The sequence below is a fragment of the Chiloscyllium plagiosum genome, unplaced genomic scaffold (assembly GCF_037043375.1).
Source record: "Chiloscyllium plagiosum isolate Xiang-an unplaced genomic scaffold, Cpla_swu_hap1 HiC_scaffold_39, whole genome shotgun sequence".
Taxonomy (NCBI): domain Eukaryota; kingdom Metazoa; phylum Chordata; class Chondrichthyes; order Orectolobiformes; family Hemiscylliidae; genus Chiloscyllium; species Chiloscyllium plagiosum.
The window spans coordinates 10,671,847-10,811,711 of NW_028270177.1; the positions used below are offsets into that span (position 1 = coordinate 10,671,847).

The 139,865-nt window shown below is 43.2% G+C and overlaps 1 long non-coding RNA gene across 1 annotated transcript; it reads right to left on the reverse strand.

Annotated features, from left to right (window-relative positions):
• Positions 1-4,541: 4,541 nt before the first annotated feature.
• On the reverse strand, positions 4,542-89,597 carry LOC148138626 (uncharacterized). Its single transcript, XR_015753747.1, has 3 exons — positions 89,468-89,597; positions 43,988-44,119; positions 4,542-8,276 (listed from the first exon to the last, which is right to left on the reverse strand). It is a non-coding gene; the product is annotated as an uncharacterized LOC148138626 (long non-coding RNA).
• Between the last annotated feature and the right edge of the window lie 50,268 nt (positions 89,598-139,865).

Genomic DNA, 139,865 nt, shown 5'->3' on the forward strand with positions numbered 1-139,865 from the left:
TTTTCATGTTGAGAAGCTTGAAGCTGACATAAATCCAATGACTTTGGAGTAAACATGTAATTCACAAAAATGCTGACAGACAGAACTGATGTGCTAATGTTTAGGCCAGATAGAGGTGACATTATTAATGTTACCTTTTAAAAAGGGCAACAACTGATTATTGTCTCATCTCCACATGTAAATTTAAAGAAAGATTGATAAGATCAAAGTTTCAATAGACAGATATATTGGATAATTTATTATTTCCAAACTCATGTTTTTGACATAATAATAACTGAATCACTCCCCATTCACAAATTAATATTATTAATAACTGAATCATTCCCCATTCACAAATTAAATTAAATTTGGTCCAAAATTTGACTTTTTAACCATATCTTTGTTAAAGTTTGGTCATTGTCATATCTGACCCCAAAGTGGAAATAGACTACTAAATTAAGGATTAAGGGTCCTCACTGTGATGTATTAACAATTGCTCACAACTTATAGCTTTGCTAATAGGAATGATCCCATCATTGTTTTCACACAGACAACCTATGGTAGTTATTGTAGACCCATCAAGATTCCATGGGCCTGAATAAGTTGAATGACCATTCAATGTGTTTTTAGCTGTAGGAGGAACATTAGCCTCATTCAAAAATTTCCTGCTTGTGTTGGAGCAATACCTTGGAATTATTAAATATGTTTCTGAGTAAGTTGATTTAATTTAATTGATTTTATTTATTGTAATCACATGCACCTAAGCACAATGAAAGGTTTTGTTTTGCCATCAGTACAGGCTGATTACAGCAAACAAGGACATACAGCTCATAGGACGCTTAGACAGAGAGAGGCATACAAGGTTATAACTGCACAGGAAATTCACAATGCAAGATTAACAATAACAAGATACACATTATTTGAAGTTAGAGACGTCCGTTCAGGAGTCTAGTAACAGCAGGGAAGAAGCTGTTCTTGAACCTGTTGGTGCATGTGTTCAAACTTCTATACCTTCTGCCTGACAGAAGAGGTTGGAAGAAAGCATTACTGGGATGGGAAGTATCTTTGATGATGTTGTCAGACTTTCTGTGGCAAAGAGAGAAGTGTAAATGGACTCCATGGTTAGGAGTTTGGCTTCCGTGATGGTCTGGGCTACGCATACAACTTACTGTAATTTCTTAGAGTTCTGGGCAGAGCAGTTGCTGTCCCAGGCCGTTATGCACCCAAATAGAATGTTATCTATGTTGCAGCTGTAAAATTCTCAAGGAAGACATCTCTGACAATCCAGACTTTGCTCAGCACTTGAATATCACCTGAGATTAGGGACGAACAGATCTGTAACTTTATGGACTACATTGCTGCATTGCTAGTTTCTAAGTTGAAATCGATATTCCTATTATATTGTGTATTTTCTCTTGATGCCAGTAACAGATTCTGCTGTGTTCATGCAGTTCATATCGGTTAGCAGGCAACAGGTCCATGACCAACCACTTCTCAAACAGACACAACATTCACATGAAACAAATTGGCTGAAAATTAAACATTTGGCTGAAGTAAGATGATGTAGCCTGGCTTCAAGTCTGAATTATTTAGACTTGACAAGCATGGACATTCATACCCTAGATTGTATGCCCAAGTTCTAGTGAGGCTTGAGCCCAGAAACATTCTAATTTACAGCCAAACATGGTAATAGCTGAGGAAATCTGGCACAACTGTGGTTTCATGTTCAACTATTGCACTCACCCAAAACAAACAATATCTTTCATTTGATTAAATGAACAGAGCAGCACAGAAAGGTCACAGTGAAGTTAGATTACAACCATAGCTTTATAATCAATATATGTTTCTGCCTTTTTTGTGCAGATAACTGTAGCCATCTAATTCTTTTTGTAAGATATTGAATGTGAACATCATAAAAATACTCAACACAAATGACTTTTGAGCCACCACGCAAGATCTACTTGTGAAGACATGCAAAGTTAATTTATTTCTGTGTCTGAGAGTAATATTGACATTACATGTTATGGATAAACGTTTTAATTGTGAAATAAAATTGAGAATCAAGACAAGAATTCTCTTTGCATTGTGTTTAACATTTACTGTTCAGTTAATATAAAATCTTCCAATGCTCTCATTGCAAAGCATTTTGATTAACAAAAGGCAAATATTATTTATTAAATTTCATTGTTTATGAGCAAAGAAAAAGGCTTTCAGCAAAATACTACTGAATAAGTAAACATTGTTGAATAGAGTTACACAGATATTAAATTGAATGTAGAACACATGAATATACATTTGGTTCAACCAGTTCATACTGCTGTTTGTGTTCCACACAAGACTCCATTTAACCCTCTTCAACTTACTGTATAAACTCATGTATAGGTTGAACCTTGAAGTGTTTTTTATTAAGCTGAAATTAGCGGGTCGAATAATACACAAGGTATTGTTTTGGAGAGGGATGAAATTCATGCTTGGTATGAGTCAAAAAATGAACAAAGAGTCAGATCTCTATCTAAAATAATAAACAACAAAGGGAAAAAAATGGCCATTATTGAAGATTTACCTACAAAATAACTGTCTGCATTCTGCCTGCTACTGTAGAATGGTACAGTAGTCCCCCCTGTACCCGTAGGGGATACGTACGAAGACCTATTGTGGAAGCCCAAAACTGCAGATAGATGTGAACCCATTCATTTAAATGGGAAATTTATCTTCCCGGCAGCCTCCTGGTCCCTGGTTCTAGAACATTTCCTGTAATATGTTCGGGCTGCGGTAAACAGCGGGTAACTGAAACCACAGAAACCGACTCCGCAGATACGGCATTCAACCTGTACTGTCGTACCATTAAAGCAATTCTGAAAACCTGGAGCGGAGTGTTACGGGCAGGCATGATGACTCATGAATGTTGATCCGTGAATGTGAAGAACTATGGTCGACTTATACATGAGGTATGTGGAAAATACAAGATCTTTGGGCAAAAAATGAGGGGTTGAATTATACATGAGATTGACTTATACATGAGTACATATGGTACTTTGTCAATGTATCACCTTTCTTTCACCCTCATATTTATCTGGCTTCCTCTTAAAAGCATCTGTGCTGTGTCAACTACATCTTGCTGGTAGATCATAGAGCCCTTACATTGTCCATCAAGTCCACACCAAAATTCTGAACAGCATCTGACTCAGACCCAACCCTATCTCCCTATCTCAACATTTCCCAAGACTCATCCACCTGACCTGCATTTCATGGGCAACTTAGCATGATCAATCCACCTTTGGACTGTGGGAGGAAACACACAGACATGGGAAAATGTGCAAACTCCAGATAGATAGTGGCCCAAGGGTGGAATCAAACCTGGGACTCTGGCGCTGTGAGGCAGCAGTGCTAATCACTTAGCAACTGTGCCAACCCAGTAAATTATGTCAACGCTCTGTGGAATTTAGATGGAAAAGAGATGATCTCATGATACACATAAGATTCTGAAGGGGCTGGTCAGTGTGAATACCAAGAGACTATTTCCTTTGGCTAGGGCATCTAGAACATGCGATACAATGTAAAAACTGTATTTTTTTTCCTTTTTTAAAGGTGGACTGAAATGGGAAAATAATTGTTTTTAAAAATATCAAGCATTGTTGAAGGATTGCTACACTTTTTAAAAACAAGTGACCTGAAACCCATTGTAAGCACTGTTTTACATAGCTGCTTGTTCAAGCACTAGTGGAAATCTAGTTTACAGATAAACTGGAGCCAAAGTGTTTTGTATGAATGGAGATTCAGCAACAGCCAGTTGATTAGTCTGTGCAGTAATGACTGATTATCAATGACAAAGGTTTTCTGCCTGCCAAAAGCTATGTGATTGGCGCCTTGGTAGCTGAACAACTTGGAGGTGTGAATTTTGAGGCAGTAACCATTGGACCTCTGGAAGGGAAGATAATGTTCTAGCTTTGTGGTAAAAAGCATCTCATGCCTGAAGATATCCAGTTTATTTACGCTTTCCAATTGCTGTATGCTGTAACTTTTAATGTTAGAACCAAAGACCATTATAGGTGTGAACCAGTCACCCTGCATTCCCTGTAAACAAATGGAAGTATCTGGAGAAGGAAGGTCAAGAAACAGCATTATGATCAGCAATAATATAATCTCAGCAAACCCTGTGTACAGGGGCCACTGAACTGACTTCCCAGTCCACCCAACACGTCCATGTTTTCTCTCTGTCTGCGTGTTTTTGTCTGAATGTGTGAAGTGATTTATAAGAGGATTAGAATTTGAACTCATAGAGTTGGATGTCAATGGTTCATAATTGTTTATCTATAACTAAATAAACTAGATGGGGCGGCATGGTGGCTCAGTGGTTAGCACTGCTGCCTCACAGTGCTGGGGTCCCAGGTTTGATTCCAGCCTTGGGTGACTGTCTGTGTAGAGTTTGCACATTCCTCCCCCCCCCCCCCCCCCCCCGCCCCTGACTGTGTCTCTGTGGGTTTCCTCCCACATTCCAAAGATGTGCAGGTCAGGTGAATTGGCCATGCTAAATTGTCCATTGTTGTTAGGTGCATTAGTCAGGGGGAGGGTGGGTTACTCTTCGGAGGGTCGGTGTGGACTTGTTGGGCTGAAGGGCCTGTTTCCACATTGTGGGGAATCTAATCTAATAGATTCTATATTTTAAAAGTAAGTAGCCATTCTTCTTAAATGCAGAAATCTAATCTGTCCTTTCTGTCAACCTGGGGCTGAAAATCAGGTAATGGAAAATTTTACAAACTTTGGGACAACTCCAAGAATAGTGAGGGTTGATTTCCAGCATGTTACCCGAGTGAGGTGCGACAACAGCCGCAGGATAAGGAGCTAATAGGTAATGGCTGACAGTTTCATACAAAACGTTGTGCATCTTTGGAATTCTTTACCCTAGAGGATAGTGGAAGCTCCATCATTAAGTGCATTTAATTCTAAAAACAAGCAGATGTTTGGGCCCTCAGGGAATAAGGGGATACAAGGAGTGGGGAGAAAGAAAATGAATGTTGATGCAGGAACTATGCTTGAACTAAATGACAGGTCATGCTTGATAGGCCATATAGTCTACTGTTTCTCCTCTTTCTTATGTTAGAACATCGAACGTAGTACATTACAGCACAATACAGGCCCTTTGGCCCTCAATATTGCACCGACCTGTGAAAGCAATCTGAAGCCCATCTAACCAACGCTATTCCATTATCATCCATATGTTTATCCAATGACCATTTAAATGCCCTTAACGTTGGCGAGTCCACCACTGTTGCAGGCAGGGCATTCCACGTCCTTACTACTCTCTGAGTAAAGAACCTACCTCTGACATCTGTTCGATATCTATCACCCCTCAATTTAAAGCACAATGTATTCCACGTTCCAATCAGGCTTTTGCACAATATTTTTTTCTCCTTAATCGATGGCTTCTTATTTAGATGATCATTTGAAGTGCCAAAGCATACAAGGCTACTGGCTAGGTTCTGGATAGTGGGGGAAAGTAGGTAGTTGCTTAATAACTGGCACAGACATGATGGGCCAAAGGGCCTCCTTCTGCATTGTAAAACACTATGGACTTTATAACTGTACTTGTGACTATTTCATATCTTACTTCTGTACACATTCCACAATAGAAGCAATGGATAAGGCTCAGATGGGGCACATAACTGTTACACAGTTTACAATAAAACCTTTATAATTCAGAGAGCCTAGAAACATTGGATCAATCCACAGACTTGGGGTAATTTGATGGAGAACTATTAAAAAGTTAGTGGTCTGGATTTTTTTGCTTATTGATCATTTGCCTCAGTGTGATGTATTCATGCCACAGAGAATGCAGCTGTGGAATCCAACTGTGCATTGTACAACAAATGCTGTAGGTCAGTCACATCTGGGAGTGGAGTGGAATTAGTTTGTCAGCAGCCCACAGCCCACAACCTTTCTCTTGTGCTGTGGCTTAATCGGTGTTTGCATTTGAAAGAACGATGGTGATCCAAGGAACGCAACTGACTCCTGAGATATTTTATTTTGTATTTTTCCTCCTGTATCTTAAAGATGCTGCCTCTTCCAGCGTAAAAGGTAAAGGAAGGAAGTGCATTTATATAGCATCTTCCCAACCTCAGCATAACTGAAGATGCTCAAAGGCTAATTAGGTACTGCTTTAATGTAGCGACTGCTCTTAGTTAGGAAATGCAATGGCCAATTCACATACATAAAACTTCCAAAATTTGTAATGAGATCATGACCTGAGGAACCAAACACAGACTGGGTGACCACGTTGTGGAACCCCTGCAGTCCATGTGTAAACAGGACCTTGACCTTCCCATTTTAACACAGCGTCCTGGTTACATGCCCATTTGTCTGTCCTTTGTAGATAGGCAGGAGGCTGGAAGAACACAGCAATACTCCCTCATGGCTGCACTGAAGTGGCACCTACATTTTTGTGCTCCAGCCCCTAGTAGCACCTCTCAAAAGTGAATAATCTTCATTTATCAACTTCAAGAATAAAGCTTGTTAACGTAGTCACTGAAAGGAATAGAAAAGGCCATTCCCCCTACCAGGTCGTTGCCTCGCACAAACTAGACAGACTCCACATCCCTTTGCAGATTCTAGCCCACTATTCAGAGGGGATAGCTTTGCATAAATATCCTCTCAACCTCAAAAAACCAGGGTCTGCCTCCACCATAAATAATATGTAATCTTTCTCCCCAGGCATTTCATTCTCTTTAAGATATGACAGGGTTTGTGAATTGTTATCTTAGCCTCTAAAGCCTTTCATCTTTAAACCATTGGTAGTTTAACTCTAAGCTGAGCAAGTGATATGCACGACTGTGGGCATCAGAGATTTTAATATATTATAATAGAACACAGTTAAAGAGCAGGGACATATGTAAATTGGCTTAATCTGAGAAATGCTTACTTAACAGAAAATCCTTAAAAGATTTAACTTGAAGAAGCAAATATTCCACACAAAGACATCAGAACAAATATATCCTTTTGTTGAACAATCAGCCAAAGGCAAGCCTGTTAATTTCTCTCCAATTTTAATTAAAGTTCATAATTGATATGCCAATGCACAGCCCTTTAAGATTAGCACTCATCAAGTCACAATTTGAATTTTAAAACAAATGTAGATACCAATCAGGTATGGAATTTAATCATCCATGTATTATGTATGAGTCCAGTGAATACACAATTGCAATGATCAACGCTGTCAAGCCTCAGCTAGAGATATCTAGATTTTTAAAAATACATATATTTGGTTAGGACACACTGAAGAGATGAATCAATTATGTCTGATTGATACAGAGCCTGTCTGTAGTGATTGCAACAAGGTCAGCCAGATGGACCTGATAGAATATGAGTTCCCTGATTGAGGCTGTTAAGTTGGTCCAATCAGGGAGCCCTGGCTGACAGATAAGAACTTGAATGTCGGACATCCTGCTCACGCTGAGACCTGGCTCTGAGGGAGTGGACAAGTGTCAAGTATTATGCATGTACAAATAAAGGGTGATTTGGTATGGAATACTGGCCTCTGTGGAGTTATTTCACTGTGTAGTTCTTATTCACACTCTGATCAACCTCTAACCTTAAATCCTTTTGCTTGGCTGAAAGAAAATACACTGACTGATAGATCTACTAAATAATGAATTCATGAACTTCTATATCATCCATTTATGCATAGGCTGCTTAATAAGTATAGTACTGTTCAGCGCACAACATGACTGCATCTCAGTTGTGTAATTTTACTCTCAATGGGAAGTAAGTCCAAGATTAATCTGTCTGTTCTTTCAATCAGTTTTATAAATTGGTATTTTGGTGCCTTATCATTGCCACATCAATCATCAACAACTTAGACATTGCGCATCTTGTTCACACAATGTTTTGCTGTGCCGATTATTTTTAGTTGAAATATTGACATTGTGAGTGTTTCAAGTAGTCTGCTCAAGGAGGTGGAACCTTATCTGTCTGTAAGCCACTGACCTGAGAAAGGGACTGCAGTAAGAGTTGAAAAGTGTGGGATAGTTTATAGGATGACATCCAACTCAGCTTGTCATTCTTCTAGCAATATCCCTGAGCCTCCACGGAACTGAAGCCAGGAATAGTCTGCATAAAATCCAGGAAGAGAGTCAAAGGTCTATTAACGTCGATGGTGTTTTGATTTTCATTTTCTTCAAGCAGGTACCTTTGTTGGTTGTAACTTGCACTGTTTGATGAGGTGGGGAGTCTGCAGGCAGGAGGCCAAGTGATGAACTCTCCAGAAATCCATCCCTCTTGTCAACCCTCAGAGTCAGGGAGGGCTAGGATGAAGGTAAATGAAGAGCAAAAACAAAAGTTAACAACAATTTCACAGCAGGATTGCGTATCCAAGCAACAAGCTGCATTTAAGAGACAGAATAAAAGCAGCATAAGAAATGATGGGCCAGAGTTTGCTGTCAAAGCGCTAGTGGTGCTCATTGTTTTTTTTTGTGTGAGGAATGAAGCTGGTATTCAGTTAAATGGGAATAGGAAAACACTGTTATCAAGTGGGCCCTTCTCTGACACTGCTCTCACCCACCTCTGTCATTAGCTTCCTAAACATGATATCAAGCCCATAACCTTCCCATTTAATTTTAAAAGTGGTGCAGAAAGCTAAGGCTGGCCATTCTTTAGTTGTGTGGATTTATGCTCCTATACATTAGTTTGGGTTCAGGAGAAACTGTTCAAGGAAAAGGCAAAGTCAAGAACAGTCTCCTGGCTTAGGGTTCTTTATAACACTGTTTGTTGCACTTTAGGACTAAACACTGTAATTCAGAGATATACCAGTTTCTAATACTACAGTTACATTATTGAAAGACTATTCTATTAACTCTACCACCTAATGTTTCTCTGTGAGTGTTTGTAACATTCACGTGGTTCATGGTCAGGTTTTTGCCTGGGTCCCCATGTATTTCTTTCTTCTTCCCCTTAACGCTGCCTCCACTGTATTATTTAAACCTAGTGAGGGGCAGCTCCAAAACATCATTATAAAGTTGGTCCAGGGTCTGAAAGTCCTTACATAACAACTAACACAAGTGTAAATATTTGTTTAAGAATGTGGCAAGTGTTAATTATTACTGAACAAAGTCTTAGACTAAAAATGATCTATTTTAGTGTGGTTTTTATTCATTAAGGTTTTGAATTTTTAAGAGTCACATTTAAATTTTTTTTTTTGACATTTCTTTCTAGATTTCTCTTTCTTTCTCCCTTAATCCAGTTTTCCTTTTTGTCTCTTGACTTCTCTCTGGAGCTGGCATTAAATTCATTCCCCTTTGAGCTTACACTCTTTCTCACTGTATCACGCGTTTACTTCCCAATCCTTAAATTTCATCGATGCCATGTTTTTTGCCACCTTCCTTTCTCACTGTGGCAGTATTCAGTTACTCAATGGCGATAAATCCTTTCAGCTGAGCACTGTGAACTAATGCTGTTACATATCCACATTCTTGCCCATCGATATTTTCCACCTTGTTCAGAAACAGACTGTAGTTTAATTCGCTTTCTTCATTCTCTGTGTAGCCATTCCTGAAGATAAAACTCATTTGATCAAAAGGTGAGAGACCAAACAGACAACTTTTTTTTTGTGGCATACAAGTCACAAAGGTAGATCTCTAAGGGTTAACTTCTCCATGTTGCATTGTTAAAGAATGGTGGTATTAGCTTGCATAACTAGAATTTGTTCCCATTAATCTTAATTTTAATCTTAAGAGTGTAATTAAGGCTCTTATCATAATTTAAAACCATGCCTTATGTCAACAGTATTCACCCAAATTGAGGCTGGTCATATGGATCCATTCCCCAGAGTGGTGCACTCCATGCAGTCATCAATATTACTGTACAGACAGCATTGCTATGCTATCAGTTTTTGCTGGCTTCCATTTGGCAATGTACAGAATGAAGCATGCAATTTATTCTACAGAAACTACTCAATCGCATGTCAAATCATAAGTGAGTCAGCATCTATCTGAAAGGATGCAAACTTCTGCAACATATCGTTGCATTGCACCTGAAATAGAACTCTGCTCCCTGTTGCTGACATTGAAACAGTAAATAACCTTAATGAAATATTTTACTATTTGTAAAACACTCTGGAACAGCTTGATGTGGGGGAAAGGTGTTATGCACAGCTATGAGGATGGAGAGGAAGCTTACTGGCAAACTTACTGATGTTGATGGCCCTTTTGCTGATTACCAGGCACTACCAGGAACCACCCAGAAATAACTCTATAAATATTCTCCCCAGAAGAAAGATCACAATCTATCCTCATGGTACCTCTCAATTCGGTATGACTCCAGTCAGAATTGAGTGGCCACTCATTTCATGGCATTGAATTTAAGAAGGGCTTTTGTACATAAAAAGTACTCACATAATCATATAGTAGTGGTAATGCCCCTGCCTCTGGACTGGAAAATCTGAGTTCAAGTCCCACCTGCCCTGGAAGTCTGTTGATCAACAGGTTGATTAAAATGATCTACAGTAGCATTCATGACCACAGGACTACACAATGTATGTTAAAGCTAATGAAATACTCTTGAGATCGGGTCAGCGTTGTAATGTAGGAATAATGGCAGCCAATTTACTCACAGTAAGATTGTGTAAACAGCAAAACAAATTTTCCTGGATAACTGATCCAGTGATCTTCGCTGAGGGTTAGGTATTGATCAGGGTGTCAGAGAAAATGCCTTAATTCTTGACAGAATAGATGGAACTTCAACTTCAGATCTCATCTGATAGTCAGCCCCTCCAACATTGCATCACACCTTCAGTACTGCACTTGGGTTCCAGCCTGCATTTGATGCTAATTTCTCTGGAGATAGAAATGCTTGATTCATGCTCTGTGGATGTTCCAAGGGTCCTGTGTCATGTTTGAGGGTCTTGAGGGTTTTCTTGGATTTTGAGGCCCGAGTTGCCGCTAGTCTGTGTTATTTGTCTGTGTCTTGCTACATCCTGTCAAGTGGAGGAAGGGGTGAGATTTGAGAGGACTAGCAACCACTGAACTGGAGCTAATCTCAGATGAGGCTCGTGAATTTGGTGTGAGACTTATATCAGTATACAGCACTGAGTCAAAATTTCCATTCCCAGCAGCTCATACAGACACCCCAAGTAGCTCCATGCCACTTTCTCAAGGATAAGTAGGGATAGGCAATAAATATTGGCTTAACCATTAACACCCATATCCCAAACGTGACTGAAAAGAAAAGTAATTAGCTATCCAGAACACCAGAGCCGCGGCAAAGGTACAAAGACTGGTGGTTTCTACATCCCAGCAAACGTGTTGGTGATATTCACTTGTGTCTTGCCCTTTATGGTGGGCAGTGTTTCAGGGAGCTGGGAGAGGGGAGTGGCAGGTTACGTTAGGGAGCTATCAACGGTCTCTCCAACATGAGTGAGGTTGGGTCATGCTGCACTGTTTTTTTCCACAGATGGTGATTCTCAAGGAAGAGTGCAAATGTTTGACACGGTTGGGCTTGCTTGTGGAAACATTCAGCCATTTTTGACAAGTCAGAGTTTAGTGTGGCTTCCATATCCTGGAAAGGCATTTCCTGAGCTGTCAAGGTAATGCCCTCAAGTAAATCAATTTTTAATCATGGCCTGGTGGGCATCTCCCTCAAGTGGATGTTAAAGGGAGTTGTTGCTAGGATACTGCCCTGTGGGAGACTGTTATTGAGTGTCTTGGAATGTTGACCATGTGTCGTCAGTGAATCTTCATCTCTCTGTTGTTCAGAATTGTCGACAGCAACCAGAGTGGTTTGGGAAAAAGTAGCAGCAGGGACAGTTTGAGCATCAAACCCTTCGGTATTTCATTCAGTATTGAAGGCAGAGCATGGATCAATGTAAGGAGCTCCAGTCTTCAGAATGTGTTGGGAACCAGCCTCAGTGTGTGTGGAGAGAGTAAGGATTCGTTCACAGCAACTACTTTTGGATCTAACGCCAGCCTGCTTTTGGAGGCGGGATGAGTTGTTCATGGGTTAATGAGTGACTCTAGGAGCTTGTAGATTAATAAAGGATAGTGAAACAAGCTTATGCTATTATTTGGCGAATACATTCTCCATTACAGTAACCATATTTTGCCAGTGGACCAAGAAGGTGTCAGAAGTCCAGTGTGATACCATCTTGAGGTTGCCAGTTCCATGAAGGTATGGTCATCTAACAGTGCAGAAGACACTGAACAACTCCCCATTGTTTCTCCAAGTTTATTCATAGGATCATGGAATCCCTACAGTTTGGAAGCAGGCTATTCAGCCCATCGAGTCCACACTGACCCTCTGAAGAGTGTTCCACCCAGATCCACCCACTACCTTATCCTATCTTTGTAACCCTGCATTTACCGTGGCTAATCCACCTAACCTGCACATCTTTGGACTGTGGGAGGAAACTGGAGCATCTGAAGGAAACCCATACAGACACAGGGAGTATGCAAACTCCACACAGACATCACCCAAGGATGGAATTGAACACAAACCCCTGGCGCTGTGAGGCTGCAAGTGCCCTTTTTGCATTGTTTATTGAGTTGGCCAGTGGCTGGTCACCTCCAGCATTCATGCTCACTTGTGGGCTTGCAACGTCCTCAGGAATTTGACCCATCAAGTTTCTTTAAGAAGTTCCAGTCTCAGTGGCTTGAGTGCATAAAGCAAACCCAGCGATCTGTGACTGTCCAATGATTCAAGTGGTGGTGTGACTGTTTCTCTAATCTGTTGATATTGTTGAAAGACCTCAGAGCTTTAACAGGGAATGTACAGCTCTCTAAAACCTCAAAACATATTCTTTGCTGCAGCAATAAGCTGGTCCATGAATTGATTCTATGGTTTTGTTATTTGGGGGAATGTGCTAGGATGGTGTTTTCCACCTCAGCAGGGAATCCAGGCTGGTTTGGCTTCAGGAAATTTCATCTAGGCACATGTTTTGATGATGTAGCAGAAACGTCAACACACACATGGTTGATAATTGGTCAGTGTCGGCTGTGTGGCAAGTCTAAGAAGTATATAAGGACATCTTCACTATCTGATGAGAGGTTACGGTACATTTGCTCCATTACCTTGCTATTCTGCACAATGATCAGAACTATATACAAGGCAAACAGCCTATGCTGACCTCTAATTTGCCAGATCTTTCCCAGTTTTATCATTTGAATTATAGACCTCTTCTTTTGTTTTCAAATTCATTCATGGGTGTGGGCAGTGCCAGCTAGGGCCAACATTTATTGGCCATCCAAAATTACTCTTGAGATGGTGGTGGTAAGGTGCCTTCTTGAACCATTGTGGTGCAGATACATTCACAGTGCAGTTAGGAAGGAAGTTCCAGGATTTTGACCCCTAACCAATGAAGGAATGGCAATATACTTCCAGGCCACATGATGCGTTGCTTGGAGGCGTTCATGCAAATGGTGTTCACACATATCTTCTGGCCTTGTCATTCTAGGGATTGAGGTGTGGGTTTGGAAGGTGCTGCCAAGGGGTCTGGGTGAGTTGTTGTAATATGTTATCTAGACAGTATGTCCAGCCTGCCACTGTGTGTTGTTTATAGAGGGCTTGAATTTTGAAGATGTTAGATGGGTGGCTTTGAGTTATAGACAGTGTTGAATTTCCCAAGTGTTATAGAAGGTATAATTATCCTGGCAAATGGAGCCTATGCCAATGTACTCCTGACTTGTGCCTTCTGAAAGATGAGTAGGCAGTGGTTAATCATCACAGCATTCCCAATCTCTGCTTTTGAAGCCACAGTATTTAAATGGTTCAGATTCTGGTCAATGGGTATTCATAAGGGAAGATAGAGTGATTAGAATGCCATTGAATGTCAAAGAGAGATAGTTTGATTTTTTTGGGGGGATGACTATTTCCAGGAATACATGTATTGCGAATGTTACTTGCCACTCATCTGCCCAAAGCAAGATATTGTCCTGAACTTGTTGCTTTTGGAACTATACTGCTTCAGTATTTAAGGGGTCACAACCAGTACTTAAAATTATACAATCATCAGCAAACATCCCCATTTCTGACCTTATGATGGAGGGATGGTCATTAATAAAGCTGAAGACAGTTAACTTAGGACCCTACCCTGAGGAATCCCTGCAGAAATGTGCTTGGCCTGAGTGGATTGGCGCATAGCTCATGAAAGAAAAAAGAAGAAATGTACATTTCCTGTAATGCAAGGACATGAATATCATTTGTTCTCTTCATATTTGCCAGGTTATCACATTTGCCCTGTTTAAGACATTCCGCATTCAGTTTATGGATCCACAGAGATTCTAGGATCCAACCTTCAGGATGCTTGGCTTTGAGAGAGAGGTTGTTGTGATCACTTTGATTTTTAGATTAACTCCATTGACAAGGAAGTCCATAATAGGCATTGTGTTGCCGTTTGATGGTATTAGTCATAGATTCATGAGTTCAAGAATCCACTTGATAGGATTGGCCATAAGAAATTTGCTTTATAACCACTCCAAAATATTGGCTGCAAATTCATAATGATTACATATTTGTAGTGCAGGGCCCAGCTGGCAGCAGGCTGGAATGACCTTCAATAATTCCTTCACTTACGATTTAGTTGCAATGGTTGTGTTTTCAGCTCTGAATTCAATCTCCCACAGTTCTGTCACAGCTGATGACATGAAAGATTTTACATGAAAGTAAACATTGGACAGAATCAACTCAGTTTCTAAATGAGGGGTGTGCAGCAGATTTATAAAACAATTCCAGCAAGATATTGACATGCAGAATGAAAAAATATCATACTGGTGCATTAGGGACTAAGGCATGTTTGCATGAAATGATAACATTTTACAGTGCTGCAAGAAATCATTTTGCTCATTGTGTCCCTGTCTGCCTCCTTCAAACTGCTACCTGTGGAGTAATGAGATAGCAAAGTACATGTTGATGTAACAGCAGCCTCAGCAGTCAGGTCTGAGAGTCTAAGAGAGAAGGCAAAGTCTGTACCTCAAAGAGAGAGATACATGATAATGTAGTTGAATGCTATCATTGTGTAAATAAAATGTACCACAGGTGGAATATCACTCTTTGGCAAATAAAATCTTCCCAATGCATACCAGGCCTCAAATTATTAGACAGACTTCCAAACTGAATCCAGAAATGGAACCAAACCATGAACCTTTATGCAAATAGCTCCACTGTTTCCCCAAATGTATGTTTTCATCTTTCAAAGTGTGTACCAGTTATATGTCAGTTATGTTAAAATGGAGTCATCTGGCAAATGATCTTACCATCAATGGAAACCATGTCAGCTCATTCACATGATTGACAACTTTTATAGTTAGTTGTAGCATTTCTCTTAAAGATCCCCTAAACCTTCTCTGCTCTAAGAAACAAACTCTCAACTTTTTCTGTCCAACTGAAGTCCATCCTTCCTGGGACCTCCTGATAAATCTCTTCTGTCAATCCATGATATAAGTTAAGTAGAAAATGTTGGTATCTATCCTGCTGACACCTACATAAATGAAAGTATTTTACTGCACTGATAGCCTTCACCTTGATGAATACATAAAATTGCCTTAAAATATAGTGAATATTTTGCCAATCTTGCAAGGATCTGAGGAACATGATTGTCTGTACTTGCAGAATGTTTGACTGGTTCACAGAGAAATGAACGGTATATTAGCTGTGTCTCTGTGCTTATGGAATACTTCATTGATATTAATGGATCAGGGAGAAAGGACCATAAAACTGCTAGCTAAGGACACAGAAGGTTAGTTAAAGTCAAAGAGATGGTCAAATGGCAATAACTAATGGGAACAAAGTTTTATGTGCGTTGATTTATATATTTCCCTTACTCACCATTGCTCCTCAAGGTGCTGACTTATGCAAGAATAAAAATCCATGGTGTCCTCACTGCTTTTCCCCAAATAGCCATTATTCCATGCTTATTAACAAGGAAGGGCATCAAAATATGGGAGGAGAAAGTGAGATCAGCAGATGCTGGAGATCAGAGCTGAAAATGTGTTGCTGGAAAAGGTCAGGCAGCATCCAGGGAACAGGAGAATCGACGTTTCGGGCATAAGCCTGTCCCCCCTAGTCCACGTTCCTGTCCCCCCTAGTCCAAGTACCTTGACATTGTCCTGTCCCCCCCAGTCCAAGAACTCCCCACCTACGTTCGGGACACCACCCATGCCCTCCACCTTCTCCATGATTTTCGCTTCCCCGGTCCCCAACGCCTTATTTTCACCATGGACATCCAGTCCCTGTACACCTCCATCCCCCATCACGAAGGACTCAAAACCCTCCACTTCTTCCTTTCCCGCCGTACCAACCAGTACCCTTCCACTGACACCCTCCTTCGACTGACTGAACTGGTCCTCACCCTGAACAACTTCTCTTTCCACTCCTCCCACTTCATCCAAATGAAAGGAGTAGCCATGGGCACCCGCATGGGCCCCAGCTATGCCTGCCTCTTCGTAGGATATGTGGAACAGTCCATCTTCCGCAACTACACTGGCCCCAACCCCCACCTTTTCCTTCGCTACATCGATGACTGTATCGGCGCCGCATCGTGCTCCCACGAGGAGGTTGAACAGTTCATCCACTTTACCAACACCTTCCACCCCGACCTCAAATTCACCTGGACAGTCTCAGATTCCTCCCTCCCCTTCCTCGACCTTTCTATTTCTATCTCAGGCGACCGAATCAACACGGACATCTACTACAAACCGACCAACTCCCACAGCTACCTGGACTACACCTCCTCCCACCCTGCCCCCTGTAAAAACGCCATCCCATTCTCCCAATTCCTTCGTCTCCACCGCAGCTGCTCCCAGGAGGACCAGTTCCAAAAACGTACAACCCAGATGGCCTCCTTCTTCAAGGACCGCAATTTCCCCCCTGACGTGGTCGACGATGCCCTCCACCGCATCTCTTCCACTTCCCACTCTTCCGCCCTTGAGCCCCGCCCCTCCAACCGCCACCAGGACAGAACCCCACTGGTCCTCACCTACCACCCCACCAATCTCCATGTACAGCGCATCATCCGCCGTCATTTCCGCCACCTCCAAACGGACCCCACCACTAAGGATATATTTCCCTCCCCTCCCCTATCAGCATTCCGTAAAGACCACTCCCTCCGTGACTCCCTCGTCAGATCCACACCCCCCACCAACCCAACCTCCACTCCCGGCACCTTCCCCTGCAACCGCAGGAGGTGCAAGACTTGCGCCCACACCTCCCCCCTCACCTCCCTCCAAGGCCCCAAAGGAAACTTCCATATCCACCACAGATTCATCTGCACCTCCACACACATCATCTATTGCATCCTCTGCACCCGATGTGACCTCCTCTATATTGGGGAGACCGGCCGCCTACTTGCGGAGCGTTTCAGAGAACACCTCAGGGACACCCGAACCAACCAACTCAACCACCCTGTGGCTCAACATTTCAACTCCCCCTCCCACTCCACCAAGGATATGCAGGTCTTTGGACTCCTCCATCGCCAGACCACAACAACACGACGGTTGGAGGAAGAGCGCCTCATCTTCCGCCTGGGAACCCTCCAACCACAAGGGATGAACTCGGATTTCACCAGTTTCCTCATTTCCCCTCCCCCCACCTTGTCTCAGTCAAATCCATCGAACTCAGCACCGCCTTCCTAACTTGCAATCTTCTTCCTGACCTCTCCGCCCCCCACCCCAGTCTGACCTATCACCCTCACCTTGACCTCTTTCCACCTATCGCATTTCCGACGCCCCTCCTCCAAGTCCCTCCTCCCTACCTTTTATCTTAGCCTGCTGGACAAACTTTCCTCATTCCTGAAGAAGGGCCTATGCCCGAAACATCGATTCTCCTGTTCCCTGGATGCTGCCTGACCTGCTGCGCTTTTCCAGCAACACATTTTCATCAAAATATGGGAGGCAGTGGTGTAGTGGTAAAGTCACTGGGTTGGTAATACAGAGCCCTAAGGAATATGGATTTGAATCCCACCATGACAGATGGTGAACTTTGACTTTAATTAGAGTCTGGAATTAAAACCTAGCCTGATGGTGACCATGAACCATTCACAGTTATTGTAAAATCCTATCTGGTTCTGCCATCCTTACTTGGACTGGCTGACATGTGACTCCAAACCCACAGCAATGTGGTTGGCTATCAAATAAACACAGAAATCGCTGGAGAGACTTAGCAGAACTAAAGAAGTGTCGTACAGGATTCAAAACTTCAACTTCTCCACACCAGCTGAGCTTCTCTAGTACCTTCTCAGTTTGTTTCAGATTTCCAGCATCCGCATTATTTTATTTTTGTTTGACTGACGCTTACCTGCCCTTGGGCAATAGAGAATGAGCAATAATTGCTGGCCCAGACAATAATGACCAAATTCCTTGAATAAACTAACATAAGAATAAGGCATGAACATTTCTTACCCATCATTTAGTGATGATTGAGTCATAGACACATAGATATTACAGCACAGAAACAGTAAAACTCATGTTAGCTGCTTCAATGAAGGTTGCTGGATTATAATCAGGAACAGGAAGCCCTGAGCAAGAGGAGGTGACTTTACTTTTGTTACCACATCTCTCATATCTCCCAATACTTTCCAACCTTTCATGCGAAGTGACTTGGGAGCTCAGCTCACGCAAAATATGCGGTCATTGTTTAGATTTTCCAAGAGGCCTTGGAAACATTGAAGGTGCTAAAACTTGGCAAGATACATTGAGAAGGAAAAGAAGAGGCCCAACTCCCACTGCGGCACTTGATGGAATTTGAATTCAATTTTTTAAAATCTGGAATTAAGAGTCTACTGATAACTACATTTCCATCGCCAATTGTCGGGAAACACCCATCTGGTTCACTAATGTCCTTGAGGGAAGGAAAATGCAATCCTTACCTGGTCTGGCCTACATGAGACTCCACACCCACAGAAATGTGCTTGACACTTGCCTGCCCTCTGGGCAATTAGGGATGGGCAATAAATGTTGGTCTAGCCAGCACTTACCCACATTCTGTGAATGAATGATAAAAGAAAATTTATAGTGGTAGGGTGACAGTGGATCACAGAGAGATAAAACAGGTTGGAATCAGGATTCACAGGAGGAAAGAGAGGGGTAGGTACATATAACTGAAGAATAGAATTGGTCTTCTTTACTGAGTTGAAACTTTATTGCTGGAACAGCACAGCAGGTCAGGCAGCATCCAGGGAACAGGAGATTCGACGTTTCGGGCACAGGCCCTTCTTCAGGAAGAAGGGCCTGAAGAAGGGCCTGTGCCCGAAACGTCGAATCTCCTGTGCCCTGGATGCTGCCTAACCTGCTGTGCTGTTCCAGCAATAAAGTTTCAACTTTGATCTCCAGCATCTGCAGACCTCACTTTCTCCTTCTTTACTGATACAACCCTCAGCTGACCGGTTTTCATGGATTTAGCTACCAAGAGGCTTGGAATCCAAGATCTTATCCTCTACATCTGAGAGATTGCTCTCTTAGACAGTATAGTTGCCGCTCTTAGTGTGCTTAACTGTATCACAGCCTCACCTGAAAGCAACTATTGCCTTACTCTTAAGAGTTCCAGCAACCTTTTATTTACATGCTATTTTTAATCTGATCTTTATGATGCAGCACTTTCCAGTGACATCATTTCATGCTGTCCTTTCATAGTCTCGTGGTCTTTGCTGTTAATGTTGCATCATTATATCATTACTATAAGCATTGTCTTTGTGTCACAAAAGGAATAGGAGTAAGTCATTCAGCCTTTAAGCCTGCTCTGTCATTCAATATGGTCATTCCTTTAGGCTTATAAATAGTATCTAACTCCTTCTTGAAAAGAATCAAAGTTTTGGCCACAAACACTTTCTATGGCAGAGAATTCCAGAGAACAATGCTCAGAAAGCAAGGCTATCGTGGGTTTAAGGTGAGGGCTATGAATTTGAAATTACTCTATACACTTTCTTGTCCTTTTTCCATAACCTTTGACTCCCTGACTGATCAAGAATCCATCTATCTCACCCTTAAACATACACAAGGACTCTGCCCCACAGCTCTCTGTAGCAAGGAGTGCCGAAGACTCACAACCCTCTGATAGAAAAGATTCTTCCTCATCTCAGTCATAAATTGGCATCCCTTTCTTCTGAGACAACTCCCTCTGGTCCTACACTCTCCCGTGAGGGGAAGCATTCTCTCAGCATTTACCCTGTCAAGCCTCTCAAGAATCCTATTTGTCTCAATGAGGTCACTTCTCAATCTTCCAAACTCAAATTAGACCAGATGACCAATTTCAAGGGAAGGAGAAGTAACAAGCAGCATCTTGGCAGAGAATTCTGGAACTTGTGCTTGTGGATTGATAAAATTCAGTGTCGTAGTTACCATGCAGTTAGAGTTACCAAGCATTCACCACTCAGTGATATCAGGTCATTTCACCATCCTGGTTCAGTACCCCTTCATTAAAGCACATGCTTACAGCAGCCTACAATTAACAAAAAAAAATCAAATCCATTGTATCATTTCAGGTGGATCCTGACCTAAACATAATTTGTAATTTCTAAATCAAGAAATTGTTAGCATGTGACCGAGCCAATTGCTGACAATGCAGGACGTGCTGAGTAATGAAAATAAAGATTGATTAAAAACTCAGTTTGGGCACATGTTTTAATATAGTGAAAAACCTCATGCAATGGGAGGCAAATTTCCAGAAATCCATACCTGAACCTTTTCACTGATTCTGTGCAATCAGTGAAGAATGGCAATTACAAGAAGCATCAATTAGAGACTCAGGGCAACAACTCCTTTTTGAATCTGCTCTTGCTTCTTGATCATGTTTTCCACCAACTGAGATGATAAAACCATTAGGTGTCAGAACATAAATAGGTCATTCAACCCATCAAGGCTACTCCAGATTATGGCTGAGATCATGTTGCGGCTATACAGGAAATTGGTTAGGCCACTTTAGGAATATTGTGTGCAATTCTGGTTGCCTTCATAGCGAAAGGATGTTATGAAACTTGAAAGGGTTTAGAAATATTTACAAGGACGTTGCCAGGATTGGACGGTTTGAGCTATAGGGAGAGGCTGACTAGGCTGGGGCTGTTTTCCCTGGAGTGTCAGAGGCTGAGGGGTGACCTTATAGAGGTTTATAAAATCATGAGGGGCATGGATAGGATAAATAGACAAGATCTTTTCCCTGAGGTGGAGGACACCAGAACTAGAGGGCATAAGTTTAGGGTGAGAGAGGAAAGATTTAAAAGGACTTGAGCTGCAACATTTTCACGCAAAGGTTGATGTATGTATGGAATGAGCTGCCAGAGGAAGTGGTGGAGGTTGGTACAATTACAATATTTAAAAGGCATCTGGAAGAAGATTTGAATAGGAAGGATTTAGAGGGATATGGGCCAAATGGGACACGAGTAATTTAGCATATCTGGTCAGCATGGACGAGTTGGACCGAAGGATCTGTTTCTGTGTTGCACATCTCTATGACTCTCATAATTCTCAGATCCACTTTCCTGCTTTTTCCCCAAAACCTTGCCTCTTGACTGATCAAAATCTGTCTGTCTCACTCTTGAATATACTTAATGACCCAGCCTCGACAGCCCTCTGCAGTAAAGAATTCCATAAATTTGTTACCCTCTGAGAAGAAACTCTTCCTCCTTAACTGTGTGTGCATAGTGCGTGTGACTCAGTGTGTACATGTTACTCTGTGTGTGTGTGACTCAGTGTGTACATGTTACTCTATGCGTGTGACTCAGTGTGTTAATGTTACTCTGTGCGTGTGACTCAGTGTGTTAATGTTACTCTGTGTGTGCGTGACTCAGTGTTTACATGCTACTCTGTGTGTGTGTGTGAGACTCAGTGGGTACAGGTTACTCTGTCTGTGTGTGAGACTCAGTGTGTACATGTTACTCTGTGTGTGCGTGACTCAGTGTGTACGTGTTACTCTGTGTGTGTGTGACTCAGTGTGTATATGTTACTCTGTGTGTGTGTGACTCAGTGTGAGAAAGTGAGGGCTGCAGATGCTGGAGATCAGAGCTGAAAATGTGTTGCTGGAAAAGCGCAGCAGGTCAGGCAGCATCCAAGGAACAGGAGAATCGACGTTTCGGGCATAAGCCCTTCCTCAGTGTGTGACTCAGTGTGTACATGCTACACTGTGTGTGTGTGACTCAGTGTGTACATGTTACTCTGTGTGTGTGTGAGCGTGCGTGAGAGAGAGAGAGAGACTCAGTGTACATGTAATTCTGTATGTGTGACTCAGTGTGTACATGTTACTCTGTGTGTGTGTGACTCAGTGTGAACATGTTACTCTGTGTGTGTTGGTGTTCGTGTGTGTATGTGTGTGGGACTCAGTGTGTACATGTTACTCTGTGTGTGTGTCTGTGTATCTGTGTGTGTGCGTCTGTGTGTGTGTACTTGCTTTTCAGATTGGGTTAAGTTTGATATCTCTCAAACAGCTAAGACTCGAGTGAAGATCAACAGGTATCTGATTAAAAGGTATCTGATCAACAGAAGTCCCTGGAACTCAAGACTAAACAGAACTAAGGGCATGAAATGGAACAAAAATGAGGTTAAAAAAGGAACAATCGGTTTGGTTTTAGTTAGATTCCTTCCAGATAGTGTACATAGCGAAGTGAGAAACCACATTAGCATATTCACAAACTTAAGTCTGATTCGCATGTACGAAGTGCTTCATGGTAATGAGGAACCTTTATGCAAACAAGCAAATATAATTTGATTAGACTCAGAGAGAACTCCCAGAGGTACAGTTATTATTTGGAAGGTTAATCATTGAATAAACATGAAAAATCCTGTTATTAAATGCGATGGAATAAACTTTCCTTTCATACTTAAAAGGGCAAAAGTGAGGGAAGGAAATAAGAGCCCCTCCCCCATCAACCTGGGACAGCTCATCAAGTAACTGCATTCTGGATCAGTGGTGCTGGAAGAGCACAGCAGTTAAGGCAGCAACCAACGGGCAGCGAAATCGACGTTTCGGGCAAAAGCCCTTCATCAGGAATAAAGGCAGAGAGCCTGAAGCGTGGAGAGATAAGCTAGAGGAGGGTGGGGGTGGGGAGAGAGTAGCATAGAGTACAATGGTGAGTGGGGGAGGAGATAGGTCAGTGAGGAGAGGGTGGAGTGGATAGGTGGAAAAGGAGCTAGGCAGGTCGGATAAGTCCGGACAAGTCAAGGGGACTGTGCTGAGCTGGAAGTTTGAAACTAGGATGAGGTGGGGGAAGGGGAAATGAGGAAGCTGTTGAAGTCCACATTGATGCCCTGAAGTTGAAGTGTTCTGAGGTGGAAGATGAGGCGGTTCTTCCTCCTGGCGTCTGGTGGTGAGGGAGCGGCGGTGAAGGAGGCCCAGGACCTCCATGTCCTCGGCAGAGTGGGAGGGGGAGTTGAAATGTTGGGCCAAGGGGCAGTTTGGTTGATTGGTGTGGGTGTCTCGGAGATGTTCCCTAAAGCGCTCTGCTAGGAGGCGCCCAGTCTCCCCAATGTAGAGGAGACCGCATCGGGAGCAACGGGTACAATAAATGCACATTGGGAGCTGAATGGCACAGACCAGAGGAACCCAGGTCCCAATGCCAAGTTGTGCTGAGATTGCTGATCTCTGGACTGGCACCATTTGCCCCCTGGGGAAGGGAGAGACACAAATCAGTCAAGATTTGAGCTGCTTAGTCTTGTTACAGAGCCTTGGCTTACTCAATTCTCTGTGTTGCATCCTCCTAACACACAAAGGTTGAGCTCCCACAATGGATTAACTGGTAAATTGGTAGCCCATTGTGGAAATGGCTTGCTGCCACACGTCTCAAATGAGTACTTTTCCAATCTTTGTTTTCAATACCCTTCCTGGTCACACTTCTGCAATGGGATTAGTTCAGTTCAGTTTAGGCCTCCTACCTGCCCTCGACCTCTTCATAGCCAACTGCCGCCACGATATTAACCGCCACCTGAACTCCCCCACCCCTCTCACCCACTCCAACCTTTCACCCTCGGAACGCGCAGCCCTCCACTCCCTCTGTTGCAACCCCAACCTCACTATTGGCCTCCTACCTGCCCTCGACCTCTTCATAGCCAACTGCCGCCACGATATTAACCGCCACCTGAACTCCCCCACCCCTCTCACCCATTCCAACCTCTCACCCTCGGAACGGGCAGCCCTCCACTCCCTCCGTTGCAACCCCAACCTCACTATCTCTTCAACCAAGACTCTCGCCCACCCTCTGACGACCCCTTCTCACGCCTCCAACACACCCCATCCACCTGGACACCCCGTGCTGGCCTCCTACTTGCCCTCGACCTCTTCATAGCCAACTGCCGCCGCGATATTAACCGCCACCTGAGCTCCCCCACCCCTCTCACCCACTCCAACCTCTCACCCTCGGAACGTGCAGCCCTCCACTCCCTCCGTTGCAACCCCAACCTCACTATTAAACCAGCAGACAAGGGAGACGCGGTAGTAGTTTGGCGCACCGACCTTTACACCGCTGAGGCCAAACATCAGCTCGCAGATACCTCCTCCTACTGCCCCCTTGACCATGACCCCACCCCCCACCACCAAACCATCATCTCCCAGACCATCCATAACCTCATCACCTCAGGGGATCTCCCATCCACCGCCTCCAACCTCATAGTCCCACAACCCCACACCGCCCGTTTCTACCTCCTGCCCAAAATCCACAAACCTGACTGCCCCGGCCGACCCATTGCCTCCGCCTGCTCCTGCCCGACCCAACTCATTTCTGCATACCTTGACACGGTCCTGTCCCCCTTAGTCCAAGAACTCCCCACCTACGTTCGGGACACCACCCATGCCCTCCACCTCCTCCCATGATTTTCGCTTCCCCGGTCCCCAACGCCTTATCTTCACCATGGACATCCAGTCCCTGTACACCTCCACCCCCCATCACGAAGGACTCAAAGCCCTCCACTTCTTCCTTTCCCGCCGTACCGACCAGTACCCTTCCACTGACACCCTCCTTCGACTGACTGAACTGGTCCTCACCCTGAACAACTTCTCTTTCCAATCCTCCCACTTCCTCCAAATGAAAGGAGTAGCCATGGGCACCCGCATGGGCCCCAGCTATGCCTGCCTCTTCGTAGGATATGTGGAACAGTCCATCTTCCGCAACTACACTGGCCCCACACCCCACCTTTTCCTCCGCTACATCGATGACTGTATCGGCACCGCCTCGTGCTCCCACGAGAAGGTTGAACAGTTCATCCACTTCACCAACACCTTCCACCCCGACCTCAAATTCACCTGGACAGTCTCAGATTCATCCCTCCCCTTCCTCGACCTTTCTATTTCTATCTCAGGCGACCGAATCAACACGGACATCTACTACAAACCGACCAACTCCCACAGCTACCTGGACTACACCTCCTCCCACCCTGCCCCCTGTAAAAACGCCATCCCATTCTTCCAATTCCTTCGTCTCTGCCGCATCTGCTCCCAGGAGGACCAGTTCCAAAAACGTACAACCCAGATGGCCTCCTTCTTCAAGGACCGCAATTTCCCCCCCGACGTGGTCGACGATGCCCTCCACCACATCTCTTCCACTTCCCGCTCCTCCGCCCTTGAGCCCCGCCCCTCCATCCACCACCAGGACAGAACCCCACTGGTCCTCACCTACCACCCCACCAATCTCCATGTACAGCGCATCATCCGCCGTCATTTTCGCCACCTCCAAACGGACCCCACCACCAAGGATATATTTCCCTCCCCTCCCCTATCAGCATTCCGTAAAGACCACTCCCTCCGTGACTCCCTCGTCAGATCCACACCCCCCACCAACCCAACCTCCGCTCCCGGCACCTTCCCCTGCAACCGCAGGAGGTGTAAGACTTGCGTCCACACCTCCCCCCTCACCTCCCTCCAAGGCCCCAAAGGAAACTTCCATATCCGCCACAGATTCACCTGCACCTCCACACACATCATCTATTGCATCCTCTGCACCCGATGTGGCCTCCTCTATATTGGGGAGACCCGCCGCCTACTTGCGGAGCATTTCAGAGAACACCTCTGGGACACCCGGACCAACCAACCCAACCACCCTGTGGCTCAACACTTTAACTCCCCGTCCCACTCCACCAAGGATATGCAGGTCTTTGGACTCCTCCATTGCCAGACCACAACAACACGACGGTTGGAGGAAGAGCACCTCATCTTCCGCCTGGGAACCCTCCAACCACAAGGGATGAACTCGGATTTCACCAGTTTCCTCATTTCCCCTCCCCCCACCTTGTCTCAGTCAAATCCATCGAATTCAGCACCGCCTTCCTAACTTGCAATCTTCTTCCTGACCTCTCCGCCCCCACCCCAGTCTGACCTACCACCCTCACCTTGACCTCCTTCCACCTATCACATTTCTGACGCCCCTCCCCCAAGTCCCTCCTCCCTACCTTTTATCTTAGCCTGCTGGACAAACTTTCCTCATTCCTGAAGAAGGGCTTATGCCCGAAACGTCGATTCGCCTGTTCCCTGGATGCTGCCTGACCTGCTGCGCTTTTCCAGCAATACATTTTCAGCTCTGATCTCCAGCATCTGCAGACCTCACTTTCTCCTCAACGACTAGTTCAGTTTAGGAAAGCTGGTCGACGTGGATGAGTTGGGCCGAAGGGTTGTTTCCATGCTGTATGATGACTGTATGACTGTAACTTTCTCCTTCACTGCAGCCTTTGGGATCTCAGTACTCATCGAATTCTGGTCATACACTTCCTGTTTTTTATCACACTACCTTGTGTTTTCAGCTGCCAAGTCCATATCTATGGAAATTCTATCCTAAACCTCTCTGCCTCTCTATCTATCTTCAAGATTCTCCTTAAAACGAATCCCTTCATCCAACTGTCACATGCCCCAGTATCTCTTAATAAGTCGTATTGCCAGTGAATAATACTACTGTGAAGCACCCTGTTTTTTGAGGCACTAGAACATAGTCATGACCTGACCTGCACATCTCTCGACTGTAGGAGGAAACCAGAGCACCCAGATGAGACCCACACAAACACGGAGAGAATGTGCAAACTCCATATAGACAGTCACTTGAGGTTGGAATCAAATCTGGGTCCCTTGTGCTGTGAGGCAATAGTGTTTACCACTGAGCCACTGTGCCACCTGTTTGAGACTGGGAACCCCCTGCGCTCTTAGGCCCTACTGCCATAGAATACCTTACATATATGGACACCAGAAACAATCAAAGTGTATGCTGCTCAAATAGATTAGAGGATTTTTGTTTGCACCTTCATCCCTCATCTTCAGAAGCTGCTGATCTATGTAGAGTTCCAATATAACCCTAATAAACCCAATGGAGACTGCATGGGGATGGCTTTAAGTGCCTGAACTGACATTGAATTGAATTATTCAGAACTGAGCAGAGGTGCCAGTACTGACTAATCTCAGGTTAGCTCTAAGGGGATGAAAATGTATAAATAGCTGTGTTACTGCGAGCAGTGAGTTTCTCTGATGGGGACTGCAATTCGCTTCCAGTCACCAGAAAACCTCTGGCTCAGAGAGGGAGAAGTCAATGCGAAACTGAATACTTAGGTTACTGGCTTGGAAAAAGAATTCAAAAAGGGGAATACTTCCAGTTGAAGTCAATACATACAGAATGTATTGAATAATATCATTTGTAGTGTGTAATGGGCTTGATGCTCTCAAACAGAACTGAAGAAGTCCACAAGTATCATTAATCATGAGGGGCATGGATAGGGTAAATAGATAAGGTCTTTTCCTGAGGTGGGGGAGTCCAGAACAAAAGGGCATAGGTTTAAGGTGAGAAGAGACAGATTTAAAAGGGGCCTAAGGGGCAGCTTTTTCATGCATGTATGGAACGAGCTGCCAAAGGAAGTAGTGGAGACTGGTACAAACTACAACATTTAAAAGGTATCTGGATGGGTACATGAATAGATATGGGTCAAATGCTGGCAAAAAGGACTAGATTAATTTAGGATATCTGATCAGCTTGGATGAGTTGGACTGAAGGGTCTTTCTCCTTGCTGTATGTCTCTATGACTCTATAACTTTTTTCAGTTAATGGGTTTCTGTAACTTGCCCATTCCAATCTGGAATCTGGTTCCATGTTTATGATGAAACACAGCATCTTTCTGATTTCACTCTAAATGAATCCATCCATTCTAACTGTTCAATGACAGAAGGCTTCACAGTTGAAACCAATCCTGTGATTTTATCTAATATACGCAGACAGTAGCTCTCGTTGAGTTGTGGAAACTCTGGCTGATTTCCCTGACCAAGGTTGTTCCTCTGAGGAAAAGGAGATTAAGGGGAGATTTGGTAGAGGAGTAGAACTTGATGACAAGTTAGATAACATAGAGTCTTCAGTTTTCAGAATAAGGACCAGGGATATAGATGTAAAATTTTGGTGAAGAGATATGGAGTGTTGTGCAGTGGAACTTTTTTTTACAAAGCAGAGCTGATGCAATACCTTTTGCCCTGAGGGTGGTAGGATGATCAATGATTTCCAAAGGGAATTGGATAAGCACTCCGAGATTGGATAAAAGCTGGTAGAGCTCCAGGGAGAGGAAAGGGGAAAGGGACTGACCAGAGTGCTTCACAGATGGCTTTTTGACTCTATGACCCACAGCCTTTTTTTTTCCTTAATTCATTCAAGAGATGAGGGTGTTGCTGGCTAGGCCAGGATTCATTGTCCAATCCTAATTGCCCAGAGGACAGTTAAGAGTCAACCACATTGCTGTGGGTATGGAGTCACATGTAGGCCAGACCAGGTAATGATGATAGTTTCCTTCCCTAAAGGACATTAGTGTACCAGGTGGGTTTTCTGACTACCTGTATTGGCAATGGGATCATGACCATCATTAGATTCCTAATTCCAGATTATCTTTTTATTGAATTCAGGTTCTACTACCTTCCATAGCGGGATTCAAACTCGGGTCCCCAGAACATTATCTGGGTCTCTGGACTAACAGTCCAGCGATAATACCACTAGGCCATTGCTCCCACTTTGGCCAGGTCAATATCCATTGAGGCTTACAGGTGAATCAGGTATGACAGCAACTAATTTAACCCATACTGGGGACTGGATTTGGAACCATTCCTCTCTGTGTTCCCCAGTTATATCTTGCCTTTACTAACTGAACTGTGGTAGAGTGCGTTTGAGGAATGGAGGAGTTGAAAAATCAGTAGGTTAATATTCACTCATTGGAATGCATTTTCAATATATAATTGAGTTCCATCAATATCCAGTGATTCGACAACCCCCCAATACACACACACACACACATACACACACACAACACACACACACACACACACACACACACACACCTCCCCCCCATCTTATACATTGTATGAAGGTTAATCTTGCCTCTAATCTGGGTATAAATCATTCTCTGATCACCTTCCCCCACCCCACCCACCACCCCCCCCCCCCCCCCATTGCCAATAGAGGCTGATACCAAATCTTTTGTAATTTAGAACTTCACAGATATTGAAGATATATTTTGGAAAATACTTTGATTTAGATGTTATTCCACTGACAACATTTCAACTTTTTTAAAGCTCACATCATTATGTCCAACAGCCACAAATGAATTGGAAATGGATATCAATTTCCCAACAGTCTGCATTACAGTATGATGTATTTAATTATGCCTCATTGAGAAATGCATTACCTCTTGCATTAGTGGCCATTGATTTTGCTGGCACAGAGATTTTTTCTTTGTGTACTACATTTTATCTAATTCCGTTTTACTGCCAAACAGCAGTAAAGGCTTGTTTTCTCTGATTTCTCTGCAGAACAGCACACAATGTCTCAATTGGTAGCAGTTGTGCCTCAATTCTGAAGAAGGGTCACCAGACCCGAAACGTTAACTCTGATTTCTCTGCACAGATGCTGCCAGACCTGCTGAGCTTTTCCAGCACAATAATTTAGCCCAGTCCTGAGGCTCACCTATACATGGGCTGGGGTCACTGGCTGATGTAACCCCACTCCAGTACATGATTATTATCTGAGAAGAAAAATCCAGTAAAACTTGAAAATGACCCATATTAGCGACTAACCTACCTTGTACACTTCAAAATGAAGTTCCAATAATTTCATTTCCATCTATTGCATCTTTCTCCATCTGGGATGGAAGGTGCAGCCTTGAATTGGCCACCAATGAGGGTCTCCTTCCTTGTTCTTCATTCTCAGGGTGCAGGTGGCTGGGCTGATATAATTGCCCCACCCCAATTGTTCAGACAGCAGTTAAGGGTCAAACGTATTGCCGTGGGTCTGTAGTCACATGTAAGCCAGACCAAGTAGGGATAGCAGTTTCCTTTGCTAAAATATGTTAGTGAATCCAGATGGGTTTTTCAATTGACAATGACTACATGATCATCATTCAATTCTTAATTCCAGATATTATTGATCTCTAATTCCACCATGGGGTTTGAACCTGGATCCCGGGAATATTATTTGTGTCTCTAGATTCATAGCTGAGTGTTACCACCATGAGGCCACCTCCAAGTCATCTTGCTCGCAAGCCCATTTGTCTGTCCTCAGCATGCTGCAATACTCCAGTGAATCACAGCACAAACTGATGGAACAACATCTCATCTTCAGATTAGGCACATTACAACCTTCTGGATATAATACTGAGTTCAACACCTTCAGACTGTGAACTCACTCTCATTTCTTCCCTTTCTTTTAGCTTTCCTCATTGCATTTTCTGTCACCATGTCCTCTGTCCCCTCCCACCAATTCCAGTGGGACTGTCTGTTCTTTCCAGTTTGACAATTGAACAGTGCATTGTTCTGTCATTCTCACATTCTGTTCACTTAATCTACTCTATCAGCACTTTTTCTCCTCCCACACTGCACCCTCCATTACTGCATAAATATTGCCCCTCCATATTTCACATTGGTTCTGATGAAGACCATCCAGACTCGAACCGTTAGCTTCCTCTCTCTGCACTGATGTTGCCTGACCTGCTGTGACTTCCAGTATTTTTTGTTTTCAGTACAGATTCGAGCATCTGTAGTCATTTGCTCCTGGTCAGTTGTGTTTGATTGGGAGTGATGCCTTTCAAGCAGGCTCTAGCGACAGGCTACCTATCCCAGGATGAACTAGCCATACAGAAATACTGCCTGCCTCTTGTGTCACGATACACTGGAAACTCTCTACATCTAACACAAGCACACTGAGTTCCATTGCAGTGTGATCACTGTCAGCATGATTAGTTGACTGAACACAGACCAGAGAACCAAACCTGGTGCTCTCTTGGTCTATATGACTGAGTCCTGTATAGGAAAAGCATTTACCAGTCGGGAGGGTGGTGCTGGAAAAGCACAGCAGATCAGGCAGCATCTGAGGAGCAGGAGAATCGACGTTTCAGGCAAAAGTCCTTCATTAGGATTTTGCCCGAAATGTCGATTCTCCTGCTCCTCGGATGCTGCTGACCTGCTGTGCTTTTCCAGCATCACCCTCTCGACTCTGATCTCCAGCACTTGCAGTCCTCACATTTGCCTAAAAACATTTACCAGTCGAGCCATCTGAGTTTTGATGCATCCATCGCATTGCAGCTGTCACAGTTTGTGCTAAACAACGGCTTGAACTTTAATGCAAGAAAGGTACAAAAAAAGGAAAGGAAAGCTATTCATTTCCTTCTAACTGTTTTCAACTTGAAGAAAACAAAAGCAAACAGCTGTCATTTTATAGAAACATTCGATTGTAATGACAATTAGCGTTACATTGATCACAGGATGTACCCATTTAAACCTATTCCCCACAGGGACTAGCTGAGCAATGGCCTTAAAGGGACAGGCCCGGAAAAATACTATTTGATCCCAGCAGCGTATCATTGCAATTATGCTTCAGGCTTCCGTAAGCCTGATCAACATATATCATTACACTGGGATGAAGGACACATTTACTCATCTACGACTCTGCAAATGGTGAGGCACTTTATTAACCAAAACATTGGTTGTATGGAGCAGTGCTAAATTGTCACTGCCTCAGACTATGGAACATTCTGCCTTGTGTGAAAGGAAGGATAGAAGAGACTAGTAATTCTATTTCATGCTTCACTGAATAGATGTGGAATGGATATTGCATGCCCTGGAATTTTCAAGGGTCAGTAATTATTTGAACTGGGCTCATCGAATCGTTCATCTGAGTGAAAAGACGTGCTCTGAATCTAAGCAAACCAATGATCATTTAATTCTCAGGAGACAGGTACCAGTATTCTGTGATGTGCTGGCTCAGAAAAAAAGAATCATGAATGGCATTTTCTTTTCACTTTGGTGGCTCTCCATTGGTGATGCTTCTGAGCTACTTATGTGGGGTAGGCAGATTGCAAGAAAGCTGGGAAACCATTTGAAATAATTAGCACATTTTATGACCTGAGGACCCTGTGTAACCCACCCTCGCGCCTCCCCACCACATGCACCCAGCTTGACAACTTTTGATTCGTCAGATTGCAGGACAGTGATTTTCTTTTTCATTCATTCACAACATGGACATCATTGTCCAGGTCAGCAGTTATTCCACTTTGAGAGCAGTTATTGTCTTAAATGGAGAACCTCTTTTTACAAACAATGACCTGTGGGTCAAGACAGTCTTGCTTAAGAGGAAACATCCATCCCACCATCCATCCTGTCAATACCAGAGACTGACATGTTACAATGAAGTGGCTTCCTACTTTTCTAAACCCCAGCAGATACAAGCCTAGCCTGTCCAGACTTTATTCATAAGAACAGCCAGTGATTCCATGTATTAGTCGAGTAAACACTGAACTGCTTCCAACATGTTTACAGTATTCCCTAAATAAGGAGGCCAATCATGTACAGAGTACTCCAGGTATCATCTCACTTTGTTGGGATTCTATCATTCCATTTTATGCTGCAATGCCCTGGAGAACTGAGGCATAACCTCCCTGTATTTCTTTTCAATTTTTCTCACAATAAATGATAACATTCTTTCAGCTTTCCCAATTACTTATTAGCCTTTGAAAATCTTGCATTAGAACAGCTAGACCCTTCTGCATCTCAGAGCCCTACAATCTCTCACCATTTTGATATCATTTTTTAAATTCTTCCTGCCAAAATGGATCATGTCACACTTTCCCATATTGTATGCCATTTGCTGTCTCCTCTCATTGTGAACTCTTAGCAATTTTCTTACTTACCTATCTTTGCAAGACCAGCAAATTTAATCAATAATAACTTTGGTCCCGTCATTCAAATCATAGAATCCCTACAGTCTGGAAGCAGGCCATTCAGCCCATTGAGTCTACACTGACCCTCCGAAGAGCATCCCACACAGATCCTATCCCTGATTGAAAAAAAAATCACTATCCTGCAATCTGACGAATCAAAAGTTGTCAAGTAGGATGCATACATGGCTAATCCACCTATCCTACACATCCCTGAGCACAATGCCAATTTAGCATGACCAATTCACCTAATCTGCACGTCTTGGGAGAAAGCAGGAGCACTCGGAGGAATCTCACACAGCCACAGAGAGAACATGCAAACTCCACACAGGCGTCGCAAAAGGGTGGAATCAAACCTGGGTCAGTAGCACTGTGAGGCAGCAATGCTGACCACTGAGCCACTGTGCTGCCCCCTTCATTCACCATAAATTATAAAATCTTCAGTCAGAGCACTGACCCATCACTTCTTAAATTATGCCAACAAGAAAATGACCCATCTATGCCAGCTATCTGTTGATGTTAGCTAAGAGTCTAGACTTGAGTGGTGCTGGAAAAGCACAGTAGGTCAGGCAGCATCCAAGGAGCAGGAAAATCAACGTTTTGGGCAAAAGCCTTTCATCAGGAATAGATGTTAGCTAAGCCTATTTTCCATCCCTGCCAATGTTACCCGCCGCACAAAGGGGCTGTTATTTTCTATGGTAATCTCTGATGTGGCACCTTCTCAAATGCCACCTGGAAATCTAAATACAGTAGCCCCCTCCACTGGTTTTCCATTACCAACAGCACCTTTGGGGGTAGCACGGTGGTTAGCACTGCTGCCTCACAGCATCAAGGACCCAGGTTCGATTGCAGCCTTGGGCGACTGTCTGTGTGGGGTTTGCATGTTCTCCCCGCATCTGTGTGAGCTTCCTCCGGGTGATCCGGTTTCCTCCCACAGTCCAAAAATGTGTAGGTTATGGGGATTGACCAAGCTAAAAATTGTCCTGTAGTGCCCAGGGATTTGCAAATTACCCATGGTTAAAAATCCCTTGTGGGATCACAGGTGTTTGGTAGTATTCTCTTCAGAGGGTCAGTGTAGACTCAATGGGCCAAATGGCCTCTTTCTGCACTGTAGGAATTCTGCAACCACTGCAATAAATTGGTTAAGCATTCACAAAACTATGTTGACCCTGCCTGATTACCATGTATGTTTCTAAGAGCCCTGCTCTAATGTCTTTGATAATAGTCTCTAACATTGTCTCCATGACAGCCGTTAAGCTAACTGGCCTGTAGTTTCCTGATGCTTATCTCCCTTTCTTTTTGAATAATGGAGTTACATTTATTATTCTCCATTTGATTGTAAACTTCCCTGAATCTAAGACATTATGGAAAATTAAAACCAAATGAACATCCTACAAGTATGGCACTGGAACAGCCCACCATGTCTGTGCCAACCATGATGCCATTCTAAGCTAATCCCATCTACCTGCATGTAGTCTGTATCCCTCCATCCCTTGCCTGTTCATGCGCCTGTCCAACTGCCTCTTAAACATATCTGCTTCTACCATCTCCCCTGCAGTGTGTTCCAGGTACCTACTACCTTCTGTATAAAACACTTTTCTCATACATCTCCTTTAGACTTTCCTCCTTATCTTAACCCCATGCCCCCTAACATCTAACATTTCTACCCTTGGAAAGAGACTCTGATTATTCACCCTATCCATTCCTCTTATTAATTTTACATATTTCTATCAGTTCACCTTCAGCCTCTGACTCTAGCAAAAATAATTCAAGTTATCCATGCTGTCCTTGTCCTTGTAGCCAACCCAGACAGTATCTCGGTACAGCTCTTTTGCACTTTCTCCAAAATCTCCACATCCTTCCTACAATGTGGCAGCCAGAACTGCACACAACCCTCCAAATGTGGCCTAACTAAAGTTTTATACAGCTGCAACATGACTTGTCAATTTTTGTACTCATTGTCCCAACCGAGGAAAGTAAACATGCTGTTTGCCTTCTTTCAGGAGAATCGATGTTTCAGGCATAAGCCCTTCTTCAGGAATGAGACCCTCCTCATTCCTGAAGAAGGGCTTATGCCCGAAACGTCGATTCTCCTGCTCCTTGGATGCTGCCTGACCTGCTGCGCTTTTCCAGCAACACATTTTTCAGCTCTGATCTCCAGCATCTGCAGTCCTCACTTTCTCCTGTTTGCCTTCTTTACCAACTTGTGTTGTCATTTTCAGGTGTTTTCAAGCTGTGGACATGCACCCTAAGATCCCTCTGTATATCAATGTTCCTAAGGGTCCTGCCATTGATTGTATACTTTCCTCTTGCATTTGACCTCACAGAATACATCACCTCACACTTCTCCTGATTAAGCTCCTTTTGCCATTTCTCCACCCAGCTTTCCAGCTGATCTATATCCTGTTGTATTCTTTGACAACCTTCCTCACTCCACCAATTTTCATGTTGTCTGCAAATTTACTCATCAGACTACCTATGTTTTTACCTAAATCATTTATACAAATATTACAAACAGCAGAGGTCCCAGCCCTAATCCTTGTAGAACACCACTGGTCGGAGATCTCCAGTCAGAAAAACACCCCTCCACAATTACCCTCTGTCTTCAATGACCAAGCCAATTTTATATCCAACTTACCAATTCATCATGTGACTTAATCTTCTGGACCAGCCTGCCATGAGGGCTCTTTTCACCTGCTTTAGTAAAGTCCATTTAGAGAACGTCGACTGACCTACCCATATCAATTATCTTCCTCACTTCTTCAAAAATCTTAATCCAATTTGTAAGACAAGACTGCCCCCGCATAAAGCCATGCTGACTCTCCCTAATAAGCATCACCTATCTCACCAAACTGAGCAACTTGTCAGACTTCAACTTCCATAGTGTTTATCATTTTCTTGGATTTTCCTCTCTTATCCATTTCCTTAATTACAGTTATTTCTGAAATGTTACTTGCATCCCCTATATTGAAGAGTGTGGAGCTCAAAAGGCACAGCTGGTCAGGCAGCATCCAAGGAGTGGAGAGTCGATGTTTTGGGCATTAGCCCTTCATCAGGAACCTGAAACGTCGACTCTCCTGTTCCTCGGATGCTGCCTGACTGGCTGCGCGTTTCCAGCATCACACTCTACATCTCCTACAACTCCCTACAGCACCTGCAGTCCTCACTTTCTACTCTATATTGAAGACTGATGCAAAAAAAAATCAATTGACTTCATCTACCTTCTCTGCCTTTTTGACTATTAGATCCCCAGACTCATTTTGTTAATTCTTTTGCTTTTTAAATATCCATAGGCAAAGTCACCATAGTCCTACCAGCACATAGGGTTGGTCTCTCATTAGAGAGAGAGATAATGGGGGGTGGTTTAACCTGAGGGTCACCACACCTCAGGCAAGCCTGGACATTGAGAAGGAGAGTCCTTCAGGTGGGAATTGAATCCATGCTATTGGCATCACAAACCAGCTGTTCAGCCGACTGAGCTAACCAACCGCCATCAAAGCCATGCCCATCAGACTCTATAGGAAGTATTTCTATATCCATAGAAATGCTATCAGATTTTATAGTTCGAAAAAAATTGCTTACATACTCTAATTTTTGCTTTCTGATTAATCTTGTCGTCAATCTTTATTTATATCCAATCCTCTAACCTGCTGCCCATTTTTGATCACTTACATTATTTTCGTTTAATTTTTATACCTTTAAAATTTTTTTTTAGTTAACCATACATGGTGGGTTCTCCCTTTGGAATGTTTCTTTCTTGTTGGACTATATCTATTCTGTTCATTCTGAAATAAAAATTTAAATGTCTGCCACTGCATCTACATTGACCTATCCCTTCAACAAATTTGGTCAGCTCTCTTCAGCTAGCTCTGTTTTCATGCCCTCATAATTGTACTTATTTAAATTTAAAATAATAGTCTTGGACCTGCTCTTCTCTCTTTCAAATTGAATGTAAAATTCAGTCATATTAATTCACTGCTACCATAGGGTGCCTTCACACTACAGTCATTAATTAATCCTACCTCAAAATTCAACAACACTGAAGCTAATAGTAATACTATATCACTGTCCTAGCTCCAGATACTGTTTCAGGGTCACACTCTCATCTCTGAATCAGAAGCTTATGGGTTTCAGCCTCACTCCAGAGAGTTAAAAGCATCATTTAGTTGCATATTTCACTACTAGATAGTCAGAGGTACTAATGCAAGCTTATCTCTCAGGTGACATTTAGGATTGAGATGAAGACAAAGTAATCTATTCAGGGTGTTGTGAATATTTGGAATTCTCTTCCCTAAAGGTTTGTGTATTTTCCATTGTTGACTATACTCAAGGCTGGGATCAATAAGAGTTTTGGTCTCTCGGTAAATCAAGGGATTTAGACAGTGGCCATGAAAATGGAGTTGAAGCCCAGTCAATGATGATCCTATTGAATGGCAGAACAGGCTCAATGGACTGTACAGTCCCCTGCTTCCATTTTGTGTGTGGTATCTGGATGAATCCACAGCAGTGCAGCCTCAATTCCAGAGAATGTTCATGCTACATGAAGACTAACCCTGATTTGAAGAGCTCTTTGCACCAATATCACGATTAACTGGCACAGCAGACTTTTTTTGTGTGGTTGAATAAAATAATTTTGTACCTTGGGTTTAATGAAGAAAGAGATCTCCATTTTCAAGGAAATATTTCAAAGAATTACAGAAACAATTTATTTTTGTCCAATGCAATAACATAAAAAATGAAATGTTCGCCCATATACCTTTTCCAGAGTTACTCCAATGAGGAGTTGAGCTACAATATCAGTCAGCTCTCCAAGATTCTCTCTGGGTTATGTTATTTTAATCTATGGCAGCAGCACAATTGACCTCAAAACTCCACAGTTTGTAAATGGATATAGTGGCCAGCATAAACCATCTGAATAACGAACTAGTGACTGTTGTTAGGAATGCTCTGGGTGAGGTTAGGACATGGCGCAACAGTGGCAACGCAGATAGTTGAATAGTGTGCCCACACAATTAGGCTTTGGCAGAGGGGGCTGGGCACTTATGAAATGAGCTCAGAGTTGGTGCCTTTTGGAGAAAAGGAGGAATAATCGATCACGAAGGGAAGAAAGAGCTGAGCAATTGCCATTTCTCATATTGAGTCTATAAATACAATAAAAACAGAAATGATCTTGTAATGGAATTGAATTGATCGCCTCATAATATGACATGGTAATTCAGGCATTAAATCATAAAACTGGCTCCTTGTGGTTTCTCTCAGTTTGCAGTGTAATAATTTAAAGGTGACTGCTAGCCTGTTGGGGGTTATCACTGCATTTATGTCCAAGAGAAAATGAATTTCACAAAGAGTTTCATCTCTCTAATTTTTAAACTTCTCTTTTCAGGTGATCCTGACAAAGGAGCAGTACTCTGAAATCTTATTATTTTAAACAAATCAGTTAGATTATAATCTGGGTGTCATGTGACTTTTGACTTTGTCCACCTTAGTCCAACACCAGCATTTCCACATCAGATCTATATGAGTACAACAGGTTGGATTCCATCCTCACTTAAGGTCCATGCCTTCACTTCCTCCAGCAGTGTACCCTTTTTATCTGTCCTTTTTCTGAAAGACTCTAAATTCTTGACAGTAATAAGTTCTAGGGGAGATGATGGCTTGTGTCACTGGACTAGTGATCTAGATGAGAGTGATGCTGGAAAAGCACAGCAGGTCAGGCAGCATCCGAGGAGCAGGAAAATTGACATTTCGGGCAAAAGCCCTTCATCAGGAATACAGACAGACTGCCTGCAGAGTGGAGGGATAAATGAGAGGAGGGTGGGGGTGGGGAGAAAGTAGCATAGAGTACAATAGGTGAGTGGGGGTGAGGATGGAGGTGATAGGTCAGAGAGGAGGGTGGGGGAAGGTAGCAAAGAGTACAATGGGTGAATGGGGGTGGGGATGAAGGTGATAGGTCAGGGAGGAGGGTGGAGTGGATAGGTGGGAAGGAAGATAGGCAGGTAGGACAGATCATGAGGGCGGTGCTGAACTGGAAGGTTGGAGGTGGGGTGAAGTGGGGTAAGGGAAATGAGGAAACTGTTGAAGTCCACATTGATGCCCTGGGGTTGAAGTGTTCCGAGGCGGAAGATGAGGCGTTCTTCCTCCAGGCGTCAGGTGGTGAGGGAGCGGTGGTGGAGGAGGCCCAGGACCTGCATGTCATCGGCAGAATGGGAGGGGGAGTTGAAATGTTGGGCCACAGGGCGGTGGGGATGATTGGTGCAGGTGTCCCAGAGATGTTCCCTGAAGCGCTCTGCTAGGAGGCGTCCAGTCTCCCCAATGTAGAGGAGACCGCATCGGGAGCAACGGATACAATAAATGATATTGGTGGATATGCAAGGAAAACTTTAATGGACGTGGAAGGCTCCTTTGGGGCCTTGGATGGAGGTGAGGGATGAGGTGTGTGTGCAGGTTTTTTAATTCCTGCGGTGGCAGGGGAGGGTGCCAGGAAGGGAGGGTGGGTTGTTGGGGGGCGCGGACCTGACCAGGTAGTCATGGAGGGAACAGTCTTTGCAGAAAGGGGTGGGGAGGGAAATATATCCCTGGTGGTGGGGTCTGTTTGGAGGTGGCGGAAATGTCTTCGGATGATTTGGTTTATACGAAGGTTGGTAGGGTGGAAGATGAGCACCAGGGGGGTCTGTCCTTGTTACGGTTGGAGGGGTGGGGTTTGAGGACGGAGGGGCAGAATGTGGACAAGATGTGTTGGAGGACATCTTTAACCATGTGGGAAGGGAACTTGCAGTCTCTAAAGACGGAGGCCATCTGGTGTGTTCTGTGGTGGAACTGGTCCTCCTGGGAGCAGATGTGGCAGAGGCGGAGGAATTGGGAATACGGGATGGCATTTTTGCAGGAGGTAGGGTGGGAAGAGTTGTAATCCAGGTAGCTGTGGGAGTCGGTGGGTTTGTAAAAAATGTCAGTGTCAAGTTGGTCGTCATTAATGGAGATGGAGAGGTCCAGGAAGGAGAGGGAGGTGTCAGAGATGGTCCAGGTGAATTTAAGGTCAGGGTGGAATGTGTTGGTGAAGTTGATGAATTGCTCAACCTCGTCACGGGAGCTCGCGGTGGCGTCGATGTAGTCATCAATGTAGCGGAGGAAGAGGTGGGGAGTGGTGCCAGTGTAACTATGGAAGATGGACTGTTCTATGTAGCCGACAAAGACACAGACATAGCTGGGGCCCATGCGGGTTCCCATGGCTATCCCTTTGGTCTGGAGGAAGTGGGAGGACTCGAAGGAGAAATTGTTAAGGGTGAGGACCAGTTCAGCCAAATGAATGAGAGTGTCGGTGGAAGGGTATTGTTAGGGACATTGGGAGAGGAAGAAACGGAGGGCTTGGAGGACCTGGTCATGGCGGATGGATCTGCAGTCCTTGTTTTTACCTAGTGGTCTAGATGGTCAGGCTTAAGATCTGGGAGAAGGGGGCACAGGCTACATCTACTGGCATCACTTACATTTGACAGCATGTGGTTCAGTGGTTAGCAATACTACTGCCTCACAGTTTGATTCCAGCCTCAGGTGACTGTGATGAGTTTGCACATTCTCCCCGTGTTTGCATGGGTTTCCTCCAGGATCTCTAGTTTCCTGCCAAAGTCCAAAGCTGTGCAAGTTAGATAGAATGGCCATGCTGAATTGCCTATGGTGTCAAGAGATGTGCAGGCTAGATTGGTTAGCTTTGGGAACTGCAGGGATACACGGGTCTGAGGTGGGTCTAGGTGGGATGCTCTTCAGACGGTTGGTGTACACTCAATGGGCTGAATGCCCAGCTTCCACACTCTAGGGCTTTTATGAAAAATAAATTTCAGGAATAAATATAATGCTAGTTTCAATAATAGTGACTATGACCTTGTCATCAATTGTTGTTAAAAAACCCATCTGCTTCTCTGATGCCCTTTAGGGAAGGAGATCTTCCAACCTTACCTGGTCTGGCCAACATGTTCAGTGAATTACAAAGGAGTCTTCATGCATTAGAAGCCTAGGGCTGATCCAGGATGTAAGGAAGGACTGGAGGAAGCAATATTCCTCATTCTTCAATACTGACCAAAGTGGAATCTCATAGAAATATTTTTAAAAGTGTAGTAAATCTCAACAGTTTCAGTCCCACAGAAAACTCAGCTCACTCTATCCTGTCTCACTCTCCCAGTAGAAGAACTCCCATGTGGATTCCATGGATTATATCAGGAATGGAAATCTGAACTGATTTATTTTTTCCTACATGTGATGTAAGAATTTGAAGGGATGGCGCGATCATGTGTGAGTTGTGAGAGGGGGAAGCCTTCAACTTTGCTATTTCATGCAGCTGTAGCATTTAACTACAGATATTATGACAATTTGAGCTACCACATGTCTCTTTTTCCACGAGAGGATTGTCTTGGAATAGTCTGATCTTTCTTGTACAACAGTGACTCTCTTTCCCCATTTTAACCATGTCAGCCTCAGCTTCCCCATGCTTCTAACCTGTCCCCACCAGAATTTATCCTGAGAGTTAATGTTCTGCAGGATCAGACTCTTCTTAGGTACCAGCCCTACTCTTCACTCATGAGTTAGAATGGTGTCCATTAGATTGTTATTCGATCACACAGTGTAGCGTTTTAACATTCGGTCCTTCAGCCATGTCCATATTCTCACACTCTCTGGCAAGGGATAACTGGATCACAAGCAGGAACAGTAATCCCCTCTTCAGCTGAGGCAAGTTACTGTGTGGCATTTCCCGCTTGCGATGAGCTAGCACTGCAGACAGTGGATGGAACCTTATTTTCTATAAATGCATTCGAGGTTTGCCTTTGAACACTGACCAGGAACTGGAATCCTAACCCCAACTCCATCAGTGAGGCTAATTGTAGCATTCCTATCTTAGGCAAGATCATTAAACCTGCGCCTGGTCTAGTTCAGCGCAACACTAGTTGTTGCTCCTAGCAACTGAATCAATGAGGGGGCTTGAACATTACAATTCAAAACCTGCTACAGGTGGCAGCCTTTCTTTATGTGTTAGAATTATAATTCTGTGTCCCCAGGAAGCGAGGTTTCAAATATACATTTGCATGCAACCCCGAATGCCAAAGAGAACTGAGTCTAAATTTATTTTAGCTGCTGAGCTTCATTTTGTCACACTCAGTTATTCAGTTTATTTGGTGATTTCTGAAAGAACATAACACTCTCCAAATAGGTGGCAGGTCGTCACTGTCTTTTCGAGTATCTGCATTTAATTCTTCTTGGTAGCTATTGCTTTTGACAACATGTCCTGCCATTCCCTTCAAATTCCAAGCTAAACCCCCACAACTGTACCACATCCCTATCCAAACAACTGAGCAATAATTCTAACAGGCAGATTGCTCATGGCACTGTCACAATGAGGTGAATTATACTGTGTACTACACATTGTATTGTTGTGAAGCGAGGGATGCGGCTAAGCTTGAAGTCCTATGTCACTTTACCGTACATTCCTGAAATCAACTACAAGTCAATTCTTGAGCAAAGACTGGAAAAAAGTATCATGAAATGGGAGGTGACTTTCTTTGGTACTGTTGTGTTCAGTCTGGTGAGCTAAAGGGGAATGGAACTTCTCTTTTTATTTCAAATGATACATATAGTGCAGACAAAGGGTTAACTACTGACCACGTGCTTAAGGAGCTATATCATAATGGCTTATGATAATATTATGGGTAAATTATTATAGATCACACAAGGCGAGGATCTGAGCCTATCAGGTTTCAAGGAGGTCTTCCTATACCATCTGTTGTACAATGTCATGCAACACAAACCTAATCTCACCACAGTCAGATACGGTGTAAAAGGCCACCTGGAAAACAAAAAGGTTATGCTTATTTTCCATTGAGTTACACCATAAAAACAGACCATTTGATACAGCTAGTCTACGTTGGTATGCACGTTCCATGAAAACTTCCTCCCATCCTTTTTCATCTCATCATATCAACATACGTTTATTCCATCCTCCCCCATGTTTCTGCACATATTCTGTGTATGCATCTGTACCATTACCCTCAACTACTGCTTGTGAAAGTGAATTCGACATCCACAGCATTCTTCAGGTATAGCGGTTTCTCCTTGAGTCTTTACTATTCAGTTCTTCAAACTGTTCTAATCATTTCCATAGCTAGCTCTCTCTTCTTCCAATCAAGATTTTGTTTATTCATTATTGAATTTGTTCATTTCCTTCCTCCTGCTTTTTACTGTTGGTGCTTCTGCTGTCAGGAGCTTCAATCCTGATTCTTGAGGTTTCTCACTGCTCTCTCTCATACCTAGCTTCCCCTTCGCCAGTTGATCTCCAACAATCCTCCCCAGGTCCTCTATTTATTTTGACTTTGGCATACTCTTTTGGTTTGACTCACTGGTTATCCTGTCACCTTGAACAGTAATCCCAGTCTGGGTACTGAGTGTACAATCTAAACTGACACTTCAGTGCAGTACAGATGAGGTGCTGTAAGCTATGGAAGTGCTGTCCTTTGGTTAAAACAAAAGGTCTGTCTAATTGTTAAAGTGGTCCATAAAGGCTCCACAATCTTTTTGAGGCAGACACCAGAGAGTTTTGTCAGTGTTTATCTCTTAACTTACACTGCTGCTTTGTTGCTGGTGGGATCGTGCTGTGTAAATCTGCTGCACTGTTTGCCAACAAAGGGAGAAGAATTCATTTCTCAAACTTCTCCACTGACTACAAAGGGATGCTCTGAGCTCAAAAAGATCACATATAAATGCAAGTTCATTCCTCTCACCGGTTGTGCCTCAATCTTTTGCACCAGAGTGGCCTATATGCAACTTAGCGGTCGGTTGGATAGATGGCCAATTTGCAAAGCAGAGTGATGCCAATGGTGTGGGTTCAATTCCCGCACTGGCTCAGGTTACCATGGAGGATTCTTTACCTTTTTACGTGACTTCCAATCTACAGCATCTCCTGTCTGGAATGGTAAATCACTCAGTTGTTTTCAGGAAGGCGCCTCACAAGTAATATTGTTTGGTCAATCAATACCAGCTAGGCCAGAGATTCCCTCAACCTGTGACAGAATACAAAAAATGTTCACATTGTTCTCAAAGAGCAACGTGTTAATCAAATTCCAAATGTCATTCCCCACAACTCATCTACTTCCTGCAATGACCTTGTCGTGCAAGTTTACATCAGCAATAAGATGTGTACTAGTGTCCGTGTACATTTGTACTAAATTCTGGATTTTGTATTCAGTGAAGGGCTAAGTCTGTCCCTTGATCATTTCAAACAGAAGCTTACAATTTTTAGCATTAAACAGAGATTAAAAATAAATGCATTTAGATGATGATTTACTATCTTACTGAGAACTTGCAATGAGGTCCATGGGTAATGAGAGCATCCATTAAGCATCAGCATTGCCTACAAACAGCAATGAGATGAATAATTATTTGGGTCATTTTTTGTTAGTGTCATTGACCAGGGGATGATTGTTGGCTTGGAAACTTGGAGGTCTCACTAATTTTCTTTGATAAAGATCCAACCGTGTTCTCTCTGTTCAACTGGCAGATGGAGCCTTGATTAAATACCTTAACTAAAAGACAGCCACCTCGAGCAAAGCAGCTCCCCTTCAGTATTAGAGTGGAGTGCCAGATTAGATTATGTGTATTAGACATTAAAATGTTACTGGCTAAACTGAACTGACACATAAATCCATGAATGTTTATATCGTGTCAAACCTAGAGTCTTTTCCTTTCGCGATGAGAGACCAGGTCTCTGCGTTTCCACAGTTAAATCCAGCTTTGTTCACCTATCGTTAACAAAGACTCATTCTTTTCATTATAAATGTGGAAGAACTGGCTCTCACATTCCAAGAAAAGCAGAACTTAAGTATATTTAGTATAAGTGCAGCTTTCGAGGTGAAAGGTCCCTGCGTTAATCCACTACATTATCCATTTTCTCTTTCACTGTATATTTTCATTTCACAACGTGATGCATTCTTCGCTGATGCAATCTCCAGTGTGTAAAAATTAATTCCTTCTCTTCCAATCTGCTATATAATATCCAAAGCTGCTCTGCTCCATAAGCAGCAATCATCTATTTGAAAGTCAGAACTGAAATGGGTCATTCATCAAAAACACATTGCATTTTCTCTTTCAAATTATTTGAGCCTATCTATCTGCTGCTTCTCACATGGGACTATATTTATAAGACGCGCAGTCATCAATCTTGCAATCCTGCGGCTTCTGCTAATCACAAAGCCATGAACTAGGCCCACAAGATTAATGTCACCTTGACTGATAAGTACAGGCATATATAAGTACCAATTGGTCTTTGGCAAAGCTATTCAAATTTGCTACACAGGAACACCGTCCACTTCCATCAATGCATTTATTTTTATGTGGCACACTAGTCATGGCATCCATTTCAATACATCCTCATGGCATGTTCCTCATGACTCTGTTTTCTTCCTGAGTGCTGGACTCCATCTTACATAAGAAACTTGTCAGTTTTGGGCCTGGACGGATATGTGCTTTGGAACAGGGATGTGGGTGAGGGACCTGAGCAATCCTATATTTGTCTATGAAGTAGTCATTGTTCAATTGCCTAGTCCATTGTGTTCCCAATCTTAAAAAAGAGCCAGCAAAAGCATCCATTCCAGAGGACTGAAAAATAAGAGTGATAGATATTCTCATCCCAGCATTGACAATCTTATTGAAACGGCCTGAGGAGACTTGGCAGAGTGGATGTTGAGGGAATGTTTCTCGTTGTGGGGATATTAAAATCAGGGACACAGTTTCCAAATTAGAGGGGCCCCTAAATTTAAGACTGAAAGGAGGTGAATGTTTTCTTCTTGGATGGTTATTAGTGTATGGAACTGTCTTACCCAGAAAGAAGTCAAGGCAGGGTCATTGTGCACTGTAATGTGTACGTTATTACTACCTTAAAGAAGACTGAGTTAGACAAATTGTTGATCAACGGGAGATATGGGGGCAGACAGGAAAGTGAAAGCAAGGTCACAATTAGGTCAGCTATGATCTTATTGAATAGACGAGTAAATTCAAGAGGCCAAATGGCCTTCTCCTGCCCCAACTCAGCTGCTCTGTAATGTTTATTTCCATCTATGACAGATACATGCTTAATAACTAACATTTCAGTTCTGGTTTTAAAATTTACTGTGATGTTCATTTTTTTTCTCATTTACAATTCCCTCTAAGAAGCTGCTGTGCTTTAAAACCACCATCTGCAACATGCAGCCTGTGCCTTATCACCTGGAACCTACACCTTCTGTACATTGCCCCTTTCCTTCTCTCTTCACTTAATAGCAAAGCCGTTAGCCATTGGAGTTCTAACCTTCAGACCTCCTTCTCTTGTACCTTGCAGCCTGATTTTTAAATACTTGCTCAAAAAATACATTTTTCATTGCAGTCAGTCCATTTTCTGAATTCTGCTATTGTTTGCTTAACCCCAGTATCCTGGGATGATTATTATATAAAGGCAAGGCCCCCACTGTAGGCAAATGTGTGTTGGTCAAACCAAATGATACAGTGCTGTGGCCTAACAGTAACCTGTCAGTAAATCTTTAATTGCTTAAGATGGTGCTCACTTCCTTTCTAATCTCTTTCCTTCCTATTGTAACTTTAATTCAAATTTCACCACAAAATTGATTCAGGAGAACATGTTGCAGTATTGGTGTTTGGGCTCGTTAAGGAAGAGGTAGAAAGAAATCTAGGATTGTACCATATCCAGACAAACCAGAAAATTGGTCAAATGCAAATACGCACCAGGCATACTGCTAGAATGTACTTTTCTAGCTCAATAACATCCCAAGCATTGCAATTGGTTCTGTTCACCAGCGACATAAACATATCCAAGTGCTGGACACAGTATAGAGGAAGGACCCAGTGTTGGTAGTAAATTAAAAATTGAAGGAAGTGCGGATGCTGTAAATCAGAAACGAAAACAGAAATTGCTGGAAAAGCTCAACAGGTCTGGCAGCATTTGGGGAGAGAAATCAGAATTAATGTTTCCGGTCTGGTGAGCTCCCCAATGTTCCCAATTCTGAGGAAGGGTCACCGGATCGGAAACGTTAACTCTGATTTATCTCCACAGACACTGCCAGACCTGTTGAGCTTTTCCAGCAATTTCAGTTTTTGTTTCCGGTATTGGTAGACTGAGTGACAAGGAAATGTTAGAAGCACTTGGGAAATGGATATTCATTTTGTGCAGTAGTTCATGTCAGACAATAGTGAGCTCTCTCCTGATCTCTACCTCCATTAGGGGGATGTGTATATGTTGCCCACACACTGTCAACCTGTTTTATACTATTCTAACTGTCCAACTGACCATCTTTGAAAATAAGAGAACTATCGTAACCTATATGTCCTGTTCTAAAATGGAAGAGAAAGAGCCCACCTCAAGCACAATTCAAAGTTAAGCCACATTTGCAGAATGAGAGATCATAGGTGCAGTTTGGTAAAAGATACATTCAGGAGAAATTTACTGTAATGTTTATCTTATTACTGACTCTAACAATACCTCAAAATTTCTGTAACAAGTGATCACACACATTTAACATTTTATAAATCTCTTGGTCTTTGAGCAGTTGTTTTGGTGTGGTCCAACCCCTCTGTCATTATTTCCTCCCAACTGAGAGAGTGGTTATCATTGCTGCCTCACAGCACCAGGGTCCCAGGTTCAATTCCAGCCTCGGGCAACTAACTGTGTGGAGTTTGCACATTCTCCCTGTGTCTGCGTGGGTTTTCTCTGGGTGCTCCGGTTTCCTCCCATAATCCAAAGATGTGCAGGTCATGTGAATTGGCCATGCTAAATTGCCCCATAGTGTTAGGTCAATTAGTCAGAGGGAAAATGGGTCTGGGCAGGTTACTCTTTGGAGGGTCGGTATGGACTGGTTGGGCCGAAGGGCCTGTTTCCACGCTGTAGGGAATCTAATCTAATCTAAATCTAATCCAACTATTCCCTCAGTCCTACTGATTTCCTGTCTTCACACTGACAAAGCTTGTGCCTTGTTTTGAGGATCTTCACTTTCCTCATGGACATTGCAAGATTGTTTCTTGTCCACCAAGTCATCTCAGCACCAATCCTGCACACTTACATCAATGCATCAGACAACAATGATGTATTATTCACATATAGTATATTCAATCTTGGTAAGCTTGGAGTTTGCATGGGCTTCATTCATGTTTTCCAATTTTCTCCCACAGTCCAAACATGTGCAGGCTAGCTGGATTGGCCATACTAAATTGGCTGCAGTGTTCAGGGGTGTGCATGTTAGGTGGATTAGCCATGGGAAATGTGGGGTTATGGGATAAGGTAGCCAAGTGGGGTGATTATTAGGGGGCAGGTGTAGATTGGATGAGCCGAAATGCCTCTTTCTGCACGGTGGGATTCTACTCTATTCTGTTCTGTGAGCTATTTGAGGTAAGGCCACTCAGTTAGTGATATACTTTTCAACAATGGAATCCCTTGATAACCAAAGTCAATCAATCACTGAAACAATGACCTCTGCCTGAGTTTAGTTTCCATCTCTCAAGACATCAATGAACCAGTTATTGTTGTCATTGCACTGGTCCCTGCTGAAGTGAAGCAGACCACTCGCCAAAGACTATTAAGCAACTTGGGGCATCTTAATATGACTGAGACCCAGACCAGGTCATATACCTATCCATTATAATCTCTTGGAAATACACTGACAATCATAGAATTCCTACAATGTGGAAATAGGCCATTTGGCTGGCTGAGTCCATCCAAACCCTCCACAGCGCACCCTGCCTCTGCCGACCCATACCCATTTATCTTTAACCCTGCATGGCCCTTGACTAATCCACCTAGCCTGCACATCCCTGGACACTATGGGCGATTTAGCATGGTTAATCCACCTAACCTGCACATCTTTGGACCGAGGGAGGAAGTTAGAGGAAACCCACGCAGTCATGGGGGGTATGTGCAAACTCCACACAGACAGTTGCCCTAGGGTGGAATTGAACTCGGGTCCCTGGTGCTGTGAGACAGCAGTGTTAACCACTGAGCCACTGTGTTGCTAAGTAAAACAAATCACGCAGAAGCAAATTGTTAAAAGTTAGAATGAAACATCCCTGCTTGCTTGATAAACTCTTTTTAATGTTAAAACTGTTTTCAAAGGGAGGATTTGGAAAAGAATAACTTATACATTCCTACAAAGTTCTATCTGTTCAATGTAGCTATTTGTATTAAAATTGCCAGCAATTTCTTTAAAAGACTGGAATGTTTCCTGCAATGCATTAACAAAGGAAGTTGGCACAGCTGATGGCTTTGATGTGCACCTAGAACTATAAGCTGGCATTGACCTGTACCGCCATGTGTCCTGATGAAGAGCTCATGCCCGAAACGTTGACTCTCCTCCTCCTCGGATGCTGCCTGACCGACTGTGCTTTTCCAGCGCCGCACGTTTTGACTTTGATCTCCAGCATCTGCAGTCCTCACTCTCTCCTGCTGTGCCATTGTGCCCAAGGAGTCCTAGTCACGCTCACTCTTCTCGGATCCCACTTGGGCATCCTTGGTGCTCAGCCTCCCCAGCTCACCACTTCACTAACTTCCCCTCTCTGTTCGGTGCACGTCTCGCCTTCCCCCACTTTGTCTACCTCTCTCGCAGCTCTGCTCCTGTTCTCCTCACTACCTCTCCCCCACTGTCTGCCCTTGCTCCTTCAATCCAGTGTGCTGGTGAACAATAAGGCAGCACAGAGGTGAGCTGGAGGGAAGCAGTAAGGAGGCAGGAGGGAGGTGGGGTGGGGGGGAGTGCAGTGTAGTGGACACGTGTTTGCAGTGGGGCATTGAGAAAATCGTGATCTTGGAATTTGGATTCATATAAAACAATTCCAAAGCACTCATTTAATTGTTTCCATTCATGATGCAGCCCTTTTAGTACTCCATTGCTGACAGTGACACTGAGACTGTAGGGCTGTTGATAAATGAAGCCTTAAAATAAAGAGGGAAGTAATTTCCAACATTGCTGCACATTCCAGTATTGTTTTAAGGCCTTAAAATAAAGCTACATTAAGCAGCAAGTTTACTTCCATAGGAAGCCATATGTACTTCTGTTTAGATATGGTCCCTTTAAGATGGCTGGACTAATTTTGTTATCTTCTGTTGCTCTAAGGATTTAAACTTAATCTTCCAGCTTAATATCAGCTTCCAGCAAAATCTAAAAGCATAATACTCATCCCAAGAGTTGCATCCATCAAATGTGGTGCAGTCAAGCAAAGCCAAACGTAACTAGTTTGCCTGGCTCCCTGTTTGCAACCAAACTAAAAATACACCTTCAAAGAATCCTGCCTGTAATTCCTGGCTCCATTCCCACCAGAAGATATTGGACAGGTGGTCAGCTGTCCGGAAGACTGGTCTTGCATCCAGATAGCATCTGGTAAAGCCGAGTAATCAGGGTTCAGTTGCTGCACAGTCACTAATGTAACCACCTGGATTTTTTTTTAATGCCTCTTATCTTGGCTTGATCATTTGATAGTCAAGTCCTCTTGCTGACTCAAACCTATATTTAGGTTCTGATGGCTGTATCCTTGACAGCTTGTGGGTGGTTTGAACGTCATATCGACAGAACTCCCTTGCAATTAGCTATCACTTGAACTGACACCTGTTTGAAGCAAACCTCTGTTCTCATTAGGGTGAGAAAGATGAACACCTGTTACATTATTTGTCGCCATCGATCTCTCGGGTTATGACCAAGAGCTGGGTGCCAAATAAAGTTCCCTCTAATTTGATGCTAACGTTGCAGCTTTATCTCACCCAAGTCCCATACTGCAGTCATGCAAAAATGAATAATTACTAGAAATATTCTCATGGTCAACCTAGTGATCATTAAATCATGAATGATTTTGTTAGTTGATGTGAAATAGGTTAGGTACAATAAGGAAGATAATAAGAAAAAGATAGGTAGCAAGTAAGAGAAAATATAAAAATGGAAAGAAAGATTTACATTTATATAGTGACTTTCATGACCTCAGGATGTCCCAGTGAAATACTCTGCCAGGAGATGATATATTGCCAGAGGTGCAGTATTTTGGATAAAATGTTATAGCAAAGTATTGTCTGCTCTCTTGGGTAGATTGGAAGGCACTATTTCAAACAAAAGCAAGGAATGGTCCTCAATGTCCTAGCCAAAATTTATCTGTATACCAAAATCAATGAGAAATGACCTGGTCACTCATGTAATTGTTTATTTTGGGTGCTTACCAAGCTCAAATTGGCTGTCTCATTTCCTAAATTAACAAAACACAATGACGATTAATGTTTCCAGTCATTTCATTTAAATTGCTTTTTGCACGAGCAATCAAGTCCTTTTGACTTAAATACACAGCCTAGTTAAAAACAATGACTGCAGATGCTAGAAACCACAGTCGAGATTAGAGTGGTGCTGGAAAAGCACAGCAGTTCAGGCAGCATCTGAGGAGCAGTAAAATCGACGTTTCGGGCAAGAGTCCTTCATCAGGAATACAGACAAAGTGCCTGAAGGATGGAGAGATAAATGAGAGGAGGGTGGGGGTGGGGAGAAAGTAGCATAGAGTACAATAGGTGAGTGGGGGAGGGGATGAAGGTGTTAGGTCAGGGGGGAGGGGGGAGTGGATAGGTGGAAAAGAAGATAGGCAGGTAGGACAAGTCATGGGGACTGTGCTGAGCTGGAAGTTTGGAACTAGGGTGAGGTGGGGGAAGGGGAAATGAGGAAACTGTTGAAGTCCACATTGATGCCCTGGGGTTGAAGTGTTCCGAGGCGGAAGATGGGGCATTCTTCCTGCAGGCATTGGGTGGTGAGGGAGCGGCGGTGAAGGAGGCCCAGGACCACCATGCCCTCGGCCGAGTGGGAGGGGGAGTTGAAATGTTGGGCCACAGGGCGGTGGAGTTGATTGGTGCGGGTGTTCCAGAGATGTTCCCTAAAGCACTCTGCTAGGAGGCGTCCAGTCTCCCCAATGTAGAGGAGACCGCATTGGGAGCAACGGATACAATAAATGATATTGGTGGATGTGCAGGGAAAACTTTGCTGGATGTGGAAGGCTCCTTTGGGGCCTTGGATGGAGGTGAGGGAGGAGGTGTGGGCGCAGGTTTTACAATTCCTGTGGTGGCATGGGAAGGTGCCAGGATGGGAGGGTGGGATGTAGAGGGGGTGGACCTGACCAGGTAGTCACGGAGGGAATGGTCTTTGCGGAAGGCGGAAAGGGGTGGGGAGGGAAATATATCCCTGGTGGTGGGGTCTGTTTGGAGGTGGCGGAAATGTCGTTGGATGATTTAGTTTATGCGAAGGTTGGTAGGGTGGAAGGTGAGCACCAGGGTCGTTCTGTTCTTGTTACGGTTGGAGGGGTGGGGTCTGAGGGCGGAGATGTGGGATGTGGACGAGATGCGTTGGAGGGCATCTTTAACCACGTGGGAAGGGAAATTGTGGTCTCTAAAGAAGGAGGCCATCTGGTGAGTTCTGTGGTGGAACTGGTCCTCCTGGGAGCAGATACGGCGGAGACGGAGGAATTGATAATACGGGATGGCATTTTTGCAGGAGGTAGGGTGGGAAGAGGTGTAATCCAGGTAGCTGTGGGAGTCGGTGGGTTTGTAAAAAATGTTGGTTTCAAGTCGGTCGTCATTAATGGAGTTGGAGAGGTGCAGGAAGGAAAGGGAGGTGTCAGAGGTGGTCCAGGTAAATTTAAGGTCAGGGTGGAATGTGTTGGTGAAGTTAATGAATTGCTCAACCTCCTCGCGGGAGCACGAGGTGGTGCCAATGCAGTCATCAATGTAGCGGAGGAAGAGGTGGGGAGTGGTGCTGGTGTAACTACGGAAGATGGACTGTTCTACGTAGCCAACAAAGAGACAGGCATAGCTGGGGCCCTTACGGATGCCTATGGCTACCCCTTTGGTCTGGAGGAAGTGGGAGGATTCAAAGGAGATGGCCGCTCCCTCACCACCAGACGCCTGGAGGAAGAACGCCTCATCTTCCGCCTCGGAACACTTCAACCCCGGGACATCAATGTGGACTTCAACAGTTTCCTCAGTTCCCCCTCCCCCACCTCACCCCAGTTCCAAACTTCCAGCTCAGCACTGTCCCCATGACTTGTCCTACCTGCCTATCTTCCTTTCCACCTATCCACTCCCCCCTCCTCCCTGACCTATCACCTTCATCCCCTTCCCCACTCACCTATTGTACTCTATGTTACTTTTGCCCCATCCCCACCCTCCTTTCATTTATCTCTCCACCCTTCAGGCCCTCTGCCTGTATTCCTGATGAAGGGCTCTTGCCCAAAACGTCGATTTTACTGCTCCTCGGATGCTGCCTGAACTGCTGTGCTTTTCCAGCACCACTCTAATCTAGACTTAAATACCTAAACTACTCATCCCTGCAGATGCTGGAGATTAGAGCCAAGGATGTGGTGCTGGAAAAGCACACCAGGTCTGGCAGCATCTGAGGAGCAGGAAAATCAATGTTTCGGGCAAAAGCCCTTCATCAGGAAGTCCCATCCATTCCTGATGAAGGGCCTTTGTCCAAAACATCATTTTCCTGCTCCTTGGATGCTGCCTGACTGGCTGTGCTTTTCCAGCACCACACTCTTGGCTACTGATCCCTTTTGTTCATTCCCAACCCTCAAGCACTTCCTTATTTGTTCCAACATCCTTTATGTCTTTACATCAAAAATCTGCCTCGGTTCTGTCACATTAAGCTGTATTGGTATTGGTTAACCCAAACTATTCATATTGTTATGACCAATTCTCAAGAGGGTCCCAATTGTTTGTATTCCAATGGGATACCTCCAGATGGCTGTGCCTCATGTGAGGAAACACAGAATGGATCCTCTTTTTGACCTCGCCCCTTCCACATTTTGTTTTAAGAGGGGAAATTTTAAAATAATCCTGCTTTTCGTGGATATCTAAACTCAGCCCACACATGTTTGGTTCAAGGCAAGTGAACTTAACCAGACTTTCTAGAATTAAAGAAAAGTGAGTTTATTAACTATTAAAATATGAAAAAAGAAAACAAAACATGACAAATTATAAATGAGAGATGAGTACAAATAGGCAAAATTTGAAAAGGGAATATACAAATTAATCTCTAGCTTGTTCATGATCAATAGATTGTGAACTATTGCAGCCATGAAGTGGAAGATTTTGGTAGCACTGATACTGACGATTGAGAAGCTTTTTGGACATTCCTCTTTCTGAAAATAGTTCATCCCCAGTTTCCTTCAGCAGTGTATGACTTGCTTTCAGATATCAGAGAGAGACTGAGAGACTTTATTTCTACCCATGTGTGGAAGTTTTCAGCTGTGCCGGCTCACAGCCAAGTGGAAATTGAACTCCAAGCCAGCACACGAGCACACCAACACTCTATCACACAGAGAACCAGGGCATTGCAGTTGGTTTTTAGCCCCCTGTCCTTTCTGCTCCTGGAAGGATAGAACACAAACATGTCTTCCACACAAAACTGCCATTCTTCAACTCCTATCGTGTCTGCAAACTGGGACACACGCCACAGGAGATCACAGTTCATTTTTTGAATGTCATCTCTCCCTTTGAGGTGAAGTTGTATTGGAACTCTCCAGATGCTACATTCTATGATTCCTCTCAGAATGCAGTCTAACTCCCTCAGAAAATCAGATAGCCATTGAATTTATATCCTTACCTTTTGGCCATATGGTTTTTTGAAAAGAAAACACATATTGAAATGTGTTCAATATTGTTAATAATTTGATGTTATAAGGTCATAACAATGGCCATCTGCAAATTCATTTTCTTTTCTTTCCAATCCACTTCACCTCCTAGCTCAATTGATTTGTATTATATAATGCGGGGACACCAACAATAATAACTTCTCTCCAACCAAGTTACACCGAGACGGTAGTCACAGCTCCCTGGAAGGCTCAGCTATCTGAACCCAAATAAAATTTGAATCAATCTCTGTTCAGTTACTTGCTGCATAAATTCAGCAAGTTGCCAGAACAGCCTATTTTCTGAGTGAAGCTATTCATTTACTCCCAAGGTTTGCTGTCAGAAATTTGCGTTAGTCTTGCAGCTAACTAACTGATCGAAGCCAAATTAACACTTGGTCCATTCAGCACAATGCAACCCAGAATTATTACAGCCAGACAAGCATTTCTCCTGCCCATTTTCCAATAAGTTTCTTTTCCTATGCTTTATTCATCTCCTAAAATAAATGATAAAAAGTTAAAGGTACAAGTACTGTTGACTGCAATAAATTATATGAGAGTTGAAAGATAACCTGTTGAACTGCCTGTACACCTTTATCATTTTTGAACAAAAGAAAGCGATTGAATGACCTTAATATCTTGCCAAGCCTAAGATGTTTGGTTTTGCCCTCTCATAACGCAGGACCTTTGCGTGTTCCAATTTTCTCTGATGTGAGTATAGGCAAGAGCTGCCAACTCTGAAAATATTCCTGGAGGTTTCATCATGTAGTGGACAGCGAAGAAGGTTACCTCAAATTACAACGGGATCTTGACCAGATGGGCCAATGGGCTGAGAAGTGGCAGATGGAGTTCAATTTAAATAAATCTGAGGTGCTGCGTTTTGGGAAAGCAAATCTTAGCAGGACCTATACATTTAATGTAAGGTTCTCAGGAGTGTTGCTGAACAAGAAGACCTTGGAGTGCAGGTTCATAGCTCCTCGAAAGTGGAGTCGCAGGTTGATAGGATAGTGAAGAAGGCATTTGGTATGCTTTCCTTTATTGGTCAGAATATTGAGTACAGGAGCTGGGAGTTCGTGTTGCGGCTATACAAGACATTGGTTAGGCCACTGTTGGAATATTGTGTGCAATTCTGGTCCCTTCTTATCGGAAAGGTGTTGTGAACCTCGAAAGGATTCAGAAAAGATTTACAAGAATGTTGCCAGGATTGGAGGATTTGAGCTATAGGGAGAGGTTGAATAGGCTGGGGGGTTTTCCCTGGAGCGTCAGAGGCTGAGGGGTGACCTTATAGAGATTTATAAAATTATAAGGGGCATGGATAGGGTAAATAGACAAAGTCTTTTCCCTGGCATGGGGGAGTCCAGACTAGAGGGAATAGGTTTAGGGTGAGAGGGGAAAGATATAAAAGAGACCTAAGGGGCAAATTTTTCATGCAGAGGTGGTACGTGTATGGAATAAGCTGCCAGAGGATGTGGTGGAGGCTGGTACAATTATAACATTTAAAAGGCATCTGGATGGGTATATGAATAGGAAGGGTTTGGAGGGATATGAGCTGGATGCTGGCAGGTGGGACTAGATTGAGTTGGGATATCTGGTCGGCATGGACGGGTTGGACTGAAGGTTCTATTTTCGTGCTGTACATCTCTCTGACTCTGTGACTCTATGTTACATCCACCCATGTCTCCTTCATCCTCCTGTCATTCAGCATGGAAGGGGATGGTGTGGAAGATGATGGTACAACAGATAATTAAGAAGGCTTAGCCATGTCAAATATTTTTATAACTGATAAGAAAACCCTAAATTTTGTATTTTAAAACAACAAATAAATTAAGGTCCCTGTGATTTATATCCAGGGTTGCGTGCAGCTGTGTTCTGGATCTTGTGCTCTTGTAGACTCTGCAACAGTTCCTGGAGAGTCATCAAATCTTGTTAAGGCCCATGTGGGCATGGATCCAAACCACAACTGTGGCAGTTCGACTTATTCAGAAACATTGCTTTGATAATGCAAAAAAATCAGTGTCTCCCTTGGTATAAACTTACCTTTCAGTCAGCTGTTATAGATGTTTTCTACAGCTCTGGAAGCTCTCTAATGCAGTACCAAAGGAATCCTATAAATTGTGAGGTGTTTCTCCTTTAGTGGGATGTTAATCTGAGGCACCAGTGAGCTATTTAAATTCTTCAGCTTGGTATTACAGATTCTACGGCTTAAAACAGCACTTCTGTCCTGACCATTAGACAATATATAAACACAACGGTAGCATAATTGAAGTAAGCTTATAGCTGATGAAGTACACGGAATTTTCTAACCATTCAACAACAACATTATTTATTTATAGATTGCCTTCAACAAAAAAATCTCAAGGCATTATATAATGGTGAAATAAAGCAGATTTTGAACACCTAACCACATAAGGCAACTTCTTATATTCCTGTTAGGTCAGTTGACCAGAAGCTTGGAAGAGAGATGCAAAAAGGTTTGGGGAGAAAATTGCAGAGCTTAAGACCTAAGTGTTTGAAGATATGGCCACTATGCTGAGCATTGAAATGTTCAAGGGGGCCAGAATTGGATGAGTGCAGATAAAGCAAAGGGTTGAGGGGTTGGAGAAGATTGCAGAAATCAGAAATGGTAAGGCCATAGGGAAATTGAAAAACAGGAATGTGTATATCAAAAAAATGAGTCATAGTGTGACTCAATCAATGTAGGTTAGTCAGCAGAAAGGTGATGAATGAATAGTACTTGGTGTGAGTAAGGATAGAGGATGTTTTAGAGGACTTCAAGCCCACTCTGAAGTTCTGTGTGTTGCAGCTGGAATAGTGATTCTGTTCAGGAGGCAAAGAAACAGAGTGTAGAACTTCTAGTTTGGTACTTGAACTAAATTTAGTAACAAATACTGGAAACAGCAAAAACTGGTCATTCATCTCAAAGATGTTCTGGTTGTTTAGTGGTTTTCTGGATTTCCAACATAATGATCACTATCGTGTTAAAGTGCTGCATAACAATTGCTTTGAGTGTTGTGATCAGCTGCAAACATTAAAGAGTTCCCATTTGAAATGATAGCCAAGGTAGATTATTGGTGCAAAGGAGAGGTGTTTAATTCAACTTCCCATTTGTGAATAAATACTAACTGTTTAAGCATGGACATGCTGGATTCACTATCTCCCTGAAAATGCTGTGGGGCTGAAACTTTAGATTGATCCTTGCACTCTATTGCTTGCCAGGGGAAACAGTAACATTAAGGAAGACAATAATGGTTGTTTGATGTTTCTATCTCAAAATCTTCATCTCGTCCGGCTTTCATCTTGCTATCTTTGAGATTAGATGAAATTTGCATTCAATTCTTTTCCAATTTTATTAGTCCAGTACTTCACTGCTGTGACAAATGAAAAGTGTATGGTTTGTACAGGAACAATTGCATAAGTACAGTTAATGAACTCTCTCAGACCTTACTAATAGCAACAATCATTGACATGTTTGAGTAGGAACTCAAGGGGAGCTGTCAGAGAGTCTGACTGCAATTAATGCTTTATATCATCATAAGGAAATGAAAGTACATATTTATTTTTAACAAACTAACCACATGGGATATACACAAACTGTCAATGAAGCCTTTAATCTACATGCACATCAAATATGCAAAACACAGCATCTAGAAGCTGATAACTGTTTTCATTATATTAACTTACATTTGGACAAGCAATGCTGTCTCCTCTGTCATGTATAATTAATAAACATTTCATCTCTGTTAATAATCTGTGCAAACAGGGCCGAGATCAAAGTATTAAATTCATTCCAAACCCCACGCCCCTCACTGTGTACTTCTTCCTTATTCCTTTGGAGGAGATGAGTCTTGTTAAGATATTTTTTCACTGGAACTAAACATTTTTCAAAATCTTACCCAACCAAGATTATACAGTGAGTATCCATGAGCGATTCAGTATCAGAGGGCATTGCACCCAAGAGCATGGGTTTCCTCCAGGTACTCTGGTTTCGTCCTACAGTCTAAAGGTAAGCATGTTAGGTGGATTGGCCATGCCAAATTGCCCCTAGTTTCTAGGGATGTGCAGGTTAGGTGGGTAAGCCATGGGAAATGCAGGGTTACAGGGATAGAGTTGGTGGGGGTGCGTGGGTTTGATGATTCAGGCTGGGATGCTCTTCAAAAGGTCAGTGTGGGTTGGAGGGTTTGTGCTATGGGGAGAAGTTGAACAGGTTAGGGCTATTTTCCCTGGAGCGTTGGAGGCTGAAGGGTGACCTTATAGAAGGTTATAAAATCATTAGGGGTGTGGATAGGATAAATAGACAAAGTCTTGTCCCTGAGGTTGGTGAGTTCAAAACTAGAGGGCATAGGTTTAAGGTGAGAGGGATAAGATTTAAAAGGGACCCAAGGGACAACTTTTTCACACAGAAGGTGGTGTGTGTATGGAATGAGCTGCCAGTGGAAGTGGTGGAGGGCTGTACAATTACAACATTTAAAAGGCATCTGAATGGATATATGAATAAGAAGAGTTTGGAGGGTTATGGGCCAAATGCTGGCAGATGGGACTAGATTAATTTAGGATATCTAGTGGCATGGATAAATTGGACTGAAGGGTCCATAAGACTATGAGATCATAAGATATAGGAGCAGAAATTAGGCCATTTAGCCCATTGAGTCTGCTCTGCCTTTCAATCATGACTGATAATTTCTCAACGCTGTTCTCCCGCTTTCTCTCCATAACCCTTGATCTTCAAGAACCTGTCCAGATAGGGGCTGCTGCCATGCTGTACATCTCTATGACTCTATGACTCAATGGGCTGAACGGCTTGCTTCCACACTGTAAAGATTCAATGACTTTCTATGATGAGCTATAGTAAAAGTCATTGAGCAGTAGGCAAGAGCAAGAAACCTGACTGAGTTACTCCCTCGCTACTTTGGAAAACTAAGTTCATTGTAACACATATAACATGCTGATATGGCTGATCCTTGGCCATTATTTAATGAACTGTATTTTTGATTGCTAGTATTGTGACTTTTATTCCCACTGTCCCTGGTCATAGAATCGTAGAATCCCTATAGTGTGGAAACAGTCCCTTTGGCCCAACAAGTCCACACCAACCCTCCGAAGAGCAACTCACCCAGACCCACTCTCCTACTCTATTACTCTGCATTTACCTCTGAATAATGCACCACATCTACACATTCCTGAACACTACGGGACAATTTAGCTTGGCCAGTTCGCCCGTTCCTGCACAATTTTGGACTGTGGGAAGAAATTGCAGCACCCAGAGAAAACCCACATAGACAAGGTGAGAGTATGTGCAAGCTCCACACAGACAGTCACCGAGGATGGAAACAAATCTGGGTCCAGGGGGGTGTGTGGCAGCAGTTCTAACCACAGAGCCACCATGCCCCCCCACACCCCGCCCCGAGTCATTGCGGGTTTTGGGGTGGGGTTGCAGTCCAGCAGAAAACAAAGAAGTCCACCGACTCTCCCATCGCACCAACTGTCAGAACGGGCAGGAGGTTCAGTCCTGGGGGTGACCCACAGCAGTGTCACCAGCGGAATCTGATTGTTGGGAGGGCTGGTGCCCCTGCTGGTGTGTGTTCAAGCTGCAGGACATCATGAACCGCTACCCACACTCGGGGCAGGCGAACAGCCTCTCCCGGGTGTGGATCCACTGGTGGATCAGCAGGGCAGAGGAGACAGCCTTTCCCGCACTTGAGGCAGATGAACAGTCTCTACCCAGTGTGGACCCACCGGTATGTCAGCAGGTGGGAGGCCTGGATAAGCCCTTTCCTGCACACAGGTCAGCTGAAGGGCCTTTCCCCCATGTGGACCTGCTGGTGCTTCAGCAGATCGGAGGAGTGGGTAAAGCCCTTCCCTCACACAGGGCAACAGGGCAAGTGAATGGCCTCTCGCCGGTGTGGACCCACCGGTGGATCACGAGATGGGAGGAGTGAGTGAACGCCTTCCCACACTTGGGGCAGCTGAAGGGCCTCTCTCTTGTGTGGACCCGCTGGTGCCTCAGTAGGGTAGAGGAATCACTGAAGGCTTTCCCACACTCAGGACAGGAGAATAGCTTCTCCCTTGTGTGACTGCGTCGATGAGTCTCCAGGTCAGAGGGGAAATGAAAGCCTTTCCTGCAGTCATCACACTTACATCGTTTCTCAATGGCCGAAGCTTCAGCTGCACACAAACGTGTGTAGAGCTCCTCCTTGCCATGAATTCCTTTTTCCAGGCCATATAACTGTTTCAGGTTCCACACTCAGTGCACTGCAATAGTGGGTGTCTCATCTAGTGTGGCTCGTTGGTCTAGTGGTACGATTCTCACTTCATGTCTTCAAATATGCAGACTTGTGAGAGGTCCTAGGTTCATGTTCTGGACGAGCCCAGATTTTTTTTTAAGGTGGCTCAGTGGTTAGCACTGCTGCCTCACAGCACCAGGGTCCCAAGTTCGATTCCAGCCTCGGGCGACTGTCTGTGTGGAGTTTGCACATTCTCCCAGTGTCTGCGTGGGTTTCCTCTGGGTGCTCTGGTTTCCTCCCACAGTCCAAAGATGTGCAGGTTAGGTGGATTGGCCATGCTAAATTGTCCGTAGTGCTAGGTGTATGAGGGAGATGAGACGGGATGGGTTACTCTTCGGAGGGTCGGTGAGGACTGGTTGGGCCGAAGGGTCTGTTTCTGCACTGTAAGGAATCTAATCTAATCACTGATGCTGAAAGTATACTGAAACGCCATCAGGATAATTCTGGATATCAATAACCCAAGGCAGTTCTGATAATGGGATTTACTCACTGTTCTTTATCAAAGGTAAGTAGATTCCAAAAAAAACCTGCAAATATTTTACCTGTGCCATGCTTAGTGAACCCCTTTAATATGGATTTGTCAGAAGATCAGACCAAAACAGGTGATCATCTTGCTCCGTCTCATGTCTAAGCCATTGATCCAATGACTTGTTGTTTGCTGAGCTAGCTCCATTTTTGTTGAGGTAAGCTTGTGTTACACTCCTTCCCTACAAAGAAGCGGTGCATTTATACTCTTGACAGAATCCAATCTCCAGCAAATGATCAGTTTGACAGCCAGAAAACATCATAAATGTGTCATGTTTTCCATTTTGGTTTTGTCATTTAACTCATGAAGACTTGCTTATGTTACCTTGGAAAGAAGCTTGGAAACAGTCATAGAGTCCTACAGCACGGAGACAGGCCCTTTGGCCCAAACTGGTCTATGCTAACCAAAATGTTCATCTATGGTCCCATTTCCCTGCACTTGCCCCATATCTTTCTAAACCTTTCCTATGCATGTATTTGTCCAAATGTTGTTAATGTACTCGCCTCAACCATTTCCACTGGCAGCTTATTCCATCTGCATATCACCCTGTGTAAAAAAGTTGCCCCTCAGATTCCCTTTTATTCTTTCCCCTCTAACCTTAAACTGATGCCCTCTCATCATCAATTCCCCAACCCTGGGAAAAGGACTGTGTGTTCATCCTATCTGTGCCTTTCATGATGTTATACATTTCTATAAGTTCCCCCCTCAGACTCCTACGCTCTAAAGAACAAAGTCCTAGCTTGTTCAACGTCTCCCTTTGTCTTGTTTTTAATGAACTTTGACCCCAACTTAGCTTGCGCGTCTGTTCACCACTTTTACATCTCTAATCAACCATATAATACTTACGTACCACAATTCAGCAACAATGACAAATTCACACGAGAAATATTCCAGATTATATGTCCTTTCTAATCATTAGTTTATCACCAGGCTTCATAAGTTTTCTCCTCACTTCATTTAACTTCATTTTGGAAATGCAGCAAATTTTAGGTTAATATCTATAGTGAGGAGATAGGCCCTAATTGTACCACAACTGAACTGGACATCACTCTCCACATTGTAGACACTAGACTGATCTACACAATTGCTGTTGGGCCAATGAGCTAATTGGTGTCCCTATAATTCAAAGCCATCAACTCGGTGAAAGACGCTTTTTGGTATTTGTTGGTCTTCCAGAACAAAGAGTTGACCTCGACTAAGGATTGCAGACGGACACGTTGCAAGATCCAGGGTTACGTGCTGAGGGATGCACGAAAGCTTGGGGCAGCTGCCGCCAAGGCACAGTGGGGAAAGACTACTGTCTGACGTCTTCCTGCTGAAGGTAAATGGGTATCCATTCAGTTATTGAACCCACCTGGTGCCTCAAATGCATATAAATACAGTTCTTCTCCAAGCAAGAGTTGCCTTTGTCATAGAGTCATAGAGATGTACAGCATAGAAACGGACCCTTCGGTCCAACTCGTCCATGCCAACCAGTTAGCCCAACCTAACCTAGTCCCATTCACCAGCACTTGGTCCATATCCCTCTAAACCCTTCCTATTCATATACCCATCTAGATATCTTTTAAATGTTGCAATTGCACCAGCTTCCACCACTTCCTCTGGCAGCTCATTCCATACGCGCACCACCCTCTTTGTGAAAACATTGCCCCTTAGGTGTCTTTTATATCTTTCCCCTCTCACCTTGAACCTATGCCCTGAACCTAGTTCTGGACTCCTCCACCCCAGGAAAAAGACTTTGCCTATTTATTCTATCCATTCCCCTCATGATTTTAAAAACCTCTATAAGGTCACCTCTCAGCCTCCGACGCTTCAGGGAAAACAGCCCCAGCCTGTTCAGCCTCTCCCTACAGATCAAATCCTCCAACACCGGCAACATCCTTGTAAATCTTTTCTAAACCCTTTCAGTTTCACAACATCTTTCTGATAGGAAGGAGACCAGAATTGCATGCATTATTCCAACAGTGGCCTAACCAGCTTCAACATGACCTCCCAACCCCTGTATTCAATACTCTGACCAATAAAGGAACGCATACCAAATGCCTTCTTCACTATCCTATCTATCTGTGACTCTACTTCCAAGGAGCTATGAACCTGCACTCCAAGGTCTCTTTGTTCAGCAACACTCCCAAGAACCTTACATTAAGTGTATAAGTCCTGCTAAGATTTGCTTTCCCAAAACGCAACACCTCGCATTTATCTAAATTAAACTCCATCTGCCACTCCTCAGCTCATTGGCCCATCTAATCAAGATCCCGTTGTAATCCGAGGTAACCTTCTTCACTGTCCACTACATCTCTAATTTTGGTGTCATCTGCAAACTTACTAACTATATCCCCAAGTTCATATCAAAATCATTTATATAAATGATGAAAAGTAGTGGACCCAGCACTAATCCTTGTGACACTCCACTGGTCACAGGCCTCCAGTCTGAAAAACAACCCACCACCACCACCCTCTGTCCTTTATCTTCAATCCAGTTCTGTATCCAAATGGCTAGTTCTCCCTGTATTCCATGAGATCTAACCTTGCTAACCAGTCTCTCATGGGGAACCTTGTTGAACGCCTTACTGAAGTCCATATAGATCTTTGAGAGAAAGTGAGGGCTGCAGATGCTGGAGATCAGAGCTGAAAATGTGTTGCTGGAAAAGCGCAGCAGGTCAGGCAGCATCCAAGGAACAGGAGAATCGATGTTTCGGGCACAAGCCCTTCTTCAGGAATGAGGAAAGTGTGTCCAGCAGGCCCTCCCCCAAGTCCCTCCTCCCTACCTTTTATCTTAGCCCCTCCCCCAAGTCCCTCCTCCCTACCTTTTATCTTAGCCTCCCCCAAGTCCCTCCTCCCTACCTTTTATCTTAGCCCCTCCCCAAGTCCCTCCTCCCTACCTTTTATCTTAGCCCTCCCCCAAATCCCTCCTCCCTACCTTTTATCTTAGCCCCTCCCCAAGTCCCTCCTCCCTACCTTTTATCTTAGCCCTCCCCCAAGTCCCTCCTCCCTACCTTTTACCTTAGCCTGCTGGACACACTTTCCTCATTCCTGAAGAAGGGCTTGTGCCCGTAACGTCGATTCTCCTGTTCCTTGGATGCTGCCTGACCTGCTGCGCTTTTCCAGCAACACATTTTCAGCTCTGAAGTCCATATAGGTCACCATCCAACGCTCTGCCCTCATCAATCCTCTTTGTTACTTTTTCAAAAAACTCAATCAATACCTTAAATAATGGTACCACGTTAGCCAACCACCTGTGACTATCGATGATACAAATATCTCAGCAATCACTTCCCTAGCTTCCCACAGAGTTCTAGGGTAGACCTGATAAGGACCTGGGGATTTATCCACCTTTATGCATTTCACTTCCAACACTTCCTCTTCTGTAATATTGACATTTTTCAATGTCACCATCTATTTTCCCACATTCTATATTTTCCATGTCTTTCTCCACTGTAAACACTGATACAAAAGACTCATTTAGTATCTCCCCCATCTCCTGCAACTCCACGCAAAGGCTGCCTTGCTGATCTTTGAGGGGCCCATTCACTCCCTAATTACCCTTTTGTCCTTAATGTATTTGTAAAAACCCTTTGGATTCTCCTTAACCCTATTTGCCAAAGCTATCTCATGTCCCCTTTTTGCCCTCATGATTTATCTCTTAAGTATACTCCTACTGCCTTTATACTCTTCTAAGGATTCACTCGATCTATCCTGTCTATACCTGACATACACTTCCTTCTTTGTCTTAACCAAACCTTCAATTTCTCTCGTCATCCAACATTCCCTACACGTATCAACTTTTCCTTTCACCCTAACAAGAATATACTGTCTCTGGACTTTTGTTATGTCATTTCTGAAGACTTCCCATTTTCCAGCCATCCCTTTACCTGCGAACATCTGCACCCAATCAGCATTTGAAAGTTCTTGCCTAATACTGTCAAAATTAACCTTCCTCCAATTTAGAACTTCAACTTTTAGATCTGGTCTATCCTTTTGTAAGGAGATTTGTAAGGAGATTTCAGCTATCTGTAAGAATAATAGGGTGGTTATGGTAGGATTCACTCTAAGGATTCACTCGATCTATCCTGTCTGTACCTGACATATGCTTCCTTCTTTTTCTTAACCAAACCTCAATTTCTTTAGTCATCCAGCATTCCCTATAGTTACCAGCCTTCCCTTTTACCCTGACAGGAATATACTTTCTCTGGATTCTTGTTATCTCATTACTGAAGGCTTCCCATTTCCAGCCGTCCCTTTACCTGCGAACATCAGCCTCCAATCAGCTTTTGAAAGTTCTTGCCTAATACCATCAAAATTGGCCTTTCTCCAATTTAGAACTTCAACTTTTAGATCTGGTCTATCCTTTTCCATCGCTATTTTAAAACTAATAGAATTATGGTCGCTGGCCCCAAAGTGCTCCCCCACTGACACTTCAGTCACCTGCCCTGCCTTATTTCCCAAGAGTAGGTCAAGTTTTGCATCTTCTCTAGTAGGTACATCCACGTACTGAATCAAAACATTTTCTTGTACACTCTTAACAAATTCCTCTCCATCTAAACCCTTAACACTATGACAGTCCCAGTCTATATTTGAAAAGTTAAAATCCTCTACCATAACCACCCTATTATTCTTACAGATAGCTGAAATCTCCTTACAAATTTGTTTCTCAATTTCCCTCTGACTATTAGGGGGTCTATAATACAATCCCAATAAGGTAATCATCCCTTTCTTATTTCTCAGTTCATCTGCCTTCCCTGTTAGGCCCCTTGCATTGAAATAAATGCAGTTTACTTTATCAGTCCTACCTTGTTCTCTGCTTTGTCCCTGCCTGCCCTGACTTTTTGACTCCCTTCTTTTCTCAAGTATACCAGTCTCAAATTGATCTCTTTCCTCAGTATCTCCCTGGGTCCCACTCCCCCCCACCTTACTAGCTTAAATCCTCCTGAGCTGCTTTAGCAAATCTTCCTGCCAGTATAATAGTCCTCTTCCAATTCAGAAGCAATCCATCCTTCTTGTACAGGTCATTCCTACCCCAAAAGAGATTCAATCATCCAAAAATGTGAATCCTTCTCCTGTACACCAGCGCCTCAGCCAAGCATTCTTCTGCTCTATCCTCCTATTCCTACTCTCACTTGCTCGTAGCACTGGGAATAATCCAGATATTACTACCCTCGAGGACCTCCTTTTTAAATTCCTGCCTAACTTTCTATGTTCTCCCTTCAGAATCTCATCCTTTTCACTTCCTATGTTGTTGGCACCAATGTGTATAATGACCTCCTGCTGGTCCCTCTCCCCTTTGAGAATATTATGCATCATCTCTGAGACATGCTTGATCCTGGCACCAGGGAAGCAACACACATTCTGATTTTTCACTGCTGACCGCAGAAACATCTGTCTGTACCCCGACTAGAGAGTCCCCCAACACAATCGCCACTTGGAACCCAATGTACCCCTCATTACATTAGAGCCAGTCTTGATACTTTGGTTTGCTTGTTTGATAGTCAAACTCCAATGTTTGTTTGTTTCCTTGATATGCTATTGTACAGAATCGAACTGCGTTTGTGACTATATATACACTTTTAATTAATAAAGTATACATTTTAAATAAAGAAAAATTAAGCCTGTGATCATTTGCACTTCAAATGAAATTACTTGCTTTGCAATTTATGTCAAGGCTACTTTCTCTTTGTTTTCGGTATCCAGACAGCCTGTCTGAAGGTTCTGTTAGTTTATTCAACTTTGATATTTATGTCGGAGCCAGGTCATTCACATTGTGTTGACTAGAGACAACATAAGATCAGTCTTAAGCCACGAACACACTCTCACAGGGTGAAAATCACTGGAGAACCATCTTCACAGCTAACAGCCAGAGACAGGTTCCCACCCTCCTCCCCATCAATTTATTTGGATTTAAACCAAATTCTCAAAGAACAATGAGCTAACACTGTATGCCACACAATCCTAATTGTTATAATTAAAGCAGCATTAGTTTTAGAGAAGAATAAAAAGTAATTGGATTGGTTGATGATGAGCACCATTGGGAAGCTGTATTAACAACTGCCTCTTAACAGAATGATCTACTTAAATTCTTATGGCATCGATCTGGATTATTCTGTTGAAAATGCAGTTCTTGGTACAATTGCTTAGTGCAGTGTCTGAAATAAAAATGTGTCAGTCGTGATGGTAATAAATTAGAGTATGCATTTATTAAAAGCTGAAATAATTTCAGCAAAGCATGATGTCTTTCAAAATAGCTTGTCTTGGATTAAAATCAATTACCTGACCTTTATGCCGTAATAGGAGTTAAATGGAGTGTAACTTGTCCGATTGAAAGAGAATTTTAAAACCTCATTAGTGAGACAGCAACTGAACAGACCAAGGTTTTTATTTCTTTGATGTTTGATATCATGATAATGAGTCATCAGACCCTAAAGGAAGGGGAGAATTTGGAGGCAATGGAACAGTGGGAGGAGCAAAATCATTCTACTCAACGTTTAGCAGCTGCAGCTGCAAGATGTTTGGGCTCCACTCTTGGTGGGTCCTTTGGTCAGTTTGATGCTGCGATGTGAAACCAAAGAGGGTGAACAAGAGAAATCCAAACCTGACTCAGCGGCAGCTGCAAGTGACCCAAAATGTGAAAGGATTCCTGTACATTTACCCTGGTCCGAAGTTCACTGGCTGCAAGTGTTCATTTTATTACTAATTCACTCAAGGGACATGAGTTGGCTGGGCCAGCATTCACTGCCCATCCCTAGTTACGTTTGAGAAGCTTCATTATTGAATCGCTGTGGTGTAGGTAAACCCGCAATGCCATTAAGGAGGGAGTTCTGGGATGATCTGAAGAAAAGTCACTGGACTCAAAACATTAATTCTGTTTTTCTCTCTCCTCGGAGGATGCCAGACCTCCTGAGTTTCTCCAGCATTTGCTGTTTTTGTCTCCGATTTCCAGTACCCACAGGACAGGTCGTTCTGTTATAATGCGCCTTTCGTCAACACAAATTCGCTGTGATGCAATTGATGAACTGGGGATGCTGTTTCTACAGCGTAAATTTTTAAAACATGTGTTGGCTGTGACGTGATTACAGCACCAACACTTTAGTGCTGTTTCAAAATCGTGATTTTTTTCTATCATGCAGGTTCTTGCAAGAACATAGTCATCGCGTTGTCGAAGAACTGACTGACTGTATTTCACTTCCATATGTTTCAAGATTTGGCCTATTATGTTTGATTGTACTCCAACCAATCTAAATGAAGGATTTTTAAAATGAACCTCCAAGCTCCTGGAAGGATAAAGTAATCTCTGAATTCACAGTAAAATTGGCTTCACAATTTTAGGACTTGGTTGATTCTTTCCTGACCATGTAATTCTCCTTAGATTGTATAGTTGCTCAGTTCTAACAGGCAGGATAGGAGAAGAAGCCCTGAAGACTATAAAGTACCGACTCAAATAAGGAGCCATTTGAACAGTGAACAGGCTTGAAGTCTGTAGTGTCACAGATAATAAGTTGCACTTGCATTTAAACAGAATGTTATATGTCAATCCATCTTACAATAGTTCACACAACTATAGTTTTTAAACACAGAGGCCATTATTATTTAGGAAAATGCTAGTATCATTCCACACAAGGAACAAATGGTAATGGAAGAAGTTACCAGCCTATGCAGAAACATGGAAAACAGCAGCAGGAATGGGCCATTCGGCCCCTCGAGGCTACTCCACCATTCAACCTGACTGATCATCAACTCCTGTTACGATTCCTGATGAAGGGCTTTTGTCCAAAACATCAATTTTTCCTGTTCTTCGGATGCTGTCTGACCTGCTGTGCTTTTCCAGCACCACTCTAATCTTGACTCTAATCTCCAGCATCTGCAGTACCCACTTCCGCCTACCTGATCAGCAAATCAGCACCCTGTTCCTATTTTCTCTCCATAGCCTTTGATATCTTTAATCCCAAGAACTGTATCTGCAACTTTCTTGAAAACATTTAATGATTTGGCCTCAGTTGCTCTCTATGGTAAGGAATTGCACACAATGCCCACTCTCCCGGTGAAGAAATCTCTCTTTATTTTGGTCCTACGTGGCTCACTTGGTACTGGTTCATTGGTCTTAAATGATTCATTGGTTCTGGACACCTTGCTGTTGGAAGCAGCGTTCCTTCATTTACCCTGTCTAGTTCTGTTGGAATTTTATAGGTTACCATGAGATTCCCCCTCATTGTTCTAAACTCCTGTGAATGTAGTCCTAACTGATACAGTCTCTCCTCACATGGAAACCCTGCCATCCAGGAATCAGTCGAGTAAATCTTTGGCTGCATTGCCTCCAGAATATCTTTCTTCAGAAAAGGTCACCAAAGCTACACACAATATTCCAAGTTTGTCTCACCAAGGCCCCAGAGTTTGCTGTAAGATATCCCTGCTCCTGTACCTGAATCCTCTCGCTATGCAAGCCAATATACCATTTGCCTTCTGCACTGCCTGCTGCACAGCTTACTTTCAGTAACTGGTGTACAGGTCTCATTGTGTCTCACCCTTTTCCAATCTATTGCTACTGTTAATAATCTGCCTTCTTGTTTTTGCTATCAAAGTGGATAGGCTCATGCTTAGCCATGTTATACTGCATCTGCCATGCATTTGCCCACTTATTCAACTTGTCCAAATTACACTGAAGCATCTCTGCACCCTCTTCACAATCCTCTTTCCCAATCACAAACTTGGACATTTGACATTTATCTCCCTCATTTAAGACATGAATATATAGTGTGACGAGCAAGGGTCCAAGCACTGATGTCTGCAGCACCCTGCTAGTCACTGCCTGCTCCTTGGAAAAAGACCTGCGTATTCCTACTATTTGTTTCCTAAAACCAGTTCTCTCTCTATGGCAGTTCAGCATCACCAAATCCCATATGCTTTAAATGCTCATGTTAATTTCTTATGAGGGACCTTATTGGAACGCTCCAGGAAGTCCAAGTAAACCACATCCACTGGCTTCCCCTTGTCAACTCTACTAGTTATATCCACAAAACATTCCAGTAGATCATGGTAGCATGATTTCCCTTTCATAAATCCATCCTGATTCTGTCCAATCTGTTTCTTTTTTCTATGCACTCTGCTCTTCCACCTTTAAAATGACTTCAGCATTTTTCCCACTACCAATGTCAGACTAAATAAAAACCGAAAGAACTGCAGATTCTACAAATCAGAAACAAAAACAGAAGTTGCTGGAAAACCTCAGCAGGTCTGGCAGCATCTATGAAGAGAAATCAAAGTTAATGTTTCAGGTCCGGAGTTCCGAGGAAGGGTCACCGGACCCAAATGTTAACATTGATTTTTCTTCACAGATGCTGTCAGACCTGTTGAGCTTTTCCAGCAACTTCTGTTTATGTTATGATGTCAGACTAACTGGTCTATAATTCCCTGTTTTCCCTCCACCACCTTTGTTAAATAATAAATATATGTTGGATGGTATTGGCTGAAGAATGTTGGTCAGTTGTGAGAAAATTCCGAACTGTCCATTTGCTATGGGATCTTTAAATTTAATTTAAATTAAAGAGAAAACAGACAGATCTTAACTGAACCTAAACACAAAACATATAACCACTGCAGTCAGACTCGTTATAGCACCAGGGTGTCAGTCAGGATTATACATACAACATACAGCTTTCTGACCCGAAGGCAAGAGGGTCAGCAATTAAACCAAAGTGACACAGAACAGAAGTAGCCTTGAGGAACACAGTATCAGAATAGAGCTGGCTACATGAAATGAATCAAATAAATTTACAACACAGAAGTAAAGAAGAAAATTTAAGCTGAATTAGATCCTCACTCAGAAACGGCACAAACAAGACACAAAGTCATAGAACAGATCTCCTTTCCAGCATAAACAAGAACTGCACCCAATTACAAGTCAAAACTTATTTAATTCTCTTGTCTATTTTGGAACTATGTTTTTAATATGATGGGAAGCAGGTCGAGTGGTATTTCAGGTAAGGTTGGTGTTCTGGGTAGGGCTTGTGTATCAGGTGGGGATGGTGCTCCAGGTATGATTTGTGATCCAGGTATGATTTGTGATCCAGGTAGGGATGGTGTTCCAGGGAGGAATGTTATTCTAAGTAGGAATCATGTTCCAGGTAGGGATGGTGTTCCAAATAGTGTTTGACCTTTTGTAAAGCAGAAATGGAACAAATAGAAGGGCCTTACCAGATCATTAACATATTGCTATTTGTGTGAATTTCTTGTTGCACAAATCTGAGACCGTGTTTCTACATTACAAAATGACAACATTTCAAAAGTAATTCATTGATTGTAAAGTGTTTTTGGATGTCCTGTGGGAAGGAAAGGTGTTTTATCAATCCAAGCTATTGTGTGGTGCATTGGCTCAGTGGTCAGCACTGATGCTACGCAGTGCTAGGGACCTGGGTTCAATTCCACCCTCAAGTGACTGTCTGTGTGGAGTTTGCATGTTCTCCTTGTGTCTGTGTGGATTTCCTCTAGATGTGCAGGTTTGATGGCTTGGAGATGCCAAACTGCCCCATAATGTCTTCGGGATCTGCAGGCTAATTGGGTTAGTTACAGTAAATGGTGGATGAGGGTGAGATGCTCTTTGGAGGCTCAGTATAAACATACTGGGCCAAATGGCTTCTATCTGTACTGTAGGGATTCTATGATTCTTTCTTGAAGCCAAGCATGGCAGATTCCCCCTGTGCACTATCTACAGTAGACTGCTGTTGTCAAAGTCTTGAATGAGATCCTCTGTGACTGTGTTAATGGTGCATTGTCCTTTCCTGTCTTCTTCAAAGTCTCTACAATGATTGATTCAATCAACTATATCACCCTCCTCTATTACCTTTCCTGTCTGCCTCACACAGTTTCCATTTACCTAAATGAATGTAATCAGCACAAACATAGTAGACTTCTTTTTATTACAAATGCCATTAGCTCTGGGGTTACTCAGGAATTTATCTTTGTTATCCTCCTCCATGATCTAAATGTTGTCTTGACTTAATCCTCTTGTGAACTTGTCCATCTTCCCTGTGTCAGCTCATTGCAGGATCAGTTATATTGTTCCAGTATAATTTACCCTTTTAACATTTAATTATTATTGCCAGGGACAAGTACAAGGTACTGAAAACCCATTCAAGTGAGTGAATATCTTAGACAATTGCTTTCATGTTAAAAAATACTGAATTGAGGATTTCCAGAGTTTAGGGCCAAACCATAACAGGTACTCTTTACACCTAATTAGTTAACTTGTCCAGAGTTTAGCAAAAAGCTTGTTTTTTCTGATTGTAAGACTTTCATTTTAATGGTATATTGTTGACTTCATAGTTGGAAAACTCTTCCCTGCACTTGTGAGTCAGTGCTAAATGCATCTGATAGTGTGATTGAGTCACACAGAATGGGAATGTCTATCATCCGACTCATAGACTGGTGTGAGCTAAATTTCAGAGATGATGATATAAGTCTTTACAATTGGCTTCAGCTTGGCAGCTGAAAATTCAACACAGCTACTCCTATTCAGTTAAAGCCCTGCTGAAATGTCTCCTTGAGAGAGGGGAGAGTGAACCTTAACTACACCATTCCTTCCTGCTCCCCCATAAGTAGGATGCTAACGTTGACAATCGAATTTCATGTGTGAAATTTAGATCTGGTACCAAAGGACCCCTCATTGCACATGTATTTAAAGTCTGGTAAATATGACTCCAGGGCAGCCTAGTGAAAACAGTTAATTTAGAAACATATAAGGGCATACTGATTATCGAGCCATAGAGGTCTACAGCAATAAACAGAGGTCCTTTGGCCCATCAATTCTACACTGGTCAAAATAAACCATCTAACGGTTCTAATCCCATTTTTCAGCCATGGCTTTAGCTTTGCAAATGCATGTTGGGCTGGCACAGTGTCTCAGTGGTTAGCACTGCTGCCTCTCAGCACCAGGGGAAAGTGAGGTCTGCAGATGCTGGAGATCAGAGCTGGAAATGTGTTGCTGGAAAAGCGCAGCAGGTGAGGCAGCATCTAGGGAACAGGAGAATCGACGTTTCGGGCATAAGCCCTTCTTCAGGAATGGGGAAAGTTTGTCCAGCCGGCTAAGATAAAAGGTAGGGAGGAGGGACTTGGGACATTTCCGACGCCCCTCTCCCAAGTCCCTCCTCCCTACCTTTTATCTTAGCCTGCTGGACAAACTTTCCCCATTCCTGAAGAAGGGCTTATGCCCGAAACGTCGATTCTCCTGTTCCCTAGATGCTGCCTGACCTGCTGCGCTTTTCCAGCAACACATTCTCAGCACCAGGGACCAGGTTCGATTCCAGCCTCAGGTGACTGTCTGTGTGGAGCTTGCACGTTCTCCCCATGTCTGTGTGGGTTTCCTCTGGGTGCTCCAGTTTTCTCCCACAATCCAAAGATGTGCAGGTTTGGTGAATTGGCCATGCTAAATTGCCCATAGTGCTCAGGGACGGGTAGGTTAGGTTAGTCAGGAGTAAATGCAGAGTAATGTATTTGGGTGTAATATTCTCTGGAGAGTCGGTATGGACTTGTTGAACTGAAGGGCCTGTTTCCACACTGTAGGGACTCTAATTCTAACATCGAAATACTTCTTCAATATTACAAGAGTTGCTGCCTCCTGCACCTTTACAAGCAGTGAGCTCCGGATTCTGGGTGAAAACACTTTTCCTCACATCTTCTGTAAACCTCCAGCCTCTTACCTTTAACCTGTGTCCTCACCTGATCAATGATTCTTCCAGCAAGGGGAAATGTTCCTTCCTGTCTACCCTTATAATTTCACACATCCAATCATGCCCCCTCACAGATTCCTATGTTCCAAAGTAAATAGCCCCATCCTATCCAATTGCTCTTCATAACTAAAACTCACCCATCCAGTCAACATCCTGGTAAACCTTCTCTACACCCTTTCCAGTGCAATTACATTCATCCCACAATGTGGATTCCTGAGCTGTGAGACTGTCTGTGAGCTAATCAATGTTTTATACAGTTCCAGCAGAACCTCTCTGCTCGAAGCACTATTTTTCTGCAAATAAAGGCAAATATACCAGATGTCTTCTTCACCACATTATCTAGCCGTCCTGCTATCTTAAGGGATGGTGGGCATGCACAACATGGTGCCTCTACTCCTTGGATAAAGATAGTTTCCTCAAGAATGCATTAAGATAGACAAAACAGTCACCTCCAGTTATGGTATCTTATGAGTTTTGTAAAGGCTCCTGTCTCCAACGCACTGACCAGTGAAATGGCACAAATCATAGAAACCCCACATTTTTGAAGCAGGCCATTCAACCCATCGGATCCACACTGGTCTTCCGAAGAGCATCCCACCCAGAACGATCCCTTTACCTGTCCCTGTAAACCTGCATTTCCCATGGCTAACCCACCTGTCAGTGGAAGTGGTAGAGATGGTTACAATTACAACATTTAAAAGGCATCTGGATGGATATAGGAATAGGAAAGGTTTAGCAGGATATGGGCCAACTACTGGCAAATGGAACTAAATTAATATCTGGTTGACACGGGTGAGTTGGACCGAAGCGTCTGTTACCATGGTGTACATCTTTATGACTCTACCATCTTAGATACGAAAACCAAAACGATCATGTCAAACAAAAACCAGAATGTTTTATAAAAGCAGAAGTACAAAACAAGACAGAACAGGGGAAGCATCCAGATCAAACAGTTTTATCCCCGTGAGACTATCTTATCTCAGTAAGTGAGCCTCCCTCCCCAAAGTCTCGGGTCCTTGGAACTTGATTCCACTGCCATCACAGGCCTGCAAGACTTGGTGTCCTTACCTAAGAAAAGTTATACTTGACGTAGATGGAGTGCAGTGATTCCAAATTGATTCCTGGGATGGCAGATTTGTGACATGAGGAGAGATTGGATAGCCCAGGTATGTGCTCACTGGTGTTGGGAAGAATGAGAGGAGATCTCATTGAAACATATAATATTTTGAGAGGACTGGAAGCAGAGTAGATGTTTTCCCTGTCTGGGATGTCCAGACAAGGAGTCACAGTCTGAGAATATAGGATAGGCTACTAGGGATGGGGAGAAATGTCTTCACTCAGAGGGTGGTGAATTGTGGAACTCTAGACCCAAAACAGTTGTGGAGACCAAGTTAACAAATACATTTAAGAAAGGAATAGATTTTTAGAGACTGATGGTGTCAAATGATATGGTGAGACAATAAGAGTATGGCAATGTCAGAGGGAATCAGCCATGAACATGATGGAGATGTTGAACAGTACATCAGGCTTGATGGATGAAAGGCCTACTGCTGTTACTATTTTATATGTTCTAAGAAACATTGTTACCATCAAAGTGGCTGATTTGGATAGCAGTGAGTTTGGTGGTCAGATGGCCATTTGCAGATTTTCGGTTCAGTGGTTAGCTGAAAGGAATTCATCCCATTTCCTTCAAGAGTGGCTTTGTGCTGATGATCAGCAAATACAGAGAGAGACTTTATTTACTTTTGGCTGTACAGGTAATGATGTCTTGTAGTAGTTCTTGGCTGTTTCCTTTCACAGCACACTTTAGCACAGCTGAATCAGAACTACAAGCTTGCTAGCACTCTGGTCATACAGAGTCTAACGATTGCAGTTGGTTTTTAACCCCCTCTCTTTTGCATTCCCAGAAAGATAAAACACAAACATGTCTTTTACCCAGAACTACCTTTCTTTGAACTCATATCATGTTTGCAGCCTGGGAAACAGCCCACAGGAGATCATGATAGCCATCTCTCCCTTTGAAGTGTTACCGTGTGAAATTCCATTGCCAGTCTTTAGGTGCAACATTCCAGGATTCCTCTTAAGTCCCAGTGTGAGCCACCCAGGGATTTTAGACAATCACTGAATTAACATTTCTAGCCATCTTCTAGCTTCTTTTAAACAAACAAATGTGGTACTTAACAGTTAAATAAATCTGTAACTAATTTGGTGTTATAATCCATTGCCATTACAATATCAGAATAAACAGTAGCCCAATCTTTATAGTATATGTTACACAAGCTAACAAATCAAGTACTACAAAGCACATCAGTGTTAGAAATCCAGAGGCCTTTATAAATAGTCTAGAGAAAAAAAAATCTCACCACGGAATTTGAAACATTTTGAGTTAATTGTGGGGTGACTTGTTTGAAATATATAAGATCCTGAATGGTTTCAATAAGATGGAGGTGCAAATGATGTTTTCCCTTGTGCATGAGTTTGGAACCAAGTGTGGTTCACATTGAGACCGAAGAGAAATCCTGCATGTGAAGGCTGGCAATAGAATTTCACACAGTAACACTTCAAAGGGAGAGATGGCTATCATGATCTCCTGTGGGCTATGTCCCAGACTGTAGGCATGTTATGAGTTCAAAGAAAGGTAGTTCTGGGTGAAAGGCATGTTTGTGTTTTATCTTTCTAGGAACATAAAGGGGATTAAAATCTGACTTGCAATCATTAGTTTAAAAATTAGAGACCCTAGGTCAAAAAGTGTGGTGCTGGAAAAACACAGCCGTCAGCATCCGAGGAGGAGAGTCAATGTTTCAAGCATAAGCTCTTCATCAGGAATGTGGGGGGGTTGGGCCCAAGGGGGCTGAGAGATAAATAAGATGGGGGTGTGGGGCCGGGATGAAGGAAGCTGGGAATGCGATAGGTAGATGAAAGTGTGATGGTGATCGGTCGGAGTGAAGGATGGAGCGGATAGGTGGGAAGGAAGATGGACAAATAGGACATTTCAAGAAGGCAGTGCTGAGTTGGAAGGTTGTATCTGGGATAAGGTGGGTGGTGGAGAGATGAGGAAACTGGTGAAATCAACATCGATCCCGCTCTTCCTCTAGGTGTTGGGTGGTTAGAATTTGGCGGCGGAGGAGGCCCAGGACTTGCATGTCCTTGGCAGAATGGGAGGGAGAGTGGAAGTGTTCGGCCACTGGGCAATGGGGTTGTTTAGTGTGTGTGTCCCAGAGATGTTCTCTGAAATGTTCTGGAAGTTGGCGTCCTGTCTCCCCAATGTAGAGGAAACCACATTGAGAGCAACGGACACAGTAGATGAGGTGTTTGGATGTGTAGGTATATCTCTGTTGGATGTGGAAGGATTCTTTGAGGGTTTGGATGAGGGTGAGGGGTGAGGTGTGGGCACAAGTTTTACATCTCTTATGGTGGCAAGGGAAGGTGCCAGGAGTGGAGGATGAGTTGGTGGCGGACGTGAACCTAACAAGGGAGTCGCAAAGGGAATGGTGACTGCGAAACGCAGATAGGGGTGGGGAGGGAAATATATTTTTGGTGATAGGGTCTGTTTGTAGGTGGCGGAAAAGGCGGAGGATAATGTGATGTATCCAGAGGCTGGTGGGGTGGAAGCTGAGGATGAGGGGCGTTCTGTCCTTGTTGTGATTGGATGAGTGGGGTTCAAGGGCAGAGGTGCAGGAAGTGGAGGAAATGCGCTGGAGAGTATCATTGACCACGTGGGAAGGGAAATTGCGGCCCTTGAAGAAGGAGGCCATCTGGGATGTTCTAAGGTGGAAATTCTCCTGGAGCAGATGTGGCGGAGGTGGAGGAATTGGGAGTAAGGGATAGCATTTCTACAGGAGAGTGGGGTGGGAGGAGTTGTAGTCCAGATGGCTGTGGGAGTCAGTGGGTTTGAAATAGATGTCCGTGTTGAGTTGGTTGCAGGAAATGGAGATGGAGAGATCCAGGAAGGGGAGGGAGGTGTCCAAGATGACCCAGTTAAAAGGATCATCTCTATGAGAAACAGAAGAGAACTTGGTTTTACTCTTAGATGATTAATTGACTTCGGAACTCTCTGGTTTAGTCGGCAGTGGAGGCGGGATCATTGAATATTTTGAAGGTGAGGGTTGATTCATTATGAAAATGTGTTGCTGGAAAAGCGCAGCAGGTCAGGCAGCATCCAGGGAACAGGAGAATCGACGTTCTGGGCATAAGCCCTTCTTCAGGAAAGAAGAAGGGCTTATGCCCGAAACGTCGATTCTCCTGTTCCCTGGATGCTGCCTGACCTGCTGCGCTTTTCCAGCAACACATTTTCAGCTCTGATCTCCAGCATCTGCAGTCCTCACTTTCTCCTCATTGATTCATTATGGTCAGGGGAATCAAAGGTCGTCAGGTTTAGATGGGAATGTGGAACTCGAAACACAAACAGATGAACCACGATCTTATTGAATGACGGAGCAGGCTTGAGGGGCGGAATGCCCTATCTCTGTTTCTAATTTGTATGTTGATATTTTGTTTTTTGTTAAAAAGTTAAATAAGGAAATAGGACTATAAGGGTCACAAAAAAATTACAACTGTTTCATGACTGGTCTAGAAAGGAATACAGAACTGGCTCAAAGGTAGAAGACAGAGGGTGGTGGTGGAGGGTTGTTTTTCAGACTGGAGGCCTATGACCAGTGGAGTGCCACAAGGATCGGTGCTGGGTCCTCTACTTTTTGTCATTTACATAAATGATTTGGATGCGAGCATAAGAGGTACAGTTAGTAAGTTTGCAGATGACACCAAAATTGGAGGTATACTGGACAGCGAAGAAGGTTACCTCAGATTACAACAGGATCTTGACCAGATGGGCCAATGGGCAGAGAAGTGGCAGATGGAGTTTAATTCAGATAAATGCGAAGTGCTGCATTTAAGCAAATCTTAGCAGGACTTATACACTTAATGGTAAGGTCCTAGGGAATGTTGCTGAACAAAGAGACCTTGGAGTGCAGGTTTATAGCTCCTTGAAAGTGGAGTCGAAGGTAGATAGGACAGTGAAAAAGACGTTTGGTATGCTTCCCTTTATTAGTTAGAGTATTGAGTATAGGAGTTGGGAGGTCATGTTGCGGCTGGACACGACATTGGTTAGCCACTGTCAGAATATTGTGTGCAATTCTGGTCTCCTTCTTATCGGAAAGATGTTGTGAAACTTGAAAGGGTTCAGAAAAGATTTACAAGGATGTTGCCAGGGTTGGAGGATTTGATCTATAGGGAGAGGCTGAACATGCTGGGGCTGTTTTTCCTGGAGCGTCGGAGGCTGAGTGGTGACCTTATCGAGGTTTAGAAATCATGAGGGGCATAGATAGGGTAAATAGGCAAAATCTTTTCCCTGGGGTGGGGGAATCCAGAACTAGAGGGCATAGGTTTAGGGTGAGAGGGGAAAGATATAAAAGAGACCTATGGGGCAACTTTTTCACACAGAGGGTGGTGCGTGTATGGAATGAGTTGCCAGAGGGTGTGGTGGAGGCTGGTACAATTGCAACATTTAAGAGGCATTTGGATGGGTATATGAATAGGAAGGATTTGGAGGGATATGGGCCGGGTGCTGGCAGGTGGGACTAGATTGGGTTGGGATATTTGGTCGGCATGGACGGGTTGGACCGAAGGGTCTGCTTCCATGCTGTACATCTCTATGACTCTATATGTGTTCAATATGTGACTCCAGTCCAACACCAATCTGCTTAATGTTGGAGCAAATTACCACAGATGCTGGAATCTGTACTGAAGACAACAAATGCTGGAGATCCCAGCGGGTCAGGCAGCATCCATGGAGAGAGAGCAAGCTGACTTTTCGAGTCTCAATGATTTACATTTGTCCCTGACTCACCTTTCCCCTTCTCCATCTGTCCCTCTCTGTTTCTATCTCTCTTTGTAAACCCATCTACCTTTTCCTCTACCTTTTACATCAGCTCTAATGAAGAGACATCTGGAGCTTTGGTCTATTAGCCCAGTGACATTGCCGTTTCTGGAAAATCTGGAATTAAGAGTCTAATGATGCCCATGAAACCATTGTTGATTGTTGGAGACACCCATCTGGTTCATTTTTTGGGAAGGAAATTGCCCTGGATGACCTGGTCTGTTCTACATGTGATTGGATCCACAGCAATGTGGTTGACTCTTAACTGCCCTCTGGGAATCTACAGATGGGCAATAAATACTAGCCTAGCCAGCAATACCCTCAGCCCCTCCCTTAATAAAATTCTGCCTCCTTCATCATCCCACCTCCTACAGGACACGGCAAAACAAATTGACACCAGCACATGACTGAGATGCCTCCATGGACATTTTCTAGACTCTACCTGATAAATGAGAAATAATTGAGGAACAACTGCATCACCAGCTGGTGCAGTGAAGCCTTGCTTGCAGTCAGAAATTGCCAACAGTTAGTGCTGATGCTAACAGTAACCAGTAATGCCAATGGCATTTGTGTTGCTGCTGGCGCTACTGATTACATCAATTCACATCATCATTGGGAAGCAGTCAAAAGGTCAATAAAGCTATTTTGTAAATGAAAGGTTGTTTATCCTGAACCAGGATTCCATGCAAAAATTCAATAGCAACCTAATAAGACCAGAAAATGTGCCTGTCTTTCAAAAGGTTTTCTCTTGTCTGCTGAGGAACACGTCAACAACAAAAATGTGTATTTACGTATTACCTTTGACATGGTGAAACTTCCTGAGGTGCTGCACAGGAGCATTCATAAACAAAATACAAACTGAAAAAATATATGGTTTCTGGAGAGTGTGTGGCTAATTGTGCAGATATTTTTTATTCAACCTGATACAAATGTTCTGGCACAGTTCTGGAAGCAGGTGGGACTTGCACCTAGTCTCTTCATTCAATGGTAAGGACATTACCACTGCATCACAAAGGCCTTATTGATTAAATCTTTTTTAAAAAAATTAACACTTTTTTCCATCTAACCTGTTCAAAGATGTTACTACACATCTCTGGAGCAGGTGCGACATGACCCCAGGCCTCCCAGTCCAAAGGTAGGGATACTACTGATTCACCACAAGAGAGCGTGATTAACTAGGTGATCATCTTGTGTTAACTGTGGTCAGGTGGTGGTGGTGGGATTAATTGACACACCCTTGTGAGGGCTGTTGTGGTGCAATGGAAGTGCCCCAGACTCTGAGCTAGGAGGTCTATGTACAAGTCCTACCTTCTCATAATATCTCTGAACAGGTCAAAAGTCACAGAACACCAAGTAATAGTCCAATAGACTTCACCTGATGAAGGAGCAGCACTCTGAAAGCTTATGATTTCAAATAAACCTGTTGGACTATAACCTGGTGTCATATGACTTTGGACCTTATCCACCCAGTCTAACACCGGCACCTCCACATCAGGTTGATTAGATAATAAGTGGTGCTCCCGTAAACAGAAGCAGATTGACACTGTGAACGCTAGATTTGGAGGAATATGTTTATCAAGCGTATCTCTGCAAAATAAAACCTTATAAATGTGCCAGGAATAGGTTCCCTTTTCATCCTTCATTGCCTGACATCTTGAATAGATCACAACTATCAGCGCAAGGCAGGAAGAAGAATCAGCATGAAACATTACATGGAGATAAATACTTAGCTTTCAAACTAGAATGTATCGTATTGACTGCCTGCTGTAATCCTCACTGACTCCATCTACACATCTTGCTGTCTTGTAAGGGCAGCTAACATCATCCCAGTCCACACATTGGTTATAATCTCTTCCAACCTGTTCCATTTGGGAGCATATACAAAAGCTTAGACACACGTACCAACAGATTCAGCAACAGCTTCTTCCCCACTGTTATCCAACTTTCAAATAGACCTCTCCAATTTTAAATTTAATGTTGATCTTGCTCTTTGAGATCCTTCTCTGTAACCGTAACATTATATTCCTTGCTCTGTTCTATTATCCTAATGCACTTTTTTGGTATGAAGTTAAAAAAATCACACACCACAACAGGTTTATTTGGAAGCACTAGCTTTCAGAGCGCTGCTCCTTTATGAGGTGTGTGGTATGATCTGCCTGTACTGCACACAAAAGCCAGGTACATGTGACAATAAATCAAATCAAATCAAATCAAAATCATCTGATATTTATCTCCAGCGGAAATAGGATACCATTTGTTTCACAGCATCTCCATAGATAAACATCTACCCCAGAGACGTAATCAAATAATCACTAGGACAACACAAATATAGGCTTTTGGCATCTTGAATGCTAGTACTTTTTCAGTGGAAATTCCTTTAAATGTTTCAGGAAGAAACCTTTGAATTTAATCCTTTAAACTCAGTCAATCTAGGGGATTATTGGGATGAGGAATGGAGACTCATTCTACTGTCAGCTCTGCCATTCTGACAATAGCAGGATTTTTTTATTAGTTCAGACCAAGCACACAGCCATAGAAACTAAACTTTAAACTACAAAGGTTCAAGATTAGGGTCACTCTACTTCAATAAACTGATTGAATCAGGGAGATGGAGAGAGTAATTCTGTTGGCAGCTGTGATCCAGAGTGTTTTAGTTCAATAATGTATTACTGAAATGGATGGCATTGACAAAGTAAAAACTGTGGACCTGGCAAATTGCTGCTAATTGTTTAAAATTGATGCAAATCAATCTGATGCCTCAGTGGGTATATGCTTTGCTCCATGTGTCTTATCTAGCTACAGAGACCAGGAAAGCCCCAGCTTTGAGTGGGAGAAAAGCCAATCGTATTAGTTGTTTCAAAATGGTGTTGAGAAACTTGGAACTTTCAGAACTACAAGCGATGTGTGGTGGCTGAATCAGGGAACGTGGAGTTGAGTCCGCCAAATGGAAGATATTGACTGTCATCTGATTGAATGGCAGAAGAGACTTGCAAGGCTGATTGGCCTCCTGCTGTTCCTATAATCTCAAGAATGTCTGTGGTAAGGAATTGTTACTTCAGTCAACCATCCACAAATTAAGGGAAAATTGAGGTTACCCACTGGCACCTAAGGCAGTGGTCATTCTTTATGTGTGAGCAAGAGGCTGAGTGCCGGTAGGCATTAAATATGACAAATATCATTGCAATGGTATCAAGTCAGTTTGGCCATGGTTGTGTCCACAAGACCATCCAAGATGCCTTATGTACATTTGCTGCCATCAATCTTTCTTATTGGTATTTGTCTAAGTTGACAATATCAAGTAAGGAAGGATGCCCACAACGGGACTTCAGCAGAAGGCAGGCTTGGCCTTGATAAGCAGAATAGGTTTATTGCTGTTTATTATTGTACTTCATAGCTAGTTACATTATAGCTGAGTTACGTGTGAATGTTTTGTGAGATAAGAGAGCCATTTTGAAAAATAATTACTGTTAGCTACATTGAACTTAGCACCAGAACAACAAAAAAACACTGGTTACAAACACACTGGTTGGGTTGTCTCAGGAATAGTCCTTAATATCTTGGTGGGCAAAGCTTATTGCGTGATGTCAGTTAACCCTTTAAGTTACTAGCTATCTTATAAAACAGTAGGCTACTCTGTAAAGGGTAACATTGTTGAGTTGATAATCCACAGAAATGTCTTTGGAAGGGTAGTTGGACAAATACGATGCTGGGTACTGACTACTTAGGCAATTAGAGCAGTGAATGAATAGAAATAGTTCTTAAAAATAAATTGTTAGAATTTAACTTTGACCCTATTTACAGAATATCGCACTTATTGTTATTTAGCTCAACAATTGTCACGTTCATGTTATGAATTGCTACCGTAATAAGCATGCCATGGAGTGAACAAACTTCAGTGTGAATGTGGTGCTGAATGTCCTTGTCACACCAGTGTGACCTGTCAATGAGCATGTTCCCTTGGTTGTTCTGTGATAGGCAAAGTACAGACTGTCCTCAGTGATCCACAGATTGCAAAACCCAAATCAAAAATATCCACTGGTGATGAGATTCCATGATTTGACAGCATTATAGAGTCATAGAGATGTACAGCATGGAAACAGACCCTTCGGTCCAACTTGTCCATGCCAACCAGATATCCCAACCCAATCTAGTCCTACTTGCCAGCACCCGGCCCATATCCCTCCAAACCCTTCCTATTCAAATACCCATCCAGATGCCTTTTGAATGTTGCAATTGTACTAGCCTCCACCACTTCCTCTGGCAGCTCATTCCATACCACTCTCTGCGTGAAAACGTTGCCCCATAGGTCTCTTTTATATCTTTCCCCTTAAACCTATGCCCTCTAGTTCTAGACTTCCCCACCCAGGGAAAAGACTTTGTCTTTTATCCTATCCATGCCCCTCATGATTTTGTAAACCTCTATAAGGTCATCACTCAGCCTCCGATGCTCCAGGGAAAACAGACCCAGTCTGTTCAGCCTCTCCCTATAGCTCAAATCCTCCAATCCTGGCAACATCCTTGTAAATCTTTTCTGAACCCTTTCAAGTTTCACAACATCTTTCTGATCGGAAGGAGACCAGAATTGCACACAATATTCCAACAGTGGCCTAACCAGCGTCCTGTACAGCCGCAACATGACCTCCCAACCCCTGTACCTCAATACTCTGACCAATAAATGAAAGCATACCAAACGCTTTCTTCACTATCCTTTCTACCTTCGATTCCACTTTCAAGGAGCTATGAACCTGCACTCCAAGGTCTCTTTGTTCAGCAACACTCCCTAGGACCTTACCATTAAGTGTATAAGGCTGAACAATTCTAAATACCCAAAGAGTTACTCCAGTAACCAATTTGAGATAATCAGTTGAGCTTATAACATGGTTCATTTTTGTTCAAAATGACATAAGTTCACATATAGGGATCTGATCTTCTAAAACAAAAGATTATGTTCACGCCTTTTGCCTTTTATGATACCTGGGAGCTTTGAGGGATGTAGGTGACTGCCAATTTCAGTTGACTCACCAATCAGCAGCACCCTTTTGGCATTCTTGCATTTGTCCAGATGAGTTCCTGAATAAAAGCACCAGCTGCATATCTTTTTTCTGTAATATTTTCCTGGCTGAAGTCCCTCATATTCTGTGTCATTGCTGTTGACTGCATGAACTCTCAATTTCTATTAGAAAAGCTAATGAAAAAGGCAGAGAACTAACTGTATAGAATACTCTAAAGTTATGAAGAGGTTTGATAGAGTAGATACAGAAAAATGTTTTTACTTCTGGATGAATCCAAAACTATGGCCATAAATAAAACCCAATACTGATAGTAAGGATTCAGTTGATATCCATTTATCCAGGGAGTGATGAGAATCATATAGCATGCATTTTCTAAACAATCTATTTGACATTAGTATTTACTGTGGAGAAAGATATGGAAGCTAGACAACTTGGGGAAATAAGTAGAGATATCTTGAAAAAATGTCTATATTACAGAACAAAGAACAAAGAAAATTTACAGCCCAGGAACAGGCCTGAGCCATTCCAAATCTACTGTCTAATTCCTAAGCATCTATATCCCTCTGCTCCCACCTACTCATGCATCTGTCCAGACACATCTTAAATGAATCTACTGTGCCTGCCTCTACTACCTCTGCTGGCAACACAGTCCAGGCACCTACCACCCTCTGTGTAAAATACCTGCCACATGTATCCCCCCTAAACATTTCACCTCTCACCTTGAAAGTGTGACCTCTCATTATTGAATCCTTCACCCTGGGAAAAAGCTCATCGCTATCTACCCTGTCTATACCCTTCATGATTTTGTAGACCTCAATTAGGTCACCCCTCAATCTCCTTTTTTCTAATGAAAACAAACCTAACCTACTCAACCTCTCTTCATAGCTAGCACCTTCCATTCCATGCAACATCCTCGTAAACCTTCTCTGCACCCTCTCCAAAGCATTCACCTCCTTTTTGTAATGTGGCAACCAAAACGGTACACAGTATTCTAAGTGCGGCTGAACCAATGTCGTGTGTAATTTTAACATGATCTGCCAGGTCTTATACTCAATACTCCGTCTGATGAAGGCAAGCATAGCATATGTCTTCTTGACCACCTGTGCAGCAACCTTCAAGTACAAAGGACCTGAACTCCCGGATCTCTCTGCTCATCAACTTTTCCCAAGGCTCTTTTGTTTAATTCGCTTTAGAATTAGACTTCCCAAAATGCATCACCTCGCATTTACCTGGATTGAACTCCATCTACCACTTCTCTGCCCAGCTCTCCAGTCTATCTATATTCTCCTGTATTCTTTGACAGTCCCTTATGCTTTCTGCTACCCTACCAATCTTCACGTCATCTGCAAACTTGCTGATCATACCAACAGTGCCCTCTTCCAGATCATTTATGTATATCACAAACAACAGTGGCCCAACACTGACCCCTGTAGATCACCACTGGTGACCTTTCTCCATTTCAAGAAGCTTCCTTCAACTACTACTCTCTGCCTTCTGTTGCTCAACCAGTTCTTTATCCACCTAGCTAGAACACCCTGCACACCATGTGACTTCACTTTCCCTATTAGTTTACCACGGGGAACCTTATCAAATGCCTTACTAAAGTCCATGTATACGACATCTACAGCACTTCCTTCATCTATCAACTTGGTCAATTCCTCAAAGAACTCTATTAGATAATAGACAATAGGTGCAGGAGTAGGCCTTTCTGCCCTTCGAGCCTGGTAAGGCATGATATCCCCACACAAAACCATGTTGCCTATCACTGATAAGCCCATTCTTTTCTAAATATGAATAGATTTTATCCCTCAGTACCTTCTCCAGCAACTTTCCCACCACTGACGTCAGGCTCACTGGTCTGTAGTTACTCGGAATATCTCTACTACGCTTCTTATCCATGGGGACAACATGAACAACTCTCCAGTCCTCTGGCATCTCATCTGTGTTTAAGGGTGCAACAAAAATATCTGTCAGGGCCCCAACTAATTCCTCGCTCACCACCCTCACCAAATTAGGATAGATCCCATCCTGATGAAGGGCTTTTGCCCGAAACGTCGATTTTGCTGCTTGTCGGATGCTGCCTGAATTGCTGTGCTCTTCCAGCACCACTGATCCTAGATCCCATCCGGACCTGGGGATTTGTCCACCTTAATAACTTCTAACCTACCCAACACATCTTCCTTACTTATGTCAACATGAGTCAGAGTTATCAAACTTCTATCTCTAATCTCAACATTCATCATGTCCCTCTCCTCATTGAACACTGATGTGGAGAAGTGGAGGTGTTGGACACCTTAAAACAGATAAAGGTAAATAGATCACTAGGACCTGATCAGGTATACCAGAACTTTGTGGGAAGCAATGGAAGAGATTGTTGCACCCCTTGCTGAGATATTTGTATCATCAATAGCCATGGGTGAGGAGGCGGAAGACTAGAGGTTGGCTAATGTGGCTATTTAAGAAAAGTGGTAAGGAAAAGGAAGGGAACTAAAGACTGGTGAGCCTGACATCATTGGTGGGTAAGTTGTTGGAGGGGATTCTGCATTTAGGAAAGTAACGATTGATTGGGAAAAGTCAACATGGCTTTGAGCCTGGGAAATCAAGTTTCACTAACTTGATTGAGGTTTTTAAAGAAGTGACAAAGAAAATTAATGAAGGCAGAGGGGTAGATGTTGTCCACATGGACTTCATTAAAGTGTTCGACAATGTTCCACATGATAGATTGCTTAGCAAGGTTAGATTATGTGGAATCCATTGGGAGCTAGTCAGTTGGATTCAAAATTGCCTTGAAGGTATGAGACAGAAGGTAATGGTGGAGGGTTGTTTTTGCACTGGAGGCCTGTGACCACTGGGATCAGTGCTGGGTCCATTTCTTTTGAGCATTGATATAAATGATTTGGACGTGAATATAGCATGTACAATTAGTAAGTTTGCAGATAGCATCAATTTGGTGACATAGTGGACAGTGAAGAAGGTTATCTCAGATTACAACAGGACTTTGATCTATTGGGCCAGTTGGTCAAGGAAAGACAAATGGAGTTTAATTTAGATAAATGTGAGGTGCTGTATTTTGGTAAGGCAAACCAAGGCAACACTTATACACTTAATGATGGGGCCCTGGGGAGTGTTGCCAAACTTAGAAGTATAGGTGCATAGTTCCTTGAAACTGTAGACAGGGTAGACAAGGTGGTGAAGAAGGTTTTTGGCATGCTTGCTTTCAATGGTCAATGCATTGAGTATGGGAGTTGAGAGGTCATCCTGTGGCTGTACAGGATATTGGTGAGGCCAGCTTTAGAATGCCAACTTCACTTTTGGTCTCCCTGCTATCAGAAGAATGTTGTTAAACTTGAAAGAGTTCAGAAAAAATTTACAAGAAAGTCCTTGAAGTTGGAGAGCTTGAGCAATAGAGGGAGGCTGAATAGGCTGGGAATGTTTTCCCTGGAGCATCAAAGGCTGAGGGGTGACCTTATAGAGATTTATAAAATCATGAGGGACATGGATAGGATAAATAGTCAAGGTCTTTTTCTCAGGTTAGGGGAGTCCAAAACTAGAGGGTGTAGGTTCAAGCTGAGAGGGGGTACAATTACAGGATTTAAGAGGCATCTGGATGGCTACATGAATAAGAAGTATATAGAGAAGATAAGGGCAAAATGCCGGCAAATAGAATTATATCATTTTAGGATATCTGGTCAGCAAAAATGAGTTGAACTGAAAGGTCTATCTCTGTGCTGTACAACTCCATGACTCTATGCTCAGTTATGTTATGACACCCGTTTGGAGCAGGTGGTACTTGAACCTAAGCCCAGAAGTAGGGGCATTACCCACTGTACCACATGACAATATTGCTCGGCTACTCCTTGGAATAGGTGAAGTGAATAACCTTTTTGCAGTTAAAGGAAAGCTAAATAACAACGTGTTGTTAAGACCGCACTGGGCCTTGTCCCCAGTCCACACCAGACCTTGCCCCCAGTCCACATCGGGCCTTGCCCCCAGACTACACTGGGCCTTGCCCCGAGACCACATCAGGCCTAGCCTCCAGACCCCACTGGGCCTTGCTCCCAGACCACATCAGGCCTTGTCTCCAGACCACATCGGGCCTTGCCCCCAGACCACACTGGGCCTTGTCCCCAAACCACACTGGGTCTTGCCCCCAGACCACATCAGGCCTTGTCTCCAGTCCACACCAGGCCTTGACCCCAGTTCGCACCGGGCCTCGCCCATAGTCCACACTGGGCCTTGCCCATAGTCCATACTGAACTCAACCTGAGGCTGCCACCGCAGTTGCTGGGAGGCCTCACTCTCTGCCATGTTGGGCTCGCTCACCTTGCGAAGGCTCGACTCCACCTGGCCTCACTCTCCTCCATGTTGATCTCCTCCGTGCTGCACAAATCTGCTCTCCACAAAAAGTAAGTAGATTAAAGTAAGAAAATAAAAACAGTCAAAGAAGCCAAAAAAGCAAAAGTGGACAGAGCAGGTGTGTTCTGGGCAGGAGCCTGCATGCTGTGCTGCTGCTCCGGAAATGAGTTAGTTTTATGTTCGTTAAAGTTGGTGATTAGTTGAAGAGTCGAGGCAATGTCGAACACCTTCCAAACTGCACAATGCCCACTTTTATTGGTTCTGGCTTTTAATCAATTCACTTAATAAAGACAGATTTAGAAGCTGCACTTGGCTTTCGAAGATACTCTCGAAGGAGAAGTGGTGCCAGCTGTTTCAGTCTGGTATGTGGATTTGAAGGGATTTGACCAGAATAAGCAACTTGTGTGATTAGTCTGAGAGAGTCCTCTGCTGTGGTTTTATAAATGACATTCCAATACCCAATGTCAACAGTGTAATACTGAGACAGACAATCCTGCTTATAATATGTGCCATTGTAAAGATTTTCGATTATGATATTTTCCCCCATTCGGTGGTGGGACCAATGATATCTTAGATAAGTGGATTCATCATTTCAAACGTTATTCCTGATCTCTGTTTCTGGTGTGCTGAAGGCAGCTGCCATGGATGGCAGGCAAAAACAAACCTCTCCATTCTTGGTCATGTAAAGTTCATGAAATAAACATATCAGTAGAATGTGAATGTAACTGTAGTTAATACCCCCTACCTACCCGCTGCTGCAACATTTCGGTTCTCAGGAACTTTTGCATTAACTGCAGTCAGTGATGACTTTCCTTAACCCCACTGTTAGCACCAATAGGTTTCCCAATGGGGCCTCTCCCGTTTGATGTTGAAAAAATTAAGAACACCATGTAGGTGAGTTTGCACAAACGATTCTCTATGTCCAATCTCCTGTGCTTTCACACTTGCATCTCCAGGTGCAAATGAACATAGAACATAGAACATGACAGCGAAGTAGGGGACCTTCGGCCCTCAATGTTGTGCCACCCTGTGAGGGTATGTCACTTTGGCAGGCAGTTGGTGCAATGATAATGAAGTAATGATGACACAATTCAGCTCCAATGAAGAGTCATTGAGACTCGAAATGTTAGCTTGCTCTCTCTCCACGGGTGTTGCCTGACCCGCTGTGATCTCCAGCACATGTTGTTCTCAGTACAGATTCCAAAATCTACAGTAATTTGCTCCGACACAATTCTGAGACAGAAGATACAAGTCTGGAATGAGTATGTGATGAAAGTGGTCTCAGACACCACAAGACCATAAGAAATAGGATCAGCAGCATCCTCCAGTCTGCTGCAGTATTCAATATGGACATGGCTGATCAGCCACTCCTCACGTCAACTTTCCTGCCCTTTTCCCATGATTCCTCTACTCATCAAGAATCTATCTATCCACCTCAGCTTCAAATGTACCAAGGACTCTGGGACTACACTAGAGAGCCATGTTTGACAACCTGCTATGTATGGATTTAAATCCAGGAGTGTTACAGAACATAAAGATTTGAATCACCTTACTAAGATATATGAAGCAAGTAGCCTCATGGACATTGTATGTGAAGATACCCACAGCCTGAGACACTCCAAATCATAATCTCAGTTTACAGTTTGGAGTTCTGACTTAAAGCACAAATTAAGCCAATTAGCATTGTCAGCGGTTCCTTTGTTCCTTTACTGAAAGGAACCCGGGACATGATCCTACTTCAAGCATGTGAACATTTGAGTAAACGTCAATTTCTAATTGTCACCAGACTAGTGTATTATAAGTAACAATTCAAATCTTTCCCTGAAGCTATGCCTTCATTCCAATCACTCTGAAATCTGCCAGTAAGCAGTTTACACAACAGCAGCAAATCTTTCAGTCAGTGTTTGCACAATATTTCATGCGGGTCATTATCATCTTGCTCTCGTTGGTGTCTCTGTTTCCGAGCAAAGGACACAGGACAGTGATCCATATTGGGAAACCTGCCTGCTAATCATTTCCCTTCTCGTCAGCACCAAGACAGATGATAATGTTGTTGCCACTTCTCTGACTGCGACCTGCAAAGTCAGCCTAACTACATCCTCGCACCTTTCCAGTTTACTATCGTTCCACTCTGCGCTTCTTGAGTGAATCATCAAAGTAGACACATTGGAAAGGTGTTATCAGTGTGTGAATAGCTCATAGTCTACATTGTAAGTGTTCTGTTTGACCTAGAATTGAACTTCAAATTCCATTTCTCATGCCTATGTAGCAACGCCTCTTTTCCCCTTCATTACCCGATCCATTTCTGCCACTGAAACTCTGATTATTTCCTAAGCTTGGTATTTTTTTTAACAGCTTCTGATTTCCACGTTATGCAATGTCATCCCCAAGCCTTAGATTTTATAAACCTAAACAAAAGTTGCTTGAAAAGCTCAGCTGGTCTGGCAGCAACCTCTGAAGAGAAATCAGAGTTGATGACTCCAGGGTCACCGGACCCGAAACGTTAACTCTGATTTCTCTGCTGCCAGACCTGCTGAGCTTTTCCAGCAACTTCTATTTTTGTTTCTGGTTTACAGCATCCGCAGTTCTGTCAGTCACCGGATTATATTCTCATTTACATCTGTCAAGTTCTCAAGAGCTGCAGGGGTAGATTAGATTCTGATTTAGATTCCCTACAGTATGGAAACAGGCCCTTTGGCCCAACAAGTCCACACCAACTCAGACCCATTTTCCTCTGACTAATGCACCTAACACTATGGGCAATTTAGCATGGCCAATTCACCTGACCTGCCCATCTTTGGATTGTGGGAGGAAACTCATGCAGACATGGGGAGAATGTGCAAACTTCACACAGACAGTCGCCCGAGGCGGGAGTCGAACCCATGTCCCTGGTGCTGTGAGGCAGCAGCACTAACCACTGAGCCACCATGCTGCAATACAGATAGTGTCCATGTCTCTGATTAAATAGATCTGGCTTTATGCACTGATGAAGAGTCATCTGGATTCAAAACGATAGCGTGCTCTCTGTCCATGGATGCTGCCTGACCCGCTGTGATTTCCAGCATTTTTCATTTTCAGTACGGATTTTGCAGTAATTTACCTCACATAAAGCTGTTCAAACAAGTTGACTAAAAATCATTGTTTGCCCTCTTCATCCAATGTATGTGTTTAAAAATGTATTACTTAATCCACAAACATCTTCAAGGCTTCATCCTCAACCTCACTCCCTTCTTTGACTCCCCCAATTCCATTCACCTGCTCCACTCGTCTGATCCTTACTGTGTGTTTCCTTGCTGTTCCCAATCCACATTGATCTTTGCTATCCTGCTATTTGTCAAATGGTTTTCTGCCTTTGTGCTCAATCGTATCAGATATTCGTTGCTAAACCATTAACGTTCTGTTTATCTTTTTTTCATTCATGGGACATGGGAGTCAGTGGCTGGGCTGGTACTTATTGCCTGTCCCGAATTTACCTAGTCAATGAAATTGCAACAGTCTATGATGAGAAAATGTCAGATGTCAGGCAAAGAAAATGTACATCATAATGGTGTTTTGGAATAAATTATTTATATTGGTTAAGAACCCTATTAATGTATTTCCTCAGGATCGTCTTACATTAATGGAATGTCAATAAGTGTTTTACATCCAGAGAAAGGTTAAGGTGCAAGTAGGCTCTTAATGATGTGACCACACTTCATATCCTTTGTACATTTGTTGCAATATGCAGAACTTTCAGAAATACTCACATTGTCTGTAAGTTTGAGAATTATAAAGAATCAAATACAATGGTTTCGGATGAAGAAAAGTAGGTGCTTAGACAAATACCATCTCAGCATCTTCAACACAGTGGATGGATCCTACAGACTTACAGGTCTACTGTGTGGTATGGGTTCGCTGATCTAATTTGGGACAATTAGTCATGTTTTAATAATGAGTGGTGATTTAGTATTCAGCCTGATAAAGCATCGCAACATAGTCTACAATCAAGGTAAATGCACTGGTCAGTGATCAGGTGTGGGAATTGGGACCAGCCTTTTCTTTCTGAATGCAAGCTGAAGTGTAGTTCCCTTAACAAAGCCACAGCTGAAATCACCTAACACAGCACACCAGGAATCTTTGCGGTATGGAGGCTCCAGCTGTAATGATTGGAAAAGCTTATCCAATAGAACCCCCACAGTGCAGAAAGGGGCCATTCAGCCCATCGAGACTGCACCAATCTTCCGAAGAGCATCCCACCCATTCCCCATAACCCCATGTTTTACCATGGCCAGTCCACCTAACCCTGCACACCTTTGGACTGTGGGACAAAATCCAAGCACCCAGTAGAAACCCACACTGGCACAGGAAGAATATGTAAACTCCGTGCAGTCAGCAAAGTTGGAATCAAACCCAGGACCCCGGTGCTGTGAGGCAACAGCATACAGCACTGTGCCACCCAATACTTGATGTACTCTGAACAGCAGCTTCACTTTATAGCTTCATGTCTACATGAAGACAAGAAAATAACACATAGTGTATTTACTGTCAGTTGATAGAACCTCAAGGATAAAGAGAAACATTAATATTATTAACTTGCAATTTCTGTCTTTGCTGTGCTCTCCTTTCTCCTAACAAAATGTTAACCCTCAAAGAAGTACGGATATCAAATGTTACCTGTCAAATTGACTATTGTTTACACAGGGTAAAATGATGAAGGGCTTTTGCCCAAAACGTCGATTTTGCTGCTCGTCGGATGCTGCCTGAATTGCTGTGCTCTTCCAGCACCACTGATCCAGAATATTGTTTACACAGGTCCTTCTGAAGGGCACCCAAGGCTGGACAATAAATGCTGGCCAGTCAGTGATGCCCACCGCCCACGCATGAATAAAACGTTATTTGAAATTTGACAATCTGGATACCCAGACCCTTAACCCTTCCCACATCTAATACTATTTAATATTTTTATTAGTATCAAATGCTTATCTTATACTTTTAGGAAAAAGAGATTTAGGACTTAGAAGAGGTGACAGAAGATTCAACCTTTGAGATCGTTTTTCCATTTGATAAAATCCTGGCTGATTTGCTTGTGGTCTCAGCTTCACCCTCCTATCTGCATCCTGCAACCCCTGACTGTATTATCTACCAAAAATCGAATCAACTCAATCTGGAATAAATTCAATGAGTAGCTTGCATCAAGTTCTGAGGAAGAGAATTCCACAGACTAAGGATTTTCTGAGAGAAAATATTTCTCATTATCACTGCCTTAAAATCTCTCTTAATTTTTATTTATGCTCCCTAGCTTTAATCTCCCCTGAGTCCTTAACGATAAATCAGAAACAAAGAGTGAACTCTTGCAGATGCCTCAGGGACAGGGCTATGGTCAGATTTGTGGCACTATTGAGCAAGTAGTCTGATAAGATCTATCTTGATGATGTCGGGAGTATTTTGTGCCACCTTTGACGCTGTTGTCGAGAGGAGAGGTGAAAGTCTCACGAGACAGCGGTGAATTGCCCATTAAGGGGGATTATTGTTTGCTAAATGCCTTGTTAACAGCTAAACCCATCTCATTACTACTCAGCTTCCTATGTTACCAAACACCCCAAACAAGCTAGAAGTTGAGATGGAAACTAGAGCAAATACTGGTGACTTCAGCTCATTGCATGCTCCAGAGTACCTGTGCAATTGTGTGCAGTTCTGGTCTCCCTGCTATAGGAAGGATGTTGTGAAACTTGAAAAGGTTTAGAAAAGATTTGTAAGCATATTTCCAGGGTTGGAGGGTTCGAGCTATAGGGAGAGGCTGAATAGGCTGGGACTGTTTTCCCGGACCATTGGAGGCTGAGGGGTGACCTTATAGAGGTCTATAAAATCATGAGAGGCATGGAAATGTTAATAGACAAGGTCTTTTCCCTGAGGTGGGGGAGTCCAGAATTAGAGGGCATGGGCTTAAGATGAGAGGGGAAAGAGTTAAAAGGGACCTGAGAGGCAACTTTTTCACGCAGAGGATGGTGCATGTATGGAATGAGCTGTCAGAGGAAGTGGTGGAGATTGGTACAATTACAGGATTTAAAATGCATCTGGATGGGTATATGAATAGGAAGGATTGAGTGGGACATATTGGTTCATGAACATATTACAACTAGATGAAGTTGGAATATCTGGTTGGCATGGACAAGTTGGACCGAAGGGTCTGTTTCCGTGCTGTACAGCTCTATGACTATGAACTTTCATGTTGCTTACAATGAAACAACATCTCAGGGACTGCAATAGTTCAAGAAGGTGACTCATTGCCGCCTCCCCAAGGGCATTCCAGGATGGGCTATAAACCTTTGTCCGGCCAGCAACACCTGCAAGCTGGGAATAAATAAAAAGTAACTCAAACTCAGAACCTGGGAGCTTTACATCAAAATATTTTAAAATAGTGATTCTGATCAGAATATGAAATTGGCTTTGATTTGGATTGGTTAATTATTAACAGTCTCGCAATCACTATCCTTCCTGATGAACCATATAGGTAGTTTATCAATTGACCACATCACCTGACCGACTCACTTCACAACAAGAAAAGGTTGAAAATATTGAATACTGTAAACATATTGACCCAGGTGGCATTCTCTCAATGGTACTGAAGATCTGTGCTTTAGAACCAGGTACGCTCATAACCAAGCTGTTCTAATACAGTGACAATACTGGTATTTACACAACAATGTGCTTTTCAAAAAAATTTAGAACAAATCCAACCTGGTCATTTATCCCCCATCAGGCTATTTTTGATCTGCAGCAAGAAAATGGAAGGGGTTTTTGACAATGCAATTAAGTGGCACTTCAAAGGAATACCCTAGTCACTGGAACTTTGTGTCCTGCCCTGAATCATTTGGCTCGTGATCTTGTTACAACTTTGATCCAAACGTTGACAAAAGAGCTGAATTCCAGAGTTGAGTTGAGAGTGACTGCGCTTGGCATCTGGGTAGTATTGAGTCAAAAATTGTGGCACTGGAAAAGCACAGCTAGTCAGGCAGCATTCAGGGAGAACAAGAGTCAACATGCAATCCTCACTTTCTCCCTAGTATTGACTGACTGTGACATCAAGGACCCCCTATGAAATTGGAGTCAATGGGAATCGAGGAAATGTTTTCCACTGGTTGGAGTCATACTTAGCACAAAGGAAGATGGCGGTGTTTGATGGAGGTCAGTCATCTCAGTCCCAGGGCATCACAGCTTGAGTTCCTAAGGGTGGTCAAGAACACGGCTGGAACACGAGGTGAAAGTGAGGACTGCAGATGCTGGAGATTAGAGTCAAGAATGTGGTGCTGGAAAAGCACAGCAGGTCAAGCAGCATCCGAGGAGCAGGAATATCGATGTTTCGGGCAAAAGCATTTCATCAGGAATGAGGCTGGAATATGTGACCTGTTTTGGGCCCCTTAGCTAAGGAACAATAACCTGGCATTGGAGGCAGACAACAGAAGACTCACGAGACTGATACTGGGTATAGAGGCACTGTAATATGAGGAGAGGTAGACGAGTGTGTTTCTACACTCATTGGAATTTATGAGAATGAGAGGAGACTATATTGAAATGTATAAGGTTCTTAGGGGACTTGACAGGATAGATGTGGAAACACCATTTCCCCTTGTGTAAGAATCTAGGACCAAACGGCTGTACATTTAAGATAGAGATGGGAAGGAATTTCTTCTCTGAGGGTTGTGAATCTGTGGAATGCTTTACCACAGAAGACAGTCCAGGCTGGGTCATTAAGTATATTCAGGGCTTAGATTGAGAGATTTTTAATTAATAAGGGAATCAACGGTTATGGGGAAAAGGTATGAAAGTGGATTATTCAATCAGCCATAATCTCATTGAATAGCCTATTTATGTTCAGGCATCTTACGGTCTTATGAGTGCAGCCTCAATAACACTCAAGAAACTTGACACCGTCAGGTCAAAGTAATTTGCTTGATTCTCAGCCCAAACACCACCTTCAATATTCACTCCTATCACTGTTGATGGCAGGTGTGGCAGCAGTGTGCAAGATGAACTGAATTAACTCACCAAGGCACCTTTAACAACACTCTCTAAACTTCTAGTCTCTACACTCCAGAAAGATTGGACAGCCGAAATATGGGATCAACACCACCCACAAATTTCCTTCTCAGGCACCCTTCATCCTAACTTGGAAATATATCACTGTTTCTGGGTCAAAATCCTGTCGCTCCTTTCTTAATACCACTGAATGTGTTCCTGTGCTCTAAAGGCTGTGAGGGTAGCATGGTGGCTCAGTGGTTAGCACTGCTGCTTCACAGTGCTAGGGACCTGGATTCAAATCCCCCCTTGGATGACTGTGTGGAGTTTGCACGTTCTCCCCAGGACTCTATGACTCTGTCGAATTTTAGAACATGCCAAGGCTGACATTTATCTCAGCTGACATACAATAGAAAGGAATAGGATCATGAAGCTTCCACTCCTCTGAGCATGAATTCGTCATGGGTTTCTGCTGGGTGCTCCACTTTCCTTTCACAGTCCAAAGATGTGCAGGTTTGATGGATTGGCAATGCTAAATTACACATAGTGTTCGGGGATGTGCAGGTTAGGTGTGTTGGCCATGGGAAATGCAGAGCTCCAGGGATAGGTTAGGTAGATGGGTCTGGGTGGAATGCTCTTTAGAGAATCAATGTAGACCTCTTGGGCCGAACGGCCTGTTTCTACACTGTAGGGATTCTTAAAAAAATGGATGGCTCACCACATCCTTCTCCAGGCCAATCAGAGATGGGCAACAAATTCTGGCCTCGCCAGTGATGCCCACATCCCACTCATCCATGACAAAAAAAAGTGAAGACCCTAATAGCTTTTCTGATATCATTGTTATTGGGTCCAAGATGATTGTAATGTTTCGAACTGATGGAGGGGAGACACGTTCCTGTATTAAATAAATGTATTATTGTGTATTGGAAGCCAAACCACAGAGTCTGTTCAGAGTAGCCGAGTGTAAGGCCAGGCGAGAATGTGTATGTAATATTTCAATAGAGGGATGACCTAAATAGGCTGAATGACTTCTCTCATTGCTTATAGTTCATCTTGGATTCAAAATTGCTTTCAACCAGCCAAGACAGTTTTCTTTTATGATCTCGATCAAAGTGTTACCAGCACAGTGTGGTTCAGACAGTGAAGTGTAAATCACGGTGCTGTTTGCCATGGTAAAGGTGATTTCATGCACGCATCACAAGAATTCCTAGGATGATGTGACAATCTGTCGAAGATAAAAGGCCCTTTAATATGTTAATAAGCTCATATTGCACATTTTCTGAGCAACTACACTAGTGTGTACAGATGTGGATTCTGAATGAGGAGATCACAGATTGAAAACAAACACTCCCAACTGAAAAAGTGACTGAAATGAGAGGAGAGAGCTACGCATCATAATGTACTGTAAATGAGTAACTCTTGGTAAATTAGAAAACTGTACAGAGTCATAGAGGGATATTGTATGGAATTGTATCGCGGTTGCGTTCTGCATTGTATATTGTGCAGGAAATATGGATGCAATAGTGATTCCAAGGAAATGTGGGGTCAACGACACATATGAATACTAAAATAAAAATAAAAACTGCAGATGCTGGAAATCTGAAACAAAAACAGAAAGTGCTGGAGAAAGTCAGCAGGTCTGGCAGCATCTATGGAGAGAAAGCAGAGTTAATGTTTCAAGTCCAGTGACCCTTCAACAAAACTGAAAATGGCCAGGAAAGGGGTGCATTCATGCTGATGGCAAGGATGGGGTTGGAAGGGCAGGTGGTGGAGAACAAAGAGAGTACACTGAGACAGTGCCCAGAGAGAGAGACAGACAGACAGACAGGGAGAGACAAAGAGATAAAATAAACATGAAAACAAAGAGATAGCTGATGATGAAACACCAGAAGGGAAAACAAAACTAGGAAGATTCAGTATGCTCAGTCGGTATATATACTGCAGAACATTCTGCAACCCAGCCAAACATTCTCTATTTCCAAGATCAGGTCAACCATCATGGCTCTCCACAATTCTACTGACCCTCTCACCCCCAGGCCTGCAATCATCAGATGATAAAATTCTGCCCAACACTTTTATACACAGATTCACAGGTTTCTCATGTTCTCAAGATAGAATAAAACATTCCACAGTGTTTCTTTGTAAGCTCACAAAGTCTCACTGCTGTAAAGTAAACACAGGTCCTGTTCATCAATGTTTGACAGTTTGATAGCTTGGGAAATTCTGCAACTACAAATTCAATTTAAGTAGCACCTTGTAAAGATCAAGAACATCTCAAGGTGCTTCACAGGGGCTTAGATTGGCAGTATCAAGCTGTGGCTCAGACACACTTAGCATTTTAGGATTATTCTGCATCAGTCATGTAATGAGGTGTTTCTGAAAGATGTTGACAGCATCATGTTTCACCTGGAAGGTGCTGTTTTTAAGTAGATTTTGAAGGGCCTTTTAATAGATGCTATGTTAGGCTTTCCAAACTTCTGTGTGTATAGATAGAGCAGTAACAAGGAGTTTCATAAAAACTGCATGCTTTCCTGTGCTTTGCTTCTCTCTCATGTTCTTGTTGATCAACTTTGAATGTGATAAAACTTCACATTCCAGAACTGTGGGTGTCGTTTTTGAGCTGTTACCTTTGAAATATTAAGCACGTAGATGTAATGTTTGTAACGAGGTCAGCCAAGTAAATCTCATAGACTATGAGTTCCCTGATAGGGTCTGTTAATCTGATATATGCAAGGTTTGTGAAGGTTTGTAGCTCAGGTTGAGGTTTAGGTTGTAGGTTTGCTCGCTGAGCTCTAGGTTTGATATCCAGACGTTTCATTACCTGGCTAGGTAACATCATCAGTGGCGACCTCCCAGTGAAGCGAAGCTGTTGTCTCTTGCTTTCTATTTATATGTTTGTCCTGGATGGGGTTCCTGGGGCTTGTGGTGATGTCATTTTCTGTTCGTTTTCTGAGGGATTGATAGATGGTATCTAGATCTAAATGTTTGTTTATGGCATTGTGGTCGGAGTGCCAGGCCTCTAGGAATTCTCTGGCATGTCTTTGCTTAGCCTGTCCCAGGATAGATGTGTTGTCCCAGTTGAAATGGTGGTTTTTCTCCTCCGTGTGTAGGGCTATGAGGGAGAGAGGGTCGTGTCTTTTTGTGGCTAGCTGGTGTTTGTGTATCCTGGTAGCTAACTTTCTTCCTGTTGGTCCTACATAGTGTTTCTGGCAGTCCTTACATGGAATTTTGTAGATGACGTTGATTTTGTCCATGGGATGTACTGGCTGATCATCCACAATCAGTATCCTGTTCTTGCCTTATCCCTATAACTCTTGATTCCACTATCTCTAAGAGCTCTATCCATCTCTTTCTTGAAAGTATCCAGAGACTGATTTCTGATTAAAGGTCATCGGCTTAAGTATTAAATCATTTTCTCTCTTCAAGGATGCTGCCTAATTGTTTTCCAGATGTTTCTGGTTTAATTCCAATAATGATTGATTTGTTTGTTTTTGGAATTGTAAGGTGCCTGACAATACCTTCTTTGTGAAGATCCTCCAATCATCAGCTTGGCTCAATTTTTATTGCTCTCCCCTATGGGTCAGAGGTTCTGCGGTCAAATTCCATTCTAGGGGGCAGGATATTTCCTGCAAGATTCTGAACACCACTGCATGGGACAGAGCCACTCATTGTGATTTTCCTCATTGCAACAAATTAATGGCCTGAGGACAGGATCTCCATTCATTAGAGTCTCGATGATAAGAGGCCAGTCAGAGGCTTTCCTTCCAGAGAGAAGTAGGAGGCCATGGTAGGTATGTGACCGACACTTCACAATGTCAGTATACTTCCAATAATTTAAATTAAAACAAATGGTTTCACAGCCAGATCAGCAACATGCAGCAACAACCTCTCTACATGGAGATCTGTGCCGGAGTCCTGGAAAACGGTTACACCTGAAATGTTGACTTCTACACCTCCTGATGCTGCCTGGCTTGCTGTGTTCTTCCAGCTTCCTGCCTATCTACTTCAATATACCCGGGCCAACAGGGGAGGGCCCTGTGTCAAAACAATCAGTGAGTGCTGGAGAAACTCAGCAGGTCTGGCAGCATATGTTGAGAGAGAGAAACAGAGTTAGTGTTTCGAGTCTGATTTGTGGAAAACCATTTCTTCCTTTTCACAACTAACCTTTCTATCTACTTAACACCTCTGTTTCTCCTTTACCAGCATTTTCATTGCCATTAGGTTTCATAATCTGTTCCACTTGCTCCTCCTCTCTCCCTGTCCACATCATCAAAACCAACATTTTCCAGCTCCTTTCAACTCCAAAGAGGAGTCCATAAGACCATAAGAAATAGGAGTGGAAATAAGGCCATCCGACCCATCGAGTACATTCTGTCATTCAATCATGGCTGATGGGCATTTCAATGCCACTTACCCACACTCTCCCTGTACCCCTTAATTCCTTAGTCATACTGAATTCGAAGCATTAACTTTGTTTTTCTGTCCAGGGATGTTGCCAGAGCTGCTGGGTTTCTCCAACAGTTTAAATTTTCTTTTCAGATTTCCATCAGCAGTATTTTACTGTTATGCAACATATAGTCATATAGATGTATGGTACAGAAACACACCCTTCAGTCCACTCATTCATGCTGACCAGATATCCTAAATTAATCTAGTCCCATTTGCCAGCATTTGGCCCATATCCCTCTAACCCTTCCTCTTCATAGACCCATCCAAATGTCCTTTAAATGTTATAATTATACAGCCACCGCCACCTCTTCTGGCAGTTCATTCCATCTTCTCTGCATCAAATGTTGCCCCATAGGTCCCTTTTAAATCTTACCCCCCTCCCTCACCTTAAACCTATGCCCTCAGGTTTTGGATTCCACTACCCTTGGAAAAAAACCTTGACTATTCATCCTATCCATGTCCCTCACAATTTTATAAACCTCTGTAAGGTCATCCATCAGCCTCCAACCCTTCAGGGAAAACAGCCCCAGCCTATTCAGCCTCTCCCTGAAGCTCAAATCCTCCAACCCTGGCAACATCCTTGCATATCTATTCTGAACCCTTTCAAGTTTAACAACATCCTTCCTATAGCAGGGAGACCAGAATTGCATGCAGTATTCCAAAAAGGGCCTAATTAATGTCCTGTGCAGCCACAACATGACTTCCCAACTCCTGTACTCAATACTCTGACCAATAAAGGAAAGCATACCAAACGCCTTCTTCATTATCCTATCGACCTGGGACTCCACTTTCAAGGAGCTATGGACCTGCACTCCAAGGTCTCTTTGTTTGGCACACTCCCTAGGACCTTACCATTAAATGTATAAGTCCTGCCTTGATTTGCCCTACCAAAACGTACCACCTCATATTTATCTAGTTTTAACTCCATCTGCCACTCCTAGGCCCATCAGCACATCTGACCAAGGTCTTGTTTTACTCTGCGGCTACTTTCTTCGCTGGAGGGTAAAGTGAGGTCTGCAGATGCTGAAGATCAGAGCTGAAAATGTGTTGCTGGAAAAGCGCAGCAGGTCAGGCAGCATCCAGGGAACAGGAGAATCGACGTTTCGGGCATAAGCCCTTCTTCAGGAAGGGCTTATGCCTGAAACGTCGATTCTCCTGTTCCCTGGATGCTGCCTGACCTGCTGCGCTTTTCCAGCAACACATTTTCAGCTACTTTCTTCGCTGTCCACTATACCATAAATTTAGGTGTTGTCTGCAAACTTACTAACCATGCCTCCTATACTCACATCCAAATCATTTATATAAATGACAAAAAGCAGTGGACCAAGCACTGATCCTGCAACATACCGCTGGTCACAGGTCTCCACTCTGAGAAGCAAGGGCATGTCCAGATTGTCAAGCTATTAAGGGATATGTAGAATTTAATTTTATTCATTGTACTCTCCTGCTAATCTCTGTGCTACCTGCTGTGCTACTGAACAGTCATACTGCACTTGAAACGTTCACTCTGTTTCTCTCTTTACAGATACTGCCAGACCTGCTGAGTTTTTCCAGCACTATCTGGTCTTATTCCAAATCCTCAAGCACAGTGCAATGGGAAATCTGAATTATTGGAAATACCTACACTTTGGTACTTTCTAGTTAACACTTCCTGTAGCTCAGTGCACTCACCATTCAGACAGTGATCTGAGTGAGGTATTAACTCAATGGCTGGTGCTAGCTGCACTATCCCACAGATGACGGAATAAACATCAGAGGGGAAAGCTAGCGACCATAAAGATGAGCAATCCTTCTCAAGCAATTATTCCTATTGTTTTCCTTCTGCCTCTTCAAGGCACATTTCTACACGTGTGACAAGCTTTCACATCAATTCACGTGCGGCATTTCTTGTTTGGACTCATAGATTTTTATTACAGTTACCATAGCAACCACCCATCAGGGAAACTGTTGTGAAATGAACAAAATGTTCGTCTCTCTCAGTCACACGGCTGAATTTGCTCTCCAGAAAGTCAAGGTCGAGGTTTTAATGACAACTCCTTTTTTCCAAGCGTCCCTTCATTACTGACGCTAATGTGCTTATTCATCATGATAGAGGAATCTTGACTTGCATTTGTACACCATCTGGTTGCATCTTTCACAAACCATTTTGAAGCTCTTCACGGAAATTGAATCACTTTGGCGGCCGTGAGATTGGAGGATGTGACAGCCAGTTTGTCACCTGATTAGATCAAGGATCGACAGCCCTCCAGGAGAGGCCTGGATTGTCCGGGAGCGACCTGGAGTCTCCAAGAGTGGCCTGGAGTGTCTAGGATTTGAGGTTGATCTCCAGATCACTGTTACAGGGAAAACCAGGAGAAAAACAAATACAGGAGTTTTAGAAAAGGAAGTGTCTTTACCCTTAAATTCTTTTTTGAACCGTTTCACATATTAATTATTGAAAATATTGAAAATGTGGCAATAAAGAGTTTTTAACTGAAAGACTGGAGTCATCCAGTTGGATAATGAAAAGTCTGTGCAGTTCCCAATCTACCTGAAAATGATACTTTGAAGATAAACGTATGGGACAACTAATTTTTGCTGTTCATCCTTGGGATGTGCATGTCACCGGCTGAGCCGGAATTTGTTGCCCATCCCTAATTGTCCTTTTTGATCATCGACCTTCTTAAGCTGCTGAGGTCTGTGCGGGGAGGGACACCAACAGTGCTGTAGAGTCCCAGGGGTGTGTTAGCTCAGTTGGCTGGATGGCTGGTGTGTGATGCAGAGTGACTCCAACAATGTTAGTTTAATTCCCGTACTGTCTGAATCACCACAAAGTTCCCATCTTCTTAACCTCTCCCATCGTCTGAGGCGTGGTGACCCTCAGGTTAAACCACCATCATCCGTCTGATGAGAGAGCAGCCCTATGGTACTCTGGGATTATGGCGACTTTACCAAAGCTATGTAAAGTAACACTCTCAAACAGAATGGGAGTATGACAGAACCTAAGCCAACAATTGGACAAATGGAAAACTCACTATGTTGAAAGTTTAAGTCATAAGCCAGGTTATAGTTCCACCAAGTTTCCTTTTGACATTTCAGATGCCAGACCAATCTGTTCCAAGTGGATTGCTAAGAACTAGTACATGTATTTGAGCTAAATGCAGAAGTTGGCAAATCTCTGCCAGCTTCCCAACATGTTGGAAATTTTCAACAATCCCTTTGCCTGCTTCTCTTTCACTTCTCTCTCTATCTGGACATCTACCCAGGTGACTGTCTATGAGGAGTTCGAACATTCTCCTTCTGTCGATGTAGTTTTCATCCAGGTGCTTCAGTTTCCTCCCACAGTCTAAAGATGTACAGATTAGGTGGACTGGCCGGCTAAATTGCAAGGTGGCTCAATGGTTAGCACTACTGCCTCACAGTGCCAGGGACCCAGGTTATAGTCCGTCAGGTTTATTTGGAAGTACAAATGTTTGAAATGCTGCTTCATCAGGTAGGTACTGAAATAGGATCATAGCAAAAGATCATTCTGTCATATAACTGACGTGATGTACTGAACAAACCTAGATGCTGTAACATCTTTTATATTTTAGAATGGGTTGCACATTTCAATTCATTAATATGTAAATCCCAGAACTTGATCACCCCATACTCACACCCATGCACACACTCTCTCACAGACATATACTCCATCACACTCATGCACACACTCTATCAAGCACTCATCCACATCCACACACACATACACAAACACACACACACATACACATATACACACACATACACACACATATACACACACAGACACATACACATATACACACATACATACGCACACATACACACAAAAACACACACATATACACATACATATATAAACACACACATACACACATATACACAAACACACATGTACACATACACACATATACACACAAACACATATACACATACACACAAACACACACACATACACACACGTATACACAAACACATACATACACTCACATGTATACACAAACACACACGTACATACAAACACATGCACATATACACATACACACATACGCACAAACACATATGCACACACAAACAAACACATATGCACACATACATACACATATGCACACATACATACATACACATATGCACACACACATATACACAAACACATACACAAATACACACACACATACACACATGCACACACATATACACACATACACACACAAACATACATACACAAACACACACATACACAAACACACATACACATTTACACACACATATACACATACACAAACATACACATATACACATACATACACATACACACATACACACACATATGACACATACACACACATAACATATACACACACATATACACCCACACATACACACAAACACACACACATGCACATATACACAAATACACACACACTCTCAAAAAACCATTTCCTCACAATTTTCTGCAGCTAAGTACAATACACACAATTTGTTTGATTCAAATGTGCCTAACGATGAAGCATATAATCTTAGTATTGACTTGCCAGAAGTCACTTTTAAAGGGCACTGTATTGGTGGAAAATAATTGAAGGAATTGCTTTACCAGCACGTGATTGACTGGTATAAACTCTGTCAGGCCAAATAACATCTCATACTGTCACTACCTACTCGCAAACTTCAGGCACAATTTATCTTTGTGTGCTAACATAGATTTTTCTTTATTTTTGATAGAAATGGATGTTCTTACATTCAACAATTTGCTAAAATTCTGTTGTAACAGGTGGAACAAAATCAAACATTTCAACTGCATTTGCAGCACATCCATTCTGTAGTATTTCCCCAGTAACACACTGAGAGACTGATGCTAACTCTGTGCACCAACCATGAATGCTTCAGTTGCTCTGGCTAACCATTTTATCGAGCATGCATCCATTTCAGAACAATTACATAAGCATGCTTCAGCTTCACATCAAGTCTGTACAGCTCAGCGATTGCAGAATCTGCTTTTTACAACAGTAGACTGTTTTCTATTCAGCTTTTCGCGAGTTTCTGATGTGTAAGGAATTTAGCTGAGATGAGCATATTTTCAAGGTGAGACGAGAGAGATTTAAAAATGATATGAGGAGCAATGTTTTTGCACAGAGGGTGGTTCTTATGTGGAATAAACTTCCTGGGGAAGTGGTGGATGTAGCAACAATTACAACATTTAAAAGACATTTGGATAAGTTCATGAATAGGAAAGGTTGGGAGGGATATGAGCCAGGAGCAAGCAGGTGGGACTAGTTTAGTTTGGGATTATGTTCAGCGTGGACTGGTTGGACCGCAGGTTCTGTTTCCATGCCATAGGACTCAACGACTCTATGAATGTGTCAGACTTAACCTCCTTAATGTGCTCTGAATTATCCGAGTTTTAGCCACATTGTAGGTGCTCAACAATTGACTTCAGGGTTAGAGTGTGAAAATACCAGCCGTTGCTCCCACTCCATGTGAAGAAATGAATTAAAAGCAGAAGTTAGCCATTAGGCTTCACGAACTGATCTGCTATTCAATAAGACCATGGCTGTTTGTGTTCAGAATTCCCATCTACCTCTGATAACCCACCTCCAGCGCAAGCAAGCCCACTCTGTTTGACCTGTTCTCATTGGAGAATCCGCTTATTCCAATTTGGTAGCTAGTGAATCTCTGGAGAATGTAGGTGTATAAAGTGTCCCAGGATTAGATTGTGTCCATTTCATGGTGGAATATTCTGCTAATTCTTCAGCTGGATGTTAACTGTGCTCTGTTTAACAACAATGATAGGAGGGGGTTACAATCAGACTGGGTTTACTGGCTGACCTGAGACTGCTCAACTCCCTCCTCACACCATCATGGTCTTCGCTGATTTTCAAATTGTCCAACATGAAGTTGAGTGTATGGGCTCCTGATTAATGTTCAAATGGAGCAGCCCCAAAATATTCATAGTGTGGAAGAGTTATCTTACATTTATAGAATTATCATCTTCAGGCTTGGACAGGTCAGATAACTGAATCTATGGAACAAACTGCAGGTGTTTTGGATCAGGCCAGATCCCATCAAAACATTTCACGAATGTAGCCCAGACCCTAACCTTTCTGGTTGTTTTAAGCAGGTGTAAAGTGTATATACCAGGAGTGATTAAGGCAGCCCAACCACTCGGGTTTCAAACAAAACATAATTTATTTATGCACGAACAAAAGACAACAGAATATAGAATAACATATCTTATCTGAAAACCCAATCAATTGTATCGCAACTTAATGATACTGTTCCAAATACTTGCACTATCCCCGTAAACACCCCTTGGCAAAAAAGTTAAAACCAAACACAGGTTCTTACAGGAGAGTCATAGAGATGTACAGCACGGAAACAGACCCTTCAGTCCAACTTTTCCATGCCGACCAGATATCCCAACCGAATCGAGTCCCACTTATCAGCACCTGGCCCATATCCCTCCAAACCCTTCCTATTCATGTACCTGCCCAGATGCCTTTTAAATGTTGCAACTGTACTAGACTCTACCACTTCCTCTGGCAGCTCATTCCATACATATACCACCCTGCGAAAAAGTTGCCCCTTAGGTCTCTTTTATATCTTTCCCCGCCCTGTAGCTCAAATCCTCCAACCCTGGCAACACCCTTGCAAATCTTTTCAGAACCCTTGCAAGTTTCGCAACATCTTTCCGATAATAAGGAGACCATAATTTCACACAATATTCCAATCGTGGCCTAACCAATTTCCTGTACAGCTGCAACATGACCTTCCAACTTCTGTACTCAATACTCTGACTAATAAAGGAAAGCATACCAAACACCTTCTTCACTATCCTATCTACATGCAACTCCACTTTCAAGGAGCTATGAACCTGCACTCCAAGGTCTCTTTGTTCAGCAACACTCCATAGGACCTTATCCTTAAGTGTACACGTCCTACTAAGGTTTGCTTTCCCAAAATGCAGCACTTCGTATTTATCTGAATTAAATTCCATCTGCCACTTCTCAGCCCATTGGCCCATCTGATCAAGATCCCGTTGTAATCTTTGCTGTCCACTACACCTCTATTTTTTTTAGATTAGATTCTCTACAGTGTGGAAACAGCTCCTTCAGCCCAACAAGTCCACACTGCCCCTCCGAAGAGAAACCCACCCAAACCCATTCCCCTACCCTATATTTACCCCTGACTAACACTGTGGGCAATTTAGCATCGCCAATTCACCTGACCTGCACATCTTTGGATTGTGGGAGGAAACCGGAGCCCTGGAGGAAACCCACGCAGACACAGGGAGAACGTGCAAACTCCACACACACAGGCAGGAATCGAACCCAGAACCCTGGTGCTGTGAGGCAGCAGTGCTAACCACTGAGCCAGCGTGCCACCCCAATTTTGGTGTCATCTTCAAATTTACTAACAAACCTCCTATGTTCACATCCAAATCACTTATATAAATCATGGAAAGTAGTGGACCCAGCACCAATCCTTCTGGCACTGGTCACAGGCCTCCAGTCTGGAAAACAACCCTCCACCACCACCCTCTGTCTTCTACCTTTGAGCAAATTCTGTATCCAAATGGCTAGTTCTCCCTGTATTCCATGAGATCTAACCTTGCTAATCAGTCTCCCATGGGGAACCTTATCGAACGCCATACTGAAGTCCATATAGATCATGTCTACCACTCTGCCCTCATCAATCCACTTTGTTACTTCTTCAAAAAACTCAATCAAGTTTGTGAGACATGATTTCCCATGCACAAAACCATGTTGGTTATCCTAATCAGTCCTTGCCTTTCCAAATACATGTATATCCTGTCCCTCACGATTCCTTCCAACAACTTGCCCATGATCGACATCAGGCTCACTGGTCGACAGTTCCCTGGCTTGTCCTTACCACCTTTCTTAAACAGTGGCACCACGTCAGCCAACCTCCAGTCTTCTGGTACCTCATCTGTGACTATCGATGATACAAATATCTCAGCAAGAGGACAAGCAATCATTTCCTTAGCTTTCCACAGAGTTCTCGGGTACACCTGATGAGGTCCTGAGGATTTATCCACTTTTATGCATTTCAAGACATCCAGCAGTTCCTCCTCTGTAATATGGACATTTTTCAAGATGTAACCACCTATTTCCCTGCAATCCACATCTTCTATGTCCTTTTCCATTGTAAATACTGATGCAAAATACTCGTTTAGTATCTCCCCCATCTCCTGCGGCTTCACACAAAGACTGCCTTGCTGATCTTTGAGGGGACCTATTCTTGCTCTTTTACCCTTCTGCCCTTAATCTATTTGTAAAAGCCCTTTGGATTCTCCTTAACCTTATTTACCAAAGCTATCTCATGTCCCCTTTTTGCCCTCCTGATTTCTCTCAAGTATACTGCTACTGCCTTTATACTCTTCTAAGGATTCACTCTATTTAACTTGTCTCTACCTGACATATGTTTCCTTCTTTTTCTTAACCAAACCCTCAACTTCTTTCATCATCCAGCATTCCCTACATGTACCAGCCTTACCTTTCATCCTGACAGGAATATATTGTCTCTGGACTCTCATTATTTCATTTCTGAAGCATTCCCTTTTTCCAGCCATCTCTTTACCTGCAAACATCTGCACCCAATCAGCTTTTGAAAGTTCTTGCCTTTCCATCAAAATTAGCCTTTCTTCAATTTAGAACTTCAACTTTTAGCTCTGTTCTATCCTTTTCCATCACTATTTTAAATCTAATGGAATTATTGTCGCTGGCCCCAAAATGCTCCCCCACTGACAATTCAGTCACCTGCCCTGCCTTATTTCCCAAGAGCAGGTCAAGTTTTGCATCTTCTCTAGTAAGTACATCCACATACTGAATTAGAAAATTTTCTTATATACACTTAACAAATTCCTATCCATCTAAACCTTTAACTCTATGGCGTCCCAGTGTATGTTTGGAAAGTGAAAATCCTTTACCATAACCACCTTAAATATTCTTACAGATAACAGATGTCCTTACAAATCTGTGTCTCAATTTCCCTCTGACTATTAGGAGTCTATGATACAGGATGTTGAGAAAGAGAGAGAGAGAGAAGAGAGAGAAAGACAGAGAAAGACAGAGAATCTGCATGGAGTTGTTTCTTTGACCAGCAGCCTTAGAAAAATGATTACACGTACTTGCTCAAACCAAACCAGAGAAAAGCTGTTTTTCAGGTGTCTCAAAGAACTGAAGAACACACCATTGGCCAACGCTGCAAACGATTCAGGAAAGAAATCATAGACTCTATTAAAAGCGTTCGGTTTTCAAGTTCGGTGAACACATTTGTGATCATCATAAAAATATCGAAGATTGGTAAAATAGATTATTTGAACTTTTTTCTATTAATTCATACAATGTGTGCATCATTGGCCATTTATTAGCCATTCTTAATTGGCCAGAGGGCAGTTAAGTGCCAACTATATAATTATTAGTCTGGAGTCACATGTCAGCCAGACCAGATAAGGACGGCAGTATCTTTCTTGAAAGGACATTAGTGAACCAGATGGACTTTTCTTGACAATGGTTTCATACACATCATTAGACTCCTAATTCCAGATATTTATTGAATTCGAATTCCACTCCCTGCCATCTCAGGATTTGAACCAGTGCCCTGAGAACATTTCCAGGATCTCTGGATTAATAATCTAGTGATAATGCCACTAGGGTATCACCTCCCCTGCTCATCAGGGATCTACTCATCAGGAATCATCCAATCAGTTTTCAAATTAGCACAGGAAGGTAAATGCATTGTGTGGATGGGAATGGTGAGTGACAAAAGGTATGTGGGTGAGTGTCTACAGGTATGTGTCTATGTGAGTAGGGGTGTGTGTGTGTCTGTGTGAGTAGAGGTGTGTGTGTGTGTGTCCATGTGATTACAGGTGTGTGTGTGTGTCTGTGTGAGTACAGGTATGTGTATGTGTGTGTCTATGTGAGTACAGGTGTTTGCATGTATCTATGTCAGTACAGGTATGCATGTGTATCTATGTCAGTACAGGTGTGTGTGTATCTATGTGAGTACAGGTGTTTTTGTCTGTATGTGAGTACGTATGTGTGTGTGTGTCAATGTGAGTACAGTTGTGTGTGCGTCAATGTGATTACAGGTACATGCGTGTGTCTATGTGATTACAGGTATGTGTGTGTGTCTATGTGAGTACAATTGTGTGTGTATCTATGTGATTACAGGTACGTGTGTGTGTCTTTGTGAGTACAGTTGTGTGTGCATCTATGTGAGTACAGGTATATGTGTGTGTGTCTATGTGAGTACAGGTATGTGTGTGTCTATGTGAGTACAAGTACGTGTGTGCGTGTCTATGTGAGTACAGGTATGTGTGTGTCTATGTGAGTACAGGTATGTGTGTGTCTATGTGAGTACAGATATGTGTGTGTCTATGTGAATACAGGTACGTGTGTGTGTGAGTAGAGGTGTCTGTGTGTCTACGTGAGTATAGGTGTGTGAGTGCATCTATGTGAGTACAGGTACATGTGTGTGTCTATGTGAGTACAGGTGTTTGCATGTATCTATGTCAGTACAGGTATGCATGTGTATCTATGTCAGTACAGGTGTGTGTGTATCTTTGTGAGTACAGGTGTGTGTGTTTTTGTCTGTGTGTGAGTACGTATGTGTGTGTGTCAATGTGAGTATAGTTGTGTGTGCGTCAATGTGATTACAGGTACGTGTGTGTGTCTATGTGATTACAGGTACATGTGTGTGCCTATGTGAGTACAATTGTGTGTGTATCTATGTGATTACAGGTACATGCATGTGTCTATGTGAGTACAGGTATATGTGTGTGTGTCTATGTGAGTACAGGTATGTGTGTGTCTATGTGAGTACAAGTATGTGTGTGCGTGTCTATGTGAGTACAGGTATGTGTGTGTCTATGTGAGTACAGATATGTGTGTGTGTCTATGTGAGTACAGGTATGTGTGTGTCTATGTGAGTACAGATATGTGTGTGTGTCTATGTGAGTACAGGTATGTGTGTGTGTCTATGTGTGTCCATGTATGTGTTTGTGTCTATGTGAGTACAGATATGTGTGTGTCTATGTGAATACAGGTACATGTGTGTGTGAGTAGAGGTGTCTGTGTGTCTATGTGAGTATAGGTGTGTGTGCATCTATGTGAGTACAGGTACATGTGTGTCTATGTGAGTACAGGTACATGTGTTTGTCTATGTGAATACAGGTGTTTGTATGTATCTATGTCATTACTGGTATGCATGTGTATCTATGTCAGTACAAGTGTGTGTGTTTTTGTCTGTGTGAGTACGTATGTGTGTGTGTATCTATGTGAGTACAGTTGTGTGTGCGTCAATGTGATTACAAGTACATGCGTGTGTCTATGTGATTACAGGTATGTGTGAGTGTCTATGTGAGTACAATTGTGTGTGTATCTATGTGATTACAGGTATGTGTGTGTGCGTCTATGTGAGTACAGGTGTGTGTGTCTATGTGAGTACTGGTACATGTGTGTGTCTATATGAGTACAATTGTGTGTGCATCTATGTGAGTACAGGTATGTATGTGTCTATGTGAGTACAAGTACGTGTGTGTGTGTCTATGTGAGTACAAGTACGTGTGTGTGTGTCTATGTGAGTACACATATGTGTGTGTGTGTCTATGTGAGTACAGGTATGTGTGTGTCTATGTGAGTACAGATATGTGTGTGTGTGTGTCTATGTGAGTACAGGTATGTGTGTGTCTATGTGAGTACAGGTGTGTGTGTCTATGTGAGTACAGGTATGTGTGTGTCTATGTGACTACAGGTACGTGTGTGTCTATATGAGTACAAGTACGTGTGTGTGTGTCTATGTGAGTACAGGTATGTGTGTGTCTATGTGAGTACAGGTATGTGTGTGTGTCTATGTGAGTACAGGTATGTGTGCGTGTGTGTCTATGTGAGTACAAGTACGTGTGTGTGTATGTGAGTACAGGTATGTGTGTGCGAGAGTAGAGGTGTCTGTGTGTCTATGTGAGTACAGGTGTGTGTGTGTCTTTGTGAGTACAGGTACATGTGTGTGTGTGAGTAGAGGTGTCTGTGTGTCTATGTGAGTATAGGTGTGTGTGTGTCTGTCTATGTGAGTACAGGTATGTGTGTGTATGAGTAGAGGTGTCTGTGTGTCTATGTGAGTACAGGTTAATGTTGGAGGATTTATGGACCCCCCAGATTCCTGGGGAGCTTGGCTCTCAGAGGCAAGACTACCCTGAGGCAGAAATGCAATGAACCACAGACTCAACACCCTCATTTCAAAGCATTCCCCTCATGCCAGAGATAGGGACACGACCCACAACACCACACATTATCCCCTTCAAGAAAGGAACTGCACCAATTTGATGGTTGCATTCAGAAAGGAATGGAGACAGTGGGCACTATTCAGAGAGTGGGCAGAGTATAAACTGCTTTGTTCTGCATCTAGCTGGGAGAAAGTGAGGACTGCAGATGCTGGAGATCAGAGCTGAAAATGTGTTGCTGGAAAAGCGCAGCAGGTCAGGCAGCATCCAAGGAGCAGGAGAATCGACGTTTCGGGAATGAGCCCTTCTTCAGGAATGAGAAAAGTGTGCCAAGCAGGCTAAGATAAAAGGTAGGGAGGAGGGACTTGGGGGAGGAGCATTGGAAATGCGATGTGGCCTCCCCTATATTGGGGAGATAGGCTGCCTATTTGCGGAATGTTTCAGAGAACACCTCTGGGACACCCGGACCAAGCAACCCAACCACCCCGTGGCTCAACACTTCAACTCCCCCTCCCACTCCACCAAAGACATGCAGGTCCTTGGACTCCTCCATCGCCAGACCATAGACCCAGGTGTCAGGTCCACACCCCCCACCAACCCAACCTCCACTCACGGCACCTTCCCCTGCAACCGCAAGAAATGCAAAACTTGCGCCCACACCTCCCCCCTTACTTCCCTCCAAGGCCCCAAGGGATCCTTCCATATCCGCCACAAATTCACCTGCACCTCCACACACATCATTTATTACATCCGCTGCACCCGATGTGGCCTCCTCTATATTGGGGAGCCAGGCCGCCTACTTGCGGAACGTTTCAGAGAACACCTCTGGGACACCCGGACCAACCAACCCAACCACCCTGTGGCTCAACACTTCAACTCCCCCTCCCACTCCACCAAGAACATGCAGGTCCTTGGACTCCTCCATCGCCAGACCATAGCAACACGACGGCTGGAGGAAGAGCACCTCATCTACCGCCTAGGAGCGCTCCAACCACAAGGGATGAACTCAGATTTCTCCAGTTTCTTCATTTCCCCTCCCCCCACCTTATCTCAGTCCCAACCCTCGAACTCAGCACCACCTTCCTAACCTGCAATCTTCTTCCTGACCTCTCCGCCCTCATCCCCACTCCGGCCTATCACCCTCACCTTATCACCCTCACCTTAACCTCCTTCCACCTATCGCATTTCCAACGCCACTCCCCCAAGTCCCTCCTCCCTACCTTTTATCTTAGCCTGCTTGGCACACTTTCCTCATTCCTGAAGAAGGGCTCATGCCCAAAACGTCGATTCTCCTGCTCCTTGGATGCTGCCTGACCTGCTGTGCTTTTCCAACAACACATTTTCAGCTCTGCATCTAGCTGGGTCACTTTGACCAGATCTGAGGGTCTTGTCAAGGAAGTATTCTATTTCCTTCCATTAATACTCTGAACCTTGGTAAGAAATAAATAAAAGATGGATGCACTAGCATGAAGAACAATAACGTTAGACCAATGGAAGTTAGTTTCTTTCTTACTACAGATGTTAGCACGCTCTATGACTAACAGTGTTTCTCCCATTAGGACAAATGTCCTTTTCCTGATTGTAGCCATTCATCACTTTTGTAATAACTTTACATCAAATTAAAATAGAAATGAGGGCAACTGAGAAGTTGCAACAATATGAGATGGCTGCAAAGCAGTATTTATAAAACACGCTGGCATTTTTACAGGGAATATAACAGAGGCATTTCATTTGAATGTAAATCTTATTGTTTATATGATTCAGGCTTGCATTTTAATTTCAGTTACAGAGGAATCTTCTAAATATTAATGACAATGTGAGTCATGTGGCTCCCGGATTACAGACTACACATGCATTGTAATGTTATTAAGACTGGCTGAGAATAACTGAAGCTTGACTGTTCAGTTAGGAAGGACAAAAGACATTTTTTAGAGATCCATTAAATCAGAAGGGAAGCTTTTATGCTGCTGACTTTTTCTGCATATTCCTATATGGAATAATTCTCCGCCTGCACATTCTCAATCCGAGGAATCACACAGAGAATATGCTGATTTCTGAACTGTTATTGATTGGATGGATTTTTTCAAGCCATTCACCTGCTCTGCATTCTGTTGTGCCATTCCCTATGTGATGTCTGAAATGTGTATTAATCCGTGCTTTAGACTGGGCTCCACTCCAATCTTCAGACAGAGAGAGGTGACGGGCCATTTAACTGTGGAAGGAATCACAGCTGAAACACTCCACCTGAGACCCAATCATGGAGATTTGTCATCAAGGGTCAATGAGATCATGTAGATGAATAGCTTAAAGTAGCGGTGATCAACACTAGGCAGCTGAGACAGAAAGAGGCAAAGATCAGAAGAGATGGACACTATTTTATAAAATGTCAAAGAGGGGTGTAATGAGGGCTCAGTATTGAGGCAGCACGATGGCTTAGTGGTTAGCACTTTACCTTACAGTGTCAGGCACCCAGATTCAATTCTAACCTCATGTCTGTGTGGGTTTTCTCGGGGTACTCTGATTTCCTCCCACAGTCCAAAGATGTGCAGGTTGGGTGGATTGGCCATGGGGAGTCCAGGAATGGGATAAGTCTGGGTAGGAAGGTTGAGGTAGACTGCATGATTTGCTTCCACAAGATTCTATGTAATCTTGCCCAAGTAATGTTAGATTTGTCCAATAGTGTTAGGTATTCTTCCTCATGATTGTGATTAATTGAAATCTTTGATAAATGTGATGAGATTAATGTATTTATGATAGGGTATAAATTTGTGCTTAATTATGATAAATCTCCAGGACAATCTGCACTGAATAATTTTGCACTGAAATAAACAGCAATGGGAAATTTATAAAAGAGGTTGGCTGTCATCATTCGACTCTGATGGATGACTGGCCCTGTTGAGTCAATGGACTGACATCACAGAAGGATCATTACTGAGCCCTCAGAAATCTAATGGTGATGACACTATGTCCTCTTTGCAACCTGACAAGGTTGCAAATTATTAAATGGATCAAATAAATGGAAACTTTATTGGCGCATGGGATGGATTCTTTTTCCATTACCTTGGTTCATCAGGCTGACAAGATTTTAACCAGCCAACACCATGTGGAAATTAATGAATGATAACACAAATTCTAAATCTAAATTGAAGTCCTTTAACTGAAAACATCAACTGGCCAGTTGGAATGGAGTTGCTTTAATCTTGGGAATGTGAGGCTGTTGCAGGGATGTAGTGCTCCTGACAGTGAAGCCATATTGCAAACTTACAGCCAATCGCAATGCATCCATGTTCACATCCGGGAAATACCGTCCTCTTTTGCTTTTTCCAGAAGGCATAGAGCTTTCCCTGAATGCATGCGTAAGCAATGTTATATGGTGTAAATGGTGTCACAGTATGAATATTCCAAAACGCAAACAGTCACCGAAATGATCTGGGGATGTGGTAAATTGCATTGTGATGGTGCTGTGTTATGACTATATACTTAGTCTTTGCCTGTGTGACACTGTCAATCATTGAGAAATGCAAACAACAGATATTCAGTTTTGCAAAGACCTCCCTCTTCACTTGCCATGCAAAGCAGTAACGCAATTGAGGAACAATCCAGAAAATATGCGAATGGAGGTCACAGGTTCAGTATTATTCTCTCAGTCTTTTGGAATGAATACATTTTTCTCTCAAAAACACTGCATTGTCAATTCAAATTATCTTTTCAGATTGTCGACACACCACCTGTGGAACCTTGCCTTTAGTTGCTGCACTCTGGACTCCTCTCTTTCAGCCTTTTCATCTCTGCGCTTCCCTTTTTTCCTACTGGAGACCCCTGAAAAGCTTCCTCTTTGAGCAGTCTTTAGTCACCAGCCCTAAAATACTCCTTTGTGCCTTGGCAACAAATTTTATTGACTGCAAATTGCTCTGTGATGTGTTACAAGTTAAGGCTCACTATAAAAGCAAGTTATTGTCACATATATGCAAACAGACCATGGGGTACAGGTTCATAGTTCCTTGAAACTGGTGTCGCACATAGACAGGATAGTGAAGAAGGCATTTGGTACCCTTGCTTTTATTGGTCAGTGCATTGAATCTAGGAGTTGGGAGGTCATGTTGCAGCCATACAGGATATTGGTTAGACCACTTTCAGAATGCTGCGCTCAATTCTGGTCTCCCTGCAATAGGAAGGATGCTGTAAAACTTGAAAGGGTTCAGAAAGGATTTATAAGGATGTTGCCAGGGCTGGAGGGTTTGAGCTGTAGGGAAAGGCTGAATAGGCTGGGGCTGATTTCCCTGGAGCATCAGAGGCTGAGGAGTGACCTTACATAAGTTTATAAAATCATGAAGGGCATGAATAGAGTGAATCGTCAAGGTATTTTTTTCCCAGGGTACGGGTGTCCAACACTAGAGGGCACAGGTTTAAGGTGAGAGTTTAAAAGGGACCTAAGGGGCAACTTTTACACGCAGTGGGTGGTGTGTGTATGGAATGAGCTGCCAGAGGAAGTGGTGGAGGCTTGTACAATTGCAACATTTAAAAGGATGGGTATATGAATAGAAAGGGTTTGGAGGGATATGGGCCAATGCTGGCAAAAGGGACTAATTAATGTAGGATATCTGTTTGGCATGGACGAGTGGACTGAATGGTCTGTTTCCACGCTGTATAACTCTATGACTCTACGTCAATGCACCTAGGTAGGGGAGAGGGAAGAGATCATACTTTGATTAATTGAGAATCTTTTAGCCAATAATACTTCAAATAAAATTGTGACAGGCTTTCGACTAACAAGGCACTGTTATGCTTTTGTTATCTCAGATTTAACCTCGATAATTGCTGAGTGCAACCTGCACTTTCTGCCTTGTTGTAGAACATGGATATTATTATTCTTTAGATGTACCTGTTATGCAATACAACTCCTGAGAGAAGAATGTGGAAGTAGTAGTGTTGAAGCAACTGCTGCTGGTGCAGAGTCTGCTGCACCAGGATTTTAACTCTTCAGAGGTCACTTAGCTCAGTTGGCTGGAGCATAAAACGGAAACATGCTGACAATGTGTGTTCCACCCTGGTATCAGCTGAGGCAGAATGAGAGGCTGGCCTCCTTGTTTTGCCCATCTAGCATACACCATGTGCTGCTGCAGAAAGAGAGATTAAAGTCTTCACTGCAGTGTCTAATGGACCAGTGCAAAATGTCAGTCATACAGAATTAAGTGGTGCAGCCCAGGTAAAAAAAAAGGATGTGTTTAAAATGAATTGATGTCCCTATTCTTCCCAAAGCACCCACTGTTTATAAATCTTGACACCCCACTGGATTTATGTTATCAACATCAGGAGAAGAAGTTTGAATTCACTTCTTAGTATTCTCCCCCAGGTTAGAGGAACTCTCTTTCTCAATCTCTCCCCTCGCATGTGGCATGCTGACCCTCAGGTTAAACCATCTCTCTAATGTGAAGCAGCCAATATCGGTCTTTGGGATCCTGGCAACTTTACTCTTCCCAGAGTTAGGACTCACACTGACCAATGACTAGAAACAACGGAAAATCCACAAATTGATATTTTCTGCATAACACTGCACTTGAGAAAAGAACCACTTCATCAACCATAAAGCAGTTTTGGGCCATTCTGAGTTTGTCAAAGGCATAGAGTCATACAGTCATAAAGCACAAAGACAGACCCTTCAATCCAACCAGTCCATGCCAACCAAATTTCCCAGACTAAACTATTTTCACCTGCCTGCACATGGCCCATATCCTTCCAAACATTTTTTTTTATTCTTATACTTACCAAAATGTCTTTTAAACATTATAATTGCACCTGCATCCACCACTTTCTCTGGAAGTTCATTCCACACATGAACTACTCCCTGTGTAAAAAAATTGCCCTTCATGTCTCTTTTTAAATCTGTCTCCTCTGATCTTAAAAACACACCTCCTAGTTTTGAAATACCCCATTCTAGGGAAAAGACACCTGCCATTCAACTTATTTATACTCCTCATGATTTAATAAATCTCCATAAGGCCACCTCTCAACCTGCTACACTCCAAGGAAAATGATCCCAGCCTATCCAGCCTCTCCTTATAACTCAAACCCTCCAGTCCCAGCAACATCCTGGCAAATCTCTTATCTTAGGTATTGTGTCTTGGCAGTTCTTTCTGTTGTCAATGTTTCGTTGTCTAAAGCTGCTAATTTATTTACCATTAGTTATGGGCAATAATGTTTTATCTTGAAGTGAATGCACATGACGAACATTAAGCATGATGTGAAATTTACCATCAAAGTCCCATCACACTGATGAGCTCCTCAGTCATTTGGAGGAGATTAATCATTCATAGGAATATTAACAATTTGATTAAAGTAAAATAGATTTGGTGAAGCTGAGGAAAAATCTGGTCACGAATTCTATTACGCTGCAATTTTTTTTCTCTATTTTTAAATTAGCTTCAACTTATCAGCTTTGGATAACATTGACAACTCTCAGATGTTATAAAAAGCTTTTGCATTTAAAGGGGCATGACCTTCTAGAAGAAATATTTGACTAATCTTATATTTACAGATGGAAAATGCCTGAATACTCCTGAATTGTTCTTTGTGAGAAATTCTGGAATGGAAAAGATTCTCAATGATTGCTCCACTAGAGACTGTGAACCACAAAGATGGATCTTCGAACGCTTGTCAGTATTACTTGTCTCGTCTGCAATCATCTTTTTAATTGGAATGAACAGCATCAGTACTGCATCATTAAATGTCAATCCACTGAAGTCAAAAGCAACAGTAATCACTTGATCAAATGTTATGAACTCTCAGCAACAAAACCCACTCTGTAATAACTTTTAAATATTAACAATTTAAATGCATCCTGGACTCTATGTGAGATAAATTGTAAACACGTTCTGGAAATGTAGGACTGGGAGTAAACCATTAGCTCCTTATACATCTCACAGACTGATCTGTACTTACCGTCTACTTTCCTGGTTTTGCTACATATTTTAATGCCCTCCCTAACAAAAATTTAACAACCTCAGGATTGAAACTTGCAAATGATCTTCAGCAGCTGTAGCATCCTGGAGTCAGCTCGAGAGTTAAACTACATTTTCTGTGGAAACAAAAAACCCATGGGTCTAATTGTAATACTCCCTGTATATCACCTTGTACTGCACTCCTCAAATGTTAATAAAAACAACATAATATGGACGCTGCAAGTCTGAAATAAAACAAAAGTGCAAGCAAATCTCAGCAGGTATAGAAGCATCAGTGGAGAGACAAACAGAGTTAATGTTTCAAGTCCAAATTGACTGTACTTCATGAGGTGATTCTAACTCCAGTAGTGCATTTTATCTGATGTGACAATACTTATGTTATCTTCTGCAGACAAGAAACTGTGTATGAACATGATTTTATTGAAGAATCCAACAGACATTTATAACATTTATAGCTAACCATTATGTATAAACCTTGCATTTCCAGCCATGTAAGTATTTGGGCTAACATTAAGCTTTTAAGTTACACAGAGCAGCAGTATGTCATACTTAAGGCATCTCTGAGTAAGATAGAACAATGAGACCTTTATATTCTCAGGCCAGATGCTACCATACAGTGGCAATACCTGAGTGTGACTCTTATAGGTATACTGACATTCTAACCTTGAAACACAATACAATATTCTCTTTTTACCAAACAGATATACATGGCTATATATAGGCACATGCTGTCAATTTGGCAATTATACAAATAGACAAAATAGAGTTTATAGGGCTAACATATCAGACGTCAGCACAATGCTTTGGAGTTTTGACAAGGCATCCCGAACAAGTGATCATATTCCCACCTGAAGAGGTATATGCTGTTTTCTGTGACATTTTTTAAAATTCATATACAGGACATGGGCATTTCTGGCTGGGCCTGTTCCTAGTTCCCTTGAGAAGATGGTGGTGATCCACCCTCCTGAACATGTCATAGTCCATGTGTGTCAGACTGAAAAGAGCAACCGTAACAAACTTAATAGAATGTAGCAAATCAATCAAGTTGGACAACTTACCCCTATATCTTAACCGATGACATTCATTTTGCTTGTTGTTTGTATAGTTTAAACTTTATTGCTGGAACAGCACAGCAGGTCAGGCAGCATCCAGGGAACAGGAGATTCGACGTTTCGGGCACAGGCCCTTCTTCAGGAATCCTGAAGAAGGGCCTGTGCCCGAAACGTCGAATCTCCTGTTCCCTGGATGCTGCCTGACCTGCTGTGCTGTTCCAGCAATAAAGTTTCAACTTTGATCTCCAGCATCTGCAGACCTCACTTTCTCCCCGTTTGTATAGTTTAAATGAACTTAAAAGACACTATACAAACAACAAGCAAAACTAATGTCATTTACAAAATACCTTGCAAGGACTGTAACAAACACTACATCCGACTAACAGGCAGAAAACTAGCCACCAGGATACATGAACATCAACTAGCCACAAAAAGACATGACCCACTTTCACTAGTATCCTCACGTACAGACGAAGAAGGACACCACGTTGACTGGGATAACATATCCATCCTAGGACAAGCCAAACAGAGACACGCACAAGAATTCCTTGAAGCATGGCATTCCAATCAGAACTCTAACAATAAACACATCACTTTGGACCTCATCTACCATTCTCTGAGAAAAAGAACTGGTAGTGACATCACCCACCCAAAGAAACCTAAACAGATAAATAAAAAGCGGGACATACCACCAGTGCTTCACCGGAGACTCACTGATGATGTTATCTCATATGGTGATAAAATATCTGAAAACAAACCTTCCAGCTCAGTGAGCAAACTTACATCCAAATTTTCACAATCTTTGTACTGCTACGTTGTCAAACAATGAGAAGTTGCCTGATCCCAGAGTTTGCACAGCATTCCAAATTCCCTGTTGTTTTCAGAGCTTAGGATGATTGGGAGACAACAGGAAAAAGCTCTAATTTACCCCGTTGTGTACTTTCAGGAACATATTTCAAACATAACATTAGTGAATTCTGTTTTCAGATGCTCGGGAGAGGGTCTCACAAATCCTGGGAGCCAGTATGACAGATACTTTCCCATTGCAGGACAGATACATGTTAAGTGCTCACAATTGCTTTCACATGTACAATTTTGCCTTGCAATGCATCCATTAGTAGCACTTTGAATGCAAGTTTAGTGAAGTATCACAGAGGGAAAACTTTGAGCCGAGCTGTTTATCTCCTTTCCAAATAAACTCCCCTGCACTCTCTGTTGCTGCCATTTCTATGTATTTGCTCCTCAGGCCCACAAAGCATGGCATGGAACAAATTCCAAACAAATAGCCAGCACAAGATGCCTGTTCACTCACAGACTCATGCAGCGAGCTGAAGGGTTCTGCTGTCGCTGGTTGAGGTTGGTTTTCTTCTCCATTTCTCTGAAGGCATTTGCAGGGCAAGGTTAAGACAAGCAGGTCGTGTTGCCACCATAAAGACCTTTTCCAGTCTGGGATTGTATTCTTCGTCATTTCTGTGCCTTGATCCTTCAGCAGTCTGTGAGCAATAGCCATGGAAGCAAAGCTGAAATACAGGGAGAGGGCTTGCAGATTTGAGAAACTGCACATTGCCTTTAATCATAAAATTCCAGGGTATTTTGAAATAATTTTGAATGTGTGTGTGTGTGAGGGAGGGGAGGAGATCAGATGTTGTTAGTTGACACAGCTTCGAAGCAAAATCATGTTTAAGGGAAAGGAAAGGCTGAACTTTTCTAGTTCTTCTCATGACCATCAGATGTCTCACAGTTCTTTACAACCCATTGATTTATTTTCAAAATGCCCATAAAACCATAAGTTATAGAAACAGAATTAGACCATTTAACCCATTGAGTATACTCCACCATTCAATCATGGCTGATATGTTTCTCAAATCCATTCTCCTGCTTTCCCTCCTAGCCCTTCACTCCTTGACTATACATGGATCTTTCTATCTTTGCCTTAAATACGCTCAATGACTTGCTTGCAGCAATGAGTTCCACAGATGCATAACCCTCTGGCTGGAGAAATTCTTCCTCATCTCAGTTCTAAACAGACGTTCCTTCACTCTGAGACGGTGGCCTTGGGTCTTAGTCCCTTCTACTGTTAGAAATATCTTCTCCACATCCACTCTATTCAGGCCTCTCAGTATTCTGTAAGTTTTAATGTGATCCTCCCAACCCGCTAAACTCCATCGAGTACAGACCCAGTGTCTTCATCCACTTCTCAAATGACAAGCTAGTCATCCCTGGGATCATTCCTGTAAACCTCTGCTGTATTCCCTCCAAGCCGGAATGTTCTTCCTTGGGTACAGAACCCAAAACTGCTCACAATATTCCAAATGTGGTCTGACCAGAGTCTTTTACATCCTCAGCTGTATGTCTCTGCTTTTGTATTCCTAACCCTCTTGAAATGAATGCTAACATTTCATTTGCCTTCTTAATTTCCAAGTAAACCTGCATGTCACCTTAAGAGAATCCTGATCTAAGACTCCTGAATCCCTTTGTACTTCAGATTTCTGAAGCCTTTCCCTATTTAAGAAATAGTCTACAAATTATAACCTCACACTTTTCCACATTGTATTCCATCTGCCACTTCCTTGCCCGCTCTCCTAGCCTGTTTAAGTCCTTCTACAGCCTCCCCACATCCTCAACAATACCTGTCCCTCCACCTATTTTTGTGCCATCTGTGAACTTAGCAACAGTACCCTCAGTTCCTTCATCAGATTGTTAGTGTTTCATGTGAATAGTTTTGGATCCAATACTGACCCCTGTGGAACTCCACTAGTCACCAGCTGCCATCCAGAAAAAGATCCCTTTATCCCTACTCTCTGCCTTCTGCCAATCAACCAATCCTCTACCCATGCCAGTACTTTGCCCTTAATACCATGGGTTTTTACTTTATTTTGCAGCCTCCTGTGCAGCACCTTGTCAAAGGCCTTCTGTAAGTCCAAATTGATAATGTCCACTGGCTTTCCTTTGTCCACTGACCCACCGTTGGTGGTGCAGTATATATATTACGTACTGTAGGGAATCTAATCTAATCAAACTGGCTCATTGTCTCCTCAAAGAATTCAGCAGATTTGTTAGGCATGAGCACCCCTTGTCAAAGCCATGCTGACTATTTTACCATGCACTTTCAGGTACTTCACAATCACCAGAGCGGTGTAGAATAGCAACAGCAAATTTGTGCACAGCAAGCTCTCACAAACCGAAATGTGATTGTTACCTGATAGTGTCTCTTTGTGGTTGATGGTGGGATAAATATTAGACAGGACACTGGAATAATTTCCCAATCTTTTTGAAAATAGTTCCATGGGACCTGTTATATCTATGAAAGCTGGCAAAGGACGAGGAGCCATTATGATGGAATGGACTAAGCATCCAGTCCAACCTTAAATGGGAATTGACTTACAGTAGTGCTTTTCAGGTCTTGGATGTAGCTTTCTACAGGCTTTAAATGAGATTTGCACACAGGCCTTCTAAATCATATTTGTCTCTCTACCTCGATATACTATCACACTTCACAAGTATGTAGTCCACAGTGGCAAATGACATGATCATCTACTCAATTTTCACCAGAACAGAATAAAGTCAAAGACACAGAGGAAGTCATTTGGAACAACCCAGTCACACTTATTCACTTGTAAATGCTGCAAAGTTTATTTCCCTCAAGTGTCCAAATAATTTCACTTTGGAATCAGTAATTGTCTCTACTTCCAGCATCATCTGGCAGTGAATTCCGGGCCATTACAACTCGCTGTATAAAAAAGTTTCTTCCTCACATTCCTGAATTTCCGTCCTATAAATCTGTGTCAAGAGACCTGGTATCATGAGTTAATGGGAATAACTTTGTTTTGTCCACCTTATTCAAACCTGTCTTAATCTTACCTACATCTCTGATCACTGTTGAAGGAGCAGAACGATTAATTAAATCACTCAACACCCAAGGTCTGTTTCAATTGTCAAATAGTTTACTGCTTTACACCAGTGGGGACTGACACCCTCTACTGAATAAAGGAATACATTTACTTCTTATACGTTTACTTTTAGACGACCTTGGCAGTCAAAAATCAACTGCATTCTGAATTGATTACATAAATATCCAATCCAATGATGTTCATCATATGGCCATGCGATCAGGCCATGGAGAGCTTTGGGTCATCCAAGATCTCATAATGGTTTCCAGACACTTCCCCATCCCAACCGCAATTTTACTTGGCTGTTCACAAGATATCTTATACAGCCACATTCCAGACTTATCTCTCGCACTGGTTGTACAACACTCTCTTGCTAATAGGAGGGTAACACTTCTTAGATTGAATATGCACAGGAATGCAGTTAAATCCCATAATGTCTGTAAGACCGGATACTCCATTTTGATATATAACATGTAGCTACACTTCACTATATAACACAGCACACAGTTATAGTTTGCTGCATTACCCAATATGTTACCAAAGGTAGCTGTTTCTGCCATAAATTGCCCAGCAGTGTGGTAGGGATCACTATTTCACATGCATGACTGTCAATCAAGAACAGGATCATCTGTAGTAGTGATACATGTCTGGACAACCTGTCTAATCAGTCAGATGAACACTGGATACTTGGGCAGATTTTTCAGGGGCAAGCCGATAACTGTGAAAGAGCTTTCTGAACAGAGGGAGCATCTTCAGGGGTAAGAAGTGGAAATGTTTCAAATACCAGAGTTGCATTTACGACAAACCTTTCACCGATTGCCACTATCTGGTACAAAAGTATCAGCTATTAGTATTAGCTGGCACATTCACTTGTGCCATTTCTCCGACTAAAATCAGATGCAAGAATAAAAGGGTAAAATCGAGGAACTTGGTTTGACACAGTTGACTGACCCATCTGTTGACTTTCTATCCAACTAGGTTGTTGCTATAGTGACAGTTGGATTAGTTCTCAGACTGACAGTGGTATTCTATGGCAGATGATCCAGAGATTAATAAATATATCACCGTTTCTCTGGAGACCAAGCCTCAGAAACTAAACAGATATAATGACAATCAAACACCAATTGCCAACTCAGTTAAAGCAGTCAGCCCGAAATATAACACTATGTTCAGCTTAAACAACAACTTACATGCACAGCTTTAGAATTGTAACTAATGAGGAATGTAGCAGTGCAATAAAATTCATGTCGATAAAACAGAAAATTTGCTTTGGTCCTATTTTATAATGAATTTTTATAATTAAAAAAAAGACTCCTCTGTATTCTGTAGTGTGTGATTGCCCCTAATGGCTCACTTGATAAATACATGATTTGAAGGTGCCGGTGTTGGGCTGGGGTGTACAAAGTTAAAAATCACACAGCACCAGGTTATAGTCCAACTACCCTGGAGTGGAGGACTATAACCTAGTGTGTGATTTTTAACTTGACAAATGCATCCCTCCATCTGGCATTGAATAATATCGGGAATATTAATATTACTTGACCAGAGCAGAAGCTGTTGCAAATATAAAACAGTGGCTCAGGGTGAAATGGAGTATTGCATCCAGTTCCGGGAAAGATGTAAGGGCAAGTGCTGATAAGATTCATTAGAATGGTTCCAGTGCTGAGAAACTGACAGATTGGACCAGTCGGGACTACTCGCCTCTAATAGAAGATTTCAAAGACGTCTGAGAAGGGTATTCAAAATCATGTTGGGCACAGATGGAAAAGTGAGGGAGAACATGTTCGTTTGTTGGAAGGATCAAAAATATAGAGTCATGGAGTCAGAGTTACACAGCACAGAGACTGACCCTTCAACCCAACGTGGCCATGCCAACCAGGTTTCTTAAAATGGAACTAGTCCAATTTGTTTGTGTTCGGCCCATAATCCCTCTAAACATTTCCTGTCCATGCAGCTGTCTAAATGTCATTTAAATGTCGTAATTGTACTCACCTACATCACTTCCTCTGGCAGCTTGTTCCATACACATACCACCCTCAGTATGAAAATGTTGTCCCTCAGGTCCCTTTTAAATCTTTCCTCTCTCATCTTAAACCTATGCCTTCTACTCCCCTAACCTAGGGAAAAGACCTTGGCTATTGACCTTAGCTGTGCCCCTCATGATTTTATCAACTTTGATAAGGTCACCCCTCAACGTTTGATGCTCCTGGGAAAAAGCCCCAGCCTTTTCAACCTCTCCTTATAGCACAAACTCTCCAATCATAGCAATATGCTTGTAAATTCTTTCTCCAACTTTTCAAGTTCAACATCTTTCCTATAGCAGGAGTACCAGAACTGAACACAGTATTCCAAAAGTGGCCTCACCAATGTCCTGCAGAGCCATAACATGACATCCCAACTCCTGCTTTGCATTGCAAGTTAAGGGGGAGACCTATACTCCAGGGTAAAAAGTCCCAGCCTATCCGTCTTCTCTGTTTAACTCAAACTTTCCAGTCTCGGTAACATCCTTGCAAATGTTTTTTTTTCACCTTTTCCAGTTTAATCATATCTTTCCTATAGCAGGACGACCAGAATTGTATGCAATACTCCAAATGTGACCTTACCAATGTCTTGTGCAGCTGTAACATCCCAACTCCTGTACTCAGTGCTCTGACTGCTCATGGCAAGCATGCAAATGGGGAGAGAGATTGAAAGAAATCGGCAAAAGGAGCAATGGAGACCTGAGAAGAAATGTTTTCACACCTCGAGGGGTTACAGTCTGAAGTGTGCTCCCTGACAATGTGTTGGATGTGGTAAAAACAATGACTGCAGATGCTGGAAACCAGATTCTGGATCAGTGGTGCTGGAAGAGCACAACAATTCAGGCAGCTTCCGAAGACAGGCAAAATCAACGTTGCGGGCAAAAGCCCTTCATCAGGAATAAAGGCAGAGAGCCTGAAGCGTGGAGAGATAAGCTAGAGGAGGGTGGGGGTGGGGAGAGAGTGGCATAGAGTACAATAGGTCAGTGGGGAAGGAGATGAAGGTGATAGGTCAGGGAGGAGAGGGTGGAGTGGATAGGTGGAAAAGGAGCTGGGCAGGTCGGACAAGTCCGGACAGGTCAGGGGATCGAGTTGCTGGAGGTTAGAAGCTAGGATGAGGTGGGGGAAGGGGAAGTGAGAAAACTGTTGAAATCCACATTGATGCCCTGGGGTTGAAGTGTTCCGAGGCGGAAGATGAGGCGTTCTTCCTCCAGGCGTCTGGTGGTGAGGGAGCGGCAGTGGAGGAGGCCCAGCACCTCCATATCCTCGGCAGAGTGGGAGGGGGAGTTGAAATGTTGAGCCACTGGGCGATTTGGTTGATTGGTGCGGGTGTCTCGGAGATGTTCCCTAAAGCGCTCTGCTAGGAGGCGCCCAGTCTCCCCAATGTAGAGGAGACCGCATCGGGAGCAACGGATACAATAGATGATATTAGTGGATGTGCAGGTAAGACTTTGATGGATGTGGAAAGCTCCTTTGGGGCCTTGGATAGAGGTGAGGGAGGAGGTGTGGGCGCAGGTTTTACAGTTCCTGCGGTGGCAGGGGAAAGTGCCAGGATGGGAGGGTGGGTCGTAGGGGGGCGTGGACCTGACCAGGTAGTCACAGAGGGAACGGTCTTTGCGGAAGGCGGAGAGGGGTGGGGAGGGAAATATATCCCTGGTGGTGGGGTCTGTTTGGAGGTGGCGGAAATGTCGGCGGATGATTTGGTTTATGCGAAGGTTGGTAGGGTGGAAGGTGAGCACCAGGGGCGTTCTGTCCTTGTTGCGGTTGGAGGGGTTGGGTCTGAGGGCGGAGGTGCGGGATGTGGATGAGATGCGTTGGAGGGCATCTTTAACCACGTGGGAAGGGAAATTGCGGTCTCTAAAGAAGGAGGCCATCTGGTGTGTTCTATGGTGGAACCGCTCCTCCTGGGAGCAGATACGGCGGAGGCGGAGGAATTGGGAATACGGGATGGCATTTTTGCAAGAGGTAGGGTGGGAAGAGGTGTAATCCAGGTAGCTGTGGGAGTCGGTGGGTTTGTAGAAGATGTCAGTGTCAAGTCGGTCATCACTGATGGAGATGGAGAGGTCCAGGAAGGGGAGGGAGGTGTCAGACATGGTCCAGGTAAATTTAAGGTCAGGGTGGAATGTGTTGGTGAAGTTGATGAATTGCTCCACCTCCTCGCGGGAGCACGAGGTGGCGCCAATGCAGTCATCAATGTAGCGGAGGAAGAGGTGGGGAGTGGTGCCGGTGTAATTATGGAAGATCAACTGCTCTACGTAGCCAACAAAGAGACAGGCATAGCTGGGGCCCATACGTGTGCCCATGGCTACCCCTTTGGTCTGGAGGAAGTGGGAGGATTCAAAGGAGAAATTGTTAAGGGTGAGGACCAGTTCGGCCAAACGAATGAGAGTGTCGGTGGAGGGGTACTGTTGGGAACGTCTGGAGAGGAAAAAACGGAGGGCTTGGAGGCCCTGGTCATGGCGGATGGAGGTGTAGAGGGATTGGATATCCATGGTGAAGATGAGGCGTTGGGGCCGGGGAAACGGAAGTCTTGGAGGAGGTGGAGGGCATGGGTGGTGTCTCGAACGTATGTGGGGAGTTCCTGGACTAGGGGGGATAGGACAGTGTCGAGGTAGGTAGAGATGAGTTCAGTGGGGCAGGAGCATGCTGAGACAATGGGTCGGCCAGGGTGGTCAGGCTTGTGGATCTTGGGAAGGAGGTAGAACCGGGCAGTGCGGGGTTCCCGGACGATGAGGTTGGAAGCTGTGGGTGAGAGATCTCCTGAGGTGATGAGGTTCTGTATGGTCTGGGAGATGATGGTTTGGTGATGGGGGGTGGGGTCATGGTCAAGGGGGCGGTAGGAAGAGGTGTCCTCGAGTTGGCGTTTGGCTTCAGCGATGTAGAGGTCAGTGTGCCAGACTACCACTGCGCCCCCTTTGTCCGCTGGCTTGATGGTGAGGTCAGGATTGGAGCAGAGGGATTGGAGGGCTGCGCGTTGTGAGGGTGAGAGGTTGGAGTGGGGGAGGGGGGTCGACAGGTTGAGGCGGTTAATGTCCCGGCTGCAGTTGGAAATGAAGAGGTCGAGGGCAGGTAATAGGCCAGCGCGGGGTGTCCAGGTGGATGCAGTGTGTTGGAGGTGGGCGAAGGGGTCCTCGGAAGGTGGGCGGGAGTCCTGATTATGAAAGTAAGCTCGGAGGCGGAGGCGACGAAAGAATTGTTCGATGTCACGGCGTGTATTAAATTCATTGATGCGTGGACGGAGGGGGACGAAGGTGAGTCCTTTGCTGAGGACTGATCGTTCGTCCTCAGTGAGGGGGAGGTCTGGGGGGATGGTGAAAACTCGGCAGGGCTGGGAGCTGGGAGCTGGTGTGGGTGTAGAGCTGGGAGTGGGGTCGGAGCCAGTACCTGGAGTGGGTGTGATGGTGGGGGGAATGGGGGTAGAGTCATGAGCAGGGGTAGTGTTCCCCTCAGGGTTCTGGGGGGTGGGGATAGTGACAGTGGGGTCTGTGGGGGGCGTGTCAGCAGAATGCAGGTGAGTGGCGCTGGTGGGGTCGGAAGTGGTGGCAGACACGGCAGTAGGGGTGGCGGAAGTCACTGAGCGTGTGGCATCGGCAATGATGTGAGGGCCGGAAGTGGCTGTGGGAGTGGCCATGATGGGGGCAGAAGTGACATCATCAATCAGCGTGGGGGTGGTAGCTGCATCAGCCGCATGGCTAATGGTGTTTCCGAGGCCAGGGGAATCTTCTGGAATGTTCAAGGAGCGCTGGTTATGGAGCTGGGTAGATAAAAGTTTGTTGTACTTACAGTTTTTGATGTTTGAGATGGAATTGAAATACTGTTTGTTGAGAGTATGAATTCTCCTGAGGATGTAGTACAGAGTGGGTCCTTTGCAATTCTGAGAGAGTGTGGCCCTCAGCTGAGGCAGGGCAGACTGTAGAGAGGTTAGGTACCGGCGCATTGCTGCAAGCGTGGAGCGGAGGATCTTGATGGAGAACCGTTGCTGGTGTTTTTGAATCTTTAATCTGTACTGTTTGTCCTGTTCGGGTCCGAACTCTGCTGGTTTAAAGGTGGTCCAGAGTCCGTGTGGCGTGAGTTGGTTACGGAGACAGGCACTGAGGAAGCAAATGTGGCTGTGATAGCGAGTTTGTTTCAGGACATGTGTTGGATGCCTTCAACTGAGGCTTTCAGGCAGGGATTGGATAAAACGAAGAATGTGTAGAGTAGGTAAGTAGATGCATGCAGATGGTAGATGGAGGAGTGGCACATGAGTGATTGGTCCATTCAGAGAATCAGTACAGACAAGACTGGCTGGATAGCCTCCTTGTGAGCTGTATTGACTGTGAATCAATGATTCGGAAAATGTCACCCCATCCGACTCCTGGAATGTCTCCATCACCTAAGAGGCATAAGTCAGAAGTGTGATGGGTGTAGCTGCAATAACACTCAAGAAGCTCAACACTATCCAGGACAAAACTACCTGCTTAATCAGCAAACATCCAGCATTTTTGGGGAAATGGAACTCTCGTGGTATTAGCACTTAACAAGTGACCCAGGGAACGTCCTGGGACCTGAACTGAGAAATACTATACCTTTGCTGCATCAATCAAACCATAAACATGCTTTAATTTCCATAGCTTCTCTTCTACATCACCTGGTTCTTTAAATGGCTGCAAAAATAATTCTCTTTGAAATTTTTCACCTTGCATGTTAGATGTTCGGATGGTCAATAATATGGAGCTAACTAGTCCCTTCCCATACTGGGGCTGATCCTACACTCATGAAGGATTTTTCTGATTTCTCCCAAACCCACTGTGGACTGTAGCCCCCATCACTTACACTGAGTTCTTCGTATGAACTGCCCATATCAGGGTGAATGTTAGTTATAACTTGTTCAATCAGCTAAGATTTTATGAAGTATCTCATCTATTACAGTGTGATTTGCTTAACACACTTCATTTTCTTAGTCTGTATTCATTTCTTCATTACTTTATCAACTATTACCCTTTTTGCTTTACTATTAGTTATATACTAAATGTGCTTGCCATGTCTACAATATGCAAAATGCTTTTTCTGCATTATCCCAAAGCTTCAATCTTCATTAAAGTCTCTTGCTAGTGATTGACTCACTGTGCACCATAATGGTGTTTTACATTATTGTCACGTGTCACATTTAACACTGATCTCCTCTATAAGTTTAATGCACTCAACATCCCTGACTCCTGCCTCATTTAGTAGGACTTTTAACCTTTGAGAAGACGGGTAAACATTATTGCAATGTTAGAATAGACTCTCACGTTAATTGGATTTAAATTTGCAGTAACAAAACATACCTTTTAAGCAGATGTCAGAAGACTTTAAAAATTACTAAGAAAACATTCATTTCCAGTCACCTTTATGGACCTTTCATTTCTTTACAGGTCTATTTCCTGGTGCTAATAATATCTTCTTAATATTTTGATTAGAGAAAGTAGATCTTGTTAAAGGAAAATAATATTGTCAAGATTGCATAATCTGTATAAGCACTGACCTTCCAAAAACAAATGCCTTGTTGGGTTCTAAATCCAGTTTCATTTCAGCTTTTTTCATACATAGCCTGGTTAACAGTAAAAGCATTACAGACACTACATCTCCACTGAAAAAATGATTTACCCCAGCTACTTTACTGGGAATCAGCATTCTGTCATCCCCAATCAGAAACATGTAAAATCGTCAAATTCCTTAACTTTATTTCAGATAAATTATCATTTAGATTAGATTATATTAGATCACTTACAGTGTGGAAACAGGCCCTTCGGCCCAACAAGTCCACACCGCCCCGCCAAAGCACAACCCACCCATACCCCTTACGTAACACTACGGGCAATTTAGCGTGGCCAATTTACCCTGACCTGTGGGACGAAACCGGAGCACCCGGAGGAAACCCACGCAGACATGGGGAGAATGTGCAAACTCCACACAGTCAGTCGCCTGAGGCGGGAATTGAACCCAGGTCTCTGGCGCTGTGAGGCTTCCACACTGTGCCACCGTGCCGCCCACAATGCCACCGTGCCGCCCACTAAACATTTACATAACCAGTGTAAAACTTAACCAATCCATGCCACATTGTGGACATGCATCCACTATCCAACACAATGCAATGGAGTGAATCTGCAAATAAATATCTGGTACTGAACTGAAGTTTCTTGTAACTGGTACAAATCCCTCTGCCTGATCAATATCACTGTCTTCTCCAACTGAACATTCAGTGCTGTGCATAACATTGAAAACTTGTTATTCCATTTGAAACAATTCACAGAATCACAGTTATCTAATCCAGTTAACATGAGAGTCTGTTCTTGATTAACACCATAGCACTGTACAATAATTTATACTGAGTTAGGAATCTCCAAATTTATGCTTTTTAAAAAAATGTTGAACATAACCTGTTAGATTCCATTGTCTATTCTTCCATGAGATAACCATCTGGCTTTCTCAAAGACTGACCATATCTCGTATATATTTGACAAGCTAGCTTTGTAGGGCATTTCGACCATACTTGTTAATAGATTATCCAAACATTGCTCAACTCTTTAACCTCTAGTTTTGAAAATATTTACACCTGATCCTGCTGACAATTGGAAGTGACTGTGCTATGAGCATACTTTAGATTTGGCTTGGTGAAGTTGTAATCTGTGTCCAAATATCTACTTTCCTTTTCCATTGATCAGAGGGTCCAGCTTCACAAAAAGATGAGGATTCATATCCTGACACTTTGCACCTGGTTTCAGCCATTCTTCTCCAATTAGATCATTGGAACGAGGATGACGACAACAACAAGAAGCAACTACCTTCCTGCTGTTAAGGTCAGGCACAGTGGTTCATCAGCTAGCACTGTTGCCTCATAGCATCAGGGACCCAGGTTCGATTCCAGCCTTGGGCAACTGTCTGTGTGGAGATTGTACGTTCTCCCCGTATCTGTGTGGGTTGCCTCCCGGTCCTCCAGTTTGCCCCCACAGTCCAAAGATGTGCAGGTTAGATGAATTGTCCATGTTGAATTGCCCATAGTGTGCAGAATAGGTAGATTAGCCATGGAAAATGCAGGGTTACAGGGAATGGGTGAGGCTGGGTGGGATGCTCTCTGGTGGGTCGGTGTGGACTCAATGGGCTGAATGGTCTGCTTCCACACTGTCAGGATTCCACCATTCTTTAGAATGTGATCATCTGTCTTAGGCAAGAGTGGGCCTGGCCTCACAAGTATGTGTGGCAGCACCAGCAACAGATCCATCGCCTCCCTGTGATTGGAGGCAGCAGCTAGGGCATGCCCCAGGAGGAGGCTGACCCAAACTCCAGGCCAGGGCTGGGCCCAAGGAGATGAGACTATAAAATCTGGACCTTTTCTTTTTTTTAATAGATAAGGATTTTAACATCTAGGTGTTTTTCTTTTTTCTTTGGGCTCTGTTTCTTTCATTTTTTCTCTCATTATTTTTAAATCCTGATTTTATATTTTAAGATGGTGCCGGAGAATAGTGATTTTGCACACTTCTCACTGTACTCCCATACTTGAGTACAGGTGACAATAAAATCTAATTCCATTTTCTTCATATCTATGCAATCAGGGCTCTTGTGGCACAGCTATAATGTCCCTACCTCTGAGCCAGGAGGCTCAGATACAAGTCCTATCTGCTCCAGAGAAGAGTAATAACATCTCTGAGCAGGTTGGTTAGAAAATGGTAGGATTCTGGTGGCACAGTAGACCTATCTCTAAGTCAAAATGCCTGGATTCAGGTCCCCGTGCTCCAGGAATGGGTTTCATTTTTATTAACCTATTTTTCCGAATTAACATTTGGAAGGTCAGTGTGGACTTGATGGGCCAAATGGCCTGCTTCGACACTGTAGGGATTCTATTCTCACCAGGACCCCACAGTGGCAGCAATCCAAGACCATCAGTTGTAGTAAGCTCTGCATCATTGTGTGGATACTGGATGTATGAAATTAAAATGGAAAATGTTGAAAAGGCTCAGCAGATCTGTTTGCACCTGTAGAGGGAAAAGCAGACTCACAGTTCCCAGTCTGTGAGATTATCATCAGATCTATTGTACAACAGTGGTTTTATTCAATGATTTCCTCTTGTACAGGGCTTTCTAGTATAAGGTGACAGTTGTGTTCCTCTGCAGAAGGTGACTGTAGAAAAACACTATACCAATTCAATAGAAAGTTTGCACTATCCAAATAACACCTACGTTTTGCCAATCGCATTATTGCCAATTTGTGTTGACGAAACACACATTATACCAGAACCACTGGTACACTTTTGTGCCTCTACCAACTGAAAAGGAGTCATCCATCCTAATCCCATTTTCCAACACTTGGTCTGTACCTTTGGAGGTTACAGCATTTCAAGTGCATATTCATTTTTTTTCAAATGAGCATTTCTGCCTTTACTACACTTTCAGGCAGCAAATTCCAAAATTCCATGCCCTTGGTTGAGAAAATTATTTGTCATATAAATACTACAGTTATGTATAAACTCTGACTACAAGCGCAGTTACAACTGGGAATTCTGAGATGAGTAATACTTCTGTTGACTCCCCAAAGCCTGTCTACCACTTACAAGGCACAAGTCAGGAGCATAGTGGACAACTCTCCATTTCCCTGGAAAAGTGCAACTCACTAACACTCAGGAAGCCGAACACTATCCAGGACAAAATAGCCCACTTAATTGGCACCCCATCCGCTACCTTAAACATTCACCCCTTCCAGTACTGGTTCACATGGCAGCAGCATTTATTAAATACACGATGCACAGCAACAACACACCAAAGGCCAGCCCAGCACCTTTCCACTCCACTTTCCAAACCCCTAACCTCTCCCACCTTCAATCCTTGCTGGGCAAAGGCAGCCAATTCATTGGAGCACAATGCACTATCCCAACTTGGAAGTACATTTACAGACATTTGAGTGACTCTTGGATAGACACATGGAAGATATGTAGGTTATGGATTATTGGTGCTGGAAGAGCACAGCAATTCAGGCAGCATCCGAGGACAGGCAAAATCGACGTTTCGGGCAAAGTTTGATCTTAGAGTTGGATAAAATGTTGGCACAACATCAAGGACCAAAGGGCCTGTACAGTGCTGTACTGTTCTTTATTCTATGTACATTGTTGGTCCATTTCTGTCACTGGGTCAAAATCTTGCAACTCCCTCTCTGACAGCATGTAGGCATCCCTGCAATCCAAGAACTACAGCACTCCAATAATGCAGCTCATTAAAGCCTTCTCTAGGGCAATTAGGGATGGGCAATAAACGCTGGTGTAGCGAGCAATGCCTGCAGCCCATAAAAGGATAAATAAAGAAGAAATCTCCCCTCTAATTCTTACACCAATTTATTAAATGTATGATTTCCTGGCATTGTGATTCCTAATGGGAGGATAAAGCTGGAAAAAGCACAGCAGGTCAAGCAGCATCAGAGGAGAAGGGGTGGTGGATGTTTCAGTTCCGAATCTTTCATCAGGACTGGGGGAGGGGAAGGGGCTACAAAATAAATAAAGGGAAGGGGTAGGACTGGGAGATAGGTGGGTGGGATGATGATAGGTGGATGCAGATAGGAGGTGGCTGTGATTGGTCAGTGTGATGGGTGGAGCAGATAGGTAGGAAGAAAGATGGACAGATAGGGTCAGGTTAAGGGGGAAGGGTGGAGAGAAAGTTTTGGGTCTGGGATGAGGTGGAGAGTGTAGAAACTTTGAAGCTGGTGAATTCTAGGTTAAGGTCATATGGGTGTAGGCTCCCGAGGTGGAAGATGAGATGTTCTTCCTCCAGTTTGCATGTGGCCTTGTGTTGACGGTGGAGGAGGCCCAGGATGGACATGTCATCTGGGGAGTGGGAAGAGGAGTTGAAATGGATGGCGACCAGAAGGTGGATTTGATTGGAGCGTACATACCATAAATGTTCCCTGAACTGCTCGCAGATTTATGGTTAGTCTCTCTGATGTAGAGGAGACCACATCGGGAGCAATGGATGCAATTCCTAATAACTGACATAGCTAACAGAATGTTATAGAAACATGGGAACTGGAGTACGCCATTCAGCTCCTCAAGTCTGTTCCATCGTTCAATGAAATCATGGCCAATAGAATCCCTACAGTGTGGAAACAGGCTGTTTGGCCCAACAAGTCCACACCAACCCTCTGAAGAATAACCCACCCAGATCCTATTGCTCTACATTTACCCCTGACCAATGCACCTAACCTACCCATCACTGAACACAATGGGCAATTTAACATGGCTAATTCACCTAACCTGCACATCTTTGGATTGTGGAAAAAGACTGGAGCACTCAGAGGAAGCCCATCCAGTCATGGGAGAATGTGCAAACTCCAGACAGACAGTTGCCTGAGGCAGGAATTGAACCAGAGTCCCTGGCACTGTGAGGCAGCAGTGCTAACCATTGAACCACCATGTTGCACTGTGATCTGTGGCCAACCTCCATATACCTGCCTCTGACATAAACTTATGACAGGTTCAAGCTGGTTATTGCAAAATAACCAAAGGTAGTACATTAAAACTAGTTTGATTTGCAGTGAGTGGTTGTGATCTGGAATGGTGTCCCTGCCACGGTGATGGAAGCTGATCCAATAGCACCACTTGTAGCTGAATTGGATAAACATTTGAATGGAAAATATTTACAAAGCTATGGGGAAAGAAGGGGATTTTTTGGGTTAATTGATGAAGGGCTGACATAGACATGATGGTCTGAAAGGCTCCCTCTGCATTATATCACTTTATGATTCCCTGACATTTACTGTCCATTGATCCACTTTCTGACTAACTCCAGCTATTGATATAGTGAGAGAAAAACAAGAACAGTATTTGATGGAGGCAACCAGAGTCTCAGCCACTGGCTGGGGAACCAGCAAGAATCCTTTGGCCCTCATTTTTGGAAGGCTAGCCACACCCTGGGTCACTCAGGCAATTGGTAGGTGCCCATTCACTGCCTCCACTGTGAGCTTATATGTCAAAGGCAGGAGTAGGCCATTCAGCCCCTTCAGGCCTGCTTTACCATTTCCTGAGTCCTGAAGAAGGGTTGTACCTGAAACGTTGACTTCTCCACCTCCTAATGCTGCCTGGCTTGCCGTGTTCTTCCAGCCTCCTGCTTGTTAACTTTGGATTCCAGCATCTGCAGGTTTTTTGTCTCGAACCATTTCCTACAATCATGGCTGATCGGAATGGGGCCTCAACTCTTTTCTGACCAATTCCTGATCTCTTTTAACTCCCTTGTTATTCACCAGTCCATCTACCTCAGCCTTAAAAATATTCAATGAAACACTCTATTGCTCTCAGGAGAAGAGTTCCAAAGATTCATGACTTTTTGAGATTAAAAAAAAGTCTTCCTCATCTACATTTATAAGGTAGCCCCTTATTTTTAAAGTGAGTCCTCTGCTTCTAGTCTTTCTCACAAGGAAACACATTGTCTCAGCATTCACCTGTGAATTCCCCTCGGATCTTTCATGTTCCAATAAGATCACCTCTCATTCCTCTAAACTGCTTTGGATACTGGCCCAAGCCAATCACCTTTTCCCCACAAGACAACCCCCATTCCCAGGTATCAGTCAAGTTAATCTTCTCTGAGTTGCCCTCTGATTTCCATCCTTTTATATTCTTTCTTAAATAAGGAGACCAAAAGTGTACACAATATGATCTCACCATCGCTCTGTGCAACTGTAATAAAACATTTCTGCCTTTATATTCTATCCCCCTTCTGACAAATGGTAATGCCAATATTCCTTTAATCCCTCCCAAATCCAGCAT